Source organism: Choloepus didactylus, chromosome 3 (genome assembly GCF_015220235.1).
Source record: "Choloepus didactylus isolate mChoDid1 chromosome 3, mChoDid1.pri, whole genome shotgun sequence".
Classification (NCBI taxonomy): Eukaryota; Metazoa; Chordata; class Mammalia; order Pilosa; family Megalonychidae; genus Choloepus; species Choloepus didactylus.
In genome coordinates this window covers 23,993,492-24,137,670 of record NC_051309.1, presented here as the reverse complement: position 1 = coordinate 24,137,670, position 144,179 = coordinate 23,993,492, and the positions used below count along the sequence as shown (strand labels likewise).

The 144,179-nt window shown below is 37.2% G+C and overlaps 1 protein-coding gene and 1 pseudogene across 1 annotated transcript; both read right to left on the bottom strand.

The window, feature by feature from the left end:
• Positions 1-12,831: 12,831 nt before the first annotated feature.
• LOC119528563 (mediator of RNA polymerase II transcription subunit 6-like) lies at positions 12,832-13,309 on the bottom strand. Its single transcript, XM_037828909.1, has one exon. The coding sequence runs from the start codon at positions 13,307-13,309 to the stop codon at positions 13,004-13,006; it is 306 nt and encodes a 101-aa protein (XP_037684837.1). The 3' UTR covers positions 12,832-13,003.
• A 22,051-nt stretch (positions 13,310-35,360) lies between these two features.
• On the bottom strand, positions 35,361-103,801 carry LOC119530218 (annotated as a pseudogene).
• Positions 103,802-144,179: the final 40,378 nt, after the last annotated feature.

Genomic DNA, 144,179 nt, shown 5'->3' with positions numbered 1-144,179 from the left:
GATGTTGCAATCCATAATCTGTAAACCTAACTCTGATGGGAGAAATCTCTAAGCAAAAGATTAGTTTTAGTGCTGCCAATTTACACTATCAGCAGTGTGTGGGTGTGGGGGGTGGGCATCCATGTTTGCATAATGTACCTTCCTCTAAAGAATGTCATTTTTCAATATTGCTGTCTTCTTGAAAATTCAGCAATTTGCAATATTTTGGCCTTAGTCTCTGGAGCTCTTTTGAACTCTCTTCCTTTCCCATTCAGCTTATTCCATAATCTCTCAATATCCATTTTCTGTTTTTCATTGTCTTGCATGGCTCTTTCTTGTGATATTCACCTAAACTGGGAAGAACAATAATTTTAGCTATGGCATTACTTAAGAGTAAGACACCTGCCTCATAGGGAATGTTTCTCTTTCTTAAGTAATTAACCAGTTCAGAGCCAATTTAAGGTCATGTGTTGGGGGGTGGATTGAGTTTGTGAACAAGACACATGAACTAAATCTTCCTCAGTTTCTTCCTCGGCCTTGGATTTAAGATGGGTTCGGACCACCAACTAGTGTAGTCTACGTAGGCCTGGTCTCACCAGCTTAAATCTAGAACCTCATTCATGCTTTGATATCACTCTGGGAACTCAGCTGCCTTGCAGATTCAGTGCAGGGAGTGGTGATCTGTACCTTAGTGAGTACAAATAGCTGTATAGAGGAGAGTTCTTTTCTCTACAAGTCAATCCTTGACTCGGTGATTCTGGCTTGGGAAAAGCTAAATTTTGGTGGTAAATGCCAAAGCTCATGCCCTGTATGAGGCTTATACCCTTGTGTTTGATTGCTAGGACATCTGCATGGCTGACTTTTGACAAGAACCCCCACATAACCATTTTTGTTTTCTTTTTTCCTACTAAAAACACATACAAATTTATAGCTTCAATCATTACCTCTTGGAAAATTCATCCCTTTTGCTCAGAACACCCTTTTATGCTCCCACAGTGTATCCTCAATTTTAGAGTAGACATGTGCACTTTGGTTTCTTACCATCACCTTAAACTCAACATGTCTGAAATGAAATTAATCATTACTTCCTCTCCAAGGTGGTGCACAAATTGCTTCCTCAACTTCAAATAATAATTGCATTCTTTAGTCACCCAAGCTTGAAATTCAGCCTCATTTTCTACAATTCTTGATCTATGTAAAGCTTATTCATCCTTTTAAGCCTGGTCCAATTTACATATCTTCGATGAAGCCTTTTGGACTTCCTTGTGTGTTTCCCCAATGGCACTGTATCTGTCTCTGCCATGATGGTCTCTGACACTTCCATTGACCTGAGCAAGGCCACGCCAAAGGGCCATGCTTACAAACCACAAAAATCAAGCAGAAACCATGCCTTCTTATGATTTAGCATCACCAGCTGTGGTACCTCTATGAGGTTTGAAGGTGATTATGTTAATAAAAAAATGAAGTCATCTATGAGAAGGAAACCCTTGCTGTGAAGGGCCGGCACACAATCACAAGAGATTCAGACTACAGGCTAATGCTGTCCTACTACTCTTCACTTAAGGAAACACTAACCCAGGTGGGCAAGCATAAGGACAGGCCCTTGGAGAAAGCTATTCTGCCACCAGGAGGTATCTCAATGGTGTTGCAGTCCCAGATCAGAGGGCACAGGAGAGGTACACAGATGCTGGAGATCCAGGCAAGGGAGCTAAAGATGATTTGTTCATCTTTGGCTACCAGGTTCCACAATGGGGAAGTGGCCTCTGTGAGTCTGCCATTCAAGTTGGTGTTCTTTGAAGTGGAGCTGATGAACTCTGCAAATACTACAGCAGAATTACTCCTGGACAAATTTGAGGTGTCAGTGTCACCAGAATTTGAAAGCAATCCCCAGTGGGATATCATTGTAAATAGCTGCAGAAGCAAGGATACCCTGCTGGAGGTAGACTTTCCCCTGCCTCCTAGAGTGGGAGAATCCTGTATCCCTCCTTGGTCAAGAAGCTAACAGTGAAACATGTGGTATCTGGACCCAACGGATATATCTGCACCCCCTGACCCACGTCTGCCTACACTTACACCCCAAAGGGCATAATGGAGGCCAGTGCTTTCCTGTGGAGAGAGGAGAGTTCTCTGAACAGCATTCTGTGTATTGCAGCTACATATTGACTGGGACTCTTCTCTCAGCCCAAGGAATTCTTGCTTGCAGAAGCCCCACATGCAGATCTGGGGAGTAGCCCCCCTCCATGGTCTTGACTGGCTATCAGCTTCTCCTCACAGTTGTGGCCATTTGTGCTGGCACTTTCCAAGGTGACCTTTAAGTCATTCCATGGAAGTCAATGGATTTCAAGTGTAATAAACATATTTCACCAAGCAAAAAAAAAAAAAAAAAAAAAAATATATATATATATATATATGTATATATATACATATATATATATGAGATAGACTAGATAGATTTATGTGATAGATAAATATTCATAGATGGATAGACATATAGATAGATACATGTAATACTGAGTGAACTCCCTTAACTTTTTTCCCTCCGTCTCCTAATTTATCCATGTTCTTATCAAGTGCTAACTCCTTTACTTATTTATAATTTGTCCTTCATCCTTTACCAAAACTCATAATTACACCTGTGCTCTTATATCTGTATCCTCTTACCTTCTCTCAGTCTTTATTCCATCAGACAGTTCCTCTGTTTCATAGACTGCATTTTTATTAAATCTGAAAAATATATTTGTCTCAAACCGTATCCTCCATCCTATCTTGGGTAATGTTATTACCATTGGCTGAATTCCTCAAATCACAAGTTAAGAACTCATCCTTGAGAGCCTTCAGTTTTGCCACTCACATCTAAATATTTGTAAAGCCATACCTTCTAAGGAACTCTCCAATGTATTTCTCCTCACTGTCACTGACCTAGTTCATCTTTTCTTACTGATATAGATTATTTTAAGTAACCCAGCTGGTAGTCCTGACCCTACACACTCTCCTGTACTTCAATTAGTTCTTCATACTACTGACAGATTTACTGTTCTAAAATAAAACTGCCAACATGTTGCATCACTTCCTTGCTTAAAATATTTCAGTGGTTCCCTAGCCACTGAAGTCCAAATTTTGGATTGAAGATCCAGTTGCTCAGGGTGACATTCAGCAGCCTTGAAGATCTGACTTGAACCTCTTCTCATGCCACTTCCTCCCACACTCCAATCAGATCAACTCTTTCAAGGGTCATCTCAATATATCATGATATTTTTCTCTCCTCTGCTTTTATACATACCATTGTCTCTGTAAGTGTGATGGCTCAGTCTGAAATATCTTTTCCCCTTCCACAGCCAATATTCAAGATAAAAAACAAAAAAAAAAAAACAATTTCACCTTCTGTTAGTAATTTCTCTCCTGGGTTCCTACTTTTTGAGTAGCTCTTACTTATTAAATTGTAATTAAATGTAGCACGTATTTATTGTGTTATTTTGGTAATTTCTTGTCATTCTGCTCTCAATTCTTGGTGCTTTCCACATTGCAAATAAAATTCAAATTTCTTTTAATGGTCTTTAAGGCCATAATCTTCCCTTTGGCTACTTTCCTAACCTCATTTCATTCCACCCTCCCCCCAGCAGACTCTTCTGCAGTGACATTGGCCTCCTTCCTGTTTCCATGCATATTCCCGTTTAGATCCTTTGTGTTTGCTGTTTCTTCTGCTTCTTGTCCTCTTCCCTAGATATTTGTATGAATGGAGCTCTCCTTTCTTACAAGTTTCTGCTCAAGCATTGCTTCTTTCTAAAGGTTGTTTTTCCTGAATGTGCAGTTTTGGATGACGTCTCCCTTACTTTGCCCAGATATCTTGAATTACATTTGCCACAGTAATACATTCCCAGCCTGCCTTCTAAATTATAACTTTTTGACTTGTCCATAAGGGTCCATGTGCAACTTGTTGATCATGTGGGAAGCATTCTGGCACTGGCAAAGGATAGCTGCTATTGGGATTTTCTTTTGAAAATAACACTAGAGCCAAGCTTTCATTTCAAGGTCATGACCAAGTATGGATTAACTTAAACTCAATAAAGCCTTTTGGAATATTTGACTAATGTTAATAAGCATAGCTTGTAATGTGGCACATGTTTATCTGGGATTATTGCATAAACAAACATACTCCAAGGCAATACAGAACCTAAGAATGTTATTTTGTAAACAAATCCCCAAATATAGGCAGTAGTTTTATATGCTATACTATTTCTATTAAGACACACATAACTAAATTGAATGTTGCAGTAGATCGTGGATTAGCACTCCTGTGTTCTTCTAGATTTTGTCCAAAGATGTTTATCATCAAGAATAGCTTATAATCTGGATTATCAAATGTCTGCCTTTGCATCAAGAACAAGGAAGTATCCCCACTCTCAGGACAAGTGTCGGCTTGTACTGGCCAGTGTACTAAGTATGCAACTAAGGATTATTCCAGAATCTGTTCAGGACAGACAGATGTTATCATTACAAACCTTCATTCCTGTGCGCCTCCATAGTTACAAAGGACACTTCTTAGGCACTGAGCTCATAAAGCAAGCAAGACATAGAAAAAGAAAAATGGGATTCTCCAGAATGTTTTGAATAAGAGGTCTCAAGACCAAAGAAAGAAAGAAGGAAATGGGGCATAAGGGGAGGTAAGGAGGAGTGGCAGTGGTGAAAATAAAAGGTATTGTGAACAAATCTCAAGTTACATAAAGAGCCTTTTGTATAGTCTGTCTTATGTAGGATTTTATAACCATATAAAACTCAGTATGTCTGTTTCATTGCAAGCAGGAGGATGCTGTATAAAAAAGCTGGAGAAACAGCATGCAACTCATAAACGACGTGTAGTTTGAATTTACACATGCATCCATCATGGGGTAGTGTGCACCAAGAAGCAGACCAAGATGTTTAGTGGGAATGGAAGGTGGTTGCTGCTTCTCTATAGCAAAAGCTATTTAGTCACAGCCAAGAGGCTGATACATTTAGCCAGCACCAAGAAGAGTGATTATTCAGGTTAATACACAGCAGCAGTTAATAATTGTGCTTTATCAATGGTCAGGACAGGATGGGTTTAATCTTCTTGTGTTGATAAGGAAAGCAACGGGCTACATGTAGGAAAAGGTCTTTTATGGCAGAGGACATTTACTCCCTTCCCACATCTTGTCTTCTTGGCTGTGCCTTGAAAGTAACAGGTGGCCAAAGCTTCTGTGCCAAGTTCATTCCAGACCACAGAGTTAGTCCCTAGGGGGCTTTGTGAGTCGGGGCTCTGAGAAGGAGGAAAGGGCATAGTTATTAACTGGTCACTGACATAAAAATTAACTCAGCATGTGAATCTTCCCCCTTGGAAGTCGGCTATGGACCCACACCACTCCTATTGATAGATTGTGGTATTTTTGCTCCAGTTCCATTGATCAAGGCTGCCAATGAAGCTCATCTTACCTAGATTTCATCCATGTGACAAGGAGAGGGGCAGACGGACTTGGCATAGTGTGATTTGTTGGTGCCATAACCCTGCCTAGGTATGATGACTTCTGACAGTTCAGTAGTTTGTATCCTTGAGTTTATATTCAGGTCATGATCCTTCAGCTGCATCAAGAGAAAACTTCCTCAGTACCACTTCTCTCAGGCCAAACTTGAAGTTTAAGGCTCTTACTAGAGATCAGAAAAGGACAAATCAAACCATTTACTCAAACAGACCTTCTTTTCCAGAAAGACTGCTGTAATTGTGCTTCCTAAAATACAGACTAATTGCACAGATTATGATTGTGTTTTGGTGATTTTCAGGGAAATCTAAAAGCTACAGAAAGTCCAAATGGTTTTGTAAGTCTTTAGAATGCACACTTAAGACAGCATAAATGAAGCCTTCTCTCCCATTAGGGAACTGGAGTCTGTTACATTATCCCCATTGACTCTCATAATGTCCCTGGCTCAGCACCACATGCAACAGATGCAAAGGGTCACCAGTGAAGGGCAAAATATTTTGTGGAAATAAAAGAACTATGCTATCTGTATAGCCAGTTTTTCTCACTACCTAGTTTGAGTGTTATTGCCTTATTTACATTTAATGATTTTTTTCCTTTTTTTTTCTTTTTATTTGCTGGAGTCTATTTTGTTGAATATGGTGAAAAGACAAAAAAAAAAAGAAGAAGAAGAAGAAAGAAAAAGGAAAGTTCTCTGTTTTTCTCCACATAGTAACCAAGCATTGTCCAGAGCCTACTTCAGCTGGTCTCTGTCTTCCTAAAGCATTTTGTATATTGGACCTCTTCCTTGCCCCTGAATTTAAGTGATTTGCTTAGCTAATCAAGCCTACATAGTATGTAACAGGCAGGAAAAAAAATGTCACTAAAAACAGAGATGGCTGCAGCTGTTTTTTGCATTATAGAGTTGTAGCAGAATTTGGCACTGGAGTAGATGCTCTTTTATTTAGGAAATTTATTGATAGGATTTTTAGGTTATGCAAAACATGTCCTCAGGACTAGGCTAGGGTGGGAGTGGAGACAGAAAAACAAGATTACTCTGCATTATCAAATGTCAAGAGTTTTGTCTTTGTACTCTGCTGTTTTTAAGAGTGGAGAATAATGGTATATTCTAGAACTAAGAGAAAATGGAAAGACTGACACATACATTTTACATTAACAGACTCAAATGCAGACTACAGACACATAGAGACATCAGGAAATTGTGGCCATCTGGACTCCAAGCAGAAAGAGGGTTTGGAGTAATTTCTTGGAGTAGAGATGGCTGAAAAATTTTTAGCAATCCTATATAATATCAATCTTAGTTTGTTCCCTATTCTACCATAATATCTCCAAGTACCTCTGTAAAGTTCCCTTAATCTTTCATTAAAATATATTCTATACCACCTTGAATTAGTGTTTTGGGGAGTGAAGGTAGAGCTATATCTATACATGGGGCAATGGAGGACCTAGCGGGTTCAGGATATGCAGAAGTCAGTAGACAAATAGCCAAAGGAAAGATGTGCAAGGAGGTTTGGAAGTGAGACAGAAGTACAGAATGCCGGATATTTGCGAGGTGCAGTAGAATATCAGTTGCCCCCATCTTAGGACTCTTCAGGAATCTGAGAAGGACACAGACTTTCTCACATCCGAGATGGAATCACATTATTTTACTTGGATATGAAAAAAATTTGTAGCCACAGCAGGTTGCTGTACTGCCACAAAACTTCTCAGAGTAGTATTTGGTGCCTCCAAATTTGAACCCCACCAACCCATGCTGCTCTGCCCCTGTCCCACTCTCTCAAATCACATTCTATAGCTATTCCATTTTCTGATTTCTTGTTGAGATTCTGTCCTGTCAGGGAAGACTCTCCTTTCAATTCTCAGCATGTTCACATTTGATTCATTTTTTAAGGCCCAATTAAAATTCTACCTTCTTCATGAAGTTGATTCGGACTCTCAGAATCTACATATAGAACTCCCATTTCTGAAGTCCTATAGAATTCATATGGCAGAAAAGGCAAAGTCTGGCAACAGATAACAATCTTCTATTTCCCCCTGCTTCTATCGTAATTTTGTTTTCACCAAACTGTAATAAATGAAATTTGTCATTTATTTTTCTTAGCATTTCTAATCTCCATCTCTTCTATTCCTGGCTACAAACTAACTTCTCAGTTAGCATTTGGTTAATGATCAGGAAGTTGTATCAGCCTTTAAAATGAACATTTATTATCCAGAAAAAAGTCCATTTGGAAGCAATACTGATGCATTAATGAATTCCATCAAACATTGTGTCATCAGTTGCTTCTACTTAGATGGGTCAGTGTAGGGTAAATAATGTCCTCAGGATGAAAAACTATAAAATTATTTGATCTCTGCCTCTCTTTAAGTGGTATTCAATTCAGCATAAAATTCCACCTCTTCCTACTTAAAGTGAAAGTATTAGTTTCAATTTAACTTCATTAAGAAAAGCCAAAATAAAGTAAAACCTAATAGATCATATTAGTCAAAAAGGGATTCACCTTGGGAGAACTTTTGAATCTTTTCAATAATTATATAAATTTTGATAGTACAGTAAGCTTGTTGAGAGACTGATATTTCAAGCATCAGATCAACTTGAGTACTGCAAGTTAAGACATTAAAGGACAGCCATGGATGCAAATAAAATGTATATTTTAAACCATCTGTTTGCTACATGGGTCAAGGCTATCAGAAAGACTACATAATTCATTTCATGTCCCCGTTTTTACATTTAGTTCTAATTTTTATGTTTCCTTCCACTCACCTAGTTTGTATTTTCTTTCTCTTGCAGTCTTTCTCTCTTGATCCCTGCCTTTGTCTGCGTATTGCTTTGCATCTGAAGTGTTGGTGGCTTCTCATAGCTCCTTCTCATTTATAAGTTGTCTTTGGGCTACCATCACCTGCAAAAAGGCTATACCAGCTCAGCACGTTTAGAAATAAAATGAAGAGGTCCCTCTACATGAGGGTTAGATCTTAAGGTCAGGACAAAAATACCAAGAAAATTGTGAATTATTGAAATTACTCTTTAAACCTGCTTCAGTATATGCCAAGTTGGAGACCTTCTCTAACCAAGTTGAGGCAAATCATTTCTCCCTCCAGCATTGGAACAGATCACTCTTTACTCAGATAAACCAGAGATAAAGTTGCTGGATTCTTCAAATAGGCCATATTGACCTGAAAATGAGTTTCTTTAAACACATGGAATGGGATGAGAGGCTCAGGCTCTGAGATGCACAAGGGAACTAAGCCTTTGGCAGAAGGCAGATTCTGGCTCCCAATTTGGCCCTCTGTGGCATTTGCCCATTGAATGACTACAAGCTGAGTATCCAGTATCAATTAAAAGGACATTCTGAGAGGAGGAGGAGGATGGCGGCATGGAGGGGGGTGGAGGTTGGTTGGTCCCACTGGAGCAACTAGCGGATGGCCAGGAGCAACTAGTGGATGGTCTGGAATGACTACTGGGGGATGTAGTCACCCATGCATCATGCTCCAGTCTTGATTGGGGGAGGGGGGTGCCTGAGATTGCAGCATGGAATCTGTGAGTGAAGGATGGGAACATGGGTTGGGAGCCCCTCCCCCCATGGCGGTACAGGGCCTTGCTGGGGTGGAGAGCAGCACTCTCTGGGCAGGAGGGTGTACCTTGGGCCAGCTCCAACTGAGGTTTTAGTTGGTAGTCATGGACCACTCAGTGCAGGCTGCAGGTCCCCAGCAAGCAAATGTAGGCTTTTGGTGGTGGCTGACCTTGAAGAGCCAGAGGATTTCTCCATCTCAGGTGGGGTGGAACCCAGAGGACCAGGTGCTATCTCTGGCCAATGGGTGAAACTAAGGGCTGTAGACTGGCCCTGGAAGGGGACTTTCTGTCCCTTTTCCTCTCTCTCAACCTGGGCAGCTTGGTGGAGAAAACTTCAGCCATTTTCACTTCACAGCACTCTGGCCTGGACAAGGGTGGGGGTGGTGGAGTCAGAGAGACAAAGAACCTATTTAAATGCAAATTAAAATTCCCTAGAGGGTGTATTTTCCCTAAGAGGAAAGAGGTGGTGCTCAGCTCTACTGCCTGCCTTCCATTCAGAACCAATCCCCAGGGCCTGGGGGAAAACAATCAAACCAGAAACAACTTAACCTGAGAATTAAAGGGGCCACACCTCCTTATACCAGTCAGGAGCGACGGGCTGACAGGCACCAACCACCTGCTGGGCAGCTTAGGAAAAGCACAGCACCTTGAGGCCTCACAGGGTCTGTCAGTCTTGTAAGACACAACCTCAGGGAAATGTGTGCTGAATATTTCCTCCTTCTGGGACCTGAGCCTGTTCTGGTCTGGGAAATCCTGATTGAGGTAACCAAGGAAACCAGATGCCTAGACAACAGAAAGCTACCACCTACACTAAGAAAGATGAAGGTAGGCCCAGTCAAAGGAACAAAGCTACACTTCAATTGAGATACAGGAATTGAAACAACTAATGCTAAATCAATTCAAAAAGCTTAGGGAAGATAGGGCAAAAGAGATGAATCATATCATGAAAACACTGGGCACACATAAGGTAGAAATTGAAAGTTTAAAAAAACAACTGACAGAATCTAAGAAAATGAAAGGCACAACACAAGAGATGAAAGACACAATGGAGACCTCCAACAGCAGATCTCAAGAGGCAGAAGAAAACACTCAGGAACTGGAGAACAAGACAACTGAAATCCTACACACAAAAGAACAGACAGGGAAAGAACAGAAAAATATGAGCACCATCTCCTGGAATTGAATGACAACATGAAATGCTTCAATGTACATGTCATGGGAGTCCCAGAGGGAGAAGAGAAGGGAAAAGGGACAGAAGCAATAATAGAGGAAATAATCAATGAAAATTTACCATCTCTTATGAAAGACATAAAATTATAGATCTAAGAAGCACAGCATACCCCAAACAGAATAGATCAAAATAGGCCTACACCAAGGCATTTAATAATCAGATTTTCAAACATCAAAGACAAAGAGAGAATCTGAAAGCAACAAGAGAAAAGTGATCCATCACATACAAAGGAAGCTTGATAAGACTATGTGCAGATTTCTCATCAGAAACCATGGAGGCAAGAAGGAAGTGGTGTGATATATTTAAGATAGTGAAAGAGAAAAACCACCAACCAGGAATCCTATATCTGGCAAAACTGTCCTTCAAATATGAGGGAGAGTTTAAAATATTCTCTGAGAAACAGGCAATAACAGTTTGTGAACAAAATACCTGCTCTACAAGAAATACTAAAGGGAGCACTACAGACAGATAGGAAGACAGGAGTGAGAGGTTTGTAGCACAATTTTGGGTGATGGTAGCACAGCAACGTAAGTACACTGAACAAAAATGACTGTGAGTATGGTTGAAAGAGGAATGTTAGGAGCATGTGGGACACTGGAAGGAAAGAGAAAGATAAAGACCAGGACTGTATAACTCAGTGAAACCTAGAGTGCTCAACAATTGTGATAAAATGTACTAATATGTTTTTACATGAGAGAGAACAAATGAATGTCAACCTTGCAAGGTGTTAAAAATAGGGAGGTATTGGGGGAAAAATACTATCAATGCAAACTAGAGACTATAATTAACAGAAACATTGTATTATGCTCCCTTTTTTTTTTTTTTTTTTTTCCCATGCCTGTCTTTATTATATTACTCATCTAACCATAGACAGGATAAAGAAGGTATCAGTCACAAGATTTTTACAAACACAGTTATAAGATAAAAGCTGTATAATTATACAATCATTATCAAAAATAAATGCCACTGGGTTGCAGTTCAACCATTTCAAGTATTTCCTTCTGGCTTTCCTAATACATTAGAAACTAAAAAGAAGTATCTTTATAATGATTCAGTAGTAATAATCATTTGTTAAATCCTATCTTCTCTGTTACAACCCCTCCATCTCATCTGATTGATCTCTCAATCTTTAGAGGTAGTTAAGCAATGACCATTCTAACTTCTACATGCTGAAAAGATGTGTCAACATTATAGGGTAGAAGAATGCAATGGTTAATGCTCTTGGAGAAACTGGTATATCTGAGTTTCAGGGTTTATCTCGCATAGGAACAATCTGGAGATTTTAAGCTTCTAAAAACATAACCTTAATAAGTAAAACTTGTATACAGAGTCTTAGACAGGGCCCAGGGTATTCTTTAGAGTTTTCAGAAATATTGTTGGTTTGGGCTTGGCAGACCATGACAATCTGTAATATGTGGCTGAAGGCTGCATAAGAGTAACCTCCAGAATGACCTCTCAATTCTATTTGAAATCTCTTGGCCACTGAAACCTCATTTTGTTTCATTTATATTCCCCCTTTTGGTGAAGAAGGCATTGTCAATCTCATGGTGCCAGGACCAAGCTCATCCCTGGGAGTTATGTCTCACATAGTGGGGAGGGAAGTGGATTTATTTGCCAAGTCTGACTTAAGAGAGGAAGAGGTCATATCTGTTTTCTCTCTTTTTAAAAATGACTTTGTATAGGATTTGACCTTACTTTTCCATTATTCATTTTACATAAAATTAGCTTTCTTTGAGTGTCAGAATAAGACACGGTTCAGGAAAGCTTTTCTAATGCCCATGGTTTTTACACAGATCTCCTGGCTCTAGTCCCCTCCCTCACTTTGATCTGGGCCTTCTCCTTCCTAATTCTGTAAGGCCTATCATGCATAATTGTTATTCCACTCTTAACAGTTGTTTCCCCTTAATATCGGGTCCTAGCTTTTAAAGGAGCTCTGGGAGGTGAGTTTTCAGAGCTTGTAAGGATTAGACTGCTCCAGCCCATTCAAGTCCTTCTTACTGTAGGCCCCTTCCACTTAAATGGTTTTGGAGAGAGCAAAATCCCTCCCAGTCTCAACTGCTCTTCTCAAACAAGCTTGCAGTGTTTTCTAGCAAATAGCTGCTGGTTACTGTGGACCCCCCCATTTTCAGGTCCATCACACAACAACATTCACCCCCACCTCATAGGTAAGTAGTGAAGAGTAAATGAAATGAATGCCAAAGTAAATACTATAAACTCATTAGGCATTTAATAATAGAACTGTTTTTGTAATAATTAGGGATCAATTATGGAATCTTAGGGGATTTTTTTAGGTCACCTAGTCCATTTCCCTATACAAAGAAATGATCTTCACTCCATCTCTGACATAGTTTGCTCCTTTCTTCCTCCTTTCTAACTTTTCTCCCACTTAAATAAAGCCACAGAAAGGGACTATATTTTCAGGACACAAAAATATATGATAAAACACTTACACACATTTAGCAATAAATCTGCACAGGAAAGAGTTAGCACAGCAGGCCTGAGGTTGTTGTCTTTAAAAAGGCCTGCTCACAAGATTGGTCTTTGGCTAGCATCTGGGAACTGGCTTCTTTTTTTTTTTTTTTTTTTTTTTTTTTGATATGTACCAATTTTATTTTCACTGTCCTGGAGCTCTGCTAAATTCTAGAATCAGGCTGGGTCAGTGGGGCTGTGGGGTGCCTCTTGCGATGCTTCTAGCCTATCTGCTCCTGGGGTCTTCCTCAGTGTTCTCCATAAGGATCAGCTTGCAGCCCCACAGAAAGGGTGATTTCCTTGGGTAGGGGTCTGCCGCTGTTGCTTCCGAATGATAAAAAGAATGGGTTCTTGTGCATGTAAAAGGATGTATTCCACTCCAACCATCTGATTTAAGTGTTCTAATGTTAGTCTTTGCATTTTGACCACTTCATTATTACACGTCCTGTCGTAAAAAGGATTGCTTCTTTCTGAGAAGTAATCCAAAACACTACCACTGTTCAAAATGGGGATCCAGGTACTGTCAACCCAAGAGATTCCCAGCAGATTATCTTGGATATCCACCGCCGCCATGATTCCAAAACTATGCTCCCTTTAATGTAATAAAGGCAATATATCGAAGCCAATAAGAGGGGGAAATAAGAGAGGGGTATGGGAGTCTTGGCATTGGTGATGTTCTCTGACTCTGTTCTACTTTAGTTTACTGCTATTTTTTCTTTCGTTGCTTCCCAACTGTCACATTTTTTCTTCTCTTTCTTTTTTCTTTTTCTTTTGACTCTACCTTCTTTTCCTCTTCCTCCTGATTTGTGGAAAAAATGGAGATGTCCTTATATAGATAGTGGTGATGGTGGTGAAGACATAAATATATGACTATACAGAGAACCATCAATTGTTTACTCAGGATGGAATGCATGGTGTGTGAACAAAACTGTCTCCAAAAACATGGGCTGATGAAGAAACCTTGAGAGCAGCACCTTGAGTGAAATAAGTCAGATACATGAAGACAAATACTGCAGGGTCTCACTGATATGAACTAATTACAATATGTAAACTCATAGACACGAAATATAAGTTACCAGGTTATAAAACAAGACTAAAGAATGGGGAGTGGTTGCTTATTATGAGCAGAACATTCAACTAGGTTGAACTTAAATGTTTGGAAATGGATAGCAATGATGGTAGCACATTGTGAGAATAACTAACAGTGCTGAATGATGTGTGAATGTGGTGGAAAGGGGAAGCTCAGAGTCACATATGTCACCAGAAGGAAAGTTAGAGGTTAGAAGATGGGAATGTATAAAACAGTGAACCTTGTGGTGGGCAATGTCCATGATTAACTGTACAAATATTAGAAATCTCTTTTAATGAACCAGAACAAATGTATGACACTGTAACTAGAAGTTAATAATAGAGGGGCATATAGGTAAAAAATATACCTATTGCAAACTATATACTACAGTTAGTAGTATTTTAAGATTCTTTCATCAACAGTAACAAATATACTATACCAATACTATGTGTCAACAATGGAGGGGTGGTAGTTAGGGGTATGGGAGGATTTGAGTTTCCTTTTATTGTCTTTATTTTTTTTCTGGAGTAATGAAAATGCTCTAAAAATTGAACAAAAATTGATAGTGGTGATGGATGCACCGCTGTATGATGGTACTGGGGGCAATTGATTGTACACTTTAGACCTTTGGATAATTGTATGATATGTGAACAATCTCAACTGAAAAAAGCTTCTCAGTAATTAAAATGCTAAAAAGAAAAAAAAAAAACAATATTCCTCCTTTTCTCTGTTTCTCTTCCTCTTTCTCATTCCCTGCGAATTGTAATGATGAAATTCCATCAGGTTGAATACATTTATGAAGTGATTATATCCTAGTATCAGAAAGAGAGGGTCCACTGCTTAAGACTCCTGGTCATATCTTTCTGTATAGATACATGTACACTCAAAAATAATTAAGGCCATACACAAAACTTCTGCACAGCAAACAGTGACTTACAAGTTCTTGCAAATGGGGTTTTTGTCTCAACCCTTCATTGCCTCTTATGTTTGAATCATGTTACTGCACCTGGTTAAGCAAGAAAATTGTGGCAAACATTTTGGCATCATTAAAATTGCTTTTCCATGCCTTGATTATTTCATAGGAGCATTCATGCGTGTTGTTTCCTTCATGTTACTGCACCTGGTTAAGCAAGAAAATTGTGGCAAACATTTTGGCATCATTAAAATTGCTTTTCCATGCCTTGATTATTTCATAGGAGCATTCATGCGTGTTGTTTCCTTCATCACTTAACCAAGATGCAGTGAACTTAGCATGCCAGTGAACCTAGTCATGACACTGCTGATGGAAGCCAGTGTGCTTCATTTCTTCTCAGAGCTTGTAGAGTGAGTGAGGGGATGAGTGGATTGGCACAGACAGCACTTGCAATACAAGGAAGGAAACTCTATGCAGATTGCTGTGCTTCAAATCAGTCTAGGTGACTCTGAACCGGTTTTCAGAAAAAAATCATGACACAACGTTTAACTGTGCTATACATCATGGGCATGAATATAACTGATCTTTGAATAGGCACTGAAAATAAATCATGATGTTCCTAAAATACATACTTTGGTAACAGTTCAGCATCAGGAATATATCAATATTTTTTTTAATGACAGCATTAAATTTTACTGACATACAAATCCATAAGACAATTCATTTCACTTGTTATCTATTTGGCAGATTTGGGGAAATTTTTATAGCACTTAGTTAATCCTTTTTTTGATATGATGACATTACTACTTGAGCTCATTTAGAAATGTATTCTATGGGAAAGAGAGTTTATTTTAAACTTTAAAAAAAAATTTATTAGCCAACTTTTCCCTTGCCAATGAATTTCCTAACTGTAACTCAAGGTAAGTTAATCTATGTTTAAATTCAATATGATAGATAACTATGATTGATTTGCTTGAGATTTTGTTTATTTCAGACAAATGTGTTAGTATGATTTTATAAATTTAACCACAGTGTCAGAGGTATCATATATAACTACTGACTTAAACAGCAAACAGTATCTGTACTTTATACTGTTAAACACATCTCTACTTGTATCAGGAGTAGTTTGAAACTATCAAAATCCAGTTGGCTACAGAAAGCATGGCAGTGTTCCTTGCAAGAAATTTCCTAACCATGGCAATAACACTGTTTACTAGGCACCTATTTTAGGACAGGTGATAATATACTTTCATACTAATCTTTACAGCACATCTTTGAGTTTAAGGCAGATATGCTGCGCATTTCACTGAAGCTCAGTGTATCAGGCAGTCAGCTTCAGGATATGCAGCTGGTTGGTGGTAAAGCTAATCATCAAAATTGGTTTCAATTTCTTCCAAAGCTGGTGATCTCTCCGTATGCCTTGATGCCACTTGAGTTTTAGACATAAGTCTTAATCTCTCAAACCAGAAATAATAATACAAACATCCATCATGTCAAGCCTGATGCTACTTACATCAGGTTTCTAAAGCAGAGATCTGCTGCTAGATTGTGAAGTGTAACTTGGCAGATGTCCAAGTTGTTTGGTTAACACCCACCCGCAACCAAGATCGGCAAGATTACTAATCATGAAAATTCTGGCAGTGATAATATCTTCGATGTTTAGATCTCCAGGGAAATATGGTGGGCGTCTTTTCACAAAATGCAAAAAGAATCCTGATCTAGATCACTCTTTAACCATGGGTCTAACATTAACTTCTAGACATCTTTTTTCCTCTTTGAATTTATTTTCTTATGTTTTATGAGAAGGAGACTATTTCATAGGGAAATGGAGCACTTAGATGATCCAAAAATCAGGCAATAAATATTTATTGAGTGTCCAAAATGGGAGGTGTTGTCGAGGATTTCAAAGAAGCAAATGAAATTAATCCAACTCTTGAAGTTTAAAAATAGCTGAGGAGGCTTATATATACCTTTGTGACATGAAAAACACTGAAATGGTGTATGACTGAGTGGAAAATGGTACAGAAAATACTGGATGTCCTAAATCTCATGTAATTTCAAATTAAGAAACCCAGTTACAAATAAGGGTGTTTGTTTTTTCCTGATAAGAAGTAATTAGTATTAGAGGGCTATTTGTAAAAGTTCAGGCATCACACCATTAAATGCATGAGCTCTAGATTCAAATTTGCCATTTACCAATTGTGCAATTGCAGGAAATCACACAACCTATGTGTGCCTCATTTCTTTATCTGTAAAAAGGAGGCACATTGTTCACAGGTTATGTCATTTATGTGATTTGAGTTGTACTCATGTTTTCTAGATTGTTCCAAGACTAATTATGCTATGAGTCATTGATTCAGCCAGTTGCCATCAATTGCATCAGTTAAATACATAGCAAGAGCTATTAGATATTCATACCCTTTGACTAAATAATTCTACTCATATGTATTTATTATAAGTGGAAAGGTGGGCATTAGCTCAATTAAGATTTGTTGCATCTACACTGAGGAACATATATGGTATACTTTATGTTATTTAATCCCAAAGAAAATGTTGTGAAATTAGGCATGAATATCTCATTTTGGGGCCCAGACAGGTTAAGTGATTTGCCTATAAGTAAGGGGTAGAGCTGGCTTTGAACCCGTACCTTTCTAGATTCAAGGCCCCTACTGTCAACACGAGTCATGTCATAACAGAAACACATTGCTAGATACAAATATATTTTCCTAAGTAAAATCTACAATAATAGAAATAATTGTAAACAATTTAAATGATCAACATAAGAAGACTAGTTTCATGAAATGTAAATGAACATGATAAAATGGATGAAGTTCATAAAATTATAATTTTGTATAGTAATTATTAAAGCTATCAATAAGTAGTGTGATGAAATAATATATAAACAACTATTGAAGTACATAGACATATAAACTTGGTTGGTATAGGGTAACATAAAATTATTGGAATGTACATATGCATGATTTAAATATAGAATAGGATGTGTGATCTTTTCATATAAAATTTCTGAAGACAGAAATTTAGATACAATTTATTAATTTGTGCATTATTGAAGGTCATTAATTAATTTTTAAAATTCTTTCCAAAATATACAAAGCATCCACTCTCGCTTGGCCACTGGGTTTGGTTCTTTGGGTGTATTGAGCATAAGAGAGTCACTTCCCAGAAAGAGTTCACATTCTAATGAATTCAGTAAAGACATTTATACTTTCAAAATATAATTGCCATTTAGGAAAAAAAAATGTATTTGGATCATATGATTTCTTTATTCCAAATTGAATTATAGGCAGCTCAAATATAAGATGACATTATAAATGTTTAAAAAATAGGAAGATATTTATTACGCAAACTTGGGTTGGGTAAGACGATTTTAAGTTTTTAAAAAAATGTATAAACTACTGATAAATTAAGCTACATGCAAATATTATTGCATAGAAAAAATTATGAATGAAGACAAAAGAAAACAGAACTAGTAGATAATATCTGTAACAGATAAGGTGTATTGGTTTACCACATAAGATCAGATGAATCTTAAGAGAGAATTAGAGAGTGGTAAATGTAACTGAAGAGATAGCATAACACAGCATAGAAAGACAAGGTTGAATTTTTTTTTTAAAATAATACCTCTACTCAGTATTCAGAAGCAGAAAATAGAAAGCATGGGACAAAGGCCCTAATTAAGGAGATAATATCTGCTTCTCCTTAAATTGATGAAAATTTGCAGTCTTCATTTTCAAGAAAAATAACTCAGTCAAGTTCAGTTGTTTTATTTATTTATCAATAAATAAAAATAAATCAATGCATAGAGTACACCAAAGACAACCCAAAAATCTTAAAATAAACTAGAGAAGACAAAATATAATGAACAAAAAAGTACAGGTAGATGTGTCATTTGCAAAAATGCAAATGCATGACCAATTAAAACAAACACAGAACATAAAAAATAATAAGAATATTTTCCTATATGTGCAGTCTGAAAAATAAAACCAGATAATAAGAAAACCCTAGCAAAAAAAAGTGTAGGTTGGAAAGCAGTGATTGGAGTTGAAACATTCTGAGATTTTAAATTACTGGTATAAAAAAATTTTAAAAGACTATACAGACCATACTAGGAAATACAAAAATATGGACCAGACAAAGGAACATATTAACACTTCAACTGAGATACAGGAATTGAAACAACTAATGAATGATCAAACAGATCTCCTATATCAATTCAAAAATCAAATCAGTGAGCTGAGGGAAGATATGGCAAAAGAGATGAAGGGTATAAAGAAGACACTAGATGACCATAAAGAAGATTTTGTAAACTTGAAAAAACAAATGGCAGAACTTATGGGAATGAAGGGCACATGGCAAAAGATGAAAAACACAATGGAGGGATACAACAGTAGATTTGAATAGGCAGAAGAAAGGATCAGTGAACTGGAAGACAAGACATTTGAATTCATACACACAAAAGTACAGATAGTGAAAAGAATGGAAAAATATGAGCAGGGCCTTAGGGAGCTGAGTGACAACATGAAGCACATGAATATTCATGTTATGGGTATCCCAGAGGAAGAAGAGAGGGGAAAAGGGGCAGAAAAAATAATAGAAGAAATATTCACTGAAAATTTCCCAACTCTTATGAAAGAATGAAAATTACAGATTCAAGAAGTACAGTGAACCCCAAACAGAATAGATGTCAATAGACCTACTCCAAGACACTTACTGATCAGATTGTCCAATGTCAAAGACAAAGAGAATTCTGAAAGCAGCAAGAGAAAAGCAATCCATCACATACAAGGAAAACTCGATAAAACTGTGTACAGATTTCTCTGCAGAAACCATGGAGGCGAGAAGACAGTGGTATGATGTATTTAAGATACTGAAAGAGAAAAACTGCCAACCGAGAATTCTATTCTGGCAAAACTCTCCTTCAAAAATGAGGGGGAGATTACAATATTTTCAGACAAACAGATACTGAGAAAGTTTGTGAATATGAGACCAGTGCTACAAGAAATAATAGAGGAAATGCTACAGGCTGATAGGAAGAGACAGAGAGAGAGGTTTGGAGAAGAGTGTAGAAATGAAGATTATCAGGGAGGGTAAAAGGAGAGAGATGAAAAAATAAGATACAATAAATAATACCCAAAAGACAAAATGGTAGAAGAAAGTACTGACCTTACAGTAATAACACTAAATGTTGATGGATTAAACTCCCCAATTAAAAGACATAGACTGGAAGAATGGATTAAAAAACAGGACCCATTTATATGCTGTCTACAAGAAACTCACTTTAGACACAAGGACAAAAATAGGTTGTAGGTGAAATGTTGGAAAAAGATATTTCACACAAACAACAACCAGAAAAACATGGGAGTAGCTATATTAATGTCAGACAAATTAGATTTCAAAAGTTAAATAATTAAAAGAGACGAAGGACACTATATATTAATAAAAGGGATAATTCATCAAGAAAACATAACAATCATAAGTATTTATGCACCAAGGCAGAGTGCCCAAAAATTTGAGGCAACACTGAGAACACTGAAAGAAGTAGATAACCCGAAAGTAATAGTTGGAGACTTCAATATACAAATCTCATTAATGGATAGAGCATCTAGGCATAGAATCAATAAGGAAATGGAGATGTTGAATTTTACAATAACTGAACTAGACTTGACAGCCATTTACAGAACACTACACCCAAAACAGTAGGGTAACACAATTTTCTCAAGTGCTCATGGAGCATTCTCTAGGATAGACCACATTTGGGTCACAAATTTAAAAATATTGATATTATACAAAACACATTCTTGAACCATAATGGAATGAAGTTAGAAATAAATAACAGCAAAGATCATAAAATTCACAAATATATGGAGGCAAAACAATACACTCTTAGCAAACCAGTGGGTAAAGGAAGAAATTACAAGATAAATTAGTAAATACCTCAAGGCAAATGACAATGAAAATACAACATATCAAAACTTACGGGATGCAGCAAAGGCAGTGCTGAGAGGGAAATTTATTACCCTAAATGCCTATATTAAAAAAGAAGTGAGTGCAAAAATTGAGGAATTAACTGTTCACCTGGAGGGACTAGAGAAAGAACAGCAAACTAGCCCCAAAACAAACAGAAGGAAAGAAATAAGAAAGACTAGAGCAGAAATAAATGAAACTGAGAACAGGAAAACAATAGAGAGAATCAACAAAACCAGAAGTTGGTTTTTCAAGAAAATCAACAAAATTGATGGACCCCTATCTAGGCTACAAACAACAACAACAAAAAAAACAAAAACAAAAACAAAAACACAAAACAAAAGAGAGCAGATGCAAATAAATACAATCAGAAAAATCACAAGAGATTGACTCAGTTATCAAAAAGCTTCCAGGAAAAGAAAAGCCCAGGACCAGATGGCTTCACATGTGAATTCTACCAAGCATTCAAGAAAGAATTAGCTCCAATCTTGCTCAAACATTCAAAAAAATTGAAGAGGAGGGAAAGCTACCTAACTCATTCTATGAAGCCAACATCACCATAATACCAAAATCAGACAAAGATACTACAAAAAAATTATAGACTAATTTCTTTAATGAATATAGATGCGAAAATCCTCAACAAAATACTCATAAATAAAATCCAGCAGCACATTAAAAGAATTGTACACAATGACCAGGTGGGATTTATTTCAGGAATGCAATGCTGGTTCAGCACAATAAAATCAATTAATGTAATGAACCACATCAATAAATCAAAGTGGAAGAACAACATGATCATCTCGATTGACTCAGAAAAGGCATTTGACAAAATTCAACATCCTTTTTTTGATGAAATCACTTCAAAGGACAGGAATAGAAGGGAACTTTCTCAATATGATAAAGGCAATATATGAAAAACCCACAGCTAACATTATACTCAATGGGGAAAAACTGAAAGCTTTTCCTGCAAGATCAGGAACAAGACAGGGATGACCACTGTTACCATTGTTATTCAACATTGTGCTGGAAGTTGTAGCTAGAGCAATTAGGCAAGAAAAAGAAATAAAAGGCATCGAAAATGGAAGGGAGGAAGTAAAACTTTCACTATTTGAAGATGACATGATTCTATAGATAGAAAATCCAGAAAAATCTACAGCAAAGCTGCTAGAACTAGTCAATGAATACAGCAAAGTGGCATGCTACAAGATCAACAGGCAAAAATCTGTAGTGTTCCTATACACAAGTAATGTGCAACAAGAGGACAAATGAAAAAAAAATCCATTTACAGTAGCAACCAAAAGAATCAAGTATTTAGGAATAAACTTAACCAAGGCCTTAAAAGACCTATACAGAGAAAACTACAAGAAACTGCTAAAAGAAATTGAACAGTACCTAAAAAAATGGAAGAACATACTGTGTTCATGGATTGGGAGACTAAACAAAGTTAAGATGACAATTCTACCTAAAAAAATTTATAGATTCAATATGATACCAATTAAAATCCCAACAACTTACTTTGCAGAAATAGAAAAACCAATAACCAAATTTCTGTGGAAGGGCAAGGTGCCCCAAACAACCAAAAATATCTTGAGAAAGAGGATTGAAGTGGGAGAGCCCACACTACCTGACTTTGAAGCATATTACAAAGCTACAGTGGTCAAAACAGCATGATACTGGCATAAAGATAGATATACTGACCAATGGAATCGAACTCAGTGTTCAGAAATAGACTCTTGCATCTATGGACAATTAATCTTTGATAAGACAGTCAACTCAAAGCAACTGGAACAGAGCAGCCTCTTCAATAAATGGTGTTTGGAGAATTGGATATCCATTTCTAGAAGAATGAAAGAGGACCCCTACCTCACAGCTTATACAAAAATTACCTTGAAATGGGTCAAAGACCTAAATAAACATTAGCACTAAGACTGGGACTGTATAACTTAGCAAAAACTGGAATGGTCAATGATTGTAATTTAATGTACAAATATAAAAATGTTTTTACATGTGGGAGAACAAAGGAATGTCAATCATGCAGAGTGTTGAAAAAGGGATGGTATTGGGGAAAAATATAATCAAAGCAAACAAGTCTATGGTCAACAGTAACATTGTGATATGCTTCCGTTAAATGTAACAAGGGCAACAGACCAAATCTATATGCATAGGAGGGTGGGATATAAAGGAGGGATATGGGATTCTTGGTAGTGGTGGTGTTGTGTGCTCTTACTACTGTATTGTATGATATTTTATCTTTCTTTTTATCATCTTTTTAATCGTTAAAAAAACACTTTTTTGTAGTAATCAATATGTTCAAGTGCTGACTGTGGTGATAAATGCACAACTATATGATGATACCATGAACAGCTGATTGTACACTGTGAATAATTGTATGGCATGTGAATATATCTCTATAAAATCATAGGAAAAAATATAAATAGGGATAAAAGCACTGGAGAAAACATGGAGAGAGGGATGTAACTGTTTACTGTTGATGAGGAAGCAGAATGGTGTAGCCTTTCCAGAGGACAGTGTGGTGGTTCAACAAGAAGCTAAGTATGTGGGGGCCATAGGGTCCTGCAACCTCATTATGGGGTACATACTTGGAAGATCTGAGAGCAGAGACATGAATGGACATTTGCACACCAGTGTTTATGGAGGCAGTATTCATGATTTGCAATGGGTGGAGGTGGCCTAAGGGTACATAGACGAGGAACAGAATGGTGAACGTGGTACACATACAGTGGAACTTCACAAGAAGGAGTGAAGCTGTGAGACATGCAATGAGGCGAATTTATCCTGTAGACATCATCTTGCGTGAAGTACACTGGAAACAAAGGCAAACTATAATGCCTCATGAATATGGACTAACTACAATGTGTAAACTCAGAATTGAATCTTAGAGCACAGCTTATCAGGGGATTGGTCATTGTAATGGTCCCTAGATCATAAGCTCTTATAGCAGTCACATCTATTCCTGAATTGTAATGGCTATCTCTAAATTATGAGATGCTGATTCCTTTGTGAATAACCTGATCAGTATCTGGAACTTTGGGTATCTGTGTGACTCCTAAAACTCAGAGCTAGAGCTTGGCAGATATGAATATCAGTATTAGCACATACAGCAAGTGTTAAAAAAAAAGCTGAAAAAGGGCCCAGACTTCAATTAGAGATATGAGTGAAGCAGATCTGGTTAGGACTAGGGCAAACTGGGCCAAAGGATAAAGGTTGATACTGACTATTTTAAACTTCATCTTCCATGTGAGACCAAGTGAAGAGATGTTTATTTGGTGCAGGATCTATATTTTCTAAACAATTTAACTTGTACAGTCAGTTTGTTCAAACACTATAATTACATGGAACTTTGAATAGGTAGTGAGATCTGGGAGGTTTGTGGAGATTAGTGTGAAATAGTGACAAATTCCAAAGTAATTTGGGCAGAGAATAAAATATAAATGCAGGATCCCCCCGTGGAGCTGGGGAAAATGTGGAAGTGTTGGGCTTCCTCACCTGGATTGTTGCTGATGTTTTCATAAAAATTGAGAACTGATAGTTTGGTATGCTGAGCCCTCTATCATGGGGCTTGCCCTTATGAAGCGCGTTACTAAAAAGGAGAAGCTAAACCTGCTAAATAATTGGGTCTAAGTGTCTCCCCCTGAATTCCTCTTTGTTGTTCAGATGTGGTCCTCTCTCTCTAGTTAAGCCAACTTGGCAGGTGAACTCACTGCCCTCCCCCCTTACATGGGACCTGATTCCCAGGGGTGTAAATCTGTGCAGCAACACAGGATATGACTCCTGGGGATGAACCCGGACCAGACATCTTGGGATTGAGAACATCTCCTTGACCAAAAGGGGGATGTGAAATGAAATGAAATAAAGTTTCAGTGGAAGAGAGATTTCAAATGGAGTTGGCAGGTCACTCTGGTGGACATTCTTATGCACTATATAGATAACCCTTTTTAGGTTTTAGTGTGTTTGAATAGCCAGAAGTAAACTTTAGGCTGGTAAGAAGGGCAGGGCTGGAAAAGAGGTGAAGTAGCCTTAAATGGCAATACTGAAGGGATAGGGGCTAGGATTGGTTCTGAGAGAACGCCGGAGCCGTTGCAGCGGGGCGGGGGTTGTTCTGGCCACGGTGCATGCGCGCTGGCGGTGGCAGGAGTGGCCTTGGCACCAGGGAGTGAGTGGGTAAGATAAGGAAGTGGGGAAAGGGCAGTTGGGAGAAAGGCGGTTTCCTCCGGCAAGCCTCCCCTGCCAGTGGCATTTTGGGTGAGGAAAAGGGAGCTGCCTTGACCTCGCTCCCCAGGCTCGGGGGGGCTGCAGAGGGCACTCACGCCCGTACCTACTACCCTCCCCAGGGGGTGATATCAGGTCCCCTGGCCCAGGCCTGGTAAGTTGAGGTACAAGCTCAGACACCCGCAGTAAACACCTGAAACTATCAAACTCCAACTCAGTAGCCTTGACTCTTGAAGATGATGGTATAACAATGTAGCTTACAAGGGGTGACAGTGTGATTGTGAAAACCTTGTGGATTACACTCCCTTTATCCAGCGTATGGATGGATCAGTAGATAAATGGGGACAAAACATAAATGAAAAATAGGGTTAGGGGCTAATTATCTGGCTATTCTTTTCTACTTTTATTTTTTATTCTTATTTTTATTCTTTCTGGTATAAGGAAAATGTTCAAAAGTAGATTGGGGTGATGAATGCACAACTGTATGATAGTACTGTGAACAGTTGATTGTACACCATGGATGATTGTTTGGTATGTGAATATATCTCAATAAAACTGAATTTAATAATAAAAAAAGGACTACATGGAGTATAAGACTTTAATAGGAAAAAATAAAATTTGGGGAAAAATATCCCATCCAAATTAATCTAAAAAGAGTAAAATTAGGTATAAAATAAAAGAAACAGAAAAATCAAAATAAATAAAAAATACAAAATAGTATGATAGGAAAAAAAGAAAATATATTGGTTATTACCTCAGGGTTAGTAGACTAATCTATTCAGAAAAATTCAAAGGTTTTCTTACTGGGAAAAAAAAAATCCTGTATGTGCTATTTAAAATAAACACTGTGAAAAAGATAAAGCTACAATAGAGTTGAAAGTAAAATAATGGAAAAATTGTATTAGACAAATCCAATTAAAGAAGTCTAACTCTATTAATATATTAATATATTAAAATATTTTAAGCCAAAATGCTTTACAAGACATAAGGAGACTCGACATAAAGCAACAATACTTTCACTCAACAAAAAAGATATAACAATTCTAAATTCATAATTCCTAATAACATATCTTAAAAAGTGACAATATTTACAAAATTATGCACAATCTGATTGTAAAGAAAGGACAAACAAATTTGATAAAATTATGCACAATCTGATTGTAAAGAAAGGGCAAATTTGATAAAATCCTGGATAAAATGCAATTAAGCTACAAAAACAAAAACAAAAACAAAAACAAACAAAAAAAAAATGACATAACCCAAAATTTCCCTATCAGGAATTTTTAAATATATATACTCTTAAAACATTCAGTATACAAGGAGAAATCATAATGGAAATTCAAAAATACTTAGAACCAAACAATACTGAAAATACTACACACCAAATTTTGTAGGAGGCAACTAAATTTCTCAGTAATTAGTTGTGCCAGTTTGAAATTGTTAAGTACCCCAGGAAAGGCCATGTTCTTTTAATCCAAACTTGTGGGTGCAGTCTTATTGTGGGTGGGATCTTTTGGTTAGGTTGTTTCCGTGAAGATGTGACCCACCCAACTGTGGGTGGGACCTTTTTAGATTATTTCCATGGAGATATGACCTCACTCATTCAAGCTGGGTCTTATTTAGTTTACTGGCATCCTCTATGAGAGGATAAAAGGCAGAGACATTTTGAAGAGAGCTGACACAGACCTAGACGCTTAGAGATACAGACTAAAAGACATTTGGGATGCTAAGCTAAGAGACGAAGCCCAGAGTTTGCCTCGGAGAAGCTAAGTGAGAACCCACAGATGATTAAAGAGGTGGCCACTGGAATTAGAAGTTGAAAGCAATGCAACCTGGCAGCAAAGGATGAGCAGACGCCAGCCATGTGCCTTCTCAGCTGACAGGCTAGTAGAGTTGTTCCAGATGCCCTCGGCCTTTCTACAGTGAAGGTATCCTCTTGCTGATGCCTTGGTTTGGACACTTTTATGGCCTTAGAACTGTAAATTTGTTAACTAATAACCCCCCATTTTAAAAGCCAATCCATTGCCGGTATTTTGCATTCCTTCTTAGCTAACTGGAATAGAAGGTAGTTGTAATTTAAATACGTTAGAAAAGAAGAAAGCTTGAAGTAAACAACTTGAGCAAAAATTAATTTATTTTCTATCTTAATTTAGAAAATGAACAAAAGAATAAACTCAAAGAAAGGATCATGAAACAAATAGTAAAGAGTGGAGCAGAAATAGTGAAATAGAGGAAAAAGATACTTTAGAGGATTAAAAACCATGAAAGATAGTTCCTTGAAAAAAGCTTCAAGAAAGCTTGAAGTTAACAAGTTAAGCAAAAGTTAATTTATTTTCCATCTTAATTTAGAAAATGAACAGGAGTATAAACTCAAAGAAAGAATCATAAAACATATAGTAAAGATTGGAGCAGAAATAATGAAATAGAGGAAAAGGATACTTTAGAGGATTAAAAACCACAAAAGATAGTTCCTTGAAAAGAGCTAATAAAAATGTGGCAAGAAAAAACAAAAACATGGGGGCAATATATCATAATATATCAATATGATTAAAACACAAACATATAAATATGTATATGTGTGTATACACAAAATTAACAACATAACTGAGGATGAAATAGTATGATGAATTGTAAAACAAGAGAAATGGACAAATTCTTAGAGTACTGCAACTACTAAAACTGACTCTAGAAGAAACAGAAAACCTGGGTGATTCTATAAGTATGGAAGCATGAAAACAGTAGTTGAAATATCTCATAAAGAAAACAATAAGCCCAAATGTTTTTATGCATGCATTGTACCAAAACTTCAAGAAGTTAATTCTAATTATTTTAGAAAATAGAAAAACAAGACAAACCTCCAATTTGTTTTATGAGCCTAGTACAAACTTGATATCAAATCTAGAGAAGGACATTAAAGAAGAAAACTACAGGCCAGTCTTATGTATGAATATAAATGCAAAAATACTAAAAAATAATAACAAACCTAAATCCAGCAATATATTATAATTTTATTACATCATGACCAATCTGCTTGGACGAATGCAAATTTGTTTCAAAATTAGAAAACTTATACTATAATTCTCCACATTAATAGAGAGAGGAAAATCATGAAATTATGAACCCTCTTTATATATATGACATAGTTCACAGTTAGCAAGTGAAAAATAGTTTGCCTTATATTCAACCAGAGCTTATAGTAATCTATTGAACTTGAACCATTAAAACCATTTCTTGTTTTGGGCCTTTTAACACTGGCTAATGCTTCAGTAGAAAGCAACACAAATGAACACTTTCCTTGAACAATCTGATATCCTCCAAGGACTTCCTGGAGTGCTAAAGCATCTTTCTTTACAGGAAAAGGATGCATGAAAGTAAACTGATCTTTTTATTGAGTGCTCACCATCTATGAAGCATCGTGCCATAGTCTTTACATCTATCTCATTTTATAAACATAATCACTCCCTGAGATGTTATTCTTCTCATTTGTACTGAGGAATCAGAGAACTAAAAGTCATCTGTTTACAGAACTGTGATTGGAGACCAGGGTAGTTTGAACCCAAGCCCATATTTTCATTTGCTTCCTGCCCACACAGCTTCAGCACACATTTCCTGACAGCTTGAGATGGTGAGCTGCTTGAGAACCAGAACCGTGTCCTTTCATCTCCATATCCCTTAACTCGAAGCACAAGCTTCGATTTTGGTGTGCTCAAATAACGCTTCTTAATGATCTATTATCCCTTAAAGTTTTAGGATTGACATTTATAGTCCATGGATTCATTGTGATTCATAATGACCAGAACTAGAAGGAAAAAATTTAAATTATTTGAGTCAATGCTTTTACATTATAATTAAGTAAACGGAAGCCTGATATTGTTAAATAGTATGTCCATGATACTACATCCACAGAACTAATCTGGGAATCCATCTTCCAAACTTCCTTTTCTGGGTCATTTTATCCAAACACCTCCTCCTGTGGATTAGGCTACTTTTTCTATTCAGTGTTGAATAGAGTCCAGTTTAAGCATTTTATCCTGATCAGTTTGTCCAGTCCATTCCCTAATTAGGTGTTTTCCTTAGTGGCTAGAGCTAAGGACAATTTAATTAATTTATTATTTCCTTTCAATTAGGGGACCCAATTAATAATTGAAATGGATTTTTAATTGGTTTATATCCTCTAGGGTATCATATTAATAACATAAATAAACTAACAGGTTTGCATTGAATTAGGATTCATCTATATGCATATCTGTTACCTCCCAATACATTAACCTCTAAAACTGAATGTAGCTTAAAAAAAACTTTCTGAGGCACTGGTTTTTTCTTTTTGTTGTTATTGCTGTTGTTCCACTTTGAGGCAAGGTCATGATATTTTCCAGTTGAGATGAAAAATTTTGGTGTTGATTTCTATTTTTGTCACTGTATTCCTGATTCTTCTAGCTCCCCAGTCTTATAAAACTGAAATCACCTCCAAGTGTTCTTTCTCCTTAAACCTTCGATCCAATCGTAGTCTCATATAACTTCAGAGATAGGTGGCTCCTTAGATATCACTTGTTTTTGGTCAATGAAACTGAAGACCAGAGAGGCTGCATGGTATAACTAAGCTCACACAGCAAGCTGGTAGCAGGGGCAACGGTCTCCATTCAGACCACTTATAGATTTTCAAATGTCATTTATTTTGGCCCTTCCTTTCCCTTTCCAATGTCATCACACAAGGCCCATTTCATACTTGCGGTGGGCTTCCCTTCTCTTGGGAATAATCAAATTATTTATCTAACTGAAAAAAATAAAGTTTCATTATGTTATTCCCAGCTATTAATGTAATACAACCATATCAATGTCTCTGTCACATGCTACTTCGAGTAAATTATCCAAAGACTTCTAGCATTTACTTTTTCATATAGCATTAACTCCATGCACCCTGGTCAGGGCATTCAAGTACAATCCACTTCTCAATACATAGTCTACCTTTAATTTCTAAATTTGTTCCCATTATTTCCCTTACATATATTCTCTTCTATATATAGCTGCCTCCTTTTCCACTGAATCCTACTGACTCATTATTTCTTCCCTGCCTCTAGTCCTTAAGGTTTCTCTAACACAGTAGTTTTCAAAGTATGGACTTTGGAGCAATCTCATTATCACCATCATCCAGAAACTTTTTAGAAATTGTGCACACTCACCTCCCACATCCCACCTTCAGCTACTAATCAGAAAGTCTGGGGGTGCACTTTAGCAAGCATTTTAACAAGCCCTTCAGATGATTCTGATGCATGCTAAAGTTTGAGAACCACTGCTCTAACTTCTTGGATGAATAAAAGTCTCTTAACCAAATCTTACATGTCTTTGAAGATTCAGTTTGTCCTAAATGTCTGAACACTGGCACCTACCTCAGTCTCTTCCTCTTCCAATAACATTAGTAAAATCAGATTTTGTATTGAAATGTTTCAGTATGGGGGGTATATACCTTATTATCCCCAAGTGAAAGTTGATTGAGGGCAAGGGCTCTGGCCTTTATTCCTGATTATTCTTCTAGGTAATACCTCACACTTGGTGGTGTATCAATAAATGCTTATTGAATCACTGGAGGCAGTAGTAAAAATGGTGACAATAATAGTCAATAATTACAATGGATATTTTTCTTGTTTGTGGTCCTCTAGCATCTCTTTCACAGTCTTCTTAACTTAGGGAGTTCCTTGTATTATTCCTTATATTATAGATTTTCTTCCCCAAAATAAAAGGCCAAACTCGCTTGCTCAGTTTCCTTTACAGTTTGGATATAGCCATGTGAACCAGACTCTACCAATCAGATGCCTCAGAGATCTAGTGATCCAGAGAAGAAAGTACAATGACCTCCCTCTTTCTCCAATTGTCAGGGCCATATCAACGGCTACAAGTTGAGTTCCTGGCAAAGAGGTGGCACTGGTGCTGGGGACACTTGCAAGAAATTCCAGTTCCACAGAAATGCCAAGTTCCAAGAAGCCAATGGTACTTAATGTTCAATCACGGCGACTGCAGTTTTTTTGCTTTCCTCATTAGACCAGTTCCTAAATTATGAGTATTTAACCTGGTTCTCCAGCCTGTCCAGTGATTCTTTAGGCTACTCAATATCAATAAAGTCTTTTTCTGCTTAATAAACCAGTCAGTTTCTAATGCTTACAAGATAGATTGACATAGAGTAATAATAATAATAATAATAATAATCACTTCTTTGTTGAGTAGTTCATAAGTCTATTAAGCAGCCCCACTGTCCCAAATATAACAAAGAATTGACTGGTCTGAAAGCAAAAATAGAAAAATGAGTCACGTTTATTTACCTACTGTTCAGATCTCCATGTATGAATATCTGACTCTCTTACCATTCCAAAGGGATGACAGAGATAATGGCTAACGCATTCTTTTATACTATAAACTACATTGTCACCCCACAGAGGAACAATGGTGGTCACCATTTACATATGCTTGGTAGTGCTAAGGTCTTTCATTTGTCAGTTCACATTCCTAATCTTTAAGGTCAAGTTTCCCGGCTCTTGGCACATCTTTGATGGGTGAAAAGAGACATTCTCATACCAAAGTTCAGACGGCATAACTGGGAAAATCACCCACCTGACCAGGGAAATTGTCTCTTTGGAAAAGTACTGAGTTATACCAAACCTTAAAAACTCTCTTTGAAACACTCAGCATGAACCTCATTCCATGTTCACAACTCTCCTGAAGTGGGCAAAGCTAATATCACCCTCATTTTAAAGATGTGGATCAGGCAGGTGAAATCAAGGTCATGATTATATGGCTAAATATTAGCAGAGCTAGGGTTCAATTTCAAGTTTGATCTAATACAACAGCCTTTATTCGTCCTGTTAAAAATACTGCCTTGCAAAGAGCATATCCCTTAAGAAGTTGTTCTAAATACTCTATCTCCTTTATAGATCCTACTAAACACATTCTCCTCTAAGCCCTAAATATACTTGCATTTTAATGCAGAATATTTTACTGCACAAATTGGTTTATATCTATATCTCCCTGTTTGAACTTGAAGTTACTTGAGGACATAGATCATGTCTTGGGCATCTTTGTTTCCCATATTCTTAGCATAATACATGAATTACAGTAGTTATTCAATAAATATGTATTACATGATTTAAAATAAAAGCAGAGGGGAAAAATCTATTTTGTGTAGGTATGGAAACATGAACATTCACTTAGCATTCCCCAACCACACACAACTCAAAGTGAGAAGAGTGCTCTTGCACTTTCCCTTAGACCAGAATGAACTCACTATGGCCACTTCAGAGAAAATAACTATTCTCTCCCAGATCATTTCTCATAAATCCCATTTACTCAAAACATTCCTACACAGCCGGCATGCCTGGCAACTACCTGGATCCTTTCACAGTACCTCACACACAGACAGCTCATTAGTGACAAGGGAAACATGGAGCCCCAAAACAGAAGCCTTGTGTGGAGGCTGGAGTGGCAATACTGCTGCCCAGGTGCAGCTAAAAGGTCCTCACCTGGGGCAAGACTTCATGATAAGGAACCTGACTGACAGTCACATATGGGCAAGTAAAGAAAACTTCTTGAAGACTGTGAGTCCCTTGCAGGCACGTAAATGGTACTGAGGCTCTGGTGATTGGCAAGGAACCAGCCAAGTATGTGATGGCTATTCAGGGAATTAGAACTTGCAGCCACTATGATTAGGTGGAATTAAAAACAAAGAAGTACCTACAGACTATGATTACATTTTATGCCACTTAGTAGAATCTAGTTCGTAATCCTGATGGCAAGACAAATATGGTCTATTTCTCTTTTCTTTCTTTGCTTTTAAGAAAGTGGCAGAGTTGAGGAAAATGAACATGAGGTTTAGATTCTGAAAGACCAGGTGTCTTAGTTTCCCAGGGCTGTCATAACAAATTACAACAAACAAGGTGGCTTTAAACAACAGAAATTTATTGTCTTACAGTCCAGAAGGCTAGAAGTCCAAAATATCAAGGTGTAGCCTGGACCACTTACAGGGGAGAATCCTCCCTTGCCCCTTCCCAGCCTCTGATGGTGGCTGACAATCCTTGGTGTTCTTGGTTTGCAGGTGCAACACTTCATTCTCTGTCTCTGTCATCACATCATCTTCTCTATGCCAGTCTCTTCTCCTCTTTTATAAAGACAACAGTCATGTTGGCTTAGGGCCCATCCTAATCCAATTTGTCCTCATTTTACCTAATCACATCTCCAAATACTTGATTTCCAAATAAGTTTATAGGCATGGGACCAGGGGTTTGGACTTGGATATTTCTTTTTGTTGGACATAATTCAACCCATAATACCATAGTCTATTATTGGCTTTCTCGCTCATTGGTTGTTGACCTTTGGAAAATAACTTCACTTCGTTGAGACTTGGGATTCCTCTTCTACAAAATGGGTATTATGATAACTTCCTTTCATTCTGCTAATAATAATTAAATGAGATGATGTACATAAAATATCTGCTGCATAATAGGAACTCAAGCCATGTTGGTTTTTATGCTTTATTTCTTTCATATTTTTCACCTATTTTTTCTGCCCTCCCTGACCTCATCTAAGCACAAATTTGCTTGACATTCAATTAGGGCAGGCTTTCCAGACTTTCTGAGAGAGAAAGTATAAACCAAAGGAAAATGAGAATTTATCAATTACATAACTGACCCTTTCCTTCCAGGGTAGGCATTCTACAGACAGAAGAAAGGACTCCATCTGAGACCTGAGCAGATTGAAACAGCTTGTAAACTAAGACATTTTCTTTAAAGTATTTCTGTCTCTTCAAAGCACCACTTTGGAGAAGGTCAAATGAAGTTTTCTCTGCTGAGCAAGGGAGACATCAGCATTAACCTAGCTACATGTGTGAAAAGGGCTTTGATGACTTGGGAGTGGCTTTATAAGAAGTGACTTTCTGGGCCATAAGCAATTTGTGCAAAGTAAATGGAGCAGACTCTTTCATTTCTAATTTTACTATGTGTGGACTCTCTCTGGTACACAGGGAGGCTGGGTAAAGTCATCTTTGAAGTGAGGAAGTTGACTATTTTGGGGGGAGTGGTGAGGGTTGTTCTCAGGTTGCTTTTGAGTAAATAAGTACTAAAGGCCTATTTGTAAGTAAGTGTTCTGTTCCCAAGCTAGACCCGGGTCCATCCAAGTACACAGCTGACTGGTTCTTTAGATGCAAATCATATCTCCATTGAAGAATATTATTTCTCATTTGAGACTGAATATTTCTTTCCATAGATTTTGACAGTTTCCAGAATCCTTAAAGGAAATAATGATATATGCTTCTTAGAATTTCCCTATCCACTGTGATGTCACTTGATACGTTGAGTGAATCCATAAAGCTGGATGAGGCAGACAAGTCCATTTTACAGATGAGAACAGAGAGGCTCAGAGAGAATCACATCTATCTAAGATGGCACAGCTAATTAGTAGCAGAATCAATACCAGAATCACCATGAACTTCGACCTCACCAAGGTTTTGTGGAACCAGAGTTGAATTCTTTATGAAAAAGAACATGAAAATATTCTAGTTTGTAAATTTACAAACATGCCACTATATGAACACATTTCCAAGGCCCCTCCTAGTGCCTTTGGTGGGACCTGAGCAAGTGAGGGCTGTGAGGTGTAAGCCTCATTAGCTCCATGAGATAAATCATTTCTGCTTAACAAATGTGTTTAGCAAAAGACCTGTTCCTAGCAAAGCATATGCACTCAACAGCTAATAATCCTTATGACTATGCTCCTTGGCCTTCTGTCATATTTACAGTGACCTAGAGATATATTTTTCAAGGTGGGAGCAGTGGGTGATGTGGACAGCTCAGGGTTATCTTCAGAACATCTGCACCCTGTCTAACCCCCTCTACTTCCCTCCTTTAGGGCTGTCATCCTTCTCTACAGCCTGCTCTGTTTGTCCAATCACTGAGCTCATGTGACTTCTTTACGTGTTGGGTGTGGCATCTTACTCATAGCCAGTTAGAGTTTAGGCCTGCCTCCCTCCCCCTCTTTATCTTCTGTTGTCTCCCTTCATTTTTAGAAGTTTGTATTGTTTTATCATCTCATTTCCAGAGCTCACATATCCTTTTTCCTCCAGTTCTTCTTTTGCAGCTTTAAACAATAACTTTTATTTTTGGTACCTCTTGGAAGCTTTGTAAGGGCCCATCTGCCTTTTCCATGTGGAGCTTTGGCTCTGCTGGTGTCAGCTAGGTACAGGGCAGTGAGCAGTTGACTGGGTGTCAGGAGACCCGAGTTCTAATCTTGGCCCTGCCTCTGTCTGGTGATCTGACCTTGTATGATATGCTTACCTTTTTGAATTCTTGAAATAACAGAAGCAGAGTGTATCATGTTAGGAAGAAACTTTAAGCTGTGGTTTCCATTTAGTCTACATCTTAAAATGTTGTACTTTTAAAAAAAATTCAGATCTACAGATCCAGTTTTAGACCTTCTGTATCATAGGAAGAGACAGTCACTTCATTGCCTCCTAAAACATCAACAGGCAAAAGAGCCAATGTGAGTTCCAATACTCCGTAGGTAAGGGCTGTTTCATTTCTTCCCTCTTGTACAGAGTAGAAACCATGATACTGATGCTTTGAGAAAGGAGAAGAGAGGGCTCAGAAAGCTCTTTTCATCAAAATCTAAGATAATTATCTAGTTGAATTTGAACTTTGATCTGTGAGACATGAGAAGCTCGAGCAGGCACTTTTGGGGCTCCCCTCAGGCCAGTGACCAAGTGAGCCAACCCCTTGCTGAACTGCCATTGGAGTTGTCAGAAGGAATCCTGGGGATGGCAAGGCCTCCCCAGGGCCAGAGCTAATCTTTGACCTTGTGGATATTGGGGCAAAAGAGAGGGAGAGATATGTGAGGTGCCTGCTCTCAAATGACACTGCCGAGCTGGTGAAAGATCCCAGAATGGATCAGATTCCCAGTGCCCCAGCTGGCAGGGTTCTGTAGGAAAATCAGATTCCCGTGAATGCTCAGAGGTCATGGAAGGGCACATGACTGCTCTGGTCAGCAGCCGGGTGGCTCAGGACGGAGACAGGGAGGCATGAAGAAGGGGAAAACAGGAAAACAAATGTGACAGGGAGAATTTTCATCTAGTTATGAATTTTTCCAGTTTGGTGATACCAGATGGTGTGTGTGCTTGTGAGTACTAGGCAGAAAGCTGCTTTCATTTCAGCAATCACAATCATATGCCAAGGGACAAGACATGTGACACACACACACACACACACAAATGCACACCCTTTGTGTAAATGACTTAGCTGGAAAATGACACACAAATGTAGCAGCTGCAGCAATTTAGAAGTATACACACATATATAGCACACTCACGGAGCAAAATCTCGAATGTGAACCATTACTAACTTTATTAAACTCATGGCCCTTCAGATCAAGAACTGTAGTTTATACATGTTGACACTTTCCCAAGTGCAGTACCTGGCTGCCTGTAGGGTTTAGCTAATGTTTGTGGAATGAATTAATAGAAGTAGCAGAAACTTTGGGTATATGACCTTTCCTGTAGTGAAAGATGAAAGATGAGGGTGGATATGATGAAAACCTCCAAAACCACATGTGTGAGAGATTTAACAAGGTAGAAACATCTATTGTATTTTTAAATGGAGAACATTAGGCATCCATGAAGTTTGAGGGTTCTTAGCTGAAGGCAAAGTGCACTTAAAAAAATTCATGTCATGTGTTAACTCCAAGATACGGATAGTTATAAGATTAGAGATTTTGAGATCATCTGTGTGTAATAGCATAGCTGTGATCACATTGTGCTATTAGTAGTTGCATTAAAATGCCTCTTCTGCCCACCCTGATCAAAATAGTGGAATGAGATGCTTCAGCACTCCATTCCCCACAGGTGCTTTGAACATTCAGCAAGTACTGGTAGAAACATCTTTCTTAGGATTCCTGAAAACAGTTAAAGGATTGCAGTAGCAGGGTAGTACCAAATCAAGAAATCGGCTTTTGGAAATTGGTAGGATCTCGTGCTACTGTGGCTGAGACCCCACGCCCACCCCTCAGAGGCTCAGTGCAGAGCCAGCCTGTGCTCCCACTGCAGATCCAGAGGGAGCAGAGAGGCCCTCGTGCACTTGCTAGGAGCATGTATGCCTGTCCCAGTCTGCCTGGTGGTGGCCTGAGGGACTTGCCATCCCAGAACTTGTACTGTTTGTAGAGTGCACTAAGAGAGCTCTCCTGGAATGCTACGAGAGAGCAAAGTAGAGCTGCCTGAGGCAAGGGACTGTTGGCTGTAGGGCTACAGTGCAGTACCTGGGACCCTGAGGAAACTGTTTCTTTGGCAGGAGTGTTAAGAAAATCCCTAGGACCACATGCATGCCCCAGACAAGACACATGTACAGGAAGGATCAGAGAGGATCCTTCACTTTGGTCTAGAACTATTCTCATACAGCCCATTTTATGGATAAGCACTGGAAGAGAGCACTTGCACAGGTCAGTCTGCAGAGACTCAGAAAGTGTTTTCTTTCTTTTTTTTTTTTTCCTTCCTCTTTTTCTTTTGTTTTGTTTTGCTCCTGGCATTCATGACAGTCAGATTAAGACTTAAGGAACAGATGCCACAGAGTCTAAATTTCAGTGATAGCACATTAAAATGTCAAAATTTCCAGGTTTCAACAAAAGGTTAAAAAAATGCAAAGGAGCAGGAATTGATGGCCCAGGCAAAGGAGAAGTTTAAACCATTAGAAACCATCAGTGACGAGGTCACATCCTGGAACATATCAGACAAAGGCTTAAAAACATGGCCCTAAATATGCTCAGTGAACTAAAGGAAAACAGGTACAAATAACTATAAGAAATCAGGAAAACAATAGATGAACAAAAAGAACATATCAATAGAGACATAGAAATTATAAAGAGGAAACAAAAAGAGCTAAAGGCCACAGTAACATAAATTAAAAACTCCCTAGAGAAGATTGGAACTGGCAGAAGAAGTAATCAGTGAACTTAAAGAGAAGACAATTGAAATCATTCATTCTGAGGAGCAGAAAGGAAAAAGAATGGAGAAAAGTGAACGGAATCTGAGGACACTTTGGTACGCCAGCAAGTATACCAATATATGCATTGCGGGAGTCCCAGAAGGAGAAGAAAGAGAGAACGGGGCAGAGAGAATATTTCAGGAAACGGTGACTGAAAACTTCTCAAATTTAATGAAAGACATGAATATATACATCCAAGATGCTCAATGGACTCCAAAAAGACCCACACTGTGGCTTTTTTAAAAAATACAATCAGACTATTGAAAGCCAAACATAAAGAAAGAATTCTGAAAACCACAGGAGAAGCAACGTGTCACAAACAAGGAAGCCTCAATAAGAGTAAGTGCTTATTTCCCATGAGAAACCACGCACGGATGCAAGACGGCAGTGGTATGACATATTTAAGGTGCTGAAAGCAAAAATTGCTGGCCGATAATTTTATATCTGAAAAAAAACTGTCTTTCAAAACCGAGGAGAGAATAAGATAGATAAACAAAAGCTGAGGGAGTTTGTCACTAGTATACAGGGGCCCTACAAGAGTTGCTAAAGAGAGTCCTGTAGGTTAAAAGGAAAGACAATAGACAATTGAAGCTGCATGAGGAAATAAAGAGTTATGGTGGGGGTAAATACACGGTAAACATAAATGCCAGTACTATTGTATTTTTGGTTTATAACTCCACTTTTTACTTCCTACAGGATCTAAAAGGAAATTGCATAAAATGTAACGATAAATAAGTGGTTTTAGATTCGTAATGTATAAACATGTAATTTTTGCCAAGAGCTGCATAACGTTGGGGGAATGAAGAGGGATAGGAACATAGTTTTTGTATATTATTGACGTTAAGTTGGTATCAATGCAAATGAGATTGTTATAGTTTTAGGATCTTAAATTTAACCCCCCTGATAATGGCAAGGAAAATACTGGAGATCATACAAGCTCAGAGAGACAGAAATTAAGAAGTATAAGTTGTCAGGGGCAGCGGCCAAGGAGAATGGGGAGCTAAGTACAATAGATGTAGAGTTTCTGTTTGGGAGGGATGGGAAAATTTTAGTAATGGAAGATGGTGAGGGTACTAAAATATTGTGAATGTGATTATTTCCCTTAAATGGTATACTTGTGAGTGGTTAAGATGGGAAAGCTCATGTTGTATGTATGTTCCCATGATTTTTTTAAAAAAGCAACTACAGCAACAATGACAATTAAAGCAACAGTGACAATGAACCTAGATGGGATATAGCAAGGGAGCAGAAAAAGTTCAAAGGACACTAACAGAACATAAGAAAAATTTGGAATATAGACTGTAAGCTTTGTATCAATGTTAAATTTCTTGAACTTGATGTCTGCACTTAGGGTGGTTACATAAGTGAAATCCTTGTTCTTAAGAAATGTAAATGGCAATATTGTTTAAGGGGCATGATGTGTAGAACTTACATTCAGGTGTTCAGAAAATGAAAGACAGAGAGAGAGGGAGGGAGAGAGAGGAAATATGATATGGCAAAGGCAGCAAAAAGTTAAAATTTGTGGATTTGGGTTTCTCGGCATGGAGGGGTATTAGAGTTCTCTGCAAGAGGTTAGTATTGTTTTTGTAACTGTCTTGTAAGTTTGAAAGTATTTCAAAATAAAAAGTTTTTAAAAAATGTCTCTTCTACTAGCCAGTGAGCTACTTGATGGTGATGCACCTACAGTGTTTAGGTCTGTAGCCCCAGTACCCGAAAGTTTGTGTCAGACAGACTGTAAGGGTTAATTATGTACTTAAGAACGTGGAAATGTAAATATTGACACAAAACTATTAGAAGTGAACATTTACTACAGCATCACATGTGTACCTCTTACAATTGACCTTGTAAGTGAAACTTTGCTGTTGAAAGGGAATAGAATGTGTCAAAGATTTTCCAGTGTTTATTTTTATATTGAACATCAACTAGGCCCCAAGGCTAATGCTATTGACCAGTAACATGCATACAGATTCGGCAAAGCAACTGGTCACTTGGTCAGTGAGCTGAAAGGGCAGAAGCATGCTGTCCCCAATGGGACACTGCCATCTGGTGTATGCCCCAGGTTGGACAACCAGGAAAGTGATGGAGTCAAGGTAAGGAAACAGAGAGGCAGAGCTAGTACGAGAGTACACACCTTGCTTCTGTACCCCTAAAGATGATCACCTACGTGGTTAGCATCTTGGAGGTGAAAGCTTAAATCATCCATGACATGAATGGAAAGGATGCTACACAGAGAGGGAAACATTTTAAAAAAAATTCCTGTGTGTATGCTGTGGGCTGAGCATTTCACATTGGTTATCTCATTCAGTCCTTAAAACCATACAGCAAGGTAGGTATTAAAATAATCATATTAATGGTGAGGCAATGGAATATCAGAGAGTTTAAGTAACTTGCCTCATGCCATGCAGTTAACAAGTGGCAGATCTGATAATGAAACTGTGGCATAAGACTTAAAATTAAGGTTCAATATTAAGTACTGCCTTGACCTTTGGTAAAACTGGGAGGGCGCAAATGACCCAACTACAAGTCCCCTTCCTCATTCTGCTCCTACCTTTAAGGTCGGCTTGCCAAAGAATCCTCCTTATCACAGAGATCAGGTGCAGTTCCTACCTGAGTAGTGAGGGTCAGTTCCCTGCCCGCCTGTGGAGTGATTCAAACACGCAAATCGCATTCTCACCTGCTAACCAAGGGGCACCCAATCCTCTTGATACTGGAAAGCCTGCCCCTGGATATTCATTCTGTTCCTGAGTGCAACCCTGTGCAGTGCTGTGCTGTGCCCATTCCCCTATAGCCAACTGTGGGCAGCCAGTCTCATCTGTCTAGTGGTGGGTGTCTTGTGGTTGGCCATCCCGATAACTGATAACCTTATGGCAGGATTCTCTCCCTTATCAATGGGACCAAGAGGAGGCAATTAAAACATGAATGAACCACTGCTCTTTTACTTATACTTTGCTGCCCCTAAGAATTTTCCAGTTCAATAAACACCCTCTTGAGAAGAGGGAGGTTCTTCTCTTTGTTAAAAGTTCTTCTTTGTTAAATAAGGCTAATCAGTCCTAAGTAATCAATAATCTATGTAATAGAGAGAAACACACAGAGTTCCCGACTTTAATAGCTTATGACCTAGACGAGAGTGCCATATATTAAAGTGACTTACATGAAATCTAAACCAACAGCAAGATCAAAAATATTATTATGCAAATAATATAAGTAAATATTTGCCACTGACCTATCAAAAAATGCAGGGATTCCAGTGTCCTACTGAGCCATATTGAAATCTGAGGCAAAAGGAAAAATCAGCAATACTAATTATCTTGATTTAAAATTGTAGTATTTTTCCCCTCATGTATTTTGGCATCAATGTGGACTTTCAAAAATATTGCCTTAAAATATTACTTATCTTGATTACTGATTTTTTGGTGGCATCTCCTTAAATTTTCTGCCCAAAGTGAGTGTTAAATATCCCAATCCTGAGGGTATAGTTGAAAGGACTGTGACAGTCTAGAAAAATTTTAGTTTGTCCCAATGACTACTAAAGAGATTTTGGCATACTTAGTGTAAATGTAACTTATCCTGTTTTCTCAGGTAACAAACTATGTATGTTATTATAACAAACATTAATGAAAGACTGATAGAAACATAATATGACAATTATGATAAACCTATGTGTTTCAGGTTTTTTTCTTATGATTCTTGTGTAAGTAACAGCTGCCTTACCTATATCAAGTTTAGTTTGAAACTTAGGTGAGCTATTAGATGTAACATCTCAGTTTCAAAGCACTGTACATATGTGTTAGGGCTGTTAATCATAGGAATTATGGATACTTGTACTGATGAGCACCTCAAGAGAATTTTTTGTTTGTACCATAGTGTTACTGCAGAATTTTCTTTTGAGTCTGATTTTCAAATTAAACTGTAAATATCACAAGGGAAATAATGTTTTCTACCAACATGTTGCAAATTCAGAACAACTAAAGTGTCAGCCCATAGGGTTACACTAAAAGGGGGTTGATGATGATGGAAAAGTTGCATTAAATAGGACAAAGTCCTCTCTAATGGTAGTTCTTTGGGACATCTTTTATGCAAAAATAAGTCAAGAACATCTTTAAGCCACAAGCCTTCCCAAATAGACTTGCAGAATCTCAAAGATTTTAAATATTTCAAAAGAATATAACACACACACACACATACTCCACACACACAAATTCCCTATTGATGTTTAGGGATTTTTCCCAGAGGGCACAAGTCATAAAACTGAAGAGACACTGTCAAAGTTTTGTTTATTAAGATATTGTTTAATCTTGTTTAGCTCAAATTACATTAATTGTATTTTGACTCAGAGCAAGCAGAAATTAAGAAGGATGTGTCACGGTAAGTAATTTGCTCCCAGTCCCTAATGCAATGTTACAATCTAGATCTTTCTTCTAAGAATATTTAGTTGAACCTTCCATCCCATACCTCCTGGTAAGAATGCCATTTAATGTTCCATTAGCAAAACAGAGCATTTGGAAGACATAATGAAGTAAACTCTCAGAAGAACTTAAAGAGGACTTCAGGGAGGGCCCTGTTTTCATATCAATCTTGGGGCTAAGTCTAAGTCTGGGTAAAGTTGTGCAAATTACTTTGTAATTTATCTGACAGAATAAGATATCAGTAAGACAAGGTACTTACAATTGAGAAACCAGCTATCCTTAGCCATAAAGCATACTAATTGGAAAGCTGTGGGCAGAATTCCTGCCAGAAGCAAGGAATCTTCTCAAATATTAATGATGCCCTCCTGACAAACTTTTGGATGTTGTCATGAATCTGGTGGCATACAGCTTATGTCATTTCACATTCTTGTTGATCTGGCTTTTGGTCCACCTGAAGAAGTAACAGTGTCCTGCAGTGGAGCTTTGAGACAATGTGAAAGTTTGTGTGTGTTTGAAGTGGGCTAGTGACCATGCAAATAGGCTCACCCCACAGAGGTGACACATATTATAAGACTGAGACAGACCTTGCTGAATGAATTTAGAAGTCAGAGATCACCAGGTACACTATGCTCAACAAGAATTTTAAATTTTTCTAAACTCAGAGAATGTGGCTTTCAACCATGGCAAATTTAGAGGAGAATGAGAACAGTGACAAATGGTTAAGAGCACAGGTGTTGGAGTTAGTGGCATTTGACAATCCATTTGGAAACTGTAACATAGAAAAGTAAGGAAGAAAATGTCCACTGTGTTGGGAATTTTTTTTTAAAAGGAGGGATGTCAGTCAGTGAAGATGCTACTGACTTAGATCACATAAGCAGCCTGTGGGATTTTTTAAATGCTCCTAACTTATTTTTGAGGAACTTGACAAATTAAGGCCATTTCTTCAGATGCTAAACTTACTCTACAGAAGTGGTCTCAACCATGAGTCTCAACTAGCAGTTGATTTGGCAGCTGGCAGTTATGCAACCTTGGCAACTGAGAACTTCGGCAACTGAGAACATCAGCAACCTTTCCCTCTGCCCAGAAAGAGGTCAAAACCTTGGCACATGACTTTGGGAAGAGTGCCAACCCTTAGTTTTAGGCAGGCTATTCAAATGCTCTATCTGAACTGCCTGTTTCTTCACAGCTCAGGGCCTTTCCATTGAACCAAAGTGGTCATTTAAACCCTTCATGAGTCTTTGGTTGTTATGCCAACAGTTTTTTCCTGGACTCTGTTATGAGGAACTTGTGAGAGTGATTATCAAGTGAGTTTCTTGAATATATGAAGGTGAAGGTGGTCTCTGTAGAGGGGGATTTAAAGTTCCTATGAAGGCATTCCAAAGAAGAAATGTCCATGTGGAATAATAGCATGAGAAAAGGCGTAATAAATCCTCACATTTATATAGCACTTTATGGTTTGATATAATGGTTAAGCACACAGGTGTTGGAGTTAGACTAAATTAGGTTCTTGAATTATGTTATGAAACTATGAAAATCAACTACTGAAATTCAGATTCTGTAATTTCTTAAGGGTTCTGCCACTTAGTAGATGTGAAGCTTCAGGCAAATTTTCTAACCTCTCCAATGACCTTACATGTAAAATGGGGATAATCATGCCTATGAAATAAGATTGCTTTGAGGATTTACAATATGCCATATGCGATATAATACATGCAAATATAATTTTATAGTATAACTCTTTGAATTTTGCAAATGAGTAATCAATAGTAGATAATAAACCTATTTTATTAACACCTTCACATCAACCATTTATTGTTGAATATTGAGTTTTAGGAGGATGATTCATGCAAATTGTTGAGTCACCTGGGCTATTTTAAGTTATAGCTAGTTCCAAAAAAAAAAACATAGAAATGAAAAATGATGGCCATTGGTAAGACCACCTGTATATCACAGCTATTGGAGTATGGATAATATATTAGTCATCTAACCAAGGAGTACTTTGAGCTTGAGAGTGTAGTTAAGTATTTCTTACTGCACTTGTGTTATAGTATCATGGAAAAATGTGTGATTTTGGTATCAGATAAATCTTATTTGCATAAGGTTTGATTCCTTATTACCTGTATGGAGATGGAAAAATAATTTAACAGTTCTAACCCTCATCTCTAAAATGGGGATAATAATAATTTCTACCTCACAGGGTGGAGATAAATCAGTGAGGCAATTCTTATGAAGTGTTTAGCATTGAGCCTGGCATACAGTAGGAGTGCAATATTTCTTAACTATTATTATTACATCCAAAAGAATTACAGAGGAAAGGAAGCAAAACAAATATTCATTCACTACCATCTTTGGGTTGGATACTCTACCAGATCCTTTATGTATATTACCCTTTTGAATGTCTCAGCTTCCCAGAAAACTGAATAGCTTTGTTCTCATCCTTACAAATGAAGAATTTGGGGCTCATTAATGAAGTAATGGCATCAATCAGTTAAATACATGGACTGTTCATGAATTGCTTTGAAGAAACATGTATTTAGTGCCTACTGTTTGCCAGGCACTCTCCTAGGCATTGTGGACACGGTAAACCCCTGTCTTCATAGAGTTTACTCTATAATGACCGGAGAGAGATGAGTTTGAGAAGTAGCAAGGTTAGTGGAGCTGGGGGAGACTGATGACAAGAATCTTGCAGGCCATACTGAGGACCTTGACGTTGACTCACACAAAAAAGGGACTTGCAGGTCTTCAGTGCATATTTTTATGGACTGTTAGTATTTCTACATTTTTTTTTTTCTCTTTCAGTACTGTCTCATTGGCTCCAATGTTAAAATTCAGGCTCACTGTCTGCAACCTAGAAACTTGAATGGTATTGGAGGGCTATAAGAAGGCAGCTACTGTGTCAGAAGCCTTGGCATGTATTCCTGGTCAGGCAAAATTGCTGCATTGGCTGTCCTCCTACTGTGACAGTCACCCCAAGACACCTAACATTCTTCTCTGCCACCTCATCTCTCCCAGTGATGTGGATGATGAGCAGGATCAACCAGAGGAAAAGCAAAAGTGGGACAAAATTGACTTTGATTATTTGACTAGCATACAAGATTTCCCTCTTTAATGACTATTTTGTCCTGACTGTCAATATTCCTTCCCTGTTATGGATTTTATTGTTTCCCTCAAAAAGACATGCTCAAGTCCTAATTCTCAGGATCTTTAAAGATGTTACCAGTTAAGATGCAGTCAAACTGAATTACGGTGTTCCCTAATCCAACGTGACTGGTATCTTTATAATCAGAGGAAATTTGGACATAGAAAGTAAGAAAGACAGAGAGAGAGAGAGCCATGTGACAGAGGCAGAGATTGAGTTAGGCTGTAAGTCAAGGAATGTTATGGATCACTGGCTACAACTAGAACCCTATGGACTTGAGAGGCAACATGGCCCTGCTGGCACCTTAAATTCAGACTTCTCATCTCCAGAATCATAAGACAATAAATTTTGTTGTTTAAGTCAACTAGTCTATGGTACTTTATTACTACAGCTCTGTCAAACTATAACATCTACTTACCATAGACCCCTTCATTTCTTGTCCACCGGGATGTGTAACATGGCATCACTGACTTTGCCAGACCTAGTATGAGTCTCTACTGTAGACAATGAACCTCCAGAATAGACAATTATAAAGCCATGTTCTATAAAGAAACACTCACGACTTGAATAAATGAAGGATTGAATAAATGCATGCTCCCTACCTTCAGTCAAAACCTACTCACCCTGTCCTTTGTGGACAGACTATTCAGATATACCAATTTACTCAACTGTGTCCACAAGAAGCAGTATTCCAAAGACACAACTCTTAATATTTTGACTTTATAGAAGATACATACTTGTAGACGCTTTCTAAAATAATGCTATAACCTAAAGGGATAATGATGGTCAGCATGGAAATTATAGGCACCATGGAAGGCTGGCCAAAGAAATGAATTTTTTCTGAACATAAATATATCTGTAACTCAGTTTTGGAATTTGACCAAAAAATTCCCCTTAACAGGCACTCTTATGGTTTGCTAAAGCTTCTAGAAGTGCAATATACCAGAAATGGATTGGCTTTTACAATGGGGGTTTACTAGTTCACAAATATACACTTCTAAGGCCATAAATGTGTCCAAACCAAAATATCAACAAGAGGATACCTTCCCTGAAGAAAGGCCAATGGCATCTAGAACACCTCTGTCAGCTGGAAAGGCATGTGGCTGGCATCTGCTGGTCCTTTGCTCCTGGGCTGCATTGCTTTTAGCTTCTGATTCCAGTGACTTTCTCTCTCTCAGCATCTGTAGGTCCTCTGTTAGCTTCTATGGGGCAAACTCTGTATTTCATCTCTTGGCTTCCCTTGGCTCTCTCTAGGACTCTATTTCTGTGAGTCCTTGCTTAGCATCTCCCAGGATATTTCTGACTGCATCTCCAAATGTCTGTCTGTGTCAGCTCTCTTAAGGACTCCAGTAAGCTAATTAAGACCCACCTTGAATGAGTGAGGTCACATCTCCCTGGAAACAGCCTAACCAAAAGATTTCACCAACAATAGGTCTGCCCCCACAAGAGTAGATTAAAAGAACATGGTATTTTTGTGGGGTACATAATAGATTCAAACCAGCATAGGTGCTTTGAAAAATTTTATCTTTCTAAGACAAAAGGATCTCCCATATTTCCTGAGTCTCTATAACAAGAATACTTTGAACATGAAATTGATGCCTTATCATTTGATCTATCTTAGTTGCCACGTCAGAGCACTCCATAGCCATTTTATAAAAAATAATGGGAAGTGCAATCAAATTGGCACACACAGTGGGCGTTCCAGAGATACATTCAAACACAACCATGTTCTCAAGACTTTCTCCCTATAAGGGAAGAAAAGGATTATCTGGTTATCTGTGATAAGATAGTGTTGCTCCCCCAGATTTATAAATTAACATGAATGGCAATAAAATTGCCTAAAATATACATGTGTATTTAACACAGATGCACACACACACACAGATGCACACACTCCCCACACTGGAGACCCTATTCACAGCCGTGGAAAGGATTGATTTTTCAATGTGAGTAAATGACCTTCACTGCACCCTCCAGGTGCTTTGTTTTCCCAAGCATCTGAACATTCTTTTCCCTACAGAAAATACCCGGCGTTAATTCAATGCCTCTCATTAAGGCATTTTGACGTAGCAACACTAAAGCTAGTATAATTTGTACATCCCAATGTACATCTTTGCCAAAAGCATTTTCCCTGCTGCATATGGAAGGTGCTTAACCTCTGTCCCTTTGCCAGGGGAGGATGATCATTCACTGTATATAAATGCGTAAGTAATTTTATGGAGCATGACTCTCCCTGTGGGTTTCTGGAAATATCAACCAGACCCCTCAGTTTTTGAGATTTGAAGTTTTCATGAATTGAGGAACATGTAACATCCTTCCCAACTTAAGCATCAAGTTTGATGTCTTCTGTCACTGTACAAAGGAGTATACTTAATGAAATATCCCATTAAACAGTGCTGAGCAATAACGATTAGCATAACAGAGAGTAAATGTGATTTCTGTAACTCTCTCTGTATATATTCATCTTTAAGTTAAATGTTAGACATTCAGAACAGTTTTTATGCTGTGTGAAATTTTCCTTCCCAAGGGCCTTAAAATCATTGCCAATAACCTGGGCTTCCAGGGCAATTTCAAGGTGTATCTCGACTTGACCCTTTACCCTGCTGAGTAAGCCTCCATTTTTTACCAGGAAAAAAAGAAATGGGAATAACTACTTTCACTCTTCCTCCCAACCAAGATAATGGGATGAAATCAATAATATGAGAGTACTGGGAGATGTGAAACACAAGTCAGATTCTAGGCAGGAATTGGGAGGATTATAATGTTAGAATGTTAAGTGTCCGGGGCATATTTGTGGCATGAGCTTCAATTTAGTAGTTCCGTTTTAGAGAAATGTGTTCATCTCCACCCATAATTCATAAAATTACTTTGAATTCTGCAGCTTGGTATTTGGTGCATTATACATGAAGTAGAAGTAGATTCACAGCTGGACTTTATAGCATAGGAGTACTTAGAATATTTTGTGGAAAATATTGTTCTCTTAAAAGTATTTTATCCTAAATTTTGAAAAAAAATAAAAACATTCAGAGCATCATTTCCATTCCCAACAAGTCCTATGTTGGTTTGTGACATATTCCAATTAATGTCAAATTTCTCATATTCCCTTTCACATTCATGATTCCTTCACAGTTTAAAACTCCAATTCAGTTGAGGAGTTCAAAGGTAAAAATCCTGAAGAATGATGAAAAAAACAAAAACAAGCAAACAAACAAAAACACATACACACGATCTATTTCCTCATTTAGTAGAAGGCACTAAAATATTTGGAAAAGTTTAGAATATTTATGCAAGTAGACTGTGATTCATCAAAATGACAGCATGAGATTCACATCTCAGTGATAATGGGGAGGCTGTTACAAGGGTAATAATCCTTCCACTGTGCATGGGAAAAAGGGCTTTCCATATAATCCTGGACCTGTTGGTAGGTGACATCATTCTTATTTTTTAGATAAGAAAATGATGGCTCAAAGAATTCATGTGATCATCATTTATTACTTATTTTTATTTATATCCACCCTTGTTCTAGCAATAATTTAAGAAAACTAAATACACAAGAATATCCATGTCCCAATCATTTTACAATTGAAATATAAGGGCTTCTTTCTAGTCAGTGTTCCTGCCTCAAGTTTCTTACCACCCTAAGGCAGGGGTCAACAAGTTTGTTCTGTTTCTTTTTTTTAGTGGCCAGATAGTAAATTATTTTGGGTTTGCGATGCAGTACCATCTATTTTGCTGCTACTCTACTCTGCCACTGTAGCATGAAAGCAGGTATAGACAACACATAAGCAAATGAGCATGACTATGCTCCAATAAAACTTCATTTACAAAAATAGATGGCATGATAGTTTTGGCTCATGGATGGTCATTTGACAATTCCTTCTTTAAGTTACCTTGGAAATATTATGAATTCTTTCCTTCCTGATTCCATTTGAAACTTACTTCTTCAAACTTCCTTTAAGCAACCTTAACATATAATGAAGTCCAATGTTCCAAGGAACCCTACATCTCCACATCCTTTATAAACATTTGTGTGAGTGTGTATGTATTGTGTGGCCTATATCTACTTTATAAAATATTTTAGGATTTATTCTCTTTCCCTCTTTAGGTTGTATTCTCTTTAAAGAGAAGGGCCTCTCCTCCATTCCCATTGAAATTGCTCATATAATCGATCCATTATATTGATGAATACTGAAAGAAAATAAAAGAGTTTAAATTTGTTGCAAGCAACTGAAAAAAAAAAAAAAAGAAAAGAAAAAAATGAAAATGTGTGGGAAGAAACCAGAATTTTTTCTTTAGATGTATAGAAAATAATAGAATGTATGCAAGGCCATTTTTAAGGAAAACTCCAAGATTTGGGCAGGAGTGCCAAAAATGATATTTTAATTTTGGAGGAGATTGTTCTTTCTCCAATGATAATCACCATGCTACTGGATTGCCACTTTCAAGGGCATCCTTCATCTGGATTCTGTGTAAAACTCTGATGAGCAGACAACTACTGGTCAATTCGCCACTCTGTTCTATGTGGTTTCTCAGTTTGGGGATTGTTTTGGGTCTTCATTAAATGCCAATAAAATACACAATGCTGAACACTATAAATAAAATATGTACTTGAGCCAGTTTAGCTCTAGTTCTTGGTGTCTGTCAATTTGATTCAACTTCAATTTCAATAACTTTATTGGTATGACAAGGTAAACATGAGCTCAGGGGTTGCCAAAGTCAATACATCAACACCTAAGTCTGGTGATAGATTTTGTGCTATTTTTCTCACTATTCCAGCTGAAGGCTAGACTAACTGCCACATGTTTGGAAAAGCTCTTTAGGTCTTATATAAATTTAATCTATCAGGACTGATGCTTTCCTTAAGGCCCAGCATATACAAATGCTCTTATTTGTTGGGATTGCTTTCCTAGGTCTTAATCTGTTAAGGGTTTTGTTGCCAATGCCAACCTTATGAGATGGAACTAGAAGGACAGATTTTTCTGCACATCACATTTAATAGTTTTAAATATTTCTGTAGTTGGTATTAACCATGCAGAATCTAGGGGACAGCGAACTTTTTCTTAAAGGGCTTATGATAGACTACTCAACACTGCTACTGTGGTGAGAAAGCAGTTATAGACAATACTTTGAAAATGTGTGGGCTGTGTTCTAATATAAAAACATGCAGCTGATCCACAAATTTTAGTGTGCTAACTGTTGGTATAAACCTTCCAATCAAAGTTGGTCTAAGCACTTTATAAAGTTATTCCTCTTCACTATGAATAATATTTTGTAGTCCCATAAGTCTCTTTACATTCACTTCAGTAGTGTGGCTCACACGTGGCTGATGTCTGGATTGTTTGTGTATGTAACAGTGTTTTCCATAGTCCCTGGTACATCATGCGAATACCACAAACATTTATTGAAACGTGAATTATCAGGCATATATGTATTTATACTAGTATATAACTGGAATGTAAGAGACATTGCTCAAGATTAAAAGGCAAGCCTAAAATGCTGGTGTTAGTGATGGGGCTGTTTTCACTTACTCACCTCCAGAAAGATTTTTAGGATAAATAGAGCTGTGGGATTTTCCTAGGATTTTGATTTTGAATATTCTTGAGAATTTAGCTATGAGGTGGGAGAAAAAAGGTAGATACTGGCAGCTGATCCTAAAAAAAACAAACAAAAACTTTCACTCAATAGAATTATTTCTTAAATTAGCTACAACATCATTACCATTGGGAAAGGATACAAAGAAGTGTAAGTGAAGTGTCCTATCCTACTTCCACAATGTTCCAAGCAGGAGCTTACTGAAATCTTTTCCCCTCCAAAGCTACTCTTGGTATTCTCTTCAGTTAATGTCTTATTCTGAGCACATACTTGGACAAAACCTAAGGCTAGGATAGCTCCTGCTGCTGATTGTTGTCTATTTAGAGGGGGAAGAATGTAAGCAACATAATGATTAAAATAGATGTAAGAACTTATAATAAATATCTAGAATAAGCAAAATAATAGAGACATAAAGTAGATTAGATGTTACCAGGGGCTTGGGGGAGTAGGAATGGGAGTTATTGCTTTTTGGGTAAAGAGTTTCTATTTGGGATGATGAAAAGTTTTGGTAGTGGGTGGTGGTGATAGTAGCACAACATCATGAATGCAATCACTACCACTGAATTGTAACCTTAAAAATGGTTAAAACGGGACTTTTTTTAAAGTAGAGATATGTGTAGGGTCATATAATGGACAAGGGAGTTGAGAGGTGGAGGAGAAGATAAACGTTTAGATTTTTCTGATTCCTGCACCACCAAGGGAGAACCGTGTCCACATCATTCTAGTTTTCTTGCAGTGTGTGTCTTTTCTCCACGTTTATTTTTCATACCAAGACTCAATCCAAACATGATTTGAAAGCTGGGCCATTAACAAATCCTATTGGCCTATCTTTGAAACTTTCCAAAATCCAGCCCCTTCTCACCACTTCCAATGCTACTACATTGGCCCAACCTCCCATCCTTGGTCAACTTGAATAGAGACTCTAACTGGTGTCTCTGTATCTGCTTTGCCCCCTTCTCCAGTCTATTCTTAATAAAGTAGTCAGAATGAGCTTTTAAAATTTCACCCTTTTCTTAAAAAGCACAGTGGGTTCCTAATTCACTGATAAAACAGTCTCTCTGATGGGCTACCAGGCACTGTAAGATATGACCTTTCCTCTAACTACTACCTTGCTAACCTCACTCCTTATTCTCTGCCTCTCTCACTCTGCTCCAGTCATACTCACCATGATGTTATGCAAGAATACCAGGTATGCTCTTGCCTCAGGGCTTTCCACATTCTGTTCCCTCCACCTGGCATGCTTGTACAACAGTCATGACTTATATTCTTATCTACTTCACATCTTTATTTAGATGTTACATTTTCAAGGAAGCTTTCCCTGAAAGCCTATATACTGTTGCAATCACTCCACCCCAAACTATCTCTACTCATCTTTCTTGCTTTTTATTTTATCCGTCACCTGCATATCCATGACATACTATATAAAGATTAGAATATAAAATTCATGAGAATAGAAATATATCTACTCACTCCTCTATCCTCGGTGTTTGGAACATTTCTTGTTACATAGAAGGTGGGCATGATGAGAAAGGAGTTGAATGGATTAATAAGATACTAAACATTATTGTTCATTAAATAGTTCCATCTCTCTTCTTTCCAGACAAATGGGAGGAGTTGAGTATGGTGATGTAATTTGTTTTAGCCCGTGAAATGTGAGCAGAAGTAGCATGTATCATTTTCTGGTAGAAGGGTGTGCAATCACATTTCTGCAGTGGATGTATATGTCATGGGAAAGCTTCTGTTGTCCTTGATCCCTGCATGACTATAAGAGAAGAACCTTATACTCTAACTGTGTTGGGTATGTAGTATGAGCAAAAAAATAAATTTTCTTTATCCACTGATATTTTGGATTATTTTGTTCCTGTAGCATAGCCTAACATAAGCCTGACTGATACAGAATCATTTTTAATATTTATTCTTATGTAGCCACTCTTCCTCACCACTACACCAACAATTCTCTGATAATATGGCCATACCTAAAATCTATAACATTACTCAAAAAATGGAAATAGCCACTCCCTCCTGTTTCCCCTAACTCAATTGGACAAAGAGGGAATTCTATGCATAGAAATTGGTAAGCACTGCAGGAGGAAATGGAGGATGCATATCTTCCCTGTAAATCACAATGTACAATTAAAATTTAGACAAATTCTAAAAATAACTAATATACTGTATGATTGGAATTTAAAAATTGCTCTTCTCATATAGCATGCTACTCAGGAGAGCTTTATGAATAATTTTTGTTCCCATTTTAAAGAGAAGACATTATATGAGTTACCAGGGTTATACAACTAATAAATGCCTTCAATTAGATTCAATCACAAGGGATTTTAAACCAATTTTTTTTCACATCCCATCAAACCATGTATGTTTATTACATACATGTTATGTTTAAAGCATTCGGCTCATTCATAATTTAAGTATTTGGTCTCTTCACCACCTCTATTGAAGAATTAGTGTCAATAAGCAAGCAGGTAGAGTAGATTGTCTTGATGCAGCATTTCAACATCCAGAAACTTCGGTTAATGAAAAACTGTGTACATTGCTGGGGTCTTATTATTCCACAATTCCTAACAGAAGGTCTGGCACATGGGATTGCAGTCAATGAACAAATTTTTTAATTCACTTTATTTTTTATTTTTTTTTTAACTTTTTATTGTAGTAACAATAATTCTCGATGCTAATGATGACCCTGGGGCTTTTCATGAGCCTGAAGTTTTCATCCAGTGGTGCAACTGTCCAGAATCATTTTGGGGCAAAGCTGGATTCAAGGGTATGCATTTATTCATAATGAAAACATTGTTCTATGTACTAAAGTACTTAAGGTAGCCCTCACAACATCTGAAATTCACCTATGTCCATAATGGTTGGGATACAGTCAAATAGTATCAAAGGGTACCATAAAAATATTCATTTGGCATGCTATTATTACTAGCCTATAATGATTTATCTCTGTTTTTATTATTATATATGTAATGTTTATGAAACCCAGTCTACAATTTTAGAAGTGAAAGAAATGCAATTTTAATTTTTAAATGCAAGTGAATTCCCCCACCCCATTCTGTTGTAGTGGAATAAATTGAATTTTAGTCCAACTGGGACTCCTGTACTCCTTCCCTAGAATTGTGTCAAGTTCTCAGGGCTTAAGAAATATTTGATGATAAGAAAACTTACATGGAATCACACATCGGAGAAGGTTATTTCTCAAGACGCTTATTTTCATCTGTCATGCAGATCACTGCTATGCTGTACCTCCCTTTTGGCCTCAGGGTCTTCTGTGTATGAATCTATTTTAGCCAGTTTCGGACCATCTGGCATTTGGGAATCCATCTGCTATTTCAGGGTCATGCTCTTCCTTGGGAGCTGTGCATACATTTACCTCTTCTGCCACCCTTGGGCCACCAGATTCCTTCAATTACTGGTATTATCCACTGCTACTATGTGGGACAAGTAGCTCAGACTCCAATTCCTACTTATTATCCATTCTTTTCTCTTAGTAACACAACTTTTATTTTTCCAGGGGAAGCAACACACCTAAATAAAAAGCTACATTTCTCTGCATCTTTGCAACCAAATGTGGTGATGTGAGTAAATTCTGGACTTCGAGATAAAAGTGGCAGTTGTTGGATGAAACTTTAAAAGGAGAAATGCTATTTTGTCCTTCCTTCCCATCTTCCTGTTTTTAAATATTAATGTGATGGCTCAAGTAAATATCTTACAATGTGAGAAACATGGTAGGGATGGTGATACATTTGTTAACTGATGATTATAGAGTTGTTGTAACTGAACTTCTTTTACATGAGAGAAAAAAATAAACTTTTTGTGTTTGAGCCTCCATTGCTGCCATTATTATTTTTTTTTTTTCTGGTCATATACAGCTGAACCAAAAACCTAACTGATTTCTCTTATCTTAGGGGTTGAACAGTTAAACTGATGGCCCACAAAGTGAATTTTTTTCTGGGATTATATCACTTGTCAGGGTTCTGAAGAAAAACAGAAGCAAAAGTGATTTGTATTCTAATGAATTTAAGAGATTTATTTTAAGGATATTATGAGTTTACTTTAAGGAATTGGCTCACACAATTGTGGGAACTGGCAAGTCTGAGACCTGTAGAGTGAGATAGGGATGGAAATTCCTGTAAGGATGATGTTGAAGTTTGGCATCTGAAATCCCGAAGGGAGGCTGGTAGGCTGGAAATTCCAAGGGGAGTTACTGTTGTATCCTTGAGACAGAGTTCCTTCTTCTCTCTGGAACCCTCGTTTCTTTGCTCTTACTGTCTCAACTAATTGGGCGAGGCCCACCCACGTTATCCAGGGTACTCTCCTTGACTTAAAGTCACTTGACTGTAGGTGTGCTAATCACGTTAATAAAATACCTCCACAGCAACACAGAGGCCAGTGTTTGACCAACAGCTGGATGCCATAAAGTTAAGCAACACAAGGCATTTGTCCCCCTCCTGGGTCTACTTCGGAATGGTGCACAAATCTACTCTTCTCTCAGATTCCCTCTAAACATACCTTGGATTTGCGTATTTGCCCTCTGCACAATTTATCCCCTGAATTACTGAGTAGTTAATGAGTCTTTTCTCAAAGAACCACCAGCATCTAATTTCTAATCCTTCCCTTCTGTTCTGGTTTGCTAATGCTGCCATTTTGCAAAACACCAGAAATGGATTAGCTTTTATAAAGGGGGTTTATTTGGTTACAAAGTTATAGTCTCAAGGCCATTAAATATCCAAAGTAAGGCATCAATAGGGTACCTTCACTGAAGGATGGCCATTGGTATCCACAAAACCTCTGTTAGCTTGGAAGGCACGTGGCTAGTATCCACTTGCTCCCAGGTTGCATTTCAAAATGGTTTTCTCCAAAATGTTGCTCTTGGGGCATTTTGTCCTCTCTTAGCTGCAGCTCCTCTTCAAAATGTCACTCTCAGTTGCTCTGCATCTGGGCTTATGTGGCTCTTTTTAAAGCACTCCAGTGATCCAATAAAGAACCACCCTGAATGGGTGGGGCAACACCTCCATGGAAATAATCCAATGAAAGGTCTCACCCACAGTTGATTGAGTCACATCTCCATGGAAACACTGAACCAATAAGTTCCAACCTAATCAACACCAATACATCTGTCCCCACAAGATTGCATTAAAGATAATGGCATTTTGGGGGACTTAATATATCCAAACTGGCACACCTTCCAATAGCCCCTCTCTCTCCTGGTGCTGATGAACAGAGTATGGGACCAGACTGCCTGAGTTTGAATCCTGGATCTGTCACTTACTATATAGTGAACTTGGAAAATTTATTCTCTTTGTCTTGTTTCCTCATCTATAAAGTAAGTATCATGACAGTTCATAAGGATACTGCAAGACACACAATGCTTAGAAGTGTCTGGGATATAGCAAGTGCCTAACATATTTTATCTATTATCATCATCATCATCATCATCATCACTTGCTTATACATCGTCATGCATGTAACCAAATTTATTGTCCTTATAAAAGATCTCATTCCTTACAGAAACAAAATATTTGAAATAGGCAAAGAAACAATTTCTTTTCCCCTACTGTACAATCTAATTAGGAAACAATGAACAATGGCCTAGTTAATTGATTGCAAGAAAGGCCACAATGTGCAAGCAAATGTAGGGAAGAAAAATTCTGATAAATATTTTAAATTATTATATACCTCATCCTAATGTTTATATGCCTCATCCTAATGTTCCAAATATTTGATTTAGCAAATCTATAGATTAAGTCATAGCATAAGCAATGTGGTATCATGCAAAGAGACTAGGATTTGGTAGGGTGACCAACCGTCCCTGTTGGCACAGCACTGAAGGGTTCCAAGGATACAGGGCTTTCAGTGCTAAAGTCCTGGAAAAATCTAGATGAGTTGGTCACCCAAGGTTTATATCTGATTGATCTAGGATGTAAGCCTGATTCCCAGAGGAGGAAGCAAGTATACTTCACTACTCTATTCTCAAGCTAGTTTGCTTCACTTTTTTGACCCTCCATTTATTGTTCATCTAGAAAATTGGAATTACATTAAGAGATACTAAGGTGTTTGGCATAGAGAAACAATAATCATTAATAATGAACATTATTTCCCTTTACTCCGTGTGGTTTTTGAAGACTACATTTTTCTAGTAATAAATTCAGGGAATTCAGGAGAAAACTCACCATCCAGGCTTCTTCAGTCATGTATGACCTGAATGAAACTTTTAACAAAAACAAATGGCATACTGAAACTTCAACAGTGATATGCAGAAACCTTCCATAAAAGACCCTATTTTAAAACCAATGAAAAGAAACTCTATCACTCTAGTTGAATGAACATAGTCATCAGCAACTGAAAATGGAAATTACTTAGCAGAGGGTCCCTGGAAACCTGTGGAGAAATGACTTAATAATCACGGTGACTGAGACAGAGATTTCCGTTTTTTACCACAGCAAATAAAAAGAAATGTGAAAAATATACTTCTTCAGGTTTTTAGAAATAGCTTATTTAAAGCTAACTTATTTATAATAGATACTTAAAATTGAAAAGTGACTAGGGAAAAATAATCTGAATTCAGAAGAAGATGATGTTGAACCATGTCTTACAGATGCCAGTATATCTGAGTTAATCACTGTAGACTTTCAGTTATCCATCGTGGTTATGAGGTAAATTTTTCCTCTTAATCAAATATTCTGCCTACTGGGAGAAAATGCATTCTTGATCTGCCACCAATCTCCCAAGTAAAGAGGGTTTTCTGCATCATTCATCCTCATTTTCTCTCTCTTATTTACCATGGAAGCCCAAACTGGAAGGAGATTCCGTTTACAGGGTCCATGACAGACCCTCTCCCTACCTCAAGCTCCTGACTCACCTCTGTACACACAGAAATGCAATTTTCCCTGTGAATTGAACTGTGCAACTAACATAGAACATATTTAAAGACATGCCAAGTCATCTTAGAGAAATACAGAGGGTCCCTGAGCAGTAAGACCGAACTGTAACCATGTTGAATGTGTTTAAAAAGCCAAGGAACAAATGAATCCATCAGAGACACAGTTGGTCAACCGTGGAAGCAAAGAAAAAGGAGTCAGAGAGGCAATCCTTGGTAATGTCCATTCAAGGACCTTCAAAGAGAAAGTGCTTGATTTGGCCAGTGTGAATAGTCCTCCTATCAGAGTCTGATGCAATTAAACACAGGTCTTATAACAGTGGAATCCAGCTTTCAAACAGTCCTAAAGACTGTCATACTGACTTCATCTGACACTTCCTACTTGGAAAAAAAAGTGTTTTTACTGAGGGGTCTTTGTTAGTTGGCAAGAATCTACCCATTTAAGGTCCATTCATTTCTAGGATGACAAGCAAATAAAGGAATTTCTACTAACTTAATATTAGGGAAATGTGCTTGATGATGAGTTAATGTTTTAAAAGTATTGTCCATGGACTGTACTCATCAGAAATAACAGGGAGCATTGTTAAAAATTCAGATTCTGGGTTCTACTTAATAGTTGCTGAAACAGAATGTCTGGGAATGAGGAAAGAGAATAATAATTTTAAATTATTTTGCCAGGCATTTTTTTTACGTATTTTAAGACATGGAAAACATCTATAGGCATATTAGCCTAAGTTAAGATAGGCTTGAGTTTTAAGATACCAGTAGAAGACCTCTCTCTAGGACCCAAAATAGAAGTTGAGTCATAGTCTGTGGAATAGATGATGTCTAGATTTATTGTAAGGAAATTTCCAGAGTACACCCCATAAAAGTAGGCAGCCCCAGCTACCTCTAAGTTCTAGAGAATTCAAAATTACACTTTTTCATGTTTCAATTTTTTTCAATATTTATAGTTTTAAGGTCCATAGACTTAAAACCTGATTATTTGTTCTCTCAAAATCACATGTTCTGACACAATCTTCCTACATTCTTATATTGTTAAGATACACAATTAGAAGAAATGTTGGGTGAGTCTTATCATAGGCATGTGTGACCCTTTTCCTGTCTAGTGGTAAATAACCAAATATCTCCCTGTGAAGGCAAACAACCATGAAATAACCCTGCCTGATTCTAGGCAACTCTACCCATAGTATTTGTAAAGTATAAATAGAGGCTTACATACCATATGTCTGAAAGTTTAAAAGTTATAAATTAATCTCACAAACCATTAAATAAAATATATTTTTTTCCAGTGGTATGATAATACATTTTAACAACTGTGTCTCTGAAAAAAAAAAAAAAAAGACCTGATTTGTATCATTTGCTGATTTCCATTCTAGAAATATTCTCACCATGGCCAATTTAAAGCTGCTTACATCATGTCACTGAATGTGTTGTTGAGAAAAGATGCTAACAACCTATATGAGCTGGCTCTAACACAACACTTATTCTATATTCCTTCCTTGAAAGACATACCTTCCATAATGATCTAGAAGGCCTTGGACTCCTAAGAATTCTACACTAGAATTGGCCCCCTTCCACAGCAAGCCTCTGGTATCACTCCTCAGCCCCAGACAAAGTGCACCCCCTTTTCTCCCCATCCTTGTGTCCTTCATATACAGTTGGGAGCCTAACATGTTTACATATTGAAAACCCAGATACACCTCTAAGCTTTATCTAATGACTACCAAGGTTCCTCTCTTGCAAATAGCTGCCATCTAGACATCCCTTGGGAAAAGGGTTACACGGACCCTGGAACAAGGGTTTATGTCCCATTGGGTAAAGAATTACACGATTTGTGGTTCCTAAGCATGTTTGAGAGGGGCATATGTGCTCTAAAGGCCTTATGGGTGTCCTACTTCTTGGGGAGGACAATGGCTGAAGAAGGACTGAAGGAGATGTCTTTAAAGTTCAAAGTCCAGTACAGGGCCTTCTTGCCTGGGTCTAAGCCTAAGACTAAGTCCCTGAAAGCAACAGGCTTCAGGTACTACTCCATGATTATCCAGCTGTAAATAGTCTTAGTAGTATTTATTAATAAACCTTAGTCTCCGGTCACCCAGTTATAAGAATTTCTGAGACACTTTCCAGTTATGGTGGTGGCAGCAACATTAGACAGTCTGGAGTAGCATCTGTAAGAAGAAACCGATGTTCCCAAATGTGTCAATGGAAACTTGTCTAGCCTTGGAGACAATTTCTAACACCCTCCCTGGATTTATCCCAACAATTTTTAAACCTTTGCTTCAGCCAACATTGGGCTGCCTTTAATCTTTGGGTAGCAGGCTATTTTTCAGCCATCTGCCTTTGCTCTAGCTGTTGTTTGACCTGAATGGCCCTCTTCCTCTCTTACCCCTGGACCATTTCATACCTCTGCCTGGGTGATGCCCATTCTGCTCTTCAAACATCAGGCACCAAATTCCTTTAACCCAGAAAAGGCTGATCATAGTTTTACAGGCCTAAGATATAGACCCACAAGGGGAAATACTGTATTTTTGTGTTTCCTGTTTTAGCTTTTAAAAAATCAACAAATCATGTGGTCACCATAGTTGTTTTGATACTTTTATGTTCCTGATTTTCCCACTAGACAGTCTATTGGTTTCTTGAGGAAATACTTTACTTCCATATTCATTTTGTATCCCTGGCATTTAACAATTTCTGATACATTGTAGGGCTCAATAACTATTTATCAAGTGAATAAATAAATAAAGATTAAACAAAATTAATACAGAAGGAAAAAAGCAATGAAGGGTAAAAGGGATAAAACTATGGAAGGAAGAAAGAGAAATAATATATTACAGAATAAATCAAAGGCATCTAAGAAAATGATCCTTTATATTATAAGGGATAATAACCATAAGGACTTTAAGTATCTGGAATATTTTAAGTTCATAATTTTAAATAATTAAAATTTGCAATCAGCTGTCTATTTCTTTATGATGATGAGCAGTAAAGCATTAAACAACTCAAGGATTTAAGGGCAGGAGGTTTTTAGGGTGACAATGCCACATAAGCAAAGTTAGGTTCAGTTGTCAGTTGTCTAGTCATGTTTTGATAGTCCAGACTATTCACAAATTACAAGTTTATGTGCTTCATTTTGTGAAAAAATCCCTTGTTGAGAATATAAGGTGTTAGATTAAAGAAATAGAAGTTTAGTATTCACTTTTCTGACATTAAAAATCAGAGATTCATGTCAGGGAGTGTTGTTTTATATTGTTTTGCATTGCTGTTTTTAAAGCATGTTCTTGAGGACATTGGTGTAAATTGACAAGTTAGTAACTACTTAGCAGAGACTGGGGAGGAAGGGAAACTTAAAGCCACCTGATGAAGAACTGGCACCTGGATAGTCAAAGGGCTGCACAGATAGTTCAAACAAAGCCATGGGTATTGAAAGCACTAATGTAGCTACTGAATACACATTTTCCTCTATGGAAATATATTTATTGTTGATATTTTTAAATGTTAAATATGAAATGCACTTATAAAAACAAGTCAATAAGAAATAGTCTTGTGTATTTCCTTCCATATTTTTCTATGCACATCTTGGATATCTGCTTAATTATCTATCTATTTATCTATCTGTCTACCTATCTATATTCAATTATCTTCTCTATTTTTAACAAAACTGAGTGTATACTCTATATATGGTTTTTATCTTATTTTTTCATCTAATGAAGTGCCATTGGCATACTTCCATATCACATCATCTATAATAATGACCATATAATATTTTACCCAAAATTTATCTAAATAGTTCCTATCAAATAGGTGTTTAAAAAGTTTCCTGTTAGGTTTTTTCATTTTTTTACTTTGAAAGTGATGCATCTTTCTGTACTGGTCCAATTTTGATAAATTTCTAAAAGTTGAACCCTTATTTATCACATGTAAATTTTGACTTAATATTTAATATTCTTTTTGAGAATCTTCAGTTACCTATAATTCCTGAATTCTACCTTTCAAATATATCCTGAATATGCCTCCTTATCACCAACCTGATCATCTTTACCCTAGTCCAAGTCACTATTATCTCTTTCCTGGACCCTTGCAATTGCCACCTTGAAGATTATACTCAATGTGGAAGCCAAAGCAAGCCTTTAAAAATATGAGGCATATTGTTTAATTTCTCTGTGTAAAACCCTCCAATAGCCTCTCCTCTCAGGGTATAAACTTTCTGTTTACTCTGATTTACAAAGCTTTGAATGATTCAGCCCGTCTCAATCCTTGATTTCATCTCCCCTCATTCCCTCCCTTCCCTCACTGGACTTTTCTTCAGGAAGCCCAAGCCTGCCCTTACTCTAGGTCCTTGCTCTTTCTCTTCCCTCAGTCTTGGATACTCTCACCCTTCCTTTGAACATGACTCAATCTATCTGGTAATTCAGATCTTAATACTAGCTTTTAGGAGGAGACTCCCTTGACCACTCATAAAAAAACAGCCACCTGGTCATTCTTAACCTGCCATGTATTCTATCTCTCAGATGAGCACTTATCACGTGTGAAATCCTTGTTTATTCTTCATTTATTTGTTTAATGCCTGGATTCTCCCCACTAGAGTACCACTTTCACAAGAGCAGTGACCATGTCTCGTTCTTCCTTACACAGTGCCTAGTGAATAGAAGGAGCTTGTTATTTTTCATTGAATTCATGTTGTTTCTGGAGTATTTTCTCTTAGACTTAAAAAAACTCACTGAGGCAAAGGATTATAGGCTGGAATGTAAGTGCTCATCAAAAAACAAATCAAGGCTGTATTAGTATAAAATGTCTTCAGGAAAGCATTTACCCAGGAAGGATAAGGGCAAGGTATCCAAGTGCATATTAATTATTGTACTTTGTGATCATGGGGCAGTCTCTATAATTGACTCTAGAGTGTAGCTTTTTTTTTAAGCCTTCATATTACAGGTCATTAAAGTGACATGAATAAATATCTGTGTCCTAAACATTAGCAGTCCAATGACATCATTGTCCCTTCAATGGTGGTTCCATGCCGCTTTTGGCAACTTTGAATTTAGCTCTGCAAATCAGAGGAATTCCATTAGGTTCAAGTGAATTGGGCAACTTTACATGATCCAGTGGTATTCTTTGGAAGCATCTCACAGAAATGTCAAGGGTCTGCCTGTTAAGATGAGTAAGAAGATTTTCACATGAGTATTTTTCTTTTCTAAAATATTGTATGCTCTTTCAAGGCAAGAACCATGCCATGTATTTCTGGTGTCAGAAAAAAAAAAAAAGGAATTGAATTAGATACATTTTAATCCTTGATTGCTTGTCATCCAAATTCTAATTATCAACCAGGCATGTTGTTTCCATGTTGTGTATTATCACATCATTACTCTATCACACCATCAATAAAGCAGTCTAAGAATTGCTCATCAGTGTGATCTAGAGAGCTTGGTAATGAAAGTGTGCCTAACCTCTGTTTTCTAGTCCCCACCTGAATGAGCTAAATGTCAAAAAGAAATCCAGGGGTTTTATCAGAGACCCTGCGCTTGGGTACAGCTACAGCACTGAGAGTCATTCATCCTGCTATCTATTAAGCTATGAGATGTGCATCCTTGTCTCACTTTCCTATGTTAAGACATTTGTTTGTGCTTATTTCCATCCTTCAATTGACGGATTGATAGAGAAACTTAAATACATCATTTGCTCTTCTATCCACTCCCTTTGTAGCTGCTGTGGATTCACTTCTGGTGCCAGATTGAGTCCAGGGTGATTTTAAAGTCTAATAAAGCAAGGAAAATCTCTTCTCCCTGTTGTATTTTTTTTTTTTTTACATGTTTGTTAATATGCAGCAATTGGGGGAGAGATGAAGCCTGTAGCTCATTTTCAAGAGATGAATCCAATTTGGATTTTATGGATGCTGCTGTCACTGGTCTGACATTGCTTTATTCTTTCAGCAAGGATGCAGCGCGGGGTTTTGCTGCGATGCTGCTAATGTAGATCTCTCTGGTTCTTTAGGTTGGGAGCCTTCCCCTTATTATGTATTGGAGTAATTAGCCCTCCTGACCGTATCTCAGGAAGTGTCTGGATTGGAGGATTAGGATAAACATCTTCAGTCAAGCTTTCTGAGTGTGATCAATGGGGGGGCGTTAGCATCTCATTTGATGTGTTTTTATCAAGGCTATGGGTTTCCTAGCTCTCCCTTTGAAGGGGGCTCTCTTTCATTTCTTGAGTCACCAAGGCTGGGTTTAAATGACTGGGAGGAAGTTAAAGATCCTTTGCAAACAATTTGTATGTCTGAGGCCCAGCTTAATCCCGGCCTCTGCCTGGGTCCTTCCCTAAGCATTCACAGGTGAATGTGAACTCTATCTCACTTTACTCATGAATTTATATATCATTCTTAGAGAGGCTAAAAATCACTGTTTGCCAAATACAACTTTAGTACATGTCTTAGAATTGACAAGCCTGTCAGTTCTCTGAGGACCGACACCATGGCCTTTCCTCCATTTGTTCTTTTCTCCAACAAAATATTTACTGATCACCAGCTAGTTACTAGATATTTTTCTGGGTTCTGAGGATACAGTAGCAAAGACAATAAATAAAGTCCCTGCCTTCATGGAGGTTACATTTTACCAAAGTGAAATGAGTAATAAATGACGAGGAAATTAAGTTATTAGTACTGTCAGAAAAATAAGCCAGGGCTTTATAATAGAAAGTGTCTGTTATGTACGGTGACAACATTTGAGGTGAGACCCAGAAAGCTAAAAAGGATAGCCATAGGAAGCTCTGAAGAGAGTTCTAGACAAAGGAAACAGCAAGTCCAAAGATCCTAAGGTGCAGCTGGAGCATGGTGAGTGTATTAGGCAGGGTTCTCTACTTACAGATATTTGTAAATATTAAGAGATTTATTAGAGGAATTGGCTCACACAGCCATGGTAATTGGCAAGTCCAAATTTTGGAGGGCAGGCTGCAAGTTGGAAACTTGATGAAGGTTTTGATGAATTCTCAGGGAGAAGCTGGCTGGCTGAAGCAGAGATGGAAATTCTTCTTTCTGAATTTCTTGCTGAAATCCTCAGTTTTCCCTTTAAGGCCTCAACTGATTGGATGAGGAAACTTCTCTCATGGCTGAAAGCAGTCTCTTTTGTTGATGGTAAATGCAATCAGCCATAGATGCAATCACCTGGCTAATGATCTAAATCCATCTACAAATTACCCTCACAGTAACAATCAGGCCAGTGCTTGCTTGTCTGAACAACTGGTCACCATAACCTAGCTAAAATTGACACATGTAACTAACCATTACAGGCAGCAAGGGTGTAAAAGGATGGAGAGGTAGGCAGGGGTGAGATCACCCAGGGTCTTATAGGAATGCAGTCAGCTGGTGCTGGAGTCAGACTAGCCCTGTTCTACCCTCACCCTATCCCCTTACTACCTGTAAGACCTTAAGCAAGTGACTCTCTGTGAGTCTCCACTTCTACTAGATTTGGTAAGAACTACCTTGCTTGGTAGTTCTAATAGTTATATAAGTTAATGTGTATAAAGCATAATGAATAGCACATAAAATCTATCAAAAACTGTTGCTACATTATTATTATTAATATTAATTTTAATATTGGTCCTATTGAGGAGCTAGGATTTCATTCTAATTTCAAAGCAAAATCATGATCTTTTAATCATGGGGGTATTTGAATCCCTAAAGATGCTTAGAATATTGCCTGCTAAGTATCAGACCATATAATTTTCTTTTTGAAATTTTTCAAAGCAAATTTTAGTTGATCAAATGATCGCTGCATATTTAGAGACTAGTGCTCCATGTACTGGTCTGTAATTGCCATTGCAGAGACTACAACAAAACTGTGGGACATGGGCCTTTGATTTCAAATATATTGTCATTAATTGATGGTTTTATGGAATTCATTTGTAGCTTGTCCATCTTGGTTGGCAAAACCTACTTCGGTTTTTCTTGTTTCATGAGGACTGATAATGTTGGTAAAGAAATAAAAACAGTAATAGTCAATAATAGGAGATTGGTTAAATAAATTATGCTATAAGTATGAACACTCCCATCAATAAAAATTCAGTTGAATAAAAAATAATAATGATATAGGGTGAGATATCAAAATTGCATATTTTATGAAAACAAATCAGGTTATTAAAAAATTCTACAATACCTCAAAATGTTAACAGTGACTAAATCTGGGTGATGGCGTGGTAGGGTAATGGTTTATCTTAATTTCCATCCTTGAGTTTTATTGTATTTTCTGAACATCTCAGGAAAAGTACACATTGGTTTTGTTAATTCAATTAACTCAATTAATTACATGAAAGATTTTTTTAGAAAAGTAAATCCACAACCACAAAAAAAAAAAAAAAAAAAAAAAAAAAAACAACTAAAGAGGATGACAGCAGACTGTGTAATTTAAAATTCATTCCTGGGCTAAAGTATGGCTTGCATTTTCTGTTAATACCTGACATCTTCTATGGTCTTAGGACAATAGACTTTATTTCCAAGAGATATGGAAAATATGTTCTGGTTATTGTCTAACAATTTAGTGACCCTGTGGCAACCCATGGCCTGAGCAAAACAGGCCTGCAGATCTTTGGTGCACAGCAGTCTGCATGACCTAGGCAGCTAAATGTTTAACCTATTGTCTTTCTAAGCCAGTAAAGAGAAAAAGGGTAAATTGATCTTAAAATGTAACTTTATGGGAAGCAGGCAGGAAGTGAGAGGCTCTTAGTCTCACAAAAAGAGCAAAATGTAATTGTTCAAGTGTTATTCTAGTCCTTCCTATACCATCCCTCAGGTCAGAGTGACCTGTTTCTGCATCTATGCTCCCCCCACCCTTAGAAAGGCCTTTGTCTTAAGCCCTTATAAAAGGCTTTCTGTCCTCTTTGCATCGCACGATCACTTCCCTGTGAATGCGATGCCCGCCCGGCCTGAGAGAGCCGTCATAATCTCTCCTTGTCTTCTCACCCTGTAAGTAAGCTCTGAACAAAAGTTCATGTATCAGAAAATGCTTGTTGTCTTCTTTGGCATCTGGACTGGCATGACCCTCTTGGGCTGCAACAATGGGCAGAGCCAGCCTGGAGAATCAAATAGCCACCAGCCAGAGACTAAGGAGATCCTGGGCACTGATGACATGAACTTGAGGAGGGGAAAGGAGAAGGCCCTGGGCGGGATACTGGGGAGGCCTGTGATGTCTATGTGGGAAGGGCTGCCCACCCTCCCAGTGGAATGGATGTCTATGTGGGGAGGGATGGCTACCCTCCTAGATGAGTGGAATCTGCTGAGGGAATATGGAAATGTCTATAACTCTCTGGCTGGACAAACAGTCATCCTGTATCAGGCCACAGGACCACTGGGGATACAGAAAATAAAAAAAGGGCTGCCAGATTGTGGCTGTTGTGGGCTGGCCATTGTTAGAGGCTGTATGTGCCACTACTGAGGAAGCTTTAGCAGCTAAGGTGGCCATAAGCCACCTGGGAGGTGAATTAAAGCTAGAAAAAGATATGAGGCTAGCACAAGCAGAATTGAAAGATGCTCTGGATAAATGTTTAAAAATATTGGCATACCAGCACACTAGAGTAAGAGGGCATAAGATGACCAAAGGGCAAGTGAGGTGTATCCTGGCTTCCCCTGACTGGGACCCTAAAGAGTGGGATGCTATTGATTCCTCATCAAAAGATGATGAGCCCCTATCTGACTGGGAAATTAATACTAAGGAAAGTAGGCGTATTCGACCTCTGGTCCAACAAAGGGTTAAAGCAGAGGAAGTTCAGCACCCTGATCACCCATGTAGGGAAGAAGGTGGGGCAGTAGCAGCAGCTTCTAAGAATTTTCCCCAGCCAAATTAAGAGATATTAGTAACCAATATTGACAAAAACCTAGAAAGCCACTAGCGAACCATTTGCTCCTGTTTAACTTTGCATCAAACCTTGCTAAAATGTTATTTAGAATATTTTTAGATTTTTTTTAGTCAACCTGTGTTAGGCTTCATGTGGGGAAAACAATAATGGACATTTGCTGTGCTTCCACAAGGATACCTTCAAATGTGGAAACCTCCAGAAGAGCCTGACTTCTCTATCAAGTTCTTGGTACTGTCTGGTTGGGTAAAACTAAGGCTATTCCTTCAGCTGTTGTTAAAATGCAAAGTTATCCCACATTGTTTACTTCTGAACAGTTGATGGCTTTTCTTATTTTGTTAAGTTATTGGAAAGTGTTTATACTCTATTTAGTATGAATTTTAAAACCTTTGTGTACCCTAATTAGAAAATGAAAAGTGTGGGAATGAGATTTTCCACAGCAGGCTGTGTTTAAAAAGACTAAGTGAACTATTATGCAAGCGCAGACTTTAAGGGGGGGTGGGTCCTGATACACCCTGTGATTTGGATGTGGCCAGTGCCAATATTAGCTTTGGGTGGGGTTTGTGGCAAAGGAAACAAGCTAAATGTGTACCTGTTAGTTTCTGGTCCCAACTATGGAAGGGCACAGGACTCAGATATAGCCCTTTAAAAGAGCAATTGTGCAGTTTGTAATCCTCTGTTGTGAGTGTTGAAGGTCTAACTCAGGTGCCCAGTGACCTTACAGAAGACCATACCCATACAGGTATGCAGATATGGGACACTATAAATAAGACCCACTTGGGGAGTGCTCAGGTGAGCACACTGACAAAATGGAAAGTCTACCTCCTGTGACGTGGCATCTTTAACAATGGCTCTTTAAAAACGGAGATGAATGAAATTTTAGGACTGGCCTCCTATGTGAAAGAGCAGCATGCCCTGTTTCCTGTTGATCCTCCCGAGGTGGCTTCTCCCATGCTGACCATTGACGGACAAGGAAATACACCTGACTCTGCATGGATTTGCCTATGGACAATCTGCTACCTGGATAGCCGTGACTGTCCAGCCCAGTACTGACACCGTCTGGTGGAAACACATCTGGACTGCCTGCCACAAATGTAAGGTAACTGTTTTTCATGTCTCTGCCCATAACACCAATTCATTACCAGGTAACATAGAAGCAGATGCCCTAGCAAAATTCCACAGCCTAACACCAACGATGCATGAAGTGGCTGAATGGCTGTGCTGGAAGACTGGGCACCGAGGACACCAGATTCCTGTCACCTAGTGGCAAGTAAACTATATTGGTCCCTTTCCTCTGTCCAAAGGGACAAAATATGCCTTCACCACCATGGATATGGCTAAACACTTAATAGAAACAATGGACTCGAGAACTGTATCAGCATTAACTCCTGATAAAGGGGCTGACTGCCTTCAAGCCACAATGGGGCAATGATAATAACTTTCTCTTGCCTGTGCCACAAACACTAGAAATTGGGGAAAATAAGGTCAGGTGGCTCTGGTTCTGGCCCATACAGCCATGTTGCTTGAGAATCCTAAGCCCATGAATAGTAGAATTACATAGAAAAACTAATGGTAGTTCTGACACTGAAGGGCTCCCTGCAGGGGGAGGAAACATGGTATTTAAAACCCCCTCACCTGGAACCTTTCTATCTACTATGAAGACTCAGTTTATATACATTGTTAAACCACTCAGCTGTCCAATTTAATGCTTACATGTGTTGTTAATTCTTGTTAAAAAAATGTCTTACTATTTCAATAATGCATTGACTAAAATGTTTTCACTATTTAGCCTTCTAACAAGTGCAATGTTATTGGTAATAATACGTTGTGAAATTCTTAAGACCAATTTCCAGAATTATTTTGATGACTTGAATGTAGAGGGTATGAGGGATGTCTTTTTTTTTTAAATTTAAGGAAAAGGAAGTCATTTTGTCCTAAATGGTTGTATCAGAATAAAAAAAAGGGGGATATGGAACAAAACCTGAATGAATATAGAAAGTTGCAGAAAGTTGGTGGAAAGAGAAATAATTTATTTCTGTGGTCAAAGTTAAAAAAAAGGTAAAAACTGGATATAGAATAAAGCAGAATGCCTGGTAGTTTTATCCTTTAGCTATTTTAGCCCAGGCCATACTTGTGCTAAACAGTGGAACTCATTAACCTGGCCATAGCACCACTTGCTATTAGGTTTATTATCTCTCTGTACCAATATATTATTACTATGTTGTTTATTGTATTGTTGTGAATTATGGATATAAAGTCTGTCCTATGGTCAACGCAAACTGTTGTGCAGGAGTGGATTGTGGCAACTCGTGGCCTGAGAAAAACAAGCCTGCAGATCTTTGGTGCACAGCAGTCTGCATCACCTAGGCAGCTAAATGTTTAACCTATTGTCTTTCTAAGCCTGTAAAGAGAAAAAGGGTAAATTAACCTTAAAATTTAACTTTATGAGAAGTAGGCAGGAAGTGAGAGGCTCTTAGTCCCACAAAAAGAGCAAAATGTAATTGTTCGAGTGTTATTCTAGTCCTTCCCACACCACCCCTCAGGTCAGAGTGACCTGTTCCCACATCTATGCTCCCCCCACCCTTAGGAAGGCCTTTGTCTTAAGCCCTTATAAAAGGCTTTCTGTTCTCTTTGCATCACGCGGTCACTTCCCTGCGAATGTGATGCCCGCCTGGCCTGAGAGATCCATCATGATCTCTCCACAACTTCTCACCCTGTAAGTAAGCTCTGAACAAAAGTTCACATATCAGAAAATGCTTGTTGTCTTCTTTGGTATTTGGACTGGCATGGCCCTCATGGACTGCGACAGACCCCAAATCCTACAGGCAGGAAATGATGATTTGACCACACACCTGTTTCGAAGTCCATACTTTTTTCTCTACTCTGCACTGTGTCTATATTTATGGCACCAAAATAGATTTGAATATGATGTGATGAGACATAAGGACGTTCTATCCCCTCTGTTTCATCCTACTTTGCACTGCCCTTCCCACTCTACCTTGTCTGTACTTCCACTGCAGTTGTGAATGTGTAATCTTGTTCTCACTAGACACTTGGATTTGTGAATCCTGAGACATGGACTAACTTGGCCTGGTGTCCCTAGTGCCTACTACAGTGTCTGGCCTATCAATACTAAATAAATGTTTACAGATTTATTGAGTTTCTGCTTTTTTCTTCAGCATTCTCTCTGATGTCATAAACACAGGTGCCCTATGTTCTTTAAATTGTGGATTCAAAGAGAAACTGAAAGCCAAGTTGCTCATTTTCCTATCAGCACCTTTATATTGTGCTAATGTTTCAAGGATTGCCGTGCTTTCTGGCTTTCTTTCCCTTTTAGAAACCCTGGCAATGAGATACTTTAGAAAGCAGCCCAAATGTCAGGCAAGATCTTTGTTTCCTGACCTGTAGCAGAAATTAAACTCTCAACAAAAGAGCAATTCCCCACCTGCAGGCCTGAGCACAGAACTTTAATGTAGATGACAACTGCAGGATCCCGTAGAAAGGGGATGGTGAAGAAGGTCAGGTCATGTGGCAAGATTTCTACTCTGTCTCAGGCCTTTACCTTGGCATTTAGTGGAGTTGAATGACAGATAAAGCATAGGACTACAGCTGCCAGGGAAAAAAATGTGGGTAATTTAAATCATTTTCTAAGTCTTTAAATATCCTGGACAGCTTTCAGGCACAAAGCAATCTCTCTATAGAGAAGCAAACCCAGGATGTGGTTACAAGGTAGAATTCTACCCTTTTGTGTTAAAGTGCCTTAATGATCAGGAAAAAATACATCTGCATGAATGTTACTTAGGGAAGGCACTTAAGACAATAGTTACTCAAGGCAAACTTCAGCACAAGTGGATGTAACTGCTATGATGAGTCATCCTATGTGGTTTAAAGCCACCACAAGTGAATGCCTTTTAATTCAGTCTTCATGAGCCCAAAACATCTTTTTATAAGTCTTTGAAAGTATCTATGGCATTGACAAAATACATTTAGCTATTTAGCTATTTGACTGAATTTTAAGGTTTAAGGATACTCTGGTTTAAAAATGATTCAGGTAAGTGGCAAGTGGATGCCAAAGCTTTTGTTGAAATCAGCTTTGATCTTTTCTTTTTCTCTCCAGGTACCATGTCATAAGACAGACACACATGAACACACACACGATGACATCACCTTAAGATGTGACTAATGTAGGAAGGATAGAAATATAATTGGCAGCAATATCTTCCCATGTAAGCCCATCAGCAATGCTTACTTAATCTTTTGTCATCAAGTCATTCTCTAGAGTAAGATACACTGTTTTCTGCTTCAGTTTCATTGCTCAAGTTTCCAAAAACACTTTGATCTTTAAAAAAAGGTACAATTTAAGACATTCATTACTGTACTGACAAGGCCTTTACTGCTTTTCTAAAAACTATTTGGAGATATCTTGGAGCATTTAAACCAAGGGTGAGAAAAACTGACCTGACTGTCACTGATTACATGGTAATCACTACTGCTTGATCACAGCATTTCTTCCTGTTGACATCAGACAGGAACTCAGAATCCTTCTCAGCAAAGTGCTCTGAGAAGCTCCAGCAATCAACTAAAAGTATCACATGAATTAAATCATATTTTTCATTTGTAGTTTATATCAAACAACCCAAAAATCAAAGTTGTGATTTTCAGGGAACATTTGGTAACCCCAGGTTCTGCAATAGCAATTATTAATACAGGATCTCAATTGGTATCACTTTATTTTTCTAGTATTGAAATTAGTTGCCTCCATAAACAATAGTTTATTTAGCACCCCCTATAGCACAGTATAGGTCTCATTGTAGTATAATCAATAAAAATTTATTGGTCAATCAATTGATGATGGTGATGATTTATCTAAAAGCTGCATTTATGCAAAAAAAAAAAAAAAAAAAAAAAGGAATATTGTGCCAAGATTCAGAACATTTGAGTTCTATTCCCCATTATAGCTGTGGTCTTGAGCAAGTGTTTCTAATGCTCTGGGCCTTGGTTTCCGCATTTATGAAATTAGGGTCATGAACTAAATATTTTTTAAGGCTTCTTCCATTGGAATATTCAGTAGTTCCTTTGAGATACATGCATGAACAGGTTCACTGTTCAGGCATTTTTAAAGGAATAAGGTGCAGCAAGTATCTATTGTAGAAGTATTTTGTCTTTGCTTTTTTTTCCCCCCATCTTTTCTATTTCTGTCTTCACGTTTTTATTCTCCCCATCTCCCACATTTGTCTCCTCAATTTTACCTGGACCAGAGAGTCCCAAGTTCAGACAGGGTCAGGCTCTGAGACATAGTAACTCCCCTCCCTGACACACACATACACACACACAAAAGAGAGAAGGACTAAAGTAGGTATTCCCTTGAGACACTGGTTTCCTCAATTTTTGCCTCAGTTTCATTCTCCAATAAAGGAGATATTGGAAACCTGGTAGTAACACTGGCCTCATGTACAGGGTAATGCTTGCAATTCCTCAGCTATGCCTTGCCATTTTTGCATATACTATTTATTTTTGCAGATGCCCTTAACCAGGCAAATTCATATATATAGATGGTTCTTGTATTCTGGATTACCCTAAGTAATTTGCCACTGAAGCAGTTATCTACTGTAACTTTAAAATATATGTTCATATGTCTGTCTCTCCCCACTTGACTGTGAGCTCCTTAAAAGCAGTCATTATTCAGGTGATCTAGTTTATCTTAAAGGAATAGACTTGTTCCCTAAGATTCTGGAGTCCATCTAATCTCCCATTCCAAGGTAAGAAGCCCCAGAATGTTCTTTAGTGGTATTTTTGACCTCTTTCTACTACTGTAAAAACTAGACTTTGATACTTATGTATATAAAGTCCAGAATCTCCCTAGAGAATCTCCCTAAAATTTTCAGCATTTTAAAAAATGAAACTTATCGGACACTAGGGTGAACAAGAAAGCTTTTGGTCTTGTGATGTTAATTATTTTTTAAAGAAGAATAGATTATCATATTTTAAAACTAAAATCATAATTTTCCTTCATGTTACGCCTCTGATTATCTGCATATATTACTAAAGATTTTGTGGTCTAAATTCTAAGAGCCTTCCTCCTGGTCTTCTAGTCTTCACAAGAAAGCTGACTTATGCTAAAGTAACTGACTGGCATTTGACAATCCCCAAAGGGGTTACTTTCAAAGTACTGTATTTTGCATTAATTTTCTCATATCTAAATTTACTTCAGCCTTCTATCTGCACTTGGGTATGAGTCTATTTCTACTTGTGTATATTTAAAAGTATACTGGTTCACAGGTTTAAAGCATCAATTAGCAACCATACTACAATGCCAAATGCCTTTGTTAAGTGGTTGGAAAATGACTTTTTTCTCCTCTGCCTCCACCAATATCTCTTGCTAGAAAAATACCACAATTCCTGATCTCTGAGAGCAGACCTTTTTAAGTCCAATTCTGTCATTTACTTGCTAGATATGTTGACTGCAGCAAACAATCCCCTAGTATCAAGTTTTCCAGATGTTTCCACAGCGGGCTCAGAGTTTTAAAACTATCTAAGTGTCGGTCCCAAATGACAAATATTCATTTTCAAAATTAAAGCTTATTACATATTACCTGCCAAATGTGATGTGTCAGGGGAGACTGAATGAATTATAAATTTTGTCCATTGAGAATGAATGAATGAGAGAAAACATAAACGAGGCAAGATATTACATATCCTGGAGGTATAGAGAAAGAATTTTAAATAACAGTAATTTACTGAAAGCTGTTGCATTAATACTTATGACTTAACTTTAAAGAGGCCCATCCCTCGTTTTGACATGAGTCAGGCTTCAACTTTTTAAATAAAAAGAATAGTGGCTATGAAAGACAAGGATAACCTCTAACATTAGTGGATTTTTCTCTTCTTAACCATCATTTACACAAGGCCAGCTATGACCTATTGGGAGGAACCTGGCCTGATGTGGACATCAAAAGACTGAACTCCGTTATCATCTTTGCTGCCTGCTAGCTATGTGGACTTCTGCTAGTCATGAATCCTTGAACCTTATTTTCCTCATCTATAATGTAGGAACAATAATGTTTGAACAAACAGGTTGTGGTGAAAATTAGATAAAATGAAAAGCTTATTTGAATATCCTTTGTAAACTATGAAGTACCATGAATATATACTAATATAAAAATATTAACTACTTTTTATTAGCTACCTACTCTGTGTTGGATATTACATAAGAGTTTAATAAATTGTCTTCTTTAATCCTCCTACCTGTCTATGGTAGTTGGTATCCCTGTTTTATAGATGAGAAAACAAAGTCTTAATACAGAATTAAGTTACTGGCCTAAGTAACTGTAAGCATGAATTGGTCATGATTAGAATCAAAATGTCTGCTTCCAAAATCATGCCCTTGACCTCTAGGCTGTGCTACTGAAGGGGCCTAATTTCCAGTGATGATGCCTTGGCTCCAAACATTTTAGAGCTGCTATGTAAAATTACCTTCAAATCCAATTTAATAGGACACAAAAAGCAAGCAGCCTGATGGCTTTAAAGGCAAACCTTTTTCTTTGATCCCAGAAAGCATCAGCCAGTCTGTTCACCCTTCATTACAGGCAGAAAGGCAATGAATACCCAAAGCCAAGAGTTCTATCTTTCAGAAGACTCGCTCCCAGATAGAAAAGATGGATGTGGGTCTTTTTCCTTTACATTCCCATAGCACTGAGTATAACATCAATTACAATTCTAACCTCATGGAATTTTAACTTTATCTACAAATCCACCTTCCAACAGAGAGAAATTTTTAAGCACTGTATCCCAGCATCAAGAATGGAAGGTGCATACTAATAGTTGAAGAAATGAATGATAATAATTCTTTTGTTCTTTCCTAGGAAAATTTTGGTCAAAGAGAAATATGTACACAGGCTTACCACAGAGTCAGGGTTTGCTTCATAGGGCAAAATAGGAGCATCTAGATTTTCCATCTTTAAAATTATAATCAGCAGCAGGAAGCAAACCAATACCACTGTCTCTGTTATAGGAATGTAAAAGCTTTTTATGGAATGAATGCACAGCAGCAAATGTTATCGCTATGCTTGAAAAAAAAAACATTTTCATTATCAGTTTTTTTTATTCAATTGATTGTGACTTTTCCTTTAAAATAATGCATTTAGGCAAAATTTTTATATGCTTTATTTAGCTCAACAGAACTTTTTTTGGAAGGGCAAAGAAGGGGAGAGTAGTCTGAGCTGAATTCCTTCTGCTGTCTTTAAGCTGTGTACACATGGATAAAATAGATCACATTCTACTGAAATTGTGTTTTTTAAATTCCTGTACTTAGAAAGAGTTTAACAATGAAAAAGCCATTTTGATGAAGTTGAATTCCTCATTGAATAATGAGACACAGGGTTAAGTTGTTGTTTTTAAATTATGAAGGGGTGAGTAGCAGAGAGAGAGGCTACTTTTCAAAGTCATTTCTTCTTGGGTTCTTCACTTAGAGGGATTGCTTTGGACTGAAACTTTGTCGGAACTCTGAGATTCACAGATTCATGTCAGGAGGCAGTGGAAACCATCGGAGTTAAGGCTAACAATAAATGAAGACAAATTGAGTTAAGGGAGCCCTTCTCAGTCCGAATATGAATGTCTTTATACAGTTGACTTAGCCTAAGGTTTCTCTTATCATGGAGAGAGTGCTAGAGACAAGGATTTTAAAAGCTGATCAAAGCTCTTTAAGATTCTTCAAAAAAATTGCATAGATGAGAAATCTGAGGCTATATCCATTATGCTGAAGAAAGAGGTAATATTACCTCAGAGAAAATACTGAGCCCTATTTGAGCAAAGCTGGAAGTTTAGAAGTCTTAGACAAAGCAGCATTTCCATTTTATAGGGGAAAAAAAAGACAAATAATTTTAGAACAACATTTTGATTTAGCAGCTGTAAGGGGCCTCTGAATTTAACTTTCAATATATAAATCCCAATTTTGCCATGTAAAATTAATAATGGATTTCTCTAAAGCCAAACCCTCTTCAACCTCCACTGTAATTCTCTTACGAAAGCATTAAATGAAAGCATTTCACTTTAGTTGAAAATCAATGACACTTCAGTGAAGCATACATCTCCCAAGTATTATGGAGTTGAGAATCATACAGTTCTACTAGTAAGACATGGAGCCCTGGCTTTGGTGGTAATAACATTGTACTACATAGGTGGTTTTGAAAAAATTCACACAAACTGAAAGCATTGAAAATCCAGTGTGAGCATGTTCAAATTTTCTTTGAAGAGCCACATAAAAGACACCATATATAAATAATAATAAAAGTGTAAGATAAGATAACATGGTAGGAATGAAGATAGTAAAAAATAGAAATAACATTTATTTACTGCTTAGTATAGACCAGACACTTGCTAAATACTTTATATACATCATCTCATTTAATTCTCTCAAGAACCCTCTTACTTGGTAATATCTGTCACATTTTTAGAGTAGGCTTAAAAGAAATATGAGCTACATGTAGACATGTACAATAAATTTAAGGTAGATTAAAGTGTTCCATCATACATTAATCTATGACCATTTCCAGAATGAATCAAAAAGTATCATAAATTTAATCTACTAGGAAATCTCTTTTTCCTTTTGCATCCTGATAAAATCATATTCATCCTTCAATGTGGTGACTACAAGGATGAATAAGATATAGCCCATGTCCTCAAGAAACTTACAGTCTGACAGGAAAGATGAAACATGTATGAAAATCCAAATATAAGCCATGATGGCTTATGGTAAAATATGTAAAATAGTTGTGTGTAAGCTATGGGTAGTCTGAGAAAAGAAAATTCTGAGAGTTGGGGTAAGATGTAGAAGAGAGAAGAATCAGGGAAATCTTATAGAAGCAGCAATTCAGCTGGGTAGACTTTCAACAGAAAATGATACGAGGCTCAGGAAAATTTTGATAAGCAAAATTCCCCAATCTAGGGTATATTCAGAATGCCAATGTTGCTGTAATTTATGATATATGATTGGACAAAAATGTGAGAAAGAACTTGATTACAGAAGATCTTCACTGTCATTCTAAGGAGTTTGAACTTTATTTTGACACTCAGCTTTGGAGTTGAGATATAATATAAGTTAAGAGCTATGCTTTGGAAAGTTTAGTGTAGCAATGCATTGAACTTGTCTATCTAATTTTTACTCCATTGATGAAAAATTATCATCTTCTTACCATATGCCAGGACCTACACTAGACACTGGGGATATTGAATATGATTCACTCTATGCTCTCATAGAAATTATAATTGAGAAAGTGAAACATAAACAGAAGAGTGTGTTAAATGTTATAATAGTGAAAATACAGGGTATTGCAGGCGCCCCTAGGAGGAGAATCTTCTCTAGTATTGGTGTGATAGGAAAATTTTCATAGCAAGTGACTTCAAAATGTGTGAATGCATGTGTATGTATGTGTATGTATGTGTGTGTGTGGAGGGTGTGTGTTTATTGGGTAGGGCAATCTATGAAAAGGTTGAAAGAGAGAAATGTAATTTGAGAACTTGGTGCAGAGTCATTTGCTTTCTGACCACAAAGATTCTTAATAAGCTCAGATATGTGCAAAGGGTTCCTGGCTGTTCCCTCCTGCAGAGAAGACTTGACCATCCATCAACTTCCAAGGGAACTAATCAAGCATTATGCACAAGGACCTAATAAAAGCAAATGCTATTGAATTAAGTGGGTTATCTTCACAGACCTGGAAATCTTCTGGTCTGAGATTTTTTTTTTTTAAATACTGAATATGAATGATTCAGTCAAGCCTTAAATCAAAATCTCAATTAAGTGTGTATTTTAGGGTTCATTTATTCATTCAATCATTTAGCATTTGTTGTTTATCAACATCATGAAGCCCACCATACCAGGCACATGACTTACCTACTCCTTTAGTCATAATTAATCATCATTGTGTCTAAACTTTCACATTCATTTTTCTGTACCTTGTTATAATACATTTTATAGTTTAATTCTATAAATTTATATAACTATAAATTCTATTGCTGTGAGTCATGTATAAGTCAGTATCCTCATATAATGGCTTCCTGAAGGGAGAAATTGTGCCTTCATCTCCGCATTCCATTCAGCAGATGACTCAGATAAAATAGGGTTTTCTGTAAGTGTTTGTTGGATGGATGGATCAATGGATGGATGGATGATAGGTGGGTGAATGATGGATAGAGAAAGACATGAATAAAAAATGGTCCCTGTCCTCATGAGTATTATAGTCTAATGCAGATCAAGCATGTACACAGTTAATTAGAAATATTTTCCTCTATTCAAACCATGACATTTTCTCTTTTCAATTTATGTTTACTCTTGTAGTGCCATAATCTTCTCATGATCCTTAAGATACCATGAAAGAAGATCTTCAAAGGAATACATAGTTTGAAATTGTTGTCTATTCTATGTTAGCTGAAGTTTGATTTTTAAGTCTCTAAAAAGTGCTGTTTCCTGAGTTTTCTCTTTCAACTCAGACAAAAAGCAGCCCCAAACCGTATTAAAACATGTCAATATGCTTTCTTTCCTTCAAATCACATGGAAGTGAGGTGGACAAAAATAGAACAAGAATTCTAGAGAATGGCTGCAGTCACATTAACCCAAGAACGAAACAGAAATATGCCTTTGCAAATAAAATAATTAGCATATTTTTTCTCAGATTTAATGTTTTATTTGCTATCATTTCCCAAGAGTGTTTCAATATTTCTTCTTTCCTCTTACTTGTTCAAAACATCTTTATAGGCTATTTCATGCCATGTAACTTGGCTTATCCAATCAGGCATGGCAAATCTGAAAACTGCAATAAGGTTGTCTATATAGACTTTTTTGTTCAATGACTTATTTGAGAGAAAAATATAAAAGTTTTTTCTTGCTTTATTATGTATTATTATTAGAGAAACACATTTTTACATTTCATTATAGCATGGTGATTCAACAGTACAAAGTGTGTTGTATCCTTAAAATAAGGGAGAATATTAACTATGTCAAACACATCAGAGTTAGTAAATTATATAATGTAACATGAAGAAAATGGAAATTGTAATAAGAGAAACTAAAGTTTAAAACTCGGATCTCCTACTTCTCTTTGTTTAATCTGGGACAAATTTCTTAATCCCAATGCACTTCAGCTTCCTCTTCTGTAAAATTAGAATAACAAAAATGACTTTGAAATGCTGTTATGATGTCACTGTGAGAATGACATCATAACAAAAAAAAGTCAGGCTTTATTCTAGCATATAGTTGATGATTATTTCTTGGGTGATTACTGGGTGAGGGTACTAGGGTAAGCATTCTGCCTGAATTTTCTCACTTAGTGTTTCCTTAAAGGAGGCAGATCCTATTTTTGTCATTATTTTTTAATGAGGAGACTGATTCAGAGCTAATAAATCATAGAGTCAGAATTCAAACCTTCATTGTCAATAGGAAGTGATTAAAAAGGAATATTGAGGCAAATTAAAACCAGATGGCAAAGTAAGGGGCTCCAGGTTCCCCACATAAGCAATACACAACAACACTGAAAAACCAACAGAACCCAGCAGAATCAACTTCTCAAAGCACTGGAAAACAGCTAAAGCATTACAGTAAGTGAGCAAGTGCAAAATAAGCAAAAAGGCAATTTAAAAACAATTGGAGAGTGATGTCATCAACATGATGACATGATATCCCATGAAAAAATCCTCCACAGAGGCTCAGCAAATAAAAGGACAAGTCCCACTTTCTTAGAACTCTGGAGGGTGATAGAGACTGGAGAAGGACTCCACAAATGCTGAATCCAAGGAAAAATATATCAGTTAGGAAATTTCCATCCTGGATCTGCCAGTCCACTCCCCCCCCCCACTCAGTCCTGTGCAGCTTGGCAGTTGCTCAGAGGCAGCAACCCCAGGCCCTACCACTGTGAGCAAGACTAGAGAGCCACTCAGAGCTGAGATTTAGAACCTCATGTATATCCAGCCACAGGGATCCAAGTCCTCAGAGACCCAGGGCAGAACACAAGCTGCTAAGTAGTGCTGCATAAACAAGACCCCTGGGGAGGGGTAGAAAAAAGAAAGACCACAGTAGAAAGGCTGGCAAGTGCTACCTCCACTCAATCCAGTTTCTGTTGACTCGACAACCTAAATGCAAAAGAGACTTTTCTTGGTGTAGCACACCTTTTTGCATTGATCCCATCTGGTTCCTTGGAGTAGGGTAACCTAAGAGGGAAGAAACCAGAGGCAGAAAACCCTTACAGAGGAAAAAAAAGGAGAGGGAATTTAACCTGAACTGCTATAAGACAGGAAGTTCCCAGAACTTAAAAATATAAGGAAAATGGGGCACTGAGTGAAGGAGAGAATTTAAACAAATCATAGGGACTGGGAGGAAATTCTGCCCCAAAACAAGCAGAATAGATCAAGATTCCTAGAGAAGGAACAAAGGAAAGTACACTCTCTCTTGGAATTGAAACAACTGCACAAAATTGAATCTTAACAATTGTACTGCATAACCAGGGCAAGAAGAAATGGATGAAGACAAGCTGAGAAAATCTGATCCATTAAACATGGGCTATTCTAACAGTCTAGAATAAGTTGGAAAAAGCATCAAAGAAAAGCCTTAATATAAAGGCAAACAACAACAACAAAAAACCTAGACAAGAGGAAGAAACTGACCTTCAGAGTTAACTCATGAAGATAACCCGATACCTAGGCATCAGCAAAAAATTACAAGTGATACTAAGTAACAGGGAGATATGGCTCAGTCAAGGGAACAAATTAAAACTTCAGAGGAGACATGGGGGAGGCTTCTGGGTGAGATGGCAGCATAGAGTGTGGAATTTAGTTATCCCCCTAGAGTAACTAATAAACAACCAGGAAAAACTAGTAAATAGTCTGGAACAACTGCTGGGGAACAGCCATGTCTGTCCACACATTGTACACCAACCTGGAAGGGGTGGAATGGCTGAGATCACAGTATAAAAGCTATAACTAAAAACTGCAAAATTGTGCTAGGAGTCCCCTCCCCCCACAGCAGGCTGAGCTGCAAGACATCACTGTTGGAGAAAGCAGCATTCATGGAGAAAATACAGCTCATACTAGTTCTAACTGGGGTTTTAATTAACAAATGTGGACTGCTGAATATAAGCTACAAACGTAGACAAGCCTCTAACAAGCAACAAAGTGGAGATGAGGTGGGGCTGACCAGAAAAAAAATTTTTTTTAAATACATAGAGTTTTAGAGATGGCTGACCTGAGAGAGCCAAAAAATGCCTGTGTCCTGGGAAAGGGAGCCCATAAGACTGGGTGTTATCTCTGGCTGACAGGCGAAACTGGGGGGGGGGGGCATGGACTGGCTCTGAAAAGGGGATTTCTTTCCCTTTTTCTCTCTCTCAACCTGAGTGTCTCAGTGGAAAAATAAATCCTCAGCCATTTTCAGTTCACAGCAGTCTGACTCAGACAGGGGTGGAGTTAACAGAGTCAGAGAGACAAAGGAGTAATTCAAGTGCAGAAGATAACTCCCTAGGAGGTGTATCTTCCCTAAGAGGAAGGAGGTAGAGCTCAGCTCTAGTGCCTGCCCTCCCTTCAGAACTCAGACCCAAGGGCCTGGGGGAAAACAGTCAAAACAGAAACAACTTAAGTTGAGAATTAAAGGGACCACACCTCTTTACACCAGTGGGAAGCGACAGGTTGACAAGCACCACCCAGTGGGCAGGTTAGGAAAAGCACAGCAGCTAGAGGCCCCAAGGGAAAGTCTGTCAATCTTCTAAGACACACCCTCGGGGAAACATGAATATAGCCCCATTCTGACACCTGAGCCCATTCTGGTCTGGGAAAATCTGATTGAGGTAACCAAGGAATCCAGATGCCTAGACAACAGAAAACTAAATATAACACTAGGAAAAATGAAGATCTGGCCCAGTCAAAGGAACAAACTTACACCTTGTTCTAGTTTGCTAATGCTGCTGGAATGCAAAACACCAGAAATGGATTGGCTTTTTTAAAAGGGGATTTATTTGGTTTCACTGTTACAGTCTTAAGGCCATAAAGTGTCCAAGGTAACACATCAGCAATTGGGTACCTTCACTGGAGGATGGCCAATGCTGTTTGGAAAACCTCTGTTAGCTGGGAAGGCATGTGGTTGGCATCTGCTCCAAAGTTCTGGTTTCAAAATGGCTTTCTCCCAGGACATTCCTCTCTAGGCTGCAGTTCCTCAAAAATGCCACTCTTAGTTGCTCTTGGGGTGTTTGTCCTCTCTTAGCTTCTCTGGAGCAAAAGCCTGCTTCCAATGGCTGTCTTCAAACTGTCTCTCATCTGCAGCTACTCTCTCAGCTTCTGTGCATTCTTCAAAGTGTCCTTCTAGGCAGTAGCAAGCTTGCTTCTTGTGCTGAGCTTATATAGTGCTCCAGTAATCAAGGTCCATGCTGAATGGGTGGGATCACACCTCCATGGATATTATCTCATCAGAGTTATCACCTACATTTGGGTGGGTCACATCTCCATGGAAACACTCAAAGGATTCAAAACTAATCAGCACTAAAATATCTGCCCCACAAGATTGCATCAAAGAACATGGCTTTTTCTGGGGGATGTAATATGTTCAAACTGGCACACACCTCAACTGAGATACACTTGAGATATTGTTTCACTTTAATTAAACAATCAATTAAAGACTTTCAAATAAATATACTAACTCAATTCAAAAACCAAGTCAACAAGTTTAGGGAAGATACAGCAGAAGAAATGAAGGATATAAAGAAAACACTGGGCAAACATAAGGTAGAAATCAAAAGTTTGAAAAAACAACTGGCAGAATTTATGGAAATGAAAGGCTCAATGCAAGAGATGAAAAACACAATGGAGACATACAACAGCAGGTTTCAAGAGGCAGAAGAAAACATTCAGGAACAAGAGAACAAGACACCTGAAATCCTATGCACAAAAGAACAGATAGGTAAAAGAATGGAAAAATATGAGCAATGTCTCAGGGAATTGAATGACAACAGGAAGCACATAAATGTATGTATCAGAGGTGTCTCAGAAGGAGAAGAGAAGGGAAAAGGGGCAGAAGCAACAATAGAGGAAATGATCAATGAAAATTTCCCATCTCTTATGAAAGACATAAAATTACAGATCCAAGAAGTGCAGTGTACCCCAAGCAGAATAGATCTGAATAGGCCTATGCCAAGACACTTAATATTCAGATTATCAAATGTCAAAGACAAAGAGAGAATCCTGAGAGCAGCAAGAGAAAAGTGATCCATTACATACAAGGAAAGCCTGATAAGACTATGTGCAAATTCCTCAGTAGAAACCATGGAGGCAAGAAGGCCATTGTGTGACATATTTAAGAGGCAAGAAGGCCATTGTGTAATGTATCCTATATCTGGCAAAACTGTCCTTCAAATATGAGGGAGAGTTTAAAATATTCTCTGACAGACAATGACAGAGTTTGTGAACAAGAGACCTGCTCTACAGGAAATACTAAAGAGCACACTACAGACAGATAGGAAAAGACAGGAGTGAAAGGTTTGGAACACAATTTTGGGTGATGGTAGCACAACAATGTAAGTACACTGAACAAAGATGACTGTGAGTATGGTTGAAAGAGGAATGTTAGGGGCATGTAGGACACCAGAAAGAAAGAGGGGAAATAGAGACTGGAACTGTATAACTTAGTGAAGCCTAGAGGGCTCAACAATTGTGATAAAATGTACAAATATGTTCTTACATCAGGGAGAACAAATGAGTGTCAACCTTGCATGGTGTTAAAAGTGGGGTGGTACTGGGGAAAAAAGAACAATCAATGCAAACCAGAGACTATAGTTAACAGAAACATTGTATTGTGCTTCCTTTAATGTAAAAAGGCAATATAGCAAAGCTAAACTATAAGAGGGGGATATAAGAGAAGATATGGGATTCTTGGCAGTGGTGATGTTGTCTGACTCTTTTATTGTACTTTATTTTAATTCTGTCTTTTCTTTTGTTGCTTTGTAGCTGTCATTTTTTTCTTTCTTTCTTTTTTCTTTTCTTTTTTTTTTTTTGCCTTTCTCCCTTCGTTGACTCTTCCTCTTTCTTTGTATAAGAAATGGAAATGCCCTTATATAGATAGTGGTGATGGTGTTGAATGAATAAATACATAATTATACAGGGAACCATCAATTGTTTACTTAGGATGGAATGTATGGTATGTGAACAAAACCATCAAAGGAAAAAAAAATGGGTTCATGAAGAATCCTTCAGGGCATTATATTGAGTGAAATAAGCCAGATACAAAATAACAAATATTATACGGTCTCACTGATATGAACTAATTATAATATGTAATAATATGCAAACTCATAGACATGAAATATAGGTTACCAGGGTATAGAATGAAGCTAAAGAATAGGGAGTGACTGCTTAGTATGAGCAGAATGTTTAACTAGGTTGAACTTAAGTGTTTGGAAATGGACAGAGGTGATAGTAGCACAGCTACTGTGAGAAAAACTAACCGTGCTGAATGTTGTGTGAATATGGTGGAAAGGGGAAGTTTAGAGACATGTATGACACCAGAAGGAAAGTTGGAGGTTAAAATAGAGGAATGTATAAAAGAGTGAATCTTGTGGTGGACTACATCCATGATTAACTGTACAAATGTTAGAAATCTCTTTCATGAACTAGAACAAATGTATGACCCTATAACTAGAAGTTAACACTTGAGGGTTATATAGGGAAAAATATACCTTTTGCAAACTATGTACTAGAGTTAGTAATATTTTAACATTCTTTCATCAACAGTAACAAATTACTATACCAATACTATGAGTCAATAATGGTGGGGGTGGGTTAGGGAGATGGGAAGATTTCAGTTTTCTTTTTTCTTTTTATTTCTTTTCTGGAGTAAATAAAATGTTCTAAAAATTGAAAAAAAATTAATTGTGGTGATGAATGCACAACAATATAATGGTACCATGAACAACCGATTGTACACTTCAGATGATTGTATGGTATGTGAACAATCTCAATAAAATTAAATTAAAAAGAAAAAAACTTCATGGGAGACACAGAATTTGGAACAACTAATCAAAGAAGTTCACACAAATCTCCTAAATCAATTCAAGGAGATCAAGGAAATATGGATATAGAGATAAAGGACATTAATAACACACTGGGTGAGCAGAAACAAGAATTTTGAAGTATAAAAAGAAGCAAAACAGAAATTATGGGTAAGAAAGGCAAAATAATACAGGTCAAAATACACTAGAGGCATATAGCAGCAGAATTTAATGGGCAGAAGAAAGAATCAGCAAACTAGAAACAGGATAATCAAAATTATACACTCAGAAGAACAGATGGAGAAAAGAAAATAAAAGGTTGTGCAATGTCTCAGGGAATTGAATGACATCATGAAGCACACAAACATATACACCATGGGTGTCCCAGAAGGAGAAAAGAAGGTAAAGGGGGCAGAAAAATATTTGAGGAAATAATAGCTGAAAATTTTCAAATTCTTATGAAATGCATAAACATACATGTCCAAGAAGTACAACATACCCCAAACAGAATAAGTTTTAATAGACCTACTCTGATATACATACTAATCAGAATGTCAAATGCCAAAGATAAAGAGAGAATTCTGAAAGCAGCAAGAGAAAAGTGATTTTCTTCTATGTTGTCTGATAGAGTCAGGTAATGTTTTCTCCTCTTAAATTTTTTTGGAAGAGTTTGTGCAGGATTGGTATTAATTCTTCTTGGAATGATTAGTGGAGCATCATAAATTAAAAAAAAAATAGTGGATCTTATGGAAATAAAAATACCATTGATCAAATTAAAAATATTCTTGAGATGCATAACACCAGATTTGAAAAAGTAGAGGAACAAATTAGTGACCTCAAGTTTAGGTGATGGAAAGTGAAATCACAAAAACTGAATGGTGAAAAAAATCCAAAAATTTGAAATGGATCTCAGGGGAATGATGGACAATATGAAGTGCACAAAGATAAGAATTATTGGTGTTCAGATGGAGAAAAGAAGAATAAAGGGCTAAGAAGAGTATTTGAAGAAATAGTTGGGGAAAACTTCCCAACCCTTCTAAATGACATAAATATGCAAATTAAAGATGCCCAATGAAATCCAAATAGAGTAAATACAAATCAACCTACTCTGAGACATACTGATTAGATTGTCAAATGCTGAAGAGAAGGAGAAAGTTCTGAAAGCAGCAAGAGAGAACTGATTCACCATATACATGGGAAACAAAATAAGACTAATTACTAACTACTTGGTGGGTACCATGGAGGCAAGAAGACAGTGGTATGACACATTTCAGATTCTGAAAGACAAAAATTGCCAGCCAAGAATTCTTTATCCAGCAAAGCTCTCCTTCAAAACTGAGAGAGATTTTAAAATTTTCAAGGATATATACTGAATTTGTTAATAAGAGACCTGCCCTGCAAGAAATACTAAAGGGAGTTCTACCAGCTAAGAAAAAAAGAAAAGAGAGAGTGGTCTGGAGAAAAGCATAGATGAAGAGTTGTTAGTAAGGTAACTTAAAGGAAAAAAAGAGATGGGAGAAACAGATCTAACAACTAAAAACCAAAGGATAAGATGGCTGGTTCAAGAACTCCCTTCACAGCAATAACCTTGAATGTGATTGGATTAACTCTCCAATTAAAAGATACAGACTGGTAGAATGGATTAAAATATATGACCCATCAATATGCTGTTTACAAGAGACTCATCTTAGACCCTGTGACACAGAGATTGAAAGTAAATGGATGGAAAAAAATATTCCACACAGACTGCAATCAAAAGAAAGCTGGGGTAAGTACACTAATATCAGACAAAATAGACTTTAAATGCAAAGATGTCATAAGAGACAAAGAAGGACACTATATATAAATAAAAGGGATAATTCACCAAGAAGAAATAAGAATTATAAATGTTTATGCACACAATCCAGGAGCTCCAAAATACATGAGACAAACAATGGCTAAACTGAAAGAAGCAATATACACATTTAAAATAATAGTGGGAGACTTTCGTACAACAACTGGACAAAGGACCAATAAGGAAATTGAGAACCTAAACAATATGATAATGAATTAGGCTTAATAGACATATAGTTTGTTACATCCCAAAGTACCAGGATATACATTCTTCTCTCATGCCCACGGAACATTTTCCAGGAAAAATCATATGCTGGGGCACAAAATAAGTCTTAATAAATTTTAAAAAGTCTGAAATTATTCAAGATACATTCTCTGACCTCAATGGAATGAAACTAGAAATCAACAACCACCAAAGAAGCAGATCTTTCACAAATACATGGAGGTTAAACAACACAGTCCTAAACAGTCAGTGGGTCAAAGAAGAAATTGCAAGAGAAATGGGTAAATATCCAGAGATGAATGAAAATGAGAACACAACACATCAAAACCTGTGGAATGCAGTGAAGCCAGTGCTGAGAGGGACATTTATAGCTCCAAATGCATATATCAAAAAGGAAGAAAGAGCTAAAACTAAAGAACTAACTGAACAACTGAAGAGGCTAGAGAATGATCAGCAAACTAAGCCTAAAGAAAGTAGAGAAAAAGAAATAACAATCATTAAAGCAGAAATAAATTATCTTGGGAACAATAAAACAACAGAGAGAATAAATAAAACCAAAAGTTGGTTCTTCAGGAATATCAACAACATTGACAGACCCTTACCTAGACTGACAAAGTCAAAAAGAGAGAAGACTCAAACAAACATTGGAAATGAGAAGACAGTAACTACTACAGATCTCAAAGAAAGAAAAACAAATCATAAGATGATACTATGTCCAACTGTATGCCACCAAGCTAGACAATTTATAGGAAATGGATAATTTCCTAGAAACACATGAGCTGCCTAGACTGACCCAAGAAGAAACAGAAGACCTCATCAAACCAGTCACAAGCAATGAGATCTAATCAGTCATCAAAAATCCATATAGAAATAGAAGCACAGCACCAGATGGCTTCACAGGGGAATTTTACCAAACTTTCCAAAAAGAATTGGCATCATACCTGCTCAAACTCTTTCAAAAAATTGAAGAAAAAGGAACACTACCTAACTCATTTTATGAAGCTAATATCACTGTGATACCAAAACCAGATAAAGACATTAAAAAGAGGAAAACTATAAGCCAATATCCCTAATGAATATAGATGAAAAAATCCTAAACAAAATACTTGTAAATTTAATCCAAAGGCACATTAAAATAATTATATACAACAACCAATTGGGGTTCATTCCTGGCATGCAAGGTGGTTCAACATAAGAAAACCTATTAATGTAATTCAACACATTAACAAGTAAAATGGGAAAGAAATCAAATGATCATCTTGATAGTCACTGAAAAAGCATTTGATAAAATTCAACATCCCTTTTTGATAAAAACATTTCAAAAGGTAGGAAATGAAGGAATCTTCCTCAGTATGATAAAGGACATATATGAAAACAAACAGCCAGCATAGTCCTCAATGGTGAGAGGCTGAAAGCCTTCCCCCTAAGAGAAAAGGATGCCCACTGTCACCTTTATTATTCAACATTGTGCTAGAAGTTCTAGCCAGAGCAATTTGCCAACATAAAGATATAAAAGATATCCAAATTGGAAAGGAGAAAGTAAAACTGTCAGTATTTGCAGAGGATATAATCTTATATTTGGAAAATTATGAGAATTCAACTATAAAGCTACTTGATCTAACAAATTCAGCAGAGTGGCAGGATATAATATCAATGCACATAAGCTGATAATGTTCACTATACACTAGTAATGACCTATCTGAAGATGCAATAAAAAAAAAATTCCACTCAAATAGCAACTAAAAATATCAAGTATCTAGGAATAAACTTAATCAAAGATGTAAAAGACCTCTACACAGAAAATTACAAAATTTTACTAAAAGAAAAACAAGCAAGCCACAGGTGCCTGGGGAAAAGATTTGCTCATTGAGAAATGCAATTGCGTCCAGACTGGAAGCAAAGACTGCAAATTTCTTGGGGGCAAATTGGGCCCAATCAGAGCATGCAAGCAAAAGAGGGATTGATAAGAAAACTACATGCATATGCCAAGGACTAGAGTCATGCTCAGAAAAGACCTGAGGGGCCCTATTTGTTTTCACCTCAGGTTGTTCTTTTGGTTCACTCTAAAACGGGCTCAATGTTGAAAGAACATACCAGCACAGAGCCAATCTGCAACGATTAGGAAAGCTATTTTCTTTCATTTTGTCAGGTTTTTTTTGTTGTTGTTATCTACTAAAATTCAAGGAAATTTCTGTCATAATCAAAACTGAGAAAACAATTAAAGAATAAAGACATCATTATCTGCATATATCAAGGGATATAGTCCTTGCAAAACCTGTTTGGAAAAATCACTAAATAGACAATTATTGCCTTCAAAAATAAGAAAGGAAATAAATCCCAGCAAATCCTGGGGAAGGGGGAATATTACAATATCCAAATGTCTAGATTTTCATAAAAAAATCACAGCCATACAAAGAATCAGGAAAAGATGGACAATTCAAAGGAAAAAATAATATGACAAGAAGCATCAATGAAGAATACCAGATGATACACATACCAGAAATTTCTTATACATGATGAAAGAGATTTAAAAAATGCAAAAAAAAAATGAAAATTTCAATTAAAAGATAGAAATTATTAAAAAGAACCAAATAGAAATACTGGAACTGAAAAGTATAGCAATTAAAATTAAAAAAATATATACTGTAGGTGTTAACAAGTTGGTGCTGGCAGAAGATTCAGGAAACTTTAAGATAGAGCAGTTAAAATTATCCTGACTGAAGAACAGAAAGAAAAACCAAGGAAGCAAAAGTGAATAAAGTCTAAGAGACTTGTGGGACACTTTAAGGATAGCAATATAAATATTATGGAAGTCCCAGAGGGAGAAAAAAGAGAGAATGGACAAAAAGAATATTTGAGGAACTAATGCCTGAAAACTCATATTTAATGAAAGACATGAATATACAGATCCAAGAAGCTCAAGAACACCATATATGATAAACTCAAAGAAAAACATGCCAAGACATTTACAATCACGCTGCTAAAAGACAGAAAGATAATTCTAAAAAGAACAAGAGAGAAGTGATTCATTGCATCCAAAGATCCCAAATAAAATTAAGTGCTGATTTCTCATCAGAAACCATGAAGTCAAGAAGGCAGTTGGATAAAATATTTAAAGTGCTAAAAGAAAAAATAATCAACAAGGAATTCTATATCTGGCAAACTATCCTTGAAAAATGAGAGATAGATTAAGACATTACAAGATAAACAATAGCTGAGGGAGTCTGACACCACTAGATGTACCCTACGAAAAATGCTAATGGGAGTATTTCAGGTTAAAAGGAAAGAAAACAAGAAAACAGTTCAAATTGCTCTGGAAAGATAAGTAACTGGGTAAAGATAAACTCCGGTTTTATAACTTAACTCTTTACTACTTACGTGATAAAAATGCAAATGCATAAGAAGCAATTATGAATGCAGAGTGTTAAGCATATAATATATAAAGACATAATATGTAACAGGAACAACATACGGGTGAGGAGGGCAGAAGGTATAGGAGAACAGCTTGTGTATACTATTGAAGTAAATTTGATATCAAATCAAACAATATTGTTACAGATTTGGGATTATAATTTAAGCCCCATGATGAACAGAAATAAAATATCTAAAAGATACACACAAAAGGAAATGAGAAGAGATTCTAAAAGGTTCAATAAAAAGGAACAATTGAACACAAATGCAGGCAATTAAGGGAGAAATGAGGTAGAAAAAATATATGACTCAAAAAAAAAAAAAAAAAATACCAGGATGGCAAAACTGAGTTCCACGTTAACAGTAATTACTTTAATGTAGATGGATTAAATTCTCTAATCAAAATGCTGACTTTGGCATGATGGGTTAAAATTAAAAGCCCCAAATAGTTTGCCAGTGAAAGGATGGAAAAAATATTCCAAGGAAATAGTAACCAAAGAGAGCTGGAGTTTCTATACTAATACCAGGTAAAATAGAATTTAGGTCAAAAACTGTTACAAGTGACAAAGAAGTATATTCTGTAGTGATAAAATGAGTCAATTAAACAAGAAGATATAGCAGCTATAAATATATATGCACCTAATAACAGAGCCCCAAAATATATGAGGCAAACATTGGCAGAATTAAAGGGAAAAATAGTTTTGTCTACATTAATAATAAATTTAATACAATACTTTCAATAATGGATAGAACTTCTAGATAGAAAGAATGGACTTGAACAATATTATGAACCACTGGATTTAGAAGACATATCTGGAACACTTCTCCCAATAACAGCAGAATATAAATTCTTCTTAAGTGCACATGATCATTATTCAGTATAGACCATGTGTTATATTAAAACAAATCACAAAAAAAATTTAAAAAATATTGAAATCATACAAGGTCTCTTTCCTGACCACAATGGAATGAAAACAGGAATTAATAACAGAATGAAAACTGGAAAATTAAAAAATACATGGAAATTTAAAAATACATTATTTTAAATGAAAGACACTGTAGGTTTACTGACAAATGATGCATAAATCACAAAATTCCCATATACTACTGTATTATTAACACTTTACATTAGAATGCTACATTTGCTGAAATTGATGAAAGAACATTTTTTATAATTGTCCTATTAATTAGAGTCCATGGTTTACTCAAGAGTTCACTGTTTGTGTTGTAAACTTCTAAGGATACATTTTAAAATTTTATTCTAGTAACATACATACAATACAAAATTTCCCCTTTTAACCACACTGAAATCACTGTGCCAGTTTCAAACTGTTATGGGCCCCAAAGGAGCCATGAACTTTTTTTTTCTTTAGTTTGCTTTTTTTTTTAATTCATTTTATTGAAATATATTCATATACCATGCAGTCATACAAAACAAATCATACATTTGATTGTTCACAGTACCATTACATAGTTGTACATTCATTACCAAAATCAATCCCCGACACCCTCATTACTACACACACAAAAATAACCAGAATAATAATTAAAGTGAAAAAGAGCAACTAAAGTACAAAAGAACACTGGGCACCCTTGTCTGTTTGTTTCTTTCCTTCCCCCACCTTTCCACTCATCCATCCACAAACTAGACAAATGGGAGTGTGATCCCTATGGCCCCCCCCAATCCCACTGTCCCCCTCATAAGCCACATTTTTATACAATTGTCTTCAAGATTCATGGGTTCTGGGTTGTAGTTTGGTAGTTTCAGGTATCCGCCACCAGCTACCCCAATTCATTAGAACCTAAAAAGGGTTGTCTATATTGTGCATAAGAGTGCCCACCAGAGTGACCTCTCGGCTCCTTTTGGAATCTCTCTGCCACTGAAGCTTATTTCATTTCCTTTCACATGAGCCGTGATCTTTTAATTCAATCTTTTTGGGTGGAATCTTTTGAGTGTTTCCATGGAGATGTGACTCACACAACTGTGGGCCAGACTTTTGATTAAATGATTTCTATGGACATGTAAACTCACACATTCTGTTTGGGTCTTAATTAGGTCACTGGAGGACTTCAAGAGAGCTCACAGAGAGAAGGAGCTCAGAGAACCTAAGAGAGACATTTTGGAGAGGGGCTTAGATGTAATTCAGAGTTTTCCCCTGAGAGAAGCTAAGAGCTGACACAGACCCAGACACTTTGAGATGCAGACAAGTAGATGTTAGCAGATGCTAAGTTAAGAGATGAAACCCAGAGTTTGCCCTGGAGAGGCTAAGAGAGGACTCCTAGGCACTTAAAGAGAAATGCCCCAGGAGAACCAAGCAGAGAACTGAGAGAAGCTAAGAGAGACAGAAGACCAGAGACATTTTGGAGAAAGCCATTTTGAAATGCAACCCAAGAGCAAAGGACCAGCAGATGCCAGCCATGTGCCTTCTCAGCCAACAGAGGTGTTCCAGATGCCATCGGCCTTTCTTCAGTGGAGGTATCCTCTTGGTGATGCCTTAGTTGGACACTTTTATGGCCTTATAAATATAAATTTATAACCTAATAAATTCCATTTATAAAAGCCAATCTATTTCTGCTATTTTGCATAATGGCAGCTTTAGCAAACTGGAACATTCATAATTCAATACTGTTAATTACATTCACAATGCTTGTTATCATCATCATCCATTACCAAAACATTTCCATCACCCCAAATAGAAGTGATCCACAGGTAAGCATTTCCTTCTCATTCACTACCAGCAACTGGTAAACTATATTCTAGTTTCTGACCCTATTAATTTGTATATTCTAATTATTTCATATTAGTGAGAATGTACAGTATTTAACCTTTTGTGTGGCTCATTTCACCCAACATGATGTCTTCAAGGTTCATCCATGTTGTCACATGTATAAGAACTTCCTTCTTCTTATGACTGAATAATATTCCACTGTATATGTATTACCATTCTTTGCTTATCCATTCAGCAATTGATGGTCATGTGGGTTGCTCCAATTTTTTAGCAATTTTGAATGCAGCTATAAACACAGTGTGTAAATATCTCTTTAACTCCCTGCTTTCAATAATTTTGTTTATATTCCTACAGGTGGGAATGCTGGATCATATGGTAATGTATACTTAACTTTCTGGGGAACCATCAAATTGTCTTCCACAGCAGTTGTACCATTTTACATTCTCATCAACAATGAATGTGTGTACTATTTCCCCACATCCTCTCCAATACTTGAAATTTTCCATTTTTTAATAGTAGTCATTATAGTGGGTATGAAATGATTTCCTATTGTGGTTTTAAATTTCATTTACCTCTTTGCTAATGGCTTTGACATATTTTCATGTGCTTTTTTGCCTTTGTTTATGTTCTTTGTAGATATGGCTATTCAAGTATTTTGCCCCTTTCTAAACTGGGTTGTTAATTTTTTTGTTGATAAGTTTAGGATTTTTTTGTATTCTGGATATTAAAACCTTATAACATGTGGTTTACAAATATTTTCCCCCATTGTGTAGGATGTTTAACTTTCATGATTAAATCCTTTCATGCATAAAAGTTTTTAATTTTGATGAGGCCTCATTTATCTATTTTTTCCTTTGTTACTTGTGCTTTGGGTATCAGGTCAAAGAAAAAAATGCCTAGCACAGGTCCTTAAGATGATTCCTAAGTTTTCCACTAGGAGTTTTATGGTTCTGTTTCTTATATTTAGGTATTGGATCCATTTTGAATTGATTTTTGTATATGATGTGAGATAGGGTCCACCTTTATTCTTTTACATATGGAACTCCAGTTTCCCAGTACAATTTATTGAAGAGACTATTCCTTCCCAATTGAGTGGGTTTATCACCCTTTTCAAATATCAGTTGGTCATAAATGGGATAGTTGCTATCTGAACTCTCAATTTTATTCCATTGTTCTATATATCTATCCTTGTCTCAGTACCACACTGTTTTGATAACTGTGGATTTGTAATAAGTTGCAAAATCAAGAAGTGAGTTATCCAACATTGGTCTTCTATTTCAAGATGGCTTTGGTTATTTGGGGCCCCTTATCATTTCAAATAAATTTGATTATTGGATTTTCCGTATCTGCAGTGAAGACTTTTGGAAATGTTATTAGTATTATGTTGAATCTGTAAATTGTTTGGGGGTAGAATTGACATGTTAACAACATTTAGTCTTTCAACCTATGCACTTGTAATGTCCATCCATTTATTTAGGTTTTCTTTTATTTATTTTAGCAATGTCTTGTAGTTTTCTGTGTGTAAGTCCTTTTCAGCCTTGCTTAGATTTATTCCTAGGTATTTGATATTTTTAGTTGCTATTGTAAATGGAATTTTTTCTTGATTTCTTCTTCAGATTGATCATTACTAGTGTAAAGAAACACTACTGATTTTTCATTTTGATTTTATACCCTGCCTTTTTGCTGAATTCTCTTATTAGCTTTATTAGCTTTGTTGTGGATTTTTCAGGATTTTCTATATATAAGACCATGTCATCAGCAAACAGGGAATTTTTTTAATTCTTCTGTTCCAATTTGGTTGTCTTTTATTTCTTTTCTTGCCTAATTGCTCTAGGTAGAACTTTCAGTACAATTTTGAATAACAGTGGTGAGAGTTGGCATCATTTTTTTCTTTTTCCTGATCTTAGAGTGAAAACTTTCAGTCTTTCACCACTGAGTACAATGTTAGCCTTGGGTTCTTCATCTATGTCCTTTATCATGTTGAGGAAGTTTCCATCTATTCCTAGTGCTCTAAGTGTTTTTATCAAGAAAGAATTCTGGATATTCTCAAATACCTTTTGTGCATCAATTGAGATGTTTATGTTTTTTTTTTCCTTTTTTTCTGTTAATATGGTGTATTACCTTAATTGATTATTTTATGTTGAACTTCCCTTGCATAACTGAGATAAATCCCACTTGACCTCAGTTTATAATTATTTTAATCCACTGTTGGAATCAGTTTGCTACAATTTTCTCAAGGATTTTGTATCTATATTCATAAGAGATATTGGTCTGGAATATTCTTTTCTTGTGGTATCTCTATCTGGCTTTGGTATGAGGGTGATGTTGGCTTCAAAGAATGAGGTAGTGAGTGTTCCCTCCTTGTGCCAGTTTGAATATATTATGTCCCCCAAAATGCCATTATCTTTGATGCAATCTTCTGGGGGCAGACATATTAGTGGGGATTAAGTTGGAATGTTTGGATTAGGTTGTTTCCATGGAAATGTGTCCCACCCAACTGTGGGTGATAACTCTGATTGGATAATCTCCATGGAGTTGTGCCCCATCCATTCAGCATGGGCCTTGGTTAGTTTACTAGAGCACTATATAAGCTCAGACAGAAGGAGTGAGCTTGCTACAGCCAAGAGGGACACTTTGAAGAATGCACCTAAACTGAGAGAGGAGCTTAAGCTTATAGAGACATTTTGGAAATGGCCTTTGAAAGCATAATTTTGCTCCTGTAAAACCATCTTGTCCTGGGATTTTCTTAGATTGAGGATTTTGGTTGCTGGTTCAGTATCTTTATAGTTTGTTGAGATCTTCTATTTCTTCTTGAGTAAGCATAGATAGTTTGTGTGTTCCTATGAATTTTCCATTTCATCTCAGTTATCTAATTCATTGACATAGAGTTATTCAGAGTATCATCCTATAGCTCTTTTTTTATTTCTGTGTGGTCAGTAATAATGCCCCCCTTTCCATTTCTGATTTCAGTCATTTGTGTCCTCTTTCCTGTATAGCTAAAGATTTGTTAATTTATCAATTTTTGAAAAGAAGTAACATTTGGCTACTTTGATGTTCTCTAATGTTTGTTTACTCTCTATTTCATTTATGGGCAGTCTAATAATTGTTACTTCCTACCTTCTCTTCACTTTTCATTTAGATTATTTTTCTTTTTCTAGATCCCTAAGTTTCAATTTAGGTCTCTGATTTGATATATTTCTTTCTTTATAATGTAAACATTTAAAGCTGTAAGTTTTCTGCTCAGCACTGCCTTTGCTACAACCAATAATTTTTTATGTCGTATTTTCATTTTGATTAGCCTCAAGATATTTCCTAATTTCCCTTTTGATTTATTTGATCCATTGTTTTTTTAAGCTTGCATTAATTTCCACATATTTGTGAATTATCCATTTTTCCCTCTGTTATTGATTTCTACTTTCATTTCTTTGTGATTGAAGAAGATAAATTGTATGATTTCAATATTTTTGGATTTATTTGCACTTGTTTTGTGACTTAATATATGGTTTATCATGGAGAATGTTACATGTGCAAGGCAGAAGAATGTGAATTCTGTTCCATATATATCTGTTAGAGATCAGTGGATTAGAGCATTGCTCAAGTCTTCCATTTCCTTATTGACCTTCTGTCTAGATGTTCTATCTATTATTGAAAATGGTATATTATGTTCTGCTATTAAGGTAGAACCATAAATATCTCACTTCATATATGCCAATATTTGCTTCATATATTTTGGGGCTATGGCATTAGGTGCATAAATATATTTATAATTATGTATTCTTGTTGAATTGAACACTTTATCAATACATAAAATGTCATATTTTATGACTTAAAGCATATTTTATCTATTAGTATAGCTACCCCATTTATTTTTAAGGTTACTACTTCCTTGGCATATTTTTCCATCCTTTCACTTTTAACCTGCTTATGTCTAAGATTGCCTTTTTTTATAAGCAGTATAGAGTTGGATCATACTTATTTATCCATTCTGCAAATCTCTGCATATTGACTGGAGATTTTAATCCATTTACATGTAAAGTAACTGCTAATAATGCAGAACTTTTCTGTGCCATTTTGCTGTTTTGTTTCTTCAAGTCTTATACCTTTTTATGACCCTCAATTCTTTTGTAAATTCCTACTTTCATATTTATTTTTGTAGTGTACCTTACTGAGTCCCTTTTCATTTATTTCTGGATATATATTTAAAATATTTTCTTTGTGGTAATTATTGGGTTAAAATTTAACATCCTAAATATAAAACAATCTTTTTGGATTGATACCAGCTTAACTTTAATTCATGTGCATATACTATTCCTATACCCCTCCGTGTCCCCCCTATTTTTTGTACTTGTTACAGATTGTGTCTTTGTACATTTTATGTCCAAAACTATAGATTTATCATTATAATTTTTAAAGTTAGACTAATAAATTAAGAGCCTCCCGGAGAAACCAAGATGGCAGTTAGGTGAGACAGGGCCAAGGAACACCTCTGTGAAAAACACTAGATAAGGACCAGAGAGTGACGCAGAATACCGGTTACAGTGATGTGCCAGCTGGATGAGATTTGCTAGTTCCCAGGGGCTGTATACTTGGTGAAACTGAGAGTCTGCATTCTGAAATGAGTGAGTAGGCCAGCTGGAAGTCCCGCAGCCATGTGCAGCAATCCGGGGAAGCCAGGGTTTGGCGTCTGGGAAAAAAAAAAAGAAAGAAAAAAGGGGAAAACCCAGGAGCGGCTGCAGGTGCAAGCGGCTGCAGGTGCGATCGTGGGAAACACGCAGTAAAACACAGCAAGAGGGGTCTGGGCCGGCCTCTCGGTGACTGGCCTGGAAGATAGCCTGCTGCAGATATCCCTGGGGCCGGGGGAACGGAGCGGAGAGCCAGAAGCTGAAAGAATCCCCGCGGCTAGCAGCTCGCTCCCAGGAGTGCTGGATAAACTCCTGCCTGGGGCTGTGCCCACAGCCCAGAGCCCCACCAGTTGTCCCAGAGTTGGGAAGGAGGAACTGTGAGAGGAAGAGGGTGTGGAGATGCCCCGTTTGGCCATTTTTGCATAAGGCTGAAAGCGAGCTGGCTCGGCCCGGCAGCCTGGGGCTTCTCTTGAGGGACAGTGCACGCTGATGATGTAGCGCAGCATTCTCTCAGCAGTGGTCCTGGAGGAGCACGGCTGGGCAGGGGGACCTGCTCGGAGATCCCAGAGACACTACACCAAGTCCGGTGGTTTGTGAGACATCGAGAGAGAGGGGCAGGGGCTGGGGTTGACATGAAATGAAGGCTTGGTCTCTTGTGGCGGCCTTGAATCTCTGGGAACCAGGGGGATTTGAATATTGAGGCTGTCCTTCCTCCCTGACCACCCGTACAAGCACCCCACATTCAGGGCGGACAGCTCCAGCAACACACCCAGGCTGAGTTCTCAGGCTGGACCCCACAAGAATCATTTCCCCACTCACGGTGGGGACAATGTGGAGAACTGACTTGAGAGGTATAGGTGACTCACAGATGCCATCTGCTGGTTAGTTAGAGAAAGTTTATGTCACCAAACAGTGTTTCTGAAAAATTAGATAGGTTTTTTTTTTTTTACAAATTAAAAGAACCCTGTCGAGCAGAGCAAATGCCAAGAGGCCAAAAACAACAGAAAATCTCAATGCATATGATAAAACCAGACGATATGGAGAATCCAACTCCAAACACACAAATCAAGTTATCTGAAGAAACAAAGTTCCTCGCAGAATTAATTAAAGAAATACAATCGAGGAACAAAAGCATGGCAAAGGATTTAAAGGACATCAAGAAGACCATGGCCCAGGATATAAGCTACATAAAGAAGAACCTAGAAGAGCATAAAGAAGACATTGCAAGGCTAAATAAAAAATAGAAGATCTTATGGAAATAAAAGAAACTGTAGGCCAAATTAAAAAGACTCTGGATAATCACAATACAAGACTAGAGGAAGCTGAACAACATCTCAGTGTCCTAGAAGTCCACAGAACAGAAAATAAAAGGACAAAAGAAAGAATGGAGAAAAAGCTCGAAAAAATCGAAATGGATCTCAGGGATACAATAGATAAAATAAAACGTCCAAACTTAAGACTCATTGGTGTCCCAGAAGGGGAAGAGAAGGGTAAAGGTCTAGAAAGAGTATTCAAAGAAATTGTTGGGGAAAACTTCCCCAACATTCTACACAATATAAATACACAAAGCATGAATGCCCAGCGAACTCCAAATAGAATAAATCCAAATAAACCCACCCCGAGACATATTCTGATCAGACTCTCAAACACTGAAGAGAAGGAGCAAGTTCTGAAAGCAGCAAGAGAAAAGCAATTCACCACATACAAAGGAAACAGCATAAGACTAAGTTGTGGCTACTCAGTGGCCACCATGGAGATGAGAAGGCAGTGGCATGACATATTTAAAATACTGAGAGAGAAAAATTTCCAACCAAGAATACTTTATCCAGCAAAACTCTCCTTCAAATTCGAGGGAGAGCTTAAATTTTTCACAAACAAATCCTGAGAGACTTTGCCAATAAAAGACCTGCCCTACTTCAGATTCTAAAGGGAACCCTACCAACAGAGAAACAAAGAAAGGAGAAAGAGGTATAGAGAATTTTAACAGAAATATATAGTACTTTACATCCCAAAGCACCACGACACTCATTTTCCTCTAGTGATCACAGATCTTTCTCCAGAAGGGACCATAAGCTGGGACATAAAACAAGCCTCAAGAAATTAAAAAAAAAAAAAAATGAATATACTCAGGGCGCATTCTCCAGCCACAGTGGAATACAAATAGAAGTCAATAATTTTTGAACTGTAACTCCACTATTTACTTCTTACATGATATAAATTACACAAACCCTAATGACAAATCAGTGGTTTTGAACTCAATGTAAAATATGTAATTTTAGACAACTATATAAAGGTAGGGGAATGGAGGAGTATAGGAACATAGTTTATGTGTCCTATTGAAGTGGAGGTGGTATCAAAGAAAAACAAGATTGATATGGATTTAAGAGGTTAATTTTAACCCCCACAGCAAACACAAAGAAACTGTCAGAGAATGTAACCATAGAGATGAATTGTAGAGTTCGGGTTAAGAGAAATGGGGGAAGGGGCAATGGAGAGTTAAGAAATGAGGGTGGAGTTGCTGTTTGAGGTGAAGGGAAATTTCTAGTAATGGATGGTGGGAAAGAACATTACAACATTCTAAAGGTGATTAATCCCACTAATGGAAGGCTAGGGAGGGGGTGGAATGGGAAGATTTAGGCTGTATATATGTTCCCACAGCTAAAAAAAAAAAGACAGTCTAAATAGATGATTGAATGTCAAGGATGAACTTGGATGGAATTAGAGGATAGAGGACAGGTGGCTCAAAGGGACACAGTTGAGACATAAGGTAAAGAAAATATAGAATGTAAGCATTGTATCATTGTTGAAACTGTTGTACTTCTTAGCTGCGCTTAATGGGATTGCATAAAAGAATGTTCCTGTTCATGGGAAGTGTATATGTGAATTATAGCGTATGTTCAAGGATGTGCGCAGCTAGCGCTCATATGTTCAGAAGACAGAGCAATAGATGATGGATGATAGATAGGGAAAGAAATAGCGATGTGACAACATGTTAAGGTTGGTGGATTGAACTATCGGGGGAGGGGGGTTAGGGTATGATGGAATTCTTTGTATGGGGTTAGTATTGTTTTTGCAACTGTTCCTGTAACTTTGAATTTATTTCAAAATAAAATTAAAAAAAAAAAAAAAAAAAGAGCCTCCCATCCCTGCCCTCACATTCTCTGAATCATTTTTTTTGTGCTTGTAGATCTTGTTTGCCAGCCCCAAGAAGATAGCCAGGGTCAGGGGCTCAGAGTGCTGGTCCATGAGACCCAGAAAGTGGCTATAATATGTTCCTCATACTGTGTAAAGGCAGCTGGCAGCTCCAGCCCCTTGAACAATGCCTTCACCCAGGTCACCTTCTCAGCTTCCTTCTTCCTGTAATTCTCCTGCAGGATCTGATGCTGTTCCAGAGAAGCCTGATGCAGACACTGAACCACCAGCCGGTTGTAGTTGTTGTCTTGGATGTTAGTGCCAATCTTGCCAGTCACATTGGGGTACCCCAAAAGGTCAAGTAATCATACTTAATCTGAAATAACTCTCTCATCTCCAGCAGGATCTTCTTGGCATTGGAATACTCTTTCTCCCTGTCAAGGCCCACCATATATATGTTAGCAGTTACAGGAAGGTAGAAGGACTAGAAAGCTGTCTTGTACTTCACAATGGATTTGTACCACTTTTCAGTGAATCTACCAAGATCCACATTGCCTTGGGGGGGGCTGTGATGAGGTTCAGCATCTGTCTGATCTTAGTCTGATAGGAAATCTGCAAGAACAGCTTGATCAGCTTCAGAAAATAGGGCTGCTCCCAGCAGTAGAGTTTCAGTAGATGGAAGGTACAGAAGCATGGCATCATTAATGGCATAAAACCTGTGCTTTGCTTCTGATATCAGCAGAGCTGTCCCTGTTGGGTGAGAGATAAGTCCAGGATGTTGTCTGACACCAAGAAAAATGCTTGGAGCAATTTCATACACCAGCCCATAGTCAAGGCCTGTTGGAGACGATCAGCATCCTGATTATTTGGCTCCTCCAGTTCCTGGAACACTGTCAGGACTGTCAAACCCCAGTTGTACTTGCCTCCAATAACATTGTACTCCAAGATCTCCTTGAGCCAGGCAATAACATCTCCTGTCTCTGGATGACCCATCTCATCCTTTGTCAGCACCTTGAGAATCTGGAAGAAGTGCTGGATGAAATTCTGCTTTTTGGGGCATAAACATCAGATTTCTTGTCTCCATTCTTTCTGAGAGAGGAGCAAATTGCTCTGTTCCTGAATGTTGATTCTTGCTTGGTATCATTACATTTTAAGCACATGCATTCTAGTACCTGTGAGAAGTAAGAAGTGGAGTTAATATACCATAAAATACAATACAATAGTACTGGCTTTTATAATTCCAAAATGGTCACCTTTACTGGAGATCTTTATTTTTTTATGCCACTTTAATCACCTGTCCATTGTCATTTCCATTCAGTTTGAAGAACTCTGATTTTCACTGTTTGTAGGGCACATTTGGCAGTGATAAACTCCCTCAGCTTTTGCTTATCTGAGAATATCTTAATCTCCCCCTCATTTGTTTAAAGTATTTCTCAGTAGATACAAAATTCTTGATTGGCAGTTGTTTTCTCTCCACACTTTAAATATTTCAACTCATCTCCTCCTTGCCTCCATGGTTTCTGATGAGAAATTGGTTCTTAATCTAATTGGAACTCCTTTATTGCTTCTTCTCTTGCAGGTTTTAGAACTCTCTCCTTGCCCTTTCTTCTCTTTCTGGTACTCCCATTATACATACATTGGAACACTTAATGTTGCACCACAGGTCTCTGAGGCTATTTTTGCTTTTTATAATTCTATTTCCTTTCTGGTCTTCAATCTGATACATTTTAATTTTCTTGTCTTAGAGCTCATTGATTTTTTCTTCAACCATCTCCACTCAGTTTTTGAAACTTTCCAGGGTATTTTTCATTTCAGTTTTGGTCTTCAAATCTAGTATGTCTGTTTGGTTAATATTTAAAATTTCTGTATCTTTATTGCAATTCCATATTGTTCATTCATTGTTTTCCTCATAACCTTTGATCCTTTCTCTGTATTTTCCTTTGTTTCCCTGAGTACATTGAAGATCATTCTTTAAGTGTTTGCCCAATATACCTGCAGTTTGGTCTTCTATCCTGTTTTCTGGATTTTTACCTTCTTCTTTAGCTGGACCATCATTTCCTGTTTCTTTGTTTCTCTTGCACTCTTTTTGTTGTGCACTATGCACTTTAATATTTTAAAATGTTAATTCTGTGATTTAGTCCCTGAACTGCTTTTTATTCTTGAGCTTGTATCCAGCTATTGACATGAAATGGATTTTCATGACTGCTAGGAGTGAAAAAACCCAAACAAACCAAAGCAAAGCAAACAAACAAACAAACAAAACAACAACAACAAAAACTCCTTTCAAACTCTTGGGAACTTCTTTTGGCTGGTGCTCTCCTTTAGTGTTCAGCACTGCTATCATGAAGTTCAACCCAAGGAAATTGCAAGGGGCAGGATCTTCCCTGTCTTTTCTTGGCCTGTGCCATGTACTGGGCTTTTGTTTGCTAGTGGTCTTAGGAGTTCCTCTGTTTACTTAAATTTGAGCACTGCTTCTACTCCTCAAGAGTCATATCTTCCCCCTTTCTCAGGTCTTCCACTATAGGACTTACAGCTTCTAAGACTTTGGCTCAGGCTACCAGACTCAGTAGTTTCTCACACTTCTTTCACTGCCTCAACCTGGTTTTGCCTGGAAGGGAAATTCTGGGAGGGGCCATGTTTTTCCAAATCAGTCTTTCCCAACCTGAACAAGCCCAGGGATTCACAAAAGGAGTGTTGGTCAGCTCCATAGTGCCCTCAGGAGGGGCTTAGAGAGAGGCTAGCAAAGTTTCCAGGAGATTTTCCGATGGCAAATGTATCCTTTTGTTCTAGTTTGCTAATGATGCAGAATGCAAAACACCAGAGATGGATTGGCTTTATAAAAAGAGGGTATATTTGGCTACACAGTTACAGTCTTAAGGCCATAAAGTGTCCAAGGTAACATATCAGTAATCGGGTACCTTCACTGGAGGATGGCCAATGCCATCCGGAAAACCTCTGTTAGCTGGTAAGGCACGTGGCTGGCATCTGCTCCAAAGTTCTGGTTTCAAATGGCTTTCTCCCAGGATATTCTTCTCTAGCAAGCTTGCTTCTCTTCAAAACATCACTCACAGCTGCACTGAGTTCCTTCTCTTTGAGTCAGCTCATTTGTATGGCTCCACTGATCAAGTCCCACCCTGAATGTGTGGGGCCATGCCTCCATGGGAATATCTCATCAGAGTCATCACCCACAGCTGGGTGGGGCACATTCCAAAGAGACACTCAAAGAAATCTAATCAAAACTGATAACATCTGCCCATACAAGATTGCATCAAAGATAATGGCGTTTGGGGGACACAATGCATTCAAACTGGCACATTCCACCCCCTGGACCCCAAAATGACATTATCTTTCCATATACAAAATACATTCATCCCACAACAATATCACAGAAACTTAAATCATTTCAGTAACAATAGTTAAGTACAAAATTCCATGAAAAACAATTATAGGCATGGTCAGTCCTAAGGCATAATTTTCCTTTAGCTGTGGATCTGTGAACTTAGAACAAGTTATGTGCTTCCAATACACAAATGAGGGACATTCATAGGATAAACATTCCCATTGCCATAAGGAAAAACTGAAAAGAAAATGGTTCACAGGACCAAAACAGTTCCTAAAACCTGGAGGACAAACTCCATTAGATTTCAAAGTCTGAGAGTCATTTAGAGAACGAGGTTGCATCCTTGGGGCTTGAGAGAGCAGGAGTCTAACCCTTCCTAAGGGCCTTTATGGCAGCCCTTTCCTCTCCAAACACTTGGGTGAGTGCTCCAACATATCCACACATTGGGGAGACAACCTTCTCGGCCCCACCCTCCTCAAACATTGGGGCAGCACCCAGATTCCCTTCCATCTCTGGGGCACATGCTCAACCCCTTCAGAACAGTGTGGTGGTAGCCAGACTCTCCCCAATTCCCTGGGAATGTGCTCCACCCTCTTTGGGGCTTGGGGTGGCAGGATGTTTCCTGAGCATCGAGGAGGAAGGACCACCCTCGACCTCCAGGGCAAACTCACCCTTTCCATGCATGTGGGCCACTCCACTCTCCCAGCCCAAGGCCTCTTGACTCCAGACCTCAACCTCCATGGCTCTGTCTTTGAAGAAATTTTTCCTTCAGTTTGTTCCGTGTCTGTCTCCTCCAGTCCAGACTGGCAACGGCTCTGTCTGTAAAGATCTCGCAAAAATTCTGTTGGCTTCTCGTGAAGCATGAAGGGGTCAAAGCCATCAGACAATAGGACTTTCCACAAATCCTTTCTGCTTAACTCCTTTTCCAGTGTTGGCTTGTACTGAAATGGTGGCTGGGTTCCATGTTTGGTTACATCCTCACGTTGGGCTGTAGCTTCTGGGATTCTACCCCCTGGAAGCTCGTAATTTTCCAAGCCATCAGCTTCTGGTTTCTTTGAACCCAAGAGTTCAGTTCTAAGTTTATCTCTCTCTGCTCGCATTTTACTATAAGCCTCAAGGAGAAGCCAGGGTACATCCTCCACACGTAGTCTGGAGATCTCCTCAGCTAAGTAATCCAGGTTGTCACTTTCAAATTCTTCCTTCCATCTGACACCAGGACTCAATTTTGCCAAATTCTCTGCCACTTTAAAACAAGGATCACCTTTCTTCCAGTTCACAACAACACATTCATCATTTCTGCTCAAGTCCTCATCAGAAGTATCTTTAGAGTCCATATTTCCATAAACAGTCTCTTTAAAGCAGTTTTGGCCTTTTCTATCAAGCTCCTCACAATTCTTCCAGAATCTTCCCCTTATCCATTTGAAAAGCTCTTCCAACATGTTTGGTATTTGCAAACTCAGCAGCAAAAGCACCCCACTTCTCTGGTACCAAAATCTGTTCCAGTTTGCTAACGCTGCAGAATGCAAAACACCAGAGATGGATTGGCTTTTATAAAAAGGGGGTTTATTTGGTTACACAGTTACTGTCTTAAGGCCATAAAGTGTCCAAGGTAACACATCAGTAATTGGGTACCTTCACTGGAGGATGGCGAATGGCATCCAGAAAACCTCTGTTAGCTGGGAAGGCACGTGGCTGGCATCTGCTCCAAAGTTGTGGTTTCAAAATGGTTTTCTCCCAGGACATTCCTCTCTAGCAAGCTTGCTCCTCTTCAAAACATCATTCACAGCTGCACTGAGTTCCTTCTCTTTGAGTCAGTTCATTTATATGGCTCCACTGATCAAGTTCCACCCTGAGTGGGTGGGGCCATGCCCCCATGGGAATATCTCATCAGAGTCATCACCCACAGCTGGGTGGGGCACATTCCAAAGAGACACTCAAAGAAATCTAATCAAAACTGATAACATCTGCCCACACAAAATTACATCAAAGATAATGGCATTTTGGGGACACAGTACATTCATACTGGCATATCCTTTAAGAGTTTTCTATTGTTTTATGGAAGTGTTTTTAAGCTCCTCAACTGCTTTTGCCCAGGACTGGTTGGAATAGTGGTCTTCTCAGATCCAGGCACCCCAGAAATCTGAGGCAGCTAATCAAAAGCAGTGATCAGTCATCATACTGCACTTCTCTGGGTCTTGAGGAAATAGATCTTTATATCCTGCCCTGTCACCAGCAAACTGTACCAAGGGTGGGGGTGAATGCCTCTGTTCTAGCTTGCTAATGCTGCCAGAATGCAAAACACCAGGGATAGATTGGCTTTTATAAAAGGGGGTTTATTTGGTTACACAGTTACAGTCTTAAGGCCATAAGGTGTCCAAGGTAACACATCAGCAATTGGGTACCTTTACTGGAGGATGGCCAATGGCGTCCGGAAAACCTCTGTTAGCTGGGAAGACACATGGTTGGCGTCTGCTCCAAAGTTCTAGTTTCAAAATGGCTTTCTCCCAGGGCATTCCTCTCCAGGCTGTAGCTCCTCAAAAATGTCACTCTTAGTTGCACTTGGGGTATTTGTCCTCTCTTAGCTTCTCTGAAGCAAGAGTCTGCTTCCAGTGGCAGTCTTCAAAATGTCTCTCATCTGCAGCTCCTGTGCTTTCTTCAAAGTGTCCTTCTTGGCTGTAGCTCCTCTTCAAAAGATCACTCACAGCTACACTGAGTTCCCTCAGCCTGTCAGCTCATTTATATAACTCCACTGATCAAGGCCACCCTGAATGGGTGGGGCCATGCCTCCATGGAAATATCTAATCAGAGTTATCACTTACAGTTGGGTGGAGCACATATCCATGGAAACACTCAAATAATTCCAATCTAATCAGCACTAAAATGTCTGCCCCACAAGATTGCACCAAAGATAATGGCATTTGGGGGACATAATACATTCAAACCAGCACATTTGAAGTGTGCTTTTAGACTGGGAGAAGGGTGATAATATCCACTGCCTATAGAGTGCAATTCATAATTTACTGGCATTTTCCTCCCACTCTTCCCTTGATGCTTCACAGCATTCTACTGGACTCTGGAGTTTCCAAATAGTTGATTCAGACACTTCCATCTTGTTTAATAGTTGATCTCGTGAATGGACCACAAAAAGGAACTACCCACTCCACCATCTGCCCACAATCCTCCCAAACAATACACTCTTAAAACAACCAATGGGGGGCAAGATGGCAGAGTGGTGAGTTGTGAGTTTTAGTTAGTCCTCTGGGGTAGCTAGTAGACAGCCAGGAACTGTGTGGAATGGACACTGCAGAGGAATTTGGGTTTGGACACATATCATACAACACTCATGAGTGTGTGGAGCAGATGAGATCAGCAAAATCTGTAAGTTCTTGCAGCCAGGAGGCCCATGCCCCTCCCTCCCAGGCACAATCCTAAGGGAGGTGGGGCCACTGGTGCTGGGAACCAGGAGGGAGAGCTGCAGTTGTGGAACTGATTAACAAACTCAGACTGTTGAACAAAAACAGCAACCATAGATAAACTGAGACCACACACTGGAGGATCTGGGAGCAGTCAGCCTGGCAGAGAGGAGAAAGGGCTAGCAAAAATATCAAAAAAGGAAAAAAAAACAAAAATAAAAAAGGAGACTTTTGGAGTTGGGGATAAGCATAATAAGGAGGAGGGCTGGGCTCAAATAGAATCAGGCACATATGCAAACCCAGGGGGCCAGGGCCTTTCTCTGAAAAGCTGTTTTTTTCTGGTTTCTTGATTGCTCCTCAAGTGGTCTCCAACTGCTTGTCTGTTTGCATTTCATTGGTCCATCAGAACTGCAAGGACTGAATTAAAGGGCTTTTCTTTAAATAGTCTATACTGGACCCTTCTTTTTCTTTTTTCTAAATCTTTTTTGCTTTTTTTTTTAAAAGTAACTATTCTAAGTAGCCCATTACAGAAATCCTCAAAAACTTGCAATTTGTGCCCAGACAAGAGCAGAGCTAAGATAGCTCCGAGAGACAAAGCAATAAGTCTAGTGGAGGAGAAAATTTTCTAAAGGCCATAACTTATTCAAGAAAAGGGGGCATGGCTCAGCTCCAATGGCAGCCCTCATTTGGGGAACTCAGACCCCAGTAGCTGGAATTCAGAAAACAGCTTCAATCTGTCACATCCCACCAGGGTCAGGATCACTGAAAGAACTAAAAGCTCCATACCTCCTCACACTGGTAGGGGAGCTGCAGGCTGGCAAGCACCATCAGCTGGACAGCATAAGAAAAGCACAGAGTCTAAAGACCTCACAGGAGGTTCTCATTCTCAAGGAAACTCCATACCCTCCTCCTGCGACCTGGGCCTCTCTGGACTGGGAAAACCTGACTGGGGTTGGCCAAATCTTAGGAGATCTTCACACAAAATGTCTACATAGAGGCAGGGCAAGAAACAGAACAACAAGAGGTGGAAAACTCCAATAAACTAAATAGAACCTAAATTAGAGGCCTAGAATAAGCTGAACTGAACACCAAAGGTTAGAGAACAAAGCAAACCAAAAAAAAAAAAAAAAAAAAACCAAAAAAAACTCTAGGAAAAAGAGTGAAAATGAGATCCAGAATAAACTAATCAAGAAAGTCAGATGCCTAGACAGCTCAAGATAATGAGCCATACTAGGAAATATGAAAATATGGGTCAGCCAAAGGAACAAACTAATAGTTCAACCAAGATGCAGGAGTTGAGGCAACTAGTGCTAAATCAATTCAATGAACTGAAGGAAGAATTAATTAAAGATGTTCAAACAAATCTCCTAAATCAATTAAAAAATCAAGTCAATGAACTGAGGGAAGATATAGCAAAAGAGATGAAGGATATAGGAAGACACAGGATGACCATAAATAAGAATTCATAAACTTATAAAACAAATGGCAGAACTTATGGGAATGAAGGGCATAATGGAGGAGTTGAAAAAGACAATGGAGGGATACAACAGTACAGTTGAACAGGCACAAGAAAGGATCAGTGGATTGGAAGACAAGACATTTGAATTCATACACACAAAAAACAGATTGTGAAAAGAATGGAAAAATGTGAGCAGGGTCTTAGGGAGCTGAGTGACAACATGAAGTACACAAACATATGTGTTATGGGTAGCCCAGAGGGAGAAGAGAGGGAAGGGGCAGAAAGAATAATAGAAGAAATATTCATTGAAAATTTCCCAACTCTTACGAAAGACAAAATTACAGATTCAAGAAGTACAGAGTACCCCAAACAGAAGAGATCCTAATAGACCTACTCCAAGACACTACTGATCAGATTGTTCAAAGTCAAAGACAAAGAGAAAATTCTGAAAGCAGCAAGGAAAAGCAATTCATCATATACAAGGGAAGCTCGATAAGACTACGTACAGATTTCTCTACAGAAACCATGGAGGTGAGAAGATAGTGGTGTGATACATTTAAGATAGTGAAAGAGAGGAACTGCTAAGCAAGAATTCTATATCTGGCAAAACTGTCCTTCAAAAATGAGAGAGAGATTAAAATATTTTCAGAAAAACAGATACTGAGAGAATTTGTGAACAAGAAACTGGCACTACAAGAAATTCTAAAGAGATTGCTAAAGGCTGATAGGAAAAGAGGAGAGAGAGGTTTGGAGAAGAGTGTAGAAATGAAGATTATCAGGAAGGGTAAAAGGAGAGAGATGAAAAAATAAGATATGGCATATAAAATCCAAAAGACAAAATGGTAGAAGAAAGTACTGCCCTCACTTTAATCACACTAAATGTTAATGGATTAAACTCTCCAATAAAAAAGACACAGACTGGCAGAATGGATTAAAAAAACAGGACCCATTTATATGCTGTCTGCAAGAAACTCACTTTAGTCACAAGGGAAAAAATAGGCTGAAAGTGAAAGGTTGGAAAAGGATATTTCATGCAAACAGCAACCAAAAAAAGTGGGAGTAGCTATATTAATATCAGACAAATTAGACGTCAGGGGTAAAATGATTAAAACAGACAAGGAAGGACACTATATATTAATAAAAAGATCAATTCATTAGGAAAACATAACAATCCTAAATATTTATGCACCAAACCAGAGTGCCCCAAAATTCATGAGGCAAACACAGAAAACTGAAAGGAGCAATAGACAACTCTACAATAATAGTTGGAGATTTCAACACACCTCTCTCATCAATGGATAGAGCATCTAGACAGAGGATCAATAAGGAAATGTAGATGTTGAATTGTACAATAAATGAACTAGACTTGACGGCCATTTATAGAACACTACTCCCCACAACAGCAGGATACACATTTTCTCAAGTGCTAATGGAACATTCTCTAAGATAGATCACATGTTGGTTCACAAAGAAAGTCTCAAAAAATTTAAAAATATTGATATTATAAAAAACACTTTCTTTGTCATAATGGAATGAAGTTGGAAATAAATAACAGGCAGAAGATTGTAAAATTCACAAATATATGGAGACTAAACAATACACACTCTTAGAAAAACAGTGGGTAAAAAAGAAATTACAAGAGAAATTAGTAAATATCTCGAGGCAAATGACAATGAAAACACAACATAGCAAAACTTATGGGATGTGGCAACGGTGGTGCTGAAGGGTAAATTTATTGCCTTAAAAGCCTATATTAAAAGAGAAGAGAGAGCAAAAAGTGAGGAATTAGCTGTCCCCCTGGAGGGACTAGAGAAAGAACAGCAAACTAACCCCAAAGAAAACAGAAGGAAAGAAATAACAAAGATTAGGGAAGAAATAAATGAAACTGAGAACAGGAAAACAATAGAGTGAATCAACAAAATCAGAAGCTGATTCTTTGAGAATATCAACAAAATTGATGGCACCCTAGCTAGGCTAACAGAGAGGTGGGGGGGAGGGAGAGAGAGATAGAGAGATAGAGAGATAGATAGAGATAGAGATAGATAGATAGAGAGAGAGAGAGAGAGAGAGAGAGCACAGATACAAATAAATGCAATCAGAAATGGTAAAGGAAACATATCTATTGACCCTGCAGAAATAAAGGAGATAATGAGAAGATACTGTGAGCAACTATATGCTAATAAACTAGACAACTTACACAAAATGGACAACTTCCTAGAAAAGCATAGACAATCAACATTGACTCAAGAAACAGATGACCTCAACAAACCACTCACAAAGAAAGTGATTGAGTCAGTCATCAAAAAGCTCCCAAAAAAAGAAAAGCCCAGAACCAGATGGCTTCACATGTGAATTCTACCAAGCATTCAAGAAAGAATTGATACCAGTCCTGCTCAAAATCTTCAAAAAATTTGAAGAGGAGGGAAAACTACCCAATTCATTCTATGAAGCGAACATGACCCTAATATCAAAATCAGACAAAGACACTACAAAAAAATGAAATTATAGACCAATCTCTTTAATGAATATAGACACAAAAATCCTCAATAAGATACTTGTAAATTGAATTCAGCAGCACATTAAAAGAATTATACACCATGACCAGGTGGGGTTTATTTCAGGTATGCAAGGCTGGTTCAACACAAGAAAATCGATTAATGTAATACACCAAACCAATAAATCAAAGCAGAAGAACCACATGATCATCTTGATCAATGCAGAAAAGGCATTTGACAAAATTCAACATCCTTTCTTGATGAAAACACTTTCAAGGATAAGAATAGAAGGGAATTTTCTCAATATGATAAAGGTAATATATGAAAAACCCACAGCTAACATTGTAGTCAATGGGGAGAGACTGAGAGCTTTCCCTTTAAGATCAGGAAGAAGACAGGGATGCCCACTGTCACCACTGTTATTCAACATTGTGCTGGATGTTGTAGCTAGAGCAATTAGGCAAGGAAAAGAAATAAAGGCATCAAAATTGGAGAGGAAGAAGTTAAACTTTCACTGTTTGCAGAGGACATGATTCTTTATATAGAAAACCCAGAAAAATCTACAGCAAAGCTATTAGAACTAATCAGTGAAAAAGGCAAAGTGGCATGCTATAAGATAAACATGCAAAAATCTGTAGTGGTCTCATACACAAGTAATGTGCAACAGGAGGAAGAAATCAAGAAAAAAATTCCATTTACAATAGCAACCAAAAGAATCAAGTATTTAGGAATAAACTTAGAATGCCACAAAAGACCTATGCAAAGAAAACTACAAGAAGCTGCTAAAAAAATCAAACAGGACCTAAAAACTGGAAGAACATACCATGTTCATGGATTGGAAGACTAAACATAATTGAGATATCAGTTCTACCTAAACTGATCTATAGATTCAATGCAATACCAATTAAAATCCCAACAAGTTACTTTGCAGAAATAGAAAAACCAATAACCAAATTTATTTAGAAGGGCAAGATGCCCCAAATAGCCAAAAATATCTTGAGAAACAGGAACAAAGTGGGAGGTCTCTCACTACCTGACTTTGAAGCATGTTACAAAGCTACTGTGATAAAAACAGCATGGTACTGGCATAAGGATAGATATACCAACAAATGGAATCAAATTGAGTGTTCAGAAATAGACTCTCACAATTGATCTTTGATAAGGCAGTCAAGCCAAAGCAACTGAGACAGAGTAGCCTCTTCAATATATGATGTTTAGAGAACTGGATATCCATTTCCAAAATAATGAAAGAGGACCCCATCTCACATCTTGTACAAAAATTAACTCAAAATGTGCCAAAGACCTAAACATTAGTGCTAAGACTCTAAGACTCTCAGAAGAAAATGTAGGGAAATTTCTTAAAGATCTTGTGATAGGAGGTGGTTTCCTCGATCTTACACCCACAACACAAGCAACAAAAGAACAAATAGACAAATGGGATCTTCTTAAAATTAAACACTTTTGTACATCAAAGGACTTTGTCAGAAAAGTTAAAAGGCAGCCTACAAAGTGGGGAACAATATTTGGAAACCACATATCAGATAAGGGTTTAATATCCCAAACATATAAAGTGATCCTACAACTCAACAACAGAAAGACAAACAATCCAATCAAAAAATGAGCAAAAGAGATGGACACTTTTCTGAAGAGGAAGTACAAATGGCTCAAAAACATTTGAAAAAATGCTCAACTTCACTGGCTATTAGGGAAATGCAAATCAAAACCACAATGAGATATCATCTCACACCCACCAGAATTGTCATTATCCGGAAAGCAGAAAACTACAAGTGCTGGACAGGATGTGGGGAAAGAGGCACACTTATTCACTGTCTTGGGGAATGTAGAATGGTGCAACCACTCTGGAAGGCAGTGTGGTGGTTCCTCAGGAAGCTAAGTATAGATTTGCCATATGACCCAGCTACTCCACTACTAAGTATATACTCAGAGGAACTGAAAGTTAAGACACGAATGGACATTTGTAAACAGATAATTATTGGTGAATTATTCACAATAGCCAAGAGATGGAAACAGCCCAAATGTCCAACAACAGAAGTCTGGATAAACACACTGTGGTACATACAAATGATGGAATGTTACACAGCTGTAAGACAGAACAAAGGCACAGAGCATATAAAGTGGATGAACCTTGAGGACTTTATGTTGAGTGAAGTTTGCCAGAAACCAAAGGACAAATACTGTATGGTCTCACCAATATGAACTAACGTTAATGAGCAAACTTTGAGAGTTAAAAGCTGATAACACAGGTACTAGGAGATAGAAAGAGGTAGAGATCGGACATTTGATGCTGAAGGACTACAGAATGTTCAGCAGGATCGATTGTATAGATCCAGAAATAAATAGCACAATACTGTGTGATGGTAGCACAATACTGCAACTACACTGAACAAACAAGGATCTATATTTCCTAAACAATTTAACTCACACAGTTCATTCAAATACCATAATTACATGAAACTTTTTATAGAAAGTGAGACCTGGTAGGTTTGCATGGGTTGGTGTAAAATAGTGACACATCCCAAAGTAATTTGGACAGAGAATAAAAATATATAAGCAGGGCCTCCCTGAGGAGCTGGGGGAAAATGCAGAGGTGTTGGGCTTCCTCACCTGGATTGCTGTTGATGTTCTCACAAACATAGAGGACTGGCAGTTTGATGTGCTGAACCCTCTATCACTTGCTCTTATGAAGCTCACCACTGCAAAGAAGAGGCTAAACTTGGTTATAATTGTGCCTAAGAGCCTCCCCCTGTGTACCTCTTTGTTGTTCAGATGTGGCCCTCTCTCTAGCTAAGCCAACACAGTGGGTGAACTCACAGCTCTCCCTTCTACCTGGGATCTGACTACCAGGGATGTAAATTTCCTGGCAACACAGGATATGATTCCTGAGGATGAATCTGGACCTGACATTGTGGGAATGAGAACATCTCCTGACCAAATGGGGGATATGAAATGAAATGAAATAGAGTTTCAACAGCTGAAAGATTCCAAATTGAGTCTAGAGGTCACTCTGGTGGGCATTATGAACTATATAGATGCCCCTTTTTAGGTTTTAATGCATTGAAATAGCTAGAAATAAATACCCGAAACTATCAAACTGCAACTGAGTAGCCTTGACTCTTGAAGATGATTGTATAGCAATGTAGCTTACAAGAGGTGACAGTGTGACTGTGAAAGACTTGTGAGTCACACTCCCTTTTATCCAGTGTATGGATGGATGAGTAGAAAAATGGGGACAAAAAACTAAATGAAAAATAGGGTGGGGGTGTTTTGGGTGTTTTTCTTCACTTTTATTGGTACAAGGAAAATGTTCAAAAAATAGATTGGGGTCATGAATGCACAACTATATGATGGTACTGTGAACAACTGATTGTACACTTTGGATGACTGTATGGTATGTGACTATATCTCAATAAAATTGAATTTAAAAAAAAAAACAACCAATGAGTCAAGGAAGAAATTATAAGGGAAAGTAAGTATCTACAAATTAAAATGAAAACAGAACATACCAAAACTTATGGCTATAGCAAAGATGTTGCTCACAGGGGAATTTATAGCTGAGAATGCTTACATTATATAAATGATATCTAATTATTAAGCTTACCTCTCACCTGGAGAAACAGGAAAACCAAAAGGAAGCTAAATCCAAAATGAGAAGAAGGAAAGAAATAATTTAGATTAGAATGGAGGTAAATGAAATAAAGAATAGAAAAACAACAGAGAGAATCAATGAAAACAAAAGTTTATTCTTTGAAATGATCAATAAAATTAACAAAACTATAGATAAACAGACAAAAAAGAAATAATTAAAATCAAAAATGAAAGTGGGGAAATTATTCCCAATGTTGCAGAAACACAAAAGATTATAAGAAGATACCATGAACATTTGTATGCTAACAAATTAGATACCCCAGATGAAATGGACAAATTCCTAAAAACACTCAAATTGCCTAAACTGACTTTCAAAGAAAGAATATTTCAGGACTATGAGTCTTCACTGGTGAATTTTACCAAGCATTAAAAAGAACTAATATCTATCCTTCTCAAACCCTTTCAAAAATCGAAGAAGAGGGAGCACTTACCATATCATTCTATGATGCTAGTATTGCCCCAATACCACAGCTAGATAAAGACATCACAAGAATATAAAATTACTTAAGAATATTCCTTATAAATATTGATGAAAAAATCCTCAAAAGAATACTATCAAATCAAATCCAACAGCAGATTAAAAAGATTATATTGCATGACCACACGAATTTTATCTCAGTAATGCAAACATGGCTCAATACAGGAAAATCAACCAATGTACCTACATCACATTAATAGAATGAAGAAAAAACAATATGATCATCACAATTGATTCAGAAAAAGCATTTGAGAAAAGCATCTCCTGTTCTCGATAAAAACACCCAGAAAACTAGGAATAGAAGGATAATGGGAATTGATGAAAAACCCACAGCTAACATTATAGTCAATAACGAAAAACTGAAAACTTCCCCCCCCTAAGGACAGGAGCAAAACAAGAAGGCCCATTTTCACCATTTTTATTCAACATTGTATTGGACATACTAGCCAGAGCATTTAAGCAAAGAAAAAAAAAAAAAATCATCCAAATTGGAAAGGAAGAAGTTAAACCACCTCTCTTCACAGATGTCATGATTCTATATCTAGTAAATTCCAAAGAACACATAAGAAAGCTATTACAGCTAATAAGTCCAGAAAATTTGAGGGTATAAGATAAACAAAATCAGTAGTGCTTTATACAAAAGGAATAAACAATCTGAAAAGGAAATCAAGAAAACACTGCTATTTAAAATAGCATCTCAAAATAAAATATCTAGGAAAAAATTTAACAAAGGATATAAAAGATTCATACACTGAAAACTAGAGAGAATTTCTGAAAGGAATTAAAAATACCTAAATAAATGAAAAGACCTCCCCAACCCCCATGCTCTTGGATTAGAAGACTTAATATTGTTAAGATGCTAACATTACTCAAAGTGATTAATAGATATGGAAAAGCCAATCACCACACTCATATGGAATAGCAAGGAGCCCCAAATAACCAAAACCATCTTGAAAAAGAAGAAAAGTAGAAGACTAACAGTTTCTGATTTTGAAATATACCACAAAGTGACAGTGATCAAAACATGTGGTACTGGTATCAGGATAGACAAAGAAACCAATGAATAATCCTAAGAGTTAGAAATAAACATACACCACACATTTATGGCCAATTGTGTTTTGACAAGGTTGCTAACTCTACTCAATGGGGAATGAATACTTTCTTCAAAAAAATGATACTGGGAAACCTTGATCTCCCCATGCAAAATAATGAAAATGGGCTTGTACCCAAACTATATGCAACAGTTAACTCAAAATGGATCAATGACCTAAATATAAAAGCTGAAATCATGAAACTCTTAGAAGTAAACCTGAGGGAAAATCTTCAGAACTTTGTATTAGGACACGTTTTCTTAAATATGATAACTAAAGCATGAGCAACAAAGAAAAACAGATATATTGGACTTCATCAAAATTAAAAACTTCTGTCCATGAAAAGACATTATCAAGAAAATAAAAAGACAACCTACATAAAGGGAGAAATATATCTGATAATGGGTGTTCTAGTTTGCTAATGCTATCAGAATGCAAAACACCAGAAATTGATTGGCTTTTGTAAAAGGGGGTTTATTTGGTTACACAGTTACAGTCTTAAGGCCATAAAGTGTCCAAGGTAATTCATCAAGTATTGGGTACCTTCACTGGAGGATGGCCAATGGCATCTGGAAAACCTCTGTGAGCTGGGAAGGCACGTGGCTGGCATCTGCTCCAAATTCTGGTTTCAAAATGGCTTTCTCCCAGGATGTTCCTCTCTAGGCTGCAGCTCCTCTTCAAAACATCACTCTCAGTTGCTCTTGGGGTGTTTGTCCTCTCGGCTTCTCCAGAGCAAGAGTCTGCTTCCAATGACCATCTTCAAACTGTCTCTTATCTGCAGCTCCTCTCTCAGCTTTCTGTGCATTCTTCAAAGTGTCCCTCTTGGCTGTAGCAAGCTTGCTCCTTCTGTCTGAGCTTATATAGTGCTCCAGTAATTTAATTCAGACTGACCATGAATGGGTGGGACAACACTTCCATGGGAATTATCCAACCAAAGGTCTTGTCCACAGTTGATTGAATCACGTCTCCATGGAAACACCCAAAGGATTCCAAAATCTAATCAACACTGATATGTCTGCCCACACAAGATTGCATCAAAGATAATGGCATTTTGGGGGACATAATACATCAAACTGGCACAATGGGTTAACATCAAGAATATATAAAGAACTATAACTCAACAACAAACAAACATACAACCCAACTAAACAATGGAAAGTATTTTCTCCAAAGAAAATATAGAAATGACCAAAATGTATGTGAAAAGATGTGCAATATCATTAGCCATTAGCAAAATGGAAATCAAAATCATGAGATACCATTTCATGTCCACTAGGCTAGCTATTATTTAAGAAGTGGAAAATAAGTGTTGACAAGGAAGAAGGAAATAGAACCCCTTGTGTATTGTTGGTGTGAATGTAAAATAGTACAGCTGTTGTGGAAAAAAAATTGGTTATTCCTCAGGAGGTTAAGCATAAAGCTGCCATATGACCCGGCAATTTCACTTCTAGGAATATATTCAAAAGAATTGAAGAGGGCCTCAATTGATATTTGTACATCAATGTTTATAGCAGAATTATTCACAGTTGGAAAAGATGGCAGCAACCCAAATGTCCGTCAATAGATGAATGGATACACAAATGTGGTATATATATACAATGGAATATTACTCAGCCGTACAAAAGAATTAAGTTCCAATACATGCTCCAATGTGGATGAACCTTGAAAACGTCACATTGAGTGAAATAAGCCAGATGACAAAGGACAAGTATGAATTCACTTATATGAAATACCTAGAACAAGCATACTCAGAAATTAGAATAGAGGTTACCAGGGGTTGGGAGGCAGAGGAAATGGGGAGTTATTGTTTTATGGGTGCAGAATTTCTGTTTGGGGTGATGAAAAAATTTTAGTTATTGATGGTGTTGATTGTAGAACAATTTTGTGAATGCAATTAATCTCACTATATTATGTACATTAAAGTAATTAAAATGGGAAATTTTGTGTTGTACATGTGTTACCACAAAACAGGAATCTCCAATATTAGCCTAAGTCTGAACATACAGGAGATGCTCAGTAATGATTTACAAAATAAACTAATTTTAAAAACACAATAAATTTTCCCAAAACCAAAACAAAGAGAAAGTAAAAAAAAAAAAAAAGAAAAAAAATGGAGCAGAGATCCCTTCCCTGCCTTGGAGTGTGAAGTGAGTCAGTATGTTTTGTGGTTTCTTTGTTTCATCAGCTTAGCCAGAATCTTAAATAATCAAATTGTCAGCTTTATAATACATGCCCATTTTGAATTGGTAAAGTCACTTTATCTCATGGAAATTTAGTTTCCTTATCTGCTAAATGATGGAGTTGGGCTAGACAAATCCTAAGTCTCTTCTAGCTCTGACCTTCAGAATCTTATGGAGGCATAAAGATTTGCCCAGTGCCCTGTAGTTTGATGTGAGGAATTAGAGGCTGAACCATGCTTTAGTCTTCCTCCAATTCTCAGTCAGCATCAGTACAGATGCTGTACTGGGAGCCACTCAGGAAAGCTCTGCTTTGGATTTCAGTGACTGAAATCAGCAATTCAGAATAATGCTATCAGAGTTGCTTTTGTCATCCATTCTGCCAATCACTTATCCTTCATAAACCTCGAATACCCCCTTTGCATTGCCTTGCATAAATGGAGTGATTCTTTGATTTCCTCTTATCTAGCATTTCTGATTTTTTACATATTTCTTCCATAGACTCTCTCTGAAATTTCTTCTCTGCAAACTCACAGTTTTATATGTTACTTTGTGCTTTCCCAGAAGCTGGAGTCAGTTTCCTACTTAATATTCAAGAAGTATTCCTAAAGCTCAACTCTCTCAGGGAAAGCCCAAGAAACTCACCAGTGTTCAGATGATGACTTATATCTGGATCTGTTGTTTCTTTGTGTTTGTGTTGGATTCTTACTGTAGGCTACTTAAAGTAGGATTCTGGATCTCTGGATCTTTTTTATCACCCAGTGCCTTGTTCATAGCACTGCAATAAATGTAAGAATTGCCCAATTACCAAACCTTAGGGATACATAGATTTTTTTAAAAGATATAAAATGTTATTAACAAATGGACTTTGTGTAATAAATATGAATGGCAGCTTGAAGTGTGTTCTATAATGAAATTAAGAATTTTAATTGACAAGAGCACTCAAACTTTACTATGATTTTGTCAGATTGGAAGGCGTTGAGTGCAATCGTGGTGGACACAGTAGAGGAGGCAAAACAGCCATCTTAAACCTTATAGGTGGGGCAGTTAAGACCTAAATCCAAATCCCTGTTGGTACTTACTTCCTATGAGATCTTGAAGAAATTACCTTTTTCCTTAAATCATAGTCTTTTCAACTAGAAAATAGGGACAATGATTCTTACGTTAAAAGACTGCTGAGAGGAGTGAATTAATGTGTGTAATATAACTTTAAATCTGTATACACAAGTAGACATCCAGTAGTGTTGGAGATGTTCTTAAGGTCATTATCACCTCATTATAAATCCAGGAGGTGGAGAATGGAGTCTCTGAATTCTGAATGTGGACCACTGTGTTTAATTTACAAGAAAAATGCTCTCTCTGGAAAGAGAAACATAACAAAAATCAGAAGAATAACGTTTACCAAGAGCTTCCATGTCAGGCCAGACAAAATAGTCCCATCCCCGCACCACAGATGATATCAGCCTTTTCTTTCTTTTGCTTTCCTAGTGTCTGTTTTACTCTTTTTTTTTTTTTCGGTCTTATTTTTCTACTCATTCATCCATACACTGGACAAAGGGGAATGTGGTCCAAATGGCTTTCCCAACACATTGTCACCCCTCATAAGCTACATTTTTATACAATTGTCTTCATGGTTCATGGGTTATAGGTTGTAGTTTGATAGTTTCAGGTATTTACTGCTAGCTATTCCAATTCATTAGAACTTGAAAAGGGTTGTCTATATGGTGCATAACAGTGCCCACCAGAGTGATCTCTTGGCTCCTTTTAGAATCTCTCAGCCACTGAAATTTGTTTCATTTCCTTTCACATCACCCTTTTGGTCAAGAAGATGTTCTCCATCCCATGATGCTGGGTCTAGATTCCTCCTCAGGAGTCATATTCCACATTGGATATAAAAAGAGAAAGTAGGGATACAATATGTACAGATGGATTAGTTTTAGAGTGATAAAGAGAAAGGGGGAATGAGTTTGGTTCATTTGGTCAAAGAAAATTTTCGTGGTTGAATTTTAGGGCTTGAAGGTATACAGAGCATGTATTTATTGGATAATCAAAATTGTTTCCACTTAAGCTGAGCTAATAGATCCTGTCCTTAAACTTGTGCTGTCAAATACTATAGTTATATAATAAAAAAAGAAAGCGCTTAGAAGAAAATGATTCATTAAAATAAAGTAAAAGCTTTGTCCTTAAGAAGATCATAAGACTCTTTGGCCTTTGCTATATCAGAACTTTTTGAGTGTTGGTGGCAGTAATGGGGGAGAAATTCATCAGTTGGGGTGAGATTTAAGAAAAGGTTTCAGTTTCTAAGTGGTTTGCCAAGTTTCTGTTAAACATCTCACATTATTGAAGATACAAGTCAAAATCACTTATCAGCAGTTCTTCTAAATAGCAAGGAGCATGTATTAAAGAGGGCATGAAGGTATTTATAATGAGAAAAAGTGATCTTACTTTTTGAGAAATTAACTGCTCCAATAAATTGCAGGGATAAAGTAGGAGAAGTTATCACAATAATGTCTGTTGTAATAAAACTAAAGTCTATAGCTGATAACAGTTAAAATGCCAGAAGGTGAGTTAATGAAATACCATTCTCCCAAAAGCTACTTTGGCCCTTACCCTGGAATACATTTCTGACATTCACATAAAAAGGATATGGTGGGAGCTACATGGAAATACTGTATGTGCACATGTTCTGCAGATTCATTGCCTATGAGCTTTTGAGTATATATGAAGTTTAAAAAGCAGTTCATATTAAATGAAACTTTCAGGAAGGTGAAATAAAATAATCCTAAGGCCTAAAAATGATTCTTGAAGTATTCAAAGAAATGGAAGTCTGTGGGGAAAGAAATCAGTCTGAACTTCTTGCTGACATTGGGAAATTTCTATCAAAGTTCATGGAAACGGGGGAAAGATGGATGCATAGAAGTCTCCAAAGCACGTTTGGTGGATTCATGAATGTAAGAAAGGCCCGAATCTTCAATTATCATTTTCTTCAGTCAAATGTCTAGGCAAGCTAAAGATTCTAGCAATGCAGAGGAATTCATAAGGATAATGAGAAAGAGGAAAAGAAAACAAACAAAAAGCAATTTCGAGTAGAAATTGGAAAATAATTTTTAGTAGGAGAGTTTGTGGCTAATAGTTTTACTGTGTGTTATTGAACTTCTCTCATACATATTAATGGGTGCAGCAGCCATGAATGGTAAGAGGTGTGGTGTGATTTTGCCTGTGTGTGTATGAAGAGAGAGTGAGAGAGAGGGAAAAATAGGAGAGGAGCTGAGAGAGGGGAAGACCAAAGTTGAGAAGGCACTAGAAAGCCAATGACACTATTTGCATGCATGGTCAGAAACCAAGGCTAAAAGATTCAGGGTCAGTTTCTTGCCACATGGTGAAAGCCATATGTTCCAGAGCATCTTTCAAACGAAAACAGGAAGGAAATAAACACAGCCATCTCCAGTTACCATGAGTTCAAAATGAGCCAAGAAAGCACCCTGAACACATAACGATATTCTGACTAATTAAATAAAAATGACAAAAGCAGTGAAACGATTATCCAAGAAATAAAGGAAATTGGAATCCACCAAAACTCTGTAAAAAAGGCATGAAGAAATAATGCAAACCATGACAGAAACATACCTCTCTGCTGTGAGCCATCTGTGCCACCCATCAGCTGGTAGTAATGCGATTCTGACTAGCAATAGAAACAATCAAAGGAAGAGCTTTAAGAAGGCATGGCAACAGTAATAGATTCTTTTCTGGGTTTCTGGTCTTTGTTTATGGGTAATTATAATTTGGCAAAGTGTTCAGAAGCCCATCATATGAATTTGCTCCCTTGTGCTTTATTTAAGCAACAGCTAATGAAGGACTTGCCTTTCGGTTTACCACTATGCCAAATAAATGCTTGTAGAAGGGGGAACTGCCCAGTAATGTATGAATTTAAAATTATGAGTTGACTACTGTATTACAGCATATTCCCCAACCAGATTTCTAGATAAATATGTTTACCTGCAGACTAAAGGCAATACTGGTTATCTAACTTATTTGAAACAAATCTTATTTTCAAGTTCTGGCCTTTTAATTGTACACTATTTTTAGGGCCTGCTTTATGATACTCCCACATACAACACTGAGAAAATATCCTTATATGTTTTTTGAAATATCAGAGAAATGCAAAGGGAATAAACTTGGCTTTATTGTACACAAAAACAGCCTATTCCAATAATGAGGTCTTCTCTAGAAGGGATATGGAAAATAAACTAAGTAACCTAATCTCATTTATATCAAGTCATATTTACCTTCACATCTTTCATTAGAAAGGGATTCTCAGAATATCAATGTATTGGTTTCAAGCAACAGGAGCAAATTATGCATTAAATTTAAGCAAAAATGGGAATTTATTGGGAAAAATATAGAATTGCCTAGAATTTCAAAGGAAAATTTGAAGAAACAGGTTTCAACAAGACAGTTCTAGGAATCTAAGCAACAAAATTAGTGGGTTGTTTCTTAAAGTGAAATCTAATATTTTCAATCTGTGTTGTTGAGTTCAATATTCAGATTTTTGGAGGAGAATTTAGTGACTATCTAACTTGAATCATTTGTCCACTCCTCATCAATGTGAAGGCTGAGATTGGCCACTTTACCAAGACACTCTACCATTGAGCTGCTGTTATCAGAAGAAAAAGGAGTAGATGCTGGGAAGGCAAAAAGCAATTCTATAATATTAGTACATTCCAGATCAAATATTAGTAAATAAAATACTATGAAAACATAATATGAGGAAAATTTCACTGATATTTTATGCTTTTTAAAATTTAATTTATAACTGCCCAATTTAAAAATAACAAATGTAGTTATAGTAAGTGGATTCATAAATGAATATTTATACTATGTATTAGATACTGTAATAAGATGTTTCACATATATTAGCTCATTAAATTCCAACCTGAAAATTCCTATTAGAATTTATATTTCCATTTTGCAGAAAGTAATGTGCATTGCTTATGGTTTAAGTAAGGGGCTTAATGGGCATTGAATGCATGTCTGTGTGGAATGAAAACTCAATCCATTTTGTTTGTTTCTATTATTAGTGGAATGTGACTTTATTAAACTAATGATTACAAAACACTAAATTTATATTACTAAAATAAAGAAATAAGGGCTGGATAATGATGCAAAAAAGACACAACATTAACCTTTAGGTAGCCATCATACTATTGAGGATACATCTGTAAATATAGAAACTTATATACAGGGTGATAAACCCAGCCATGCATAGTAGATTTGAACATATACTCTATACCAAGTCTTCCAAAAATGCCACTAAAATCAGAGTAATGGAAAGATATAAAACCACAAGAGGACCTACCAGTAAACCAGAGAAGATAAGAAAGTTTTAGAGCATGGAAAGAAGATTGAGGACTTAGTAGTAGAGAGAAAGTGAAATACTAATATTTTCTGAATCTAAGAGGTCTTTTAGTCTATGTTTCATTAAAGAAGAAAAACAACTCCCAACCATAATTATAAATGTATGATTGTAAATGCCTGGTATTCTTTGCTGTATAGCAAACCACCCTAAACTTATTGTGGCTTAAATCAACAATAATAATTTCATTATTATCCTTGATGGTGCTGAGAATTGACTATATGTTGATTATGACTGGAACCATCTCAAATGCTTCTTCACTCCCATGTATGATGATTGATGCTAATTGTTGTCTGAGATTTCAACTGGGGTTGTAGGCTCGGGCATTGACATTTTCCTGTATGTGCAGCCTGGGCTTGCTGATAGTATGGTCGCTGAGTTACAAGAGCAATGGCTCAAGAGAAACAGGGGGACAGAAGCCATATTGCCTTTTGGGACTTATCCTCAAAGTCATATAGCCTCATTTGCACCCCATACTATTCACTGAAGTAGCCACAAAGCCTCAATTAAGTTCAAGGGGAGAAGACATATACTCTGTGTCTTGTTGGAAGAGTGGCAAGGTCACACTCTTCCATAATGCCATTGAGTGTAATATGCTTCCTCACATTCAAAGATGTTAAAATATGAAAAAATCTTATAATCAATTAATATAGCCATGGTCTACAGTTTAGGAGATATCAAGTGAGGAGCAAGCATGCCCATGTTGCAGAATCTTAGAAACTTCAAGAATTGCAGGTATCAGCTACCTCAGAAAATATCTGTAAGGCATGGAACTTGTTGAAAGACTTAATAAATAGTTAAATTCATAAGCCTCTTTTCTCATTATTTATAGCTGGGTAAGTATCCCTCTCCCTCATGGCAGGAGAAATCTTGCTATTGAAGAAGCTGAATTCAAGATTTTCCAGACATTGACGGTAAGAAGTACAGTACTAAAAATAGAAATATTAGGAAAAGTCTGGTATTGAACAATAAGGCCATCATCCTTCATACCTGTGTTAGCTTCAAGAACTTCAGTATGGAGATCTGTTATTCATCCCCTCCTCTCTACTGTCTTTTGTGGGCAGTGGATTGTAAAATTCTTCTCTGGAAATATGAAGATGATAATTAAGCAAGTAATGTTCTAGAGAATGAACAGAAAGATATACAGAAAGAAATTTGAGAATATGGGCAAAAACTGCTATGATACTGATCCAATTATCCTGCACTGAAACTTTTTCACACAGAGCTTCCCATCATGTCTTTAGTGCTTCATTTTTTTTAATTAAATTCAGTTTTACTGAAACACATTCACACACCATACAATCATCCATGGTATATAATCCACTGTCCACAGTATGATAACATAGTTATGCATTCATCACCACAATCTATCTCTGAACATTTTCCTTACATCAGAAAGAACCAGAACAAGAATAAAAAATAAAAGTGAAAAAAGAACACCCAAATCATCCCCCCATCCCACCCCATTTGTCCTTTAGTTTTTATCCCCATTTTTCTACTCATCCATACATTTAGTGCTTCATTTTTAAATATGAACATGTAGTCAGGGATCACTAGATGCATATGGAAAGCCTCAACATGGAAGAAGGAGATTGAAACAAATAGTAGTCAGAATGAATGTATCATAAGCAGAGACAGAGGAAAGAAGAAATCTCAAATAAGTAACTTTATATTTTTAACCTTGGAGAGATAAAAGGAGATATGCATTCCTGAAATATGAAGAGGGTGATATAAAAAGGGAATAATTACAATAATAAATAGCTCTTGAAAGTTAAGATTCTGATAGCTTCAATTTTAAACTCACAAGAAGTCTTTGAAAAAGTAGAATCAAAATCTAAGTTAAAATAAATAAAGTGTAGGGTTTCTTTTTATATACTAGGGGACAATCTAGAAAGTCCATCATCTAATATAAATTCCAGGAAATTGAGAAAAGGAAAATATCAAATAAATAATACTAGGGAATTTATCAGAACTGAAGACCCATTGGTGTGCATTACAATGAGGAAAGAAAGGGGAAGAAAGAAAGGAAGAAGGAAGGAAGGAAGGAAGGAAAGAAGGAAGGAAGGAAGGGAGAAAGAAAGAAAGAATGGAGGAGAGAGAGGAAAGAAAGGAAGGTAGGAAGGAAGGAAGGGGAAAATAAAAAGACCAACACAGGAATATCATGAAATTCCAGAAAAACTAGGACAAATTAAGATCTAAATACTCCCAGGGATATAAAACAGATCATGTATAAAAGATGGAGAAACTGAATGGCAATAGAATCAATCAAAACTGAACACTAAAAGAAAATGGAATAAAACTTTCAAAATTCCAAAAAAATGTATTTTCATCATAAGAGTTTATATTCAACAAAACTTTCAGTCAAATATGAGGGTAGAAGAAAGACACTTTTGAACAGTTATACTTTCAAAATATACCCAGGCACCTTTTCTTAGACAACTATTCTAGCATCTGGGAATGTTCTCCATCAATGCAAGGAGATAATCAAGAAAGAAGATGACCTAGGGTACAGGAAAAGTGATTAAAACACGGAGAGAGGAGAAAGGCAGTTCCAAGGTGAAAACAGCAAATGTGAGACACAAGTTGAAAATAGAGTAGAAAGATGGGGACCTTTAGGAAGGATGCCTCTAGGTAGATGGAGGGACAAATACACATTCTATTGTGTTTGACCACATATAAAAACAAGGATTCAAATATGGTTTAATATTTTTGAAGTATTTAAAAATAGTTACCAGTAAGGACTCACAAAGTGAAGCAAAAATTAATTCAAGAAAATTATTTGACTCTGCATGAAGCCAAAATATTGCAGGAAAATGCTATTGAAATATGGTGCATATCATGACCAGGAGTGAAAAATAATTCCTTAGAAATCATAATGTAAACACTGAAAATTTAATTTTCTGAAATTTTTTATATAATCCCATCGGAAAAAAATGAAAGAATGCAGAGTAGATGGTGGGAATGGTTGGGTGGTAAGTCTCTAAATTTCATAATGCGACAATAGATAATATCTTAAATTAACAAATCAAGAAACAGAAGTATTTGCATATTGTGGAATTACATGTAAAGAAGAAAGAGAAGAGGGATGCTGTTTTCTGATTTTGTTTAAGCCTACTTCCTGTTTAACTTTTTAAAATGATGCATGTATATTATGTGGATAAAATAATTCTTTAAAAGAAAAGAAAGTAAGTTCTTTCCATTTAGAAAAATATGGTCTGAATTCCTGTTCCTCCACTTATTACCTATGTGCCCACAGATAAGGTATCTTTCTTCTATACCCTGAGTTTCAGGTATGGAACAATTACCATCTATAATAAACAATTTGATATGCTATGTGCTGAATACTTAAATTCATGGTTTCATTTAATCACCATAAAACCAACATGATCTTTTGTGCTCTTATTATCTCCATTTTACAGATGAGAAAAATGTGGCACAGAGAGGTTAGGCAGCTTGTCCAAGTTGAGATAGTAAATTAGTGATGAAAACAGAATTTGAACTCAGGCAACAAAATACCAGAAATATGCCTAACCTCAGCCATTATAAAATTAACATAGAATTTAAATGAGAACACCTACAATTATACCCAGCAAAATGTAAATTATCAATAAATATGTGTAATTGAATGACTGAAGGTTCATTTACCATCTTCATTAAGTGCACAAAGCACATATAAAGGTACATTTTATAATGTTAAAATATTGAATTCACATAAAATTTAACCAGATATTACCAATTTTAGTGTATGATTGGGAATTTGGATTGACATATGTTCTGGTTTGCTAATGTTGCTGTTATGCAAACTACCAGAAATGGATTGGCTTTTATAAAGGGGATTTATTGAGTTACAAATTTCCAGTTCTACAGCCATAAAAGTGTCCACACCAAGGCATAAACAGGATTATACCTTCACTGGAGAAAAGCCATTGGCATCTGGAAAACCTCTGTTAGCTCAGAAGGCACATGGCTGGCATCTGCTTGCTCCCGGGTTGTGTTTCAAAATGATGTTCTCCAAAATGCCTCTGGACTTAGCTTCTTGGGGCAAACTCTGGGCTAGTATCTCCAAAGTTTCAGCAAAAGTCTGCTTTCAATGGCCATCTCCAAAATGTCTCTATGCTGTAGCAACCCCGAGCTCCTTCTTTCTGAGCTTTTATAGGGCTCCAGTAAATTCATCAAAATCCATGCTGAATGGGCAGGGCCACACTTCCATGGATATAATCTAATCAAAGATATTACCCACAGTTGGGTGGGTCACATCTCCATGGAAACAACCTAATCCAAAGAAAGATTCCAACCTAACCAACACTAATACATCTGACCCCACAAGATTGCGTTAAAGAATGCAATGTTTTGGGGCACATAATACATTCAAACCAGCACAACATGTATAGCCACAGAACACTCACGATATCAATAATTTAATAAATCATACTATGATGACAGCTTATTAATTTGTACTGGTGCCTAGTTAGAAAAAGTTTTCATATCGTGAGGGATATTTTTCATTATGAAAGCCTGGGTAGGAAAAGAAATTTCTAATATTACATAATAACCTGAAGTTATGTTTTTCAAATCTGTGCTTCAAAAAGGAAATCTTCCTCTGTCAATTCTTCCTTCTCATCTTTGTACTGAATCAATTTTCCTATTGATTATGCTAATGCACATCACATCAGGCTTGCCACCCAGAGGCCGAAATTTCTAGAACTTAAAGTCTATTAGGAAGCATGAAAACTTTCTTATCACACTGGTAAGGTCGGCTTTTTACAACGTTTCCATCAGCCTTTGAAGGAGAATGTTATCAAGTCCAGATCAGATTTCATTTCAGTCATAGTAAGTTATTATATATCCAAAAAGTTATGTCATTAGGTGTTTAAACTCCACCCCCCAAAAAAAAGATCTTAAAGATGACCAAAAATATTTTCAACATTTTGAAAGATGTAAACACCCATTGGGAATATTTTGTTAGCCACATGTAGAATTAGAACTCAAGAAATGCAACTTTGGCAAAGATTTTAAAATAAATGCTGAAAGGGGTTTTTCACTTAGAACCGGTTGTTTGATGGCCCACATTCAAAGAGTTCATATTGAAACACAGTGTTTTCTCTAGTATATTATATTGCCAAGCATAAAAAGTCCCATTGAATATTGTGCATTATAAAATCAAATTATCAGAGTAAAAATTACTAAGCTTGACTATTAAATAAAAAAAAACACTATTACTGGTTATTCATATGTCACCAAGATAATTTGTTCAAAATTTCCAGAGGTTTAAAAGAGCAATCTATCAATTAACAAAGTTTCTATTCCTAGGTATACAAACCAATTTTTCATTGCTTTCATGACTACCAAGCTCTAAGAATTGATTTTGTTTCATCAGAGCCTTAGTAGAATTAGAGATAAATGAAGAAAACAGAAGTAAGAAATAACTTTGATCTTGAAAGAGGATGGATATTAGAAAAGCTTACTTTATCTTTTTAATGGGAGTATATACATATTGTCTGAAGTTTCTTTGGAACTCATCTTGGCATTTTTAAAATAAGATTCATATTTTAGTGTATGTTCATTCTTGCTTGTGTTAGGCTGAAGAAATAAAATACTGCAATTGCAGCCTAACAAATTAGGGATACTGAGTTTGAGATAGTTTTTTGGTTTGCTTCTTGCTAATTGTAAATGGCCAATTCATGCTAATAAAAACTTGTTTATTTATTAACTTAGTGGTCAAAAACTTAAAGAATTATCTCATGGGCCAGCTTTTAACTATATTGAATCTCATTCATTAGTAATGAAAACACTACCAATTGTAAGCCATCATTTATCACTTATCTTGTTAGTGAAAGTTTGATAGGGGACTGCTATGCTTAAAAAGATACAGAGAGTTAATGTGGGTAATTAAGCTGAAAATTCATTCCTAACATTATTGTACAAAGGTGATATCACTCCAAAAAAATAAAAAATGGGAATTCAGCAGGTGTTTTATGCTATATCTGCTTTGAAAGAGCATCATTTCAGATGTGTATAGGAGAATCCAAGATGGCTGATTTGGGAAAGGCTGGGCTCACTTCTCTCCAAGAAAAACAAAACTAGGGGACAGGTGGAAACTGTCTGTAACAATGGTTCTGTGGGTCTGGAGATCAAAGGAGTGCTGTGTAACACTCAGGAAAGTGTGGGATGAAGAGATGGAGTAATCCCCCACAGCTCCAGCCCCTGGCATCCATCCCCCATTCTTGGGGCAGAAACCTTTGGATACCTGGTCCCTGATGGGTGGGTGGTTGCAGCCTGAAAGAATCACAGAGGTCTACTTTCCCAAGAATAGGGCAGGGCATGGTCTAGCACTGTTACAGCTTTTGGCTGCTGAATTTGGACTGCTGGGACCTGTGGTTTCAACCTGCCCAGCATGCCACTGCTATGACATTTTCTGGATGTAGCAGAGAGATAACAAGAGCCTGCCTTCTGAGGGCTGAGGGGTATAGATTACCAAAGAGCACTATCTGCTGGCAGACAAGAAAAGCACAACTCCAGGAGATGTCTAAAAGTCTTTTGGGCAAAGAGGGTCATTTGCTGGGCATGCCAGAAAAGCGCATCCTTGGGGAGTGGAAGTAAAGTATTATTGGCATCCTTACCTGAACTTCTCCACAGGGACCTGTTGAATTGGTTTGTGTCCCCTTTGCTGGTCCCTGGCCCTCTCTGGTTGGGTAACACTGACAAACCAGGTCTCAAAGAAGAACATTAACACAATGTCAATCAACAACAAAATATTTGACAAGAGAGAGAATCCAAATTTAATAGTAAACTCATGAAGATAATTCAATGCCCAGACATCAGCAAAATATTACAAGCAATACCAAGAAGCAGGAAGATATGCCCATCAAAGGAGCAAATAAAATTTAGAGAGATACAGAATTTGCAACAACTAATCAAAGATGTTCAAACAAATCTCCTAAACCAATTCAAAGATATGGCTAAAGAGATAAAGGATATTAAGAAGACACAATATTTGTGCATAAAGAAGAATTTGAAAGTATACAAAGAAAAATAAGAGATCTTATGGGAATGAAAAGCACAATAGATGAATTTAAAATATACTGGAGGCACATAACAGAAGATTGAAAGAAGCAGAAGAATGATCAGTGAGCTAGAAGACAGAGCATCCAAGTTTGAATAGACAAAAGAACAGAAAGAGAAAAGAATGGGAAAACTTGAACAGAGCTCAGAGAATTGATGGACAACATGAATGCATCATGGGGATCCCAGAAGGAGAAGAGAAGGGAAAGGGGGCAGAAGGAATATTTGAGGAAAAAATGGCTGAGAATTCACAAGCTCTTATGAAAAACATAGATATCCAGGTCCAATAAGTGCTATATACTCCAAACTGAATAAATCCAAATAGACCTACTCCAAAACAAATATTAATCAGAATGTCAAACACCAAAGGTAAAGAGAATTCTGAAAGCATCAAGAGGAGAGTAATTCACTACATACAAGAGATGGCCAATAAGATGAAGCCCTTATTTCATCAGAAACCATGGAGATGAGAAGGGAGTGACGTGATATAATTAAGATAATGAAAGAGGAAAACTGCCAGCCAAGAATTTTTGAAGCAATTTTACTGAAACATATTCACAAACCATACAATCATCCAAAGAGTACAACTGTTCACATTATCATCATATAATTGTGCATTGATCACCACAATCAAAGCTCAAACATTTTCATTACTCCAAAAAATAAAAGAACACCCAAAACATCACATTCCTCTCCTCCCCAACTATTATTCATTTACATTTTTCCCCATTTTTCTACTCATCTGTCCATACACTGAAAGGGATAAAGGGAATGTGAGCCATTAGGTTTTCACAATCAAAAGGTCACACCGTATAAGCTATATAGTTATACACTCATCTTCAAGAATCAAGGATACTATGTTGCAGTTCAACAGCTTGAGGTATTTCCTTCTAACTATACTAATAAACTAAAAACTAAAAAGGGATATCTGTATAATGCATAAGAGTAACCTCCAAAATGACCTCTCACTCCATTTGAAATCTCTCAGACACTGAAATTTTATTTTGTTTCCTTTCTGTTCCCTTTTTTGGTCCAGAAGTCTCTTGAGCCAGTGATGCTGTGTCCAGGCTCATCCCTGGGAGTCATGTCCCACATTGCCAGGGAGATTTACACCCTGGGAGTCATATCCCACATAGGGGGGATGACAGCAAGGCCATCTGCCAAGTTCAGCCAAGATTTTTTTATCCTGAAAAATTGTCTTTCAAAAACAGGGGGGAGTTTCAGATACTCACAGATAAGCAGAAGCTGACAGAGTATGTTAAAAAAGACCTGTGCTACGAGAAATACTAAAGGGATTCCAATAGACTGAAATGAAAAGACAGGAGAGGGAGGCTTGGAGGAGGGTGTAGGAATGAAGAGTATCAGTAAAGTTAAATAAATGGGAAAAGGATAGAGAGATAAGATATGACATATAAAAGCAAAAGGATAAAATGGCTGAAACAAAGTATTGCCATTACAGTAATAATGTTGAATATTAATGGATTAAACTCCCCAATCAACATGACAGACTGACAGAATGGATAAAAAAAAATAAGCCATCTATATGCTATCTACAAGAGACTCCCCTTAGGCCAAAGGACACAAAAAGGTAGATAGTGAAAGTCTGGGAAAAGATATTCCATGCAAAGATTATCCAAAAAACAAAAAAACAAAACAAAACAAATGTTTGGGTAAATATACTAATATCTGACAAAATGGACTTTAAATGCAGTCTGTTAAAGAGACAAAGAAGGACATTATATATTAATAAAGGCGGCAATCCATCAAGAAGAAATAAAAATCATAAATATATATGCATCTAACCAAGGTGCACAAAAATACATGAGGCAAGCACTACTAAAAATGAAGGGATAAATAGAAGTTATGAGCAGTAATAGTTGGAGACTGAAGTACACTGTTCAATCAATAAATGGAACGTTTAGACAAAGGATCAATAAGAAAATAGGGAACTTGAATAATTTGACAAATGAATTACACCTAAATGACATATACAGAACAATGCATCCCCAAACAGCAGGATGTACATTCTTCTCAAGTGTTCATGGATCATTCTCCCGTATAGACCACACGTTGGGTCAAAACACAGGTCTTGATAACTTTGAAAAGATTGAAATTATACAAGGCATTTTCTCTGATCATAATGGAATGAAGGTGAAAATCAACAAGTGGAGTCATAGAAAATGCATAAATTTAGAGGTTGAATGATCTGATTTTAAATGATTAGTGGGTCAAACAAGAAACTGCAAGAGATATCAATAAATATCTCAAGATGAATGAAAACAATGGCACAATATATTGAAACTTATTGGTTGCAGAGAAGGCAGTGCTGTAAGTGAAATTTATAGCCCTAATGTCTACATTACAAAGGAAGAAAAAGCTAAAATCAGCAACCTTTCTACACACCTGGAAGAACTAGAAAAAGAACAGCAAACTAATCCCAAACTAAGCAGAAGGAAAGAAATAACAAAAATTAGAGCAGAAATAAATGAAATAGAGAACAAAAAAATTCAGTAGAGAGAATCAGCAAAACCAAAAGTTTGTTCTTTGAGAAGATCAACAGAATAGACAAACCCTTAGCTAGACAGACAATGGGGAAAAAAAGTGAGAGAGAGAGAGAGACAAGATGTAAATAAATAAAATCAGAAATGAGAGGGGGCATTATTACTGAGTCCCCACAAATAAAACAGATCATGAGACTATACTATGAACAATTATATGCCAACGAATTAGACAAATGAACAAATTCTTAGAAACACTTGAAAAATCTACACTGACTCTTGAAGAAATAGAAGACCTTAACAGACCTATTACAAATAAAGAGATTGAATCAGTCACTAAAACCTCCCCCCAAAATAAAACCCCAGGACCTGATGGCTTCCCAGGTGAATATGATCAATAATTCCAAGAAGAATTAATACCAATCCTGCCTAAACTCTTCCAAAAAGGAGGAGAGAATGCTAACTAACAAATTCTATGAAGCCAATCTCATCTTAATATAAAAGTCAGATACAGATACAAGAGAGGAAAATTACAGATCAATCTCTATAATGAATATACATGCAAAAATCCCCCCAAAGACTGCAAATTGAATCCAACTATACATTAAAAGAATCATACACTGTGATCAAATGAGTTTTATCCCAAATATGCAAGGATAGTTCTACACTAGAAAATTAATTCATGTAAGAAACCACATTAACAAATCAAAGGGGAAAAAAACAAATGATCATTTCAATTGATGTAGAAAAGTCATTTACAAAATCCAGCACCTTTTCTTGATAAAAACACTTCAAAATAAGGGAATAGAAGGAAACGTCCTTAACATGATAAAGGGCATATATGAAAAACCCAAGGCTAACATTGTACTCAATGGTGACAAACTGAAAACTTTCCCACTAAGACCTGGAACAAGACAAGGATGCCCACTGTCATCATTGTCATTAAACATCATGCTAGAAGTTCTAGCTAAAGCAGTTAGGCAAAAAAAAAAAAAAAAAAAAAAAAAAAAAAAAAATAAAAGACATCCAAATAGGAATGGAAGAAACAAAACTTTCACTATTTGTAGACGGCATGATCCTATACATAGAAAAGTCCCCAGAAATCTACAAACAAGCAACTGGAGCTAACAAATGAGTTCATAAATTTGGTGGGATACAAGATCAACATGCAAAAATTAGTAGTATTACTAAACATTGGTAATGAGCAATCTGAGGAGGAAATGAAGAACAAAATTCCATTTACAGCAGCAACTAAAAGAATATCTAGAAAGAAATTTAACCAAGGATGTAAAAGACTTCTACACAGAAAACTACAAAATAGTGCTAAAAAAAACAAGGATCTAAATAAATGAAAGTACATTCCATGTTCATAGATTGGAAGACTAAATATTGTTAAAATGTCAACTCTACCCAAAATAATTTACAGATTCAATGCAATCCCAATCAAAATTCCAGCAGTCTACTTTGCAGGAATGGGAAAGATAATTATCAAATTTATTTGGAAGTGTAAGGGTCTCAAATAGCCAAAAATTTATTGAAAAAGAAAGATGATGATGGAAGACTCAACCTTCCTGATTTTAAAGAATATCATAAAGCTACAGTAGTCAGAACAGCATGGTACTGCCATAAAGACAGATATATTGACAAATGGAATGGAATTGAAAGTTCAGAAATAGACCCTCACATCTATTGCCAATTGATATTTGACAAGGCTGCCAAATCCACTCAACTAGGACAAAATACCCTCTTCAACAAATGATGTAGGGTGAACTGAATATCCATATGCAAAAGAATGAAAGAGAACCCCTATTCACATCTTATACAAAAATTAACTTAAAAATGGGTAAAAGACCTAAAAATAAGAACCAGGACCATAAAACTTCTGGAAGAAAAAGTAGGGAAGCATCTTCAAGACTCATGGTGGCAGGCGGTTTCTTAGACTTTACCCCCAAAGCATAAGCAATGAAAGAAAAAAATAGAAAAATAGGACCTCCTCAAAATTAAAAACTTTCTGTTTCAAATAACTTTGTCAAGAAAGTGAAAAGGCATCCTACTCAATGAAAGAAAATATTTGGAAACCACATATCCAATAAAGGCTTATATCAAGAATATATAAAGAAATCCTACAACTCAACAATGAAAATACAAACAACTCAATTTAAAAATTGGCAAAAGTCTTGAATAAACAGTTTTCCAAAGAGGAAATACAAATTTCTAAAAAGCACAAGAAAACAATCTAAATCTCACCAGTTATTAGGGAAATGAAAATCAAAACCATAATGAGATATCATTTCACACTTATTAGAATGGCCACTATTAGAAAAAAAAAATAGGAAACTACAAATGTTGGAGAGGATATGGAGAAAAAGGAACACTCATTCACTGCTGGTGGGAATGTAAAATTGTGCAGCTCCTGTGGAAGTCATTGGCTGCTCCTCAGGAAACTAAGTGTAGAATTACCATATGATCCAGCAATCCTGCTACTAGGTATGTACCCATAAGAGCTGAAAGTAGGGACTAAAACAGATATTTTCACAGTGATATTCATAGTGGTACTATACATAATTGTCAAAATATGGAAGCTAGCCACTTACATACAGTACCATCATTATTTTACCTTACTGATACTTGAGTCCTAATATTTCCACACTAATGCAAAGTGCCAACAATAGGCAGGTATATAGGAATGCTGTATTTTTTACATGGCTTTTCTGTAAACCTACAACTTCTTTAATTTAAAAAAATAATTTTAAAAAATATATGCTAATTGAAATCAACCAGATACAAAGTATTACACATTATATTATTCCATTTGTATAAAATTTATATATACATAAATCTATAGAGACAGAATTAGATTAGTGGTTATGTAGAACTGGGGAAGGATAGAGGGATTGAGAGGTGACTGCTAAGGGAATAGAGCTTTTCCTTTTGGAGAAATGGAAATGTTCTAAAATTGATTGTGGTGATGAATGTACAACTCTGGTTATACTGAAAGCCTTTGATTGTACAATTTGGATGGATTGTATGGTCTTTGAATATATCTCAATAAAACTGCTTTAAAAAGTGTGTGGAGTATGATCACTTCCATGGGATCTTATAATTTGGATATGATCGCCTTGAATGGCTTCTGAGAAATGAACACTGTTAAGGGCAAGAGGTTCAAATGATTATAAAAAGGAAAAATTAGAATCTGGAAAAGCTCCAAAAGGTGGCATATGAGTTTAGTTCTGAGTTCATCTAAATGTTACCATTGCTATTGTGTGGAAATATCTCCTAATGATTGAATCCACTGTTCTAAGATGCAATCAATTTATGGTGTGTCTTCACAGCTAGTAGGCTGTGTGGAGATTCAGACTAGAGTAAATTTTCGGCTTAACAGTTGGTGAGATTGTTCATTAGTGAGAACCACAGGAGCAGACCAGAAAAGCTAGAAGATTGTCATGGAACTCCAGAGCACTCTTTCATAATTTGTATACAAAATCATTGAATATAGAAAATTTAATTTTGACAGGTCTGATGTATAGTCTATTTTGGTTAACCAAAAGGAACACATACATTTACTACATTAGAGAAATTTCCATTATTTTTCTCTCAGCCATGAAAATCGATTTTGATGTGATTACACTCAGAGGCTGCTTGATGTGCCTCTGACAGGACAAAATGGATAGCCAGTGGGTGGTGTGGAATATGGGATAATGTTTAATGTTGTCAAGCTGGAGTCTCACAAACTGAAAATAGTAGGATTCAAGTATCAATTAAGATAATTTTCTGGAAAATAAAGGACCTAACATAAAATAATGATGATGATGATGTATGTAAGTGGGAAAGAAAGAATAATTCAATTCATCAAGTGACTAAGGCTTTTCACCATTTCTTCTTTACTGTGAGATTTATTTTGCTGTAGCCAGTGGTTATTTATGTATTTAATAAAAATATTAAGCCCTCATTTGCAAGTTATCTAATTAACAAATATTTATTGAGCTGTAGATTTGATTAAGAAAATAGTAAGAATTAGAAACTGTGTGGCAGCTGCAATTTCATAAGAGTTCTTCAGAGTTTCATTCAGAGTTCTCTTATTTGTAAAATTATCATTAACTTCTTTCATTAATGCAACACATGCAAGGCACTTAGATAAGTACCTCGGACACAAAACAAACATAAACCTTCTTTCATAGGTTATATAGTCTAGTTGGAAAAGTAAATAAGCAAAGAGAAATTACAATAAAGTTTTGCAAATATTATAATAAAAGCAATATGGAACTTCAATAGAGCACCTACAAGGAACACTTAATATAACTGGAGGTTCCAGGATTGTTTGAAGGAAGTTATATCTAAATTGATCCATGGAGGATGAGTGAACTCTATTCAGTAGAGCTTAGACAGCCAAGAGGGGCTGAGGTTGATGAAGGAACCTGTGAGGAGGGATTATTCCAGGAAAAGGAAACAGCATATTTAGAAGTCAAGAAAGGAGAGGTGCATAGCACAGGGTAGCAGGATGCAGTGTTTGTCTGGAGTGTAGAACATGAGAGAAGGGGTGTGTAGTGATGATGATATGAGTCTCATAGCATTTTCATAAACTGATCAACACAGAAACTTAATTTATATGTATTTCTGTTTAAAGACACATTATTTAGTACATACTGTTGATTCATTAACTTTGAGATCACAGCAAACAGCACTATAACTCATGTCTGAAAGAAGCTTATCTAACACACTTGTTTCCTCCATAACACACTTCACAGCTTTTGTGCTCTTAGGAACACTAGACAGCACTTCAAGACTACATTTGGGAGTCATTTTGAACAGTGAAATAACCAAAAAAAAAAAAAAGCACATAAATGAGAAAAATGTGGCACTAGATCTAACATGAAAAGGGTCAGTTTTATTTCACAATAGCTGAAGGAAGAAGGTAGAGTGTCACCTTTCTTGACTTCAGTGGAGAACATGTGCATCAGAGATTCAAATTTTTCATTGATGTGCACATGTCCATGAATGACTGTGAAAGTGATACAAGTATTAGTTTGGGAGTTACAAATAATCTTAGCAAGCAGGAAAATTAACAAATATGGAATCTATTTTATAATGGGTTGATTATATATGTATATAATTAGCTATATGTTTGGATTTGCATGTTAGGCTACATGGAAGAAAATGAATTGCATGTGAAAATGGATTGGGAGTAGGAAGAAAATTAGGGAACTATTTCATCAACCCAAGAAAGAGATGGAAGTAATCTTAACAGGAATATTGGCAGTAGAGATAGAATTAGCAGAATTTAAATGTTTTTGTTGTGTTTTGGTTTTTGTTTATAGTTTGTATAAAGGATGAATTGATATGAACATGTAGTTGATTGGATGTGAGACTGAGAAAAATGTAAAATGTTTGACAAGAAATTGCAGCAGAACCAGTCTGCAATGAACACACTATTTGAGCATTACCAGCTTTACAAGAAGTAGAAACAGATGTTAAGTTCCCCACTCCTTCTTATCAAAAATAAAAGAGGTGCAGAGCAAGATGGTGGAAAAGAGAGATGTGGAATTTAGTTAGCCTGCTAGAACAACTAGTAAACAACCAGGAACAGATAGTAAATAATATGGAACAACTGTGGGAGACATCCATGAATGGACACACATTGTACACCAGCATGGAATGGGTGGAAAGTCTGAGACTGTAGCACGGAATCATAAGTAAAGCTCCACAAACCCAGAGCTGAAGCCCTTACCCCCTTGGACAGGACAGGCCACACTGAAACACTGCTGTGTGGAAAAAAGAAACAGGTTACAGGGAAAGTCACTCAACCAAGCTCCAATTGCACATTTAACTAACACATTTGGGCTATTCAGTAGCAGATTCCTTCCAGCAGGGAGGAGGCAGGACTGATGGGAAAGAATGCATAAATAAATAAAAGTAGAACTTTTTGGAGTACTGGAGGATGCCTGTGTCCCAGAAAAACTGGGGGACTGAGGACTGGCTCTGGAAAGAGGCTTTTGCTCTTTTTCCATTTTTTTTCTCACATTCTAAGCAGCCCATTAGAGAAAGCCACAAGCATCTTCAAGTCCATGCTGACCCAGGCAAGTGTGGAGTTAACAGAGCCAGAAAGACAAAGGAGGAATTCAAATGGAGAAGATAACTCCTTAGGAAGTGTTTCTTCCCTAAGAAATGGGGGGTGAGACCAGCCCAAATGCCTGCCCTTTCTCAGAGAATTCAGACTCTCAGTGAATTAAAGCATCTACATGTCTTTATGCCGGTGGGGAGCTGTTGGCTGACAAGTACCACCTGCTGGGCTGGATGGGGAAATCACAGTCTAGATACCTCATGAGAAAGTCTATAAATCTTCTAGGACTCACCTTCAGGAAAACTAATACTGAATATACAGCCTCCCCCTGAGACCTGAGCCCCTCTGGTTTGGGAAAATCTGATTGGGGCATTCAAGAAAACCAGATGCCTAGACAACAGAAAATGAAAAGCCACACTAGGAAAAATGAAGATATGGTCCAGTCAAAGGAAAAAACTTACACTTCAACTGAGATACAAGAATTGAGACAACTAATTATTAATCAAACTCACCTCCTAAATAAATTAAAAATCAATCCAAAAATCAATTCAAAGAGTTGAGGGAAGATATAACAAAAGAGATGAAGGATACAAAGAAGACATTGGGCGATCACAAGGAAGAAATTAAAAGTTTGAAAAAACAATTGGCAGAATGTGTGGGAATGAAAAGAACAACAGAAGAGATAAAGGACACAATGGTGACATACAGCAGCAGATTTCAAGAGGCAGAAGAGATTCATGACCTGGAGAACAGAGCATTTGAAACCCTATGCACAAAAGAACAGATGGGGAAAAGAATGGAGAGATATGAGCAATGTCTCAGGAAACTGAGTGAAAACATGAAGTGCATGAACATACATGTTATGGGTGTCCAGGAAGAGGGAGAGAAGGGAAAAGGGGCAGAGGTAATAATGGAGGAAACAGTCACTGAAAATTTCCCATCCCTTATGAAAGACATAAAATTACAGATCCAAGAAGCACAGTGAACTCCAAACAGAATAGATCCAAATAGACTTATGCCAAGACATATTATCAAATTGTCAAAGACAAAGAATTCTGGAAGCAGCAAGAGAAAAGTGATCCATTACATACAAGGGAAGATCAACAACACTATGTGCAGATTTCTTAGTAGAATCCATGGAGGCGAGAAGGCAGTGGTATGATATGTTTAAGATACTGAAAGAGAAAAACCACTAACCAAGAATTTTATATCTGGCAAAACTGTCCTTTAAATATGAGGGAGAGTTTAAAATATTCTCAGACAAACAGACAATGAGAGAGTTTCTGAACAAGATACCTGCTCTATAGAAAATACTAAAGGGAGCACTACAGACAGATAGCAAAAGACAGGAGAGAGAGGTTTGGAGCACAATGTTGAGAGATAGTAGCAGAATAATGTAAGTACAATGAAAAAAGACTACTGTGAGTATGGTTGAAAGAGAAAGGTTGGGGCCATGTAGGATACCAGAAAGTAAGATAAAAGAGAAAGACGGACTGTGTGGCTTAGTAAAACCTAGAGTGGTCAATGATTGTGATATAATGTACAAATACATTTGCATGAGGGAGAACAAATGAATGTCAGCTTTGCAAGGTGTTAAAAGAGGATGGTTTGGGGGGAAAACACAGTCAGTGCAAATTAGAGTCTATAGTTAACAGTAACATGGCAATATGCTTTCTTTAGTTGTAACAAAGGCAATACATCAAAGCTAAATGCCTATAAGAGAGCAGTATGGGATTTTTGGCCACAATGCTGTTGTCTGACTTTTTTATGGTATTTTATTTTATTTTAACCTTTTCTTTTGTGGCTTTTTAGCTGCCATTTTCTCTCTTTTTTTTCTTTTGTCTTTTTACTTTTCTTCACCTCTTCCTCTTTCCTTGTGGATATATTTTATCTTATTTTTATTTTTCCTTTTATCCTTTTTATTACTGACCTTAATGCTGTATTTTATTTCATTTCCTGTTATCCATTTTAGTATTCTTTTGTTTCAGTTCTCTTTTTTATGAGTAATGAACAGTGTAAGTGCTAATTATGGTGATGAATGCACAACCATATGATGATACTGCAAACGATTGTACACTGTGGATGCATGCATGGTATCTGAATATATCCCTATAAAATTGCAGGTAAAAAGAAATAAACAGAGGGACACAGGTGCTCGAGAGAACTTGGAGAGAGAGATGTATGTATTCACTGTTGGTGGGGAAGTAGAATGGTGTAGACTACCTGAAGGACAGTAAGGTGGTTCCACTAGAAGCTAGGAATGTGGGGATTTTGAGGTCCTGCAACCTCAGTATGGGGTTTGGAAAGCAATATTTGGAAGATTGGAAAGCAGGGACACAAATGGACATTTATGCACCAGTACATATAGTGGCAGTATTCACTATTTATAATAGATAAAGGTGGCTTAGGAGTGCACTGACTGATGGACGGAATGGTGAACTGTGGTGTGTGTATATGATGGAATATTGAGCAACTACAAGAAGAAATGAAGTAGTGAGACACACCTCTAGGTGAATGGATCTTGAGTACATTTTGAGTGAAGCATGCCAGAAGCAAGAGGACAAACACTACAATGCCTCACTAATATGGACTAACTATAACATGTAAAGTCTGAGAACTGAATCTTAGAGCACAGCTCATCAGGAAAATGCTTATTGCAATGGTCCCTAGATTGTAAGCTCTTCAGCAATCTCATCTATTCCTGAGTTGTAATGTTTATCTCTAAATCCTGAGGTGCTGAGCTCCTTGTGCATAACCTGGTCAGTCTCTGGAACTTTGGGTATCTGTGTGATACACGAGACTTGAAGCTAGAACATGGCAGCTATGAATGTCAGTATTACCCCATATGGCAATTGTTGAAAGAGCTGAAAAAGAATTTAGACTTTAGTTAGACATATGAATGAAGAGGATCTTGGTAGGACTAAGGCAAGTCAGGCCCAAAGGTAAAGGATGATACTGACTGGGTTTTAAAACTACAACTTTTGTGTAAGACCAAGGAAGGAGATGTTTATCTGGTGCAGGATCTATATTTTCTGTGACACACTAGATAATTTAACTTGTGCCATCAGTTTGTTTGAACTCCATAAGTGCATGAAGCTTTGAATGGAAAGTGAGATTTGGTGAGTTTGTACAGGCTGGGATAAAATTGGATCACATGCCAGAGTGATATGGGCAGAGTATAAATGTATTTGCAAGGTCCCACCAAGGAGCTGGGGAGAAATGTGGAAGTGTTGGTCTTCACCACCTGGGCTATTGCTGATTTTCTGGCAAACATTGAGGC

Excerpts from the sequence above, each read along its gene's own strand:
- LOC119528563 (XM_037828909.1), bottom strand. The coding sequence starts at position 13,309 with ATGGCGGCGGTGGATATCCAAGATAATCTGCTGGGAATCTCTTGGGTT.